This window comes from Sorex araneus, chromosome 6 (assembly GCF_027595985.1).
Source record: "Sorex araneus isolate mSorAra2 chromosome 6, mSorAra2.pri, whole genome shotgun sequence".
NCBI lineage: Eukaryota > Metazoa > Chordata > Mammalia > Eulipotyphla > Soricidae > Sorex > Sorex araneus.
In genome coordinates this window covers 79723110-79842005 of record NC_073307.1, presented here as the reverse complement: position 1 = coordinate 79842005, position 118896 = coordinate 79723110, and the positions used below count along the sequence as shown (strand labels likewise).

The following is a 118896-nucleotide window of genomic DNA, read 5'->3' as shown; positions in this document are numbered from 1 at the left end:
TCCCTCCCTTTCTCGGCTCCTCATGCCCACCTTCCTCTGCTCTGCCCCTTCCAAATTCTTCCGTGGCTGGGGAGAGGCTTCCTGCCAAGTAGCAAGGTGGGGCCTGGGCAACTACTGTGCTCTTGGCTTCGGAGGGCCGTGAGGAGGTGGAGTTGCTTCAGGCTAGGCAGTCTCCTGGGGCAGAGGCTGGGAGCAGGAAGCACGGGGTGGGGGGCACACTGGGTGGGAAGGGAAAATGCATGCAGAGCTCAGGGGCTGGAGTCCGAATCCCTAGGCCTTGGGCCAGAGCAATGGTACAGTGTGCTGGGGGCTTGCCCTGCATGTCGTCAACCCAGCTTTGATCCCGGCACCCGGTAGGGGCCCCAGAGTACTGCCAGGAGTAATCCTTGAGTGCAGGGCCAGGAGTAAATCCTGAGCACAGATAGGTATGGCCCGAAAGCTAAAACATTAAGACAAAGAATGTCACCCAGAGCACCCCCAGATCTGTGGGCCGGGGCTTTTGAGTCTGCTGGCACACTGGGAACAGACTGGCGTTGGACCCGGGAGAAAGGGATAGAGAGAAACCATACTTCAGCTAGATTTCTTCCTTGGTGAGACTCTGTGTGTGGGGAGGAGGGGTTGTGGTTGGGTAGGGGTCATGTTTTTCTCTGCTGCCCCCTGCTGTCCACTGGGAGTAGCGCCGCCTCCCGTGGCCCTGCTCAGCCCCTTCTGGATACACTTTCTTCGGCTGCAAAATAAACACCCTCACTGGCTAGATAACCCCTTTCTCTAGCCCCCGCCCCCACCCTTGGAAAGGACTTACCATCTGAGAGCCCAGTACTGCCTGTATCCTCCGCTGCATGACCCGGAGGGAGTCGGTTAGCGTCAGGGCAGATCTGGGCTTTGCGGCCACTGCCAGCACCCTTGGCCTCTGCCTTTTGGCAACTCTGGGCTGAGCTCCCTCTGCTTCTGACCGTGAACGGAAATCTCCCCGTCTCTGCAGACCGAACCTGCTCCCTCCCCCACCTCCCACCGGGGCGCATTCTCACTGCTGCCCCCTTCCCGGGCCTGCGCTTGAGGCTCTCGAGGGTGTCCCGTCCAGCCCAGTTCACTGCTCTGCTGCCTCTTCCCTGCAGGCCTCTGGGTGTGGGGCCTGACAATATCGGATGCAACACTGCAGTGTTTCTTGCACGCGGCCTATGTGGGCTCAATCCCTGGCCCCCCAGAAGCCCCCCTGAGTTCCTGCCAGCCCACACGGCCGCCCAGAGCAGTGATGTGGCTGCACCGGGCTGGGGCCGGCAGGGACAGGAAGAGGGAGGGCAGGCCGACTCACGGGCCCTCTCAGTAGGTCCACAGTGCAGACAAGCTGCCCCTACTGTGGTTCTCAGGCAGAGTCGTGCGCACGCACGTGGGACGTGTCTGTGAGGGGAGGCCCACTGGGGTTCAAGAGCAGGTGTGTTTGTCAGCATATCGCCGAGGCTGTGAGAGTGTCCGGCTGGCGGCCAAAGGCCTACTCAGCAGCTCTGGTTGGTCTGGCCCATAGGGGTTTTGAGTTTTTCCCTAAAAGCAAAATACTTTTAGGCTCTCTCCAGCCTCTTGCCACAGGCCCCCTATGATGAGTCCTGGTTAAGGACTGGTGAACCCATAGCCCGTGCCCTCCAGTGAAGAACTGAGAGCCCTGAGCCCGAGAGGAACCGGGGTCCCAGCTAAGCACAGTGGGAAAACCCAAAGGCCAGTGGCTCGGGGAGACCTCTGGAAGTGGAGGTCAAAGGTCAGAGGTCAAACGTCTTCTTATGGGGTCTTCCCATTTTCCCATTGCAGGGCCATTGACAGTTCATTCGGGCCCCCTTGTCTACTCCAACGCGCGCACGCGCACACACACACACACACACACACACACACACACACACACACGCACACACAGAGGTATGCGTGTCCCTTCCCTAAGAAAGGCTCTGGCTATGCTCAACTTTAGAGGAAGATGTAGTGCCAGGACACAGCTGCCCCCCATGGCAAGAGTGGACACCAGAGCACCAAGGAACGAGGTTAGCTGGTCTGATTTAGGGGCCACTGCTGACCCTACTTGGCCACTGTACTTGGTCATCATCCCACCCCACTTCACTTCCCCTTTATTTTAGGGAAAGGCCTTTCTATTGTTTATGTTTTTGCTTTTTTGTGGGGCAGGAGGGGAGGCTGGCCACACTCTGTGGCTACCCCTGATTCTGTGCTCAGGGGTCACTCCTGGAGGTGTCCAGGCGACCATGCAGTGACAGGGATCAAACCCGGGGCTGCTAAGTGCAAGGCAAGTAAGTGCCTTATCGCTGTCTTCCCTATTGGCCCCCCAAAGGCCTTTTTATATGACTGTCATCCCTCTACCCTCTGAGGTTCAGATGGTCCCCAATTCCTCTCCCCCCGGTCCTCCTGGGGAGCTGCTCCCCAACCCCAGCTGGGGATGACTCTCCAAGGCTGCTGATACCTTGGAATTTGCCCTCCTTCCCAGCATCGGCCTTCCTTTCCCCGAGACACCCTCTTGCCTCCAGGCTCACCTCACAGGGGGCCTGAGCGTGGGCTCCCCACCACTCCTGAGCCCCCTCCCCTGTCCCCAGTGTGGAGCTGGCCCTGGAGTGAGGAGTGGATTAAGGGATGCTCAGCCACTGCTCCTCACTGTGAGAGGGCTCTGGCTGCTGAGGGGCCCGGGAATGGGGTCACAGGCCGGGAGGAGAGACCTGGAGTGGTCTGTGCGTGTTAGGCTGTGAGGTCACGGGACTGGGGTACGCTGCTTGCTGGCGATCCTGGCCCCCCGCTTTCAGAGCTCGGCCCTGCTCCCGCAGTGGCCCTGGCTTCGGCTTGGGGTCTCCAGGTGCTGCCAGGGCTCCAGCCCCAGCTCCTCCCCTGCACCTCCTCCTCCAGGGCCAGGCCTTCAACTTCCGGTCAGAGTCTCTGTTCTCTGCTGCCCTCTAGGCCTGTCCAGAGCTAAGGTTGGAAGGACCAGCTTCCAACCGGGAAGGTGACGCCTGTCCTAAGCTATAGAACAAGAGTTCCCAGACCTTTCATTCAGCCTCTTCCCAACTTCTCCCCTACAAGGCGTGAGGTGCCAAGACGGCCCCAGGACCCACCTTGCACTCGTGCCTTGACTTCACAGGGACACAAAACGATGTGGAGGGACCTCTGCATCAGGTCCCAGAGGGCTGCTCCTGCCCTCTCAGACCCCTCACTCTGGGGGGAGCTCATGAACAGGCCTTGTGGGTACTCTAGCAGCCCCCGAGAGAGGCCCGCAGGCAAGGAACTTGGACCTCTGGCCCAGACCTCTCCCGGGGTGTGGAGGACCCGGCCCTGTGACCCCCAAAGCAGGGGCCAAGACTTGCGATGACCCCGACCTGGCACACCTCTGGGCCTCCCCCATGTGGGAGAGTACGCCAACTGGTGCCAAGTTGCTAAGTTTGGGAGAAACTTGGAGAACGGTGGATGTTACCATCGGCCCCAGATCACACAAACCGCCTCTGATGGGTGGGGTGACCCCTCGTCATAGGTGTTCCCGCATTCCAGGAAGGGGAGACCTCTCTGGCATTCTCCTGGTCTGGACCCTCTGCCCTTCATGCCCATTCTCATGTCGCTGGAGCCTGTAGGTCCTCCCTCGGCCCTGGGCCCCCCACCGCTGCTCTGAGGCAGGTGGGGAAGGCCTGACTCGCTCCTGCCACCAGGGTCCTCACCTCCTGCTCCCTCGAGACCCAGCGAGGGGGCTTAGCTGCTGGCGGAAGTAAACAGCTGACTGGAGCGGACACGGGTGGGAAGCTCATTCCTGAGCGGCACAGAGAGGCCGGGGGAGAATGTAGAGGGTGGGGAAAGCCCAGGCAGGGAAATCTCAGCTCACAGGGACTGAGTTCAAAGTTCTGCCATCACTGCTTCATCCGAGACCAGCACCGCCAGGGACTGGTGTATCTGCGGAGGTGTGCCGCCTTGCGAGAACTGAACACAGCGTTTCTGGGGTTGCATGTCTCAGACCAAGAGAGGGAGGCCTCGCTGGCCTGGGGCCTCCTGCCAACCCCTCTGCTCCATTAGAGTCCAGGCCAGGATCCAGTGGCCAGCAGCTGCCTTCCCCTCGCTGCTACCCCGTAGACCAGGCTTCGGAGCCAGAGCTCCCAGAGTCGGGTTGGTAGCACCATCGCCAGCCACATCAAGTGTCTGCAGGGAGTCCTGTGGGTCTCATCTGCGCTCTGGCCCCCCAGCCCTCGGAGAATGGGAAGGCCGCCCCACTCCCAGCCCAGGCCTCGGCCAGGACAGCTGAGTCAGGATCTGTGATTGAGAGGAGGGTCGGGAGGAGGGAGGGGACAGAGTGGCCAGCAGGGCAGGGGACAGCCTTGCTGCCAGTTGGAAGCTTTCCTCCTGTCAGTTGGAAAGGATCGAAGCCCTTCCCCCTCAGTTCGAGGTTCCTAACGCATCAATCCTGTCAGAGGCTTTCGGGCCTTTCAACTGAGACTGTCTGGAACCATCCATTTGGTTTCTCCAGTGTCCCCTCACCCGGCGCCTGCTTGCCTCCACTTGCCCTGTTGTGAAAGGAATGTTATCTCTTCTCTAGTCTATGTCGATTTTTTGATCGCTCCCATTTATCAGGCGAAGGCTTTCTCTTCTGCTCCTGGGTTGTTGCGGGGGCTGGAGGTGTGGGGGGGTGAAGCCAGGCCTGACACAGGCCTTACACAGATTCTCCGTAAGCCAGCCCCCGTGTTTTATGTTTATTTTTAAAGCAAGAGTAAGCATTTCGTTTTACTGATGCCTTTTCTACATCTAGAAACAGTTGCATTGCATCCATATTGTGGTGACTACTATGAACGAATCAAACATCTCGCCATCTTTTCAGTAGCCAGAGAGGACTTTAGACACAGTGGGTCATTTTTTTTGTTTGTTTTTCAGTGTTATATTATTGCTTTAGTTTTGTCTAGAATTTTCTATTTTACAAGCTTATGGTAATTTTTCTTTCCCATATCATTATTTTATTTTATTTTGTGGGGAGGGTCCTGCATAGTACCCCGGGGATAACTGGGGTCACATTCGGTGGGGCTCAGAGGCCCCTTCGATATCAGGGATAAAACTCAGGGTCTCTCTGATGTTGGATTTGCACTCCAGCACTTTGAGCTATCTCCTCAATCCAGGTTTGTCAACTTTACTAGTCATTTTTTGGAGCTACTTCTGCTTTCTTTTTCACACATAGATGCCATCTGCTTCATCGTTTATTGCTTTTGTCTTTACTCTTTCCTCCTACTTATTTTGGGATTGCTCTGAACAACAGAGTCCAATGCCCTGAACAACAGGGAAGTCCCAAAATAAGTAGAAAGAAGCAGCAAAGATAAAGGCAGTAAGTAAAAGTAGTAAGACAGACATAACACAAGACATATCACACGAATCTTTCAGTGGCACGAAACACAGTCGAATGCCACTAAGTTCCCATGTCAAAATCTGTCTCCAGGACCTCCCCCCCCCACACACACAATTGAATAACCACAAGACATACAATTACAAAATTGTTCATGACTGAGTTTCAGTCAGACAATTTTCCAACACCCCTCCCTCCACCAATGTACATTCCTCACCACCAATGTCCCCAGTTTCCCTTCCCCCACAATCCCTCATCTACAATCTGCCTCTATGACAGACACTTTCCTTCTGTCTGTCTGTCTGTCAGTCTGTCTCTGTCTGTCTGTCTGTCTGTCTCTGTCTCTGTCTCTGTCTCTGTCTCTCTCTCTCTCTCACACACACACACACACACACACACACACACTCCTTTTGGGCATTGCGGTTTGCAACATAGGTACTGAGAGGTCATCATGCATGTCCCTCTACCTCCTTAGAGCACTCGGTTCTTGTCCGGAGTCATAATTTCTAGCTGTCACTGTCATAGTGACCTATTTATTTCATAACAAGAAGCTTGTCCCCTTTTAATCCTCTTCATTTGTTTTGTTTGTTTCTTTTTCCTCCTTTCCAACCCTCTTCAACATTGCCACACACACCCCTTTTCTGTTAATTTCTGTAACTTTTTTGGGGAGGAGCCTTTTACAGGTAAGTCCCCCTCCCCCTTATCCAGAAAAGCAGCCCATGGACTAACTAAGCTGTTTCCAGAAGGGACTCTTTGAGACTCAGGGACCCCCTCTGACAGGGACAAGGAGACTCACTCTCAGTCCAGCTGTCCTGAAGCAAAGGGGCCTGGGACTCAGGAAGGGGTGGGTGGGATGGGGTGCAGGGCCCTTGGGAATGTGGGAACAAGAGCCGGCACTCCTGGCTGGTCTCCTTCCTTCCCATGCTGGTTCCCACAATTTTTCCAGAGCCTGCTTCAAGGTTCTTTAGGGTCATGGGAGCAGGAAGCACTGACTTGCTAGGGGCTGGCTAGGGGGTTCCCCAGGGAGAGAAGCTGCCCAGACCTGCAGGGAGAGAGTTCCCATCTCATCTCCACATCTGCGAGCCCAATGCCCTCAGCCGCCAGTCTCATCCAGAGTGGAATTTTCCCAGTGGGGCAGCTCTGAGCCCGAGAAGGGTGTGGGGCCTTTCTCAGGGAAGAGGAAGGGGGTAGACAAGGACTCAGCCTGAGGCCTCAGGAGCTGGGTTCTGGCTGAGCCGTGCGCTCTCCTGGAGGAACCCCGGGAATTCCTCACCTGCCTGACCAAGGTCATCTCCTGAGGCTCACCCTCTCATCAGGCTGGGCTCTGGGCTGGGAAGATGTGTGTGTGTGTGTGTGTGTGTGTGTGTGTGTGTGTGTGTGTGTTGGGACCACAACCAGCTATGCTCAGGGCTTTTCCCTGGCTCGGCACTCAGGAATCACTCCTGGCGGTACGGGGGGGACCGTATGGTATGCTGGGGATCAACCCCAGGTGACTGTGTGCAAGACAAGCTTCCTACCCGCTGTCCTATCCCTTTGACCGCATAGGCTAGATAACTTTTCTGCGCGCCTGTCTTTCAGGGACTGCTAACATAAGACCACCGTGGCTCTCTCTGTAGGTCAGAGTAGAGGGAGTTGAAGGGGGAGAGGGAGCAAGGCAATAAGGGTGACAGGTCTCTGGAGTTTCCCAGAGGAGTACCCAAGACCGCAGGATGTGGATGAGGTGACAACCAAAGTGAGAACCCCAGAGCCCCTTTCAAGGCATGACCAACAGCATGGGCGAAGGCTGCTTGTTCCCTCTGGGAACCTTCTGCCTGGGTCTCTGATGCCCCTGATTCCAGCCTGTGACCTCCTCCAAATCCCCTGCGGCGCAATATTCATCTGAAATGCCGTCCTTCACGTTGGTATCACACCATGCCAAGAGACTGGGATGGCAGGTTCATTTCACCCTGAGTCAACACATCGATGGATGGTGACTCCCTAAACATGATCATCAATTAATCATGTCACTCAGGGTCAGGTGTGGGGGGCAGCACCCCAAGGCCCATGGCAGCTTTCTGTTAACCCTGCAGCAGCAGAAATCAATCTTACCCGTGTATGTAGTGCATGCAGAGGTGGGAAGTGTTATCTACCTGGGACCACATGGGTAATGGGGCCGTGGAATCCCACTAAACCACAAATCTGGGCTGGGGGTTGGCTTAAGAGGCCGGAGCAGATGTTTGCGTGCTAGAGGCCTAGGTTTGATCCCTGGCACCGGGGGATGTCCCCAAGCAGCCATCAGGGGAGACCCTTAAGCACCATGCTCAGAGAAGCCCCTGAGCACTGCTGAATGTGTCTACCCCGCCAAAGAGAAAGGGAAAAAAAGGATCCACTTGGGTCCTGGATCCAAGTTTGGGATGATGGGGAGGAGAGCTGAGACATACCATCAGGCTGAGCAGGCCGGGGGCGGAGCGGCGGGGGTGGGGGCTATCCTCTCCTCAGGAACCGGACAGAGGAGAGCTGTCTGGAATTGGTGGTGCGAGTGTGGGGCCTCATCTCCGTATTGGTGCTGTTTGTCTTCTGAGGTCTTCTCTGCCATGGCCTCCAGATGAGCCCCCTGCCCACACTCTCAACCTTTCTCACAGACATGATGGCATTTCCTCAGAGAAGCCAAAATGATTTCCTCAACAAACAATTATTAATTGATGAATACATTGTCAGAAATGAACTGTAATTGTGATACAGGCTTCTGTGGTTTTAGGCTTGTTGTTAGTGATGATTGCTTTGGGGACACAGCCTGGAGTGCTCAGGGCCACTCAGGGGCCCGTGTGGTGTTGGGGATCAAACCCATGCTCCTGCATGCCCAGCAGCCCTTTGAGCTCTCTCCTATCTTGCCTGTCTGCCCAGCCCAGTTCGAGGAACTCTTAAGGAAGTGATTTTGTATACCAGGAAACAGTCTGCTGGCCGCTGACCCAGTTTCTGCCTCCCGACGCTGCGACCAACCCCACCCCCTCCCAAACCGTCCACCCCACGCCGCAGTGTGTGAGTCTATGCACCTGCCCGCAGGCCTGCCCAGACCGCTTCAAATTTACTTTTCTAGGATGTTTGCTCTAAAAGTCCCTTTTCTTATTCATCTCTATATGGCTAGGTGTCACCCCTGCCTCCCCACCACACATACGGAGCCCGGCAAGCTACTGAGAGTATCGTGCTCGCACGGCAGAGCCTGGCAAGCTACCCATGGTGTATTCCATATGCCAAAAACAGTAACAAGTCTCACAATGGAGATGTGACTGGTGCCCATTCAAGCAAATCGATGAGCAACAGGATGACAGTGACAGTGACATTTGTCAACTCATTACCTAGTGCTCCTATGCAGTTATATGCCAACTACATCTACATCAGTTGTGTGGTTGGGGGTGGGCAAGAGGAAATAGTGATACATTTCAAAAACTAAATACTATACAAAGTCCTTGCTATCATCTCTACTCTGTCACCATCCAAAATGCAGGGAAAAAGCCCCAAGAGGTGGAGAGAGATAGAATAGTAGGTAAAGCACTAGTCTTGCATGCAGCCGACCCCCACGCCCCACATGGTCCCTGAACCCCAGCAGGGGTGATCCCTGAGGGCAGTGCCAGGAGTAAGCCCTGAGAACCGCCAGAGAAAAGGAGCCCCTGCTTCGATGTTGGAGGCACCCAGTGTGAACCCCTCGGGGTCCCGCCAATTCACCCCGGGCCCCGCGAGGGCTGGTGTGTGTCCTGGCTCCCAAGCTGCAGGCCCGGCTTCAGCATCACACCAGGCCCGTGTTTTTCATTTGAAAGCTGCAAGCTGTGGACAATGCTTCCTCCTAGGGGCCCTCCAGGGAGAGGACACGGAGAGAGGGGCACCCCCCACATCCCTGCCGACAGCTTCGGCCCCCCTTGGCTCCGGGCCCTCTCCCAGGCCTGGGCTGAGCTGAGCCCCTCCAGGGGTGCTCTCCAGGGGCCTGTCTCTGGCTTCCGGAGTCAGAGAATTCCCAGGATGGATCAGGTCAGGGCTGGCCCCCAGCTGCTCCTGGAATTTCCCGCTGCCTGAAGGAGAGGGTGGTCCTGCTCCTTTCTGCTTGGTGAAGCACGAGGGAGGTGGGGGGCAGAAGGGACTGGGCGCCAGCCCCGGCAACTGTCTGGGTTTCTGGGTGTTCAGACTTGGTCTCTAGGGAAGCTAAATGTCTGCTTGGCAGGTGTCCCCAGGCCCGCTCTCCTGGACCGTCTCTCTGGTGCGGGAGACGCCAGGCTGAGCTGGCATGCAAGGAGCCCATCTGAGCTTGTCTCTGTGAGTGCTCCCCTGAGCACCAGTGCCGACTTCCTCTTCCATTCCCTGGCTCCTTCCTCCTCCAGCTCCCAGCTGGGGGTCAGCCAATGACCTCCAAGCACCTCTGCGGGCCCCTGGCCCCCTCCATTTCAGGAAGATTACGACCCAGACGGGCCAACCCGTGCCCTGTGATGACAAGGTCAGGCCCAGGAGTGCAGTGCGGGAAGGTCACGTGGCTGATGACTGCACGTGCTTGGGGACTTGAGCCCTCCATACAGTTTCCCTTTGCATTTCAGAGAGGCCAGTGGGGACACAGGGTCCGAGGCGCCCTCCAGTATCGCTAGCAGCGATGTGCATTCTCCCCCACAAGCTAACCCGAGTCCCATTTGAACCCTGTTCTCTCAGCTGGATAACAAATATGTACTTGGGGACCAGAGAGATAGTACATTGGGTGGGACAGTTGGCTAGCACATGGCAGACCTGGGTTTGAATTTTGGCCCTCCGTATGGTCCCCAGGGCTCGCCAGGAGAGAGCCCTGAGCGCTGCTGGGTATATTGATGTGTTGGCATTCTCAGTTATCCCAATGTCCATGCTACCAGATCCCCCCAAATCCAGATCTATATTCTGGACAGAGATTCCTAATCCTGTCTCATCCCATCGCGGTGCAGAAGCCTGTGACACTGGAGTTCTGGGTGTCAATCTGGCGGAGCAGTGCAGCAGGGGCCCCTAGCTGTCCCTTGGGACCACAAGGACCCAGGCACCAGATGGTCCATTTCAATGTCCCCTGGCCACCCCCTTCACCGAGTGAAAGAAAGGGAACAGGCACAATTTGTTCAAGTGACATATTTCAATATAATCTCTAAAATTCTATGAATTGAACAGATAAAATACCTCTGGGCTATTTTGTTACAAAATATTTGCCATTTGGGTTCGTTGCTGGGTGCAGCCGCCCTACCTTTCCCCAGAGAGGTTCTCTCTGATGGTGTGAAGGGCAGGGGGCACATAGGGGATGCCCCCTTCGTAGGGGAGGGGGAAGCAAGAAGGTATGTACAGCAGAACACAGGGCTGGGGGCCAGATGGTTAATGGGGAAGCCTAATTGGGGACCAAGAGGTGTTCTGGCAGGAAACTGGAAAACAGGTGGGGGCAAGGGTCTTGGGGGTAAAGGACTCAGGGCTGAGGGGTGTGTGCGCCTCTGGAGACCGCCAGGCAGCCTCCCCCCAAGGCAGGGCACGGCGCCCCCCAGAATGGTGGGAAAAGCCCCTTTTACCTCCCACTTACATTATTCTGGAACTGGGACCAAGTGAACACAATTGAGGGGGCAAAGAGGGGGGGTGTCTTGGGGCACTTGGGCTGCACCCCGGAAGCCGTGACTGGGGTCCCTAGCACTCGGTGGCCCCTCCCGTTCCGAGGGCAGCTCCGTCTCCAGCTTTGCCCTCCGAGGGAAATAGAAGGCCCGGGCACCCTGGGGAGGGTATGAGGCTTGCTCTAGCCCCGGGGCCTGGGCTCTGGGCAGGGGGCACAGGGCTCCCAGGCCCGGCCCGGAATGGGTGCATGTGGCGGGGTACGAGGCAAGAAGGCCCGGTTTTCACCCCGCTCTGGACCCTGGCTCAGGCTGGGCTTCTGAGCCCCCGGCTTAGGGCAGAGCTGCCAGTCCCAGAGCGGGCAGCGGCCTGGGTGAGCCCCCCGTGAGGAGGGCCACCGAGGCCTGACACAGGCTCTGCTGTCCCAGTGGGCTTCAGCAGAGTTCGGAAGCAGGGGCTCGGGTGTGTGCAGCCAGCCAGAGACCCGACGTGAAGGGGGCCTAGGGGCCTTCCCGTCTGTGTGTGGACCCCCACCTGTGGGCAGCGTCCTCTCTGCTCCTCCATCACTCCCAACCTGTCCTCAGCCCCTCACTCAGGAGTCCTCCCTCCCCAACCCAGCCACCCACCCTTCAGTGCATGTGCTGCCCCTGCCTGGCCAAGGCTTCCGGGTGTCAGGAGCCCCCACCCCACCCTGCCAGCCACTCCAGTCTGGTGACAGAAAAGAGGCAGGAGGGGGGCAGCGAGGCAGAGAGGGGGAGCAGGCCGGGGGTGCCCCGTGGGAAGGGAGACCCGGTGCTCAATTCCGGCAGCTGGGCTGACAGAGACCAGAAATCAACCCTCGGTAACATCTGGTGGCCCCCTCCCCCACACCAGACATGGGAAACCAGGACCTCTGTCGCGTCTGAGAGCTCCTCAGAGGCTGGGGCGCGGCTGGGGCGGGAGTTGGGGGAGCAGACTCTCGGGAGACGGGGCCAGTTTCTTCTGTCTCAGGGGAGGCTTAAAGATGGGGCCCGAGGGGGGAGTGACGCTTAACAGAGGACAGCAGGGAGCCCGTGTGGCTGGGGGAGTCGGGGTGAGGGTGCTGTCCTGAGGCCGGGCGGGGCTGCTGGACTCAGGGGGCAGCGAGGGGACACTTGGGTTCCACCTGGCCCCAGGGAGTCAGCGAGCCCCATTTGTCTCTCCTTTGCAAGTTGGAGGGTTCCGGACTCTCTCGGCAGCCCTGGCTATAGGGCCTCCGGAGTCTGGGGAGCAGGGGGGGATCCTAGTGTGTCGGGGGGCTAAGGGCAGAGAGGCCACCTTGGAATGCAGCGGGGAAAGGCAGATACCTTTGGGGTACCCCCTTCTTGCACCCACAAGGAGGCTGGCTGCTGGCTTCAAGCAAGAATGTGCCTCCAGGGGCTGGAGCGATAGCACAGCGGGGAGGGTGTTTGCCTGGCACGGGTCCGGCCCGGGTTCGATTCCCAACATCCCATAGGGTCCCCCAAGCACCGCCGGGAGTAACCCCTGAGCATCGCTGGCTGTGACCCAAAAAAGAAAAATAAATATGTGCCTCCCTTGTCCCCCACCCGCTGGCCACGTCTCCCCCGCCCCTGCCGCTGCTGCGTCCCGCGGGAGATGATGTGGCTCTCCCTTTGTGCTGGCTGGGGGTCTTTGCTTGGTCAAGGTTTGGGTCTGGGGGCTGTGTTCGTGCTGCTGGGACATGCGGTGCTGGAGACTGAGCCTGGCGGAGCAGGTGCTGCCGCCTTTGAGTCCTCTCCGGGGCCCCTGGTCGCGGTGATGTTTGAGGAGTGAGGGACGAGGCTCTTGAGAACGGTGCCTCTGCGACCGCGGGATCTCACGGCCCCGTTGAACTGTTCCCCCCTCGCCGCCTCGAGAACTGGCCTAGGAAGGGCCTCCTCCTTCTCAACACCTCCCTGGGGTCTGGGCAGCCCCGGGCCGGCAAGAGACCCCAGGGAGGAGGGGGAGGGCCGCCAGGCCTCCGTTGATACCGCCAGGTTTGGGGAGAAAGCAGGGGCGGCAGAGATAACCACCCTCCTCCTGCACCCCTCCGCCCTCCCACCGGAGTGAGGGCCCTGGGACCCCCGCCCCCCACCCCAGCGTGGCGCCGGTACAGGGCACTGAGCCGGGCTGCCTTCGGTTCAGACCCCAAGTGACCCTAGGAAGTAGAGACCTGGCTGTGTCTGGATGCCGAGGCCCCCAAGAGTGAGTGAGATCCTGCTTCTGGATTTGGGGGGATGGTGCTCGGCTCGGCCAGGGGAGCTGGGCGGAGGGGAGAGCTGGACCCAGGTTCCGGGGAGGGGGGCTCTCTTTCGGAAACAGGAGCGGCCTGGGCGCAGCGGCGAGGCCCAGGGCCCCGGCGTCTACACCAGGCTCCGGGAGCCGCTGGAGTAGCGGCGGCGGTGCAGCAGGGAGCCGGGGGGGCAGAACTGGTGCGGGTGGTTGTAGGGCGGGGGCGGTGGGGGCAGCGGAGGCTGGTGGCCAGCCTTGACCGGGGAGCCCGGGCCCCCCAGGGAGGCGGAGCCGCAGGAGTCGGAGGACGAGGAGGCATAGCAGGACAGCGCGCGGCTCAGCAGGGGCTCCATGCGGGCCAGGCAGGGCTTGTCCAGCACGATGACCTTGACGATCTGCTGGCACTGCACCAGAGTCCCCGGGGGCGTGGGCGGCGGCAGCCGAGGTGGCGGGGGCTGCTCTCTCAAGGGGCTAGGCTGCAGGTCTGGCAGCGGCTTCGGGGCACCCGGGCCGGGCCCCAGCCCGGGGCTGTGCTGGGCCGTTTGAAGCCTGTTGTGAATTGACACCTAGTTTAGAAACAGCCAGAGAAGCATGAAATGTTACAAGACTAATTCCCAGCGGCTGGGAGGGCTACCCTGAGCCCCTCTCCCCCTCCCACCCCTCCACCCCCAGCTCCTGCCTCCTGTGTCCTGAGGGCGCTCTGGGCCTCGCCTGCACCCTCTCCCTGGCTCTCCCCCCAGAGGACAGCTGGCAGCCAAGCAGCGGGGTCGCACCTTGGGGTGGAGCCAGGAGCCAAGGCCGGGGCGGCCTCTGCCCGCCGCAGGCCCCTGACGGCTCTGCAGGAGGAATCCTGGGCCTACAGGGGGTGGTGGGGCGGGTGCTGGGTCAGGGGTCAGCGCCCCGCCTCCACCTTGAAAGGAAGCAGGAACTGGCCTGGCCTCTCCAGGGATGCTGGGCCTCAAGGCGGGTCCCTCGGGCTTCCCCACTGAATGCCCAAAGCCCCAGAAGGCCTGGGGACCCCGAAGTGACCTTTACCCTCACCCACCCAGGCTAAAATCCAGCTGCCTCGTAGGAGGCACACCCCCAAAGGAGTGTGGCATGAGGGGGGCCCTCCTTTGCCCGTGGGGGCACGGGTCAGGGTCAGCTAGCCTGGCTCCTTGTGCCAGCAGCAGACGGGGAAGACAAGGGGACTAGTCAGCATCCCCCAACCCTTTCCCCAACGCGGGCTGCCTCCAACCCTGTTACCCTGGTTGCCCCCACCCCTGTCCCACCCCACCTCGTGTGCTCTCGTTAATGTGATTTTCCCACTTGGAGCCTTGAAATATCCCGGGGTTTTGCCGGGGACCCTATGGCAATTAGGTTGAGAAATGCTGGACTAGAAGATTCTAGAAGGAAAGAGGTTTTATTCTGACCCCACCTTCCAGCTCCTGGCCAGGAGATCTGACATACCACAATCCTCTTCAAATACCTGGGCCCTCTGGTGGGGGCTGGGGGGGCTAGTGTTGGGGGGCTGCAAAACCCCTCCTTCCTAAGGATGAGGTCTACCGCCCTGGACATGAGTCCCCAGGATGGGCTGCTCAGAGCAGAGGGGGAAATCGAGGCTGTAGGGGAGGGGACCTAATTCCCAGACCTCCATCAGCAGGGCCCAGCCCCGAAGATCTCAGAGCCTTAACTAGGAGATCCCAGCCCTACTGGCTGGCAAAGGGGCAATCTTGGGGCCCCTGCCTGGACCCTTGAAATCCCAGGGGGCTGCTGCCTTGGCCCTGGAATCCCTCAGCCCCGGGTCTGGATTCTTAATCTTCTATGGCCAGTGAATGAAAAGCAGGAAGTGACAGCGCCGTGCCCAGCACCTCCAGTCTCCAAAGCATTTGCTACGTTTGAGACCTCAAGGCAATGAAGACCTTGGGCAGAGAGCAAGCAGAGTGCCTAGCTAGGTGCCCACCTTCCTCTTAGGAGGCCTGGGTACCTCGAGGAGGCCTCTGTGTCCCACTGCAAGACAGGGACAGGGGGGCTGGGCCCTTCCCCAGCCTGCCTGCAGTCGGAGTTATCCGGGGGAGAAATATACCGCGGCAGCAGGGCCAGACTCCTCTGTTGCTCCTCCCCAGGCAAATGCTGGCCGCCCCACACACCCACTTCTTACTCCTCCCCAGCTGCGCCCCCACCGCCCCAGTCTGGCTTATAGCTCTTGGACTCACCTTGCACCCTCTCCCCACCCCTCTATTTTCTGATTTCCCTCTCTGTGCCTCCCTTTCCCGCTCTGTGCCTCTCTTTCCCCCTCCTTACTGGCCTGATCTTTAATGGCCAGTAAGGGAAGAGCAGGGAGCGAGAGCAAAATATCCTTTCCTTTGGACCCCCTTCTCCTTCCCTACTGATGAAAGGAGAGAGAGCAAGTGAGAAAGAGAGCGGGAGAGAGGGAGAGAGAGAAAGGAAGAGGGAGAGAGAGGGTGGAAGATGAGTAGCCAATCACAACAGCTCAGAGAAGATGGAGAAGCACCTGCCAGAGGCTCTTGCCAGGCCACGATGGAGAGAGCTGGGGGCTGGCTGGGAGGGAGAGTGGCTGGTGAGGCTACCCTGTGCAGGGTGGAGACTGGCAGGACCCTGGGGCTAGCCGAGGGTGGCAGCCTTGCAGATAGCCACACGGTGGACAGACTGGCTCCGGGGGTCCTCCCTGGGCAGGGCAGGGCAAACATGGCGTGTTTATCTGCAAGGCTGGAGGATGGGCGGCTGCAGGAAGATGTGGGGGGGTGGGGCAGGGGATGGAATACCCACCCTGGGAGCTGCTCAGCTGCCGGGGCAGGAAGCTCCTCCGTGTAAAGGTGCCACCTCCGGACACAGGTGTGTGTTGGGGGGGGGGCAGGGGAAGAGAAAAAGAAATGGGCTCCTGGGGAATGTTCCAGGCTTCCCAGAGCTTAGGCTGATGGGAAAGGGTGGTCCCTCGGACCTCTTAGTGTGTGCTTGCCAGCTCAGTAGAGGGTGGGAAAGGAGGTGTCTGGGAGCCCCCAGCCCCCTGGAGGCCTGACAGAGAAGGAATGCGGGGCGGTCTGTGGGAGGGGGCATCAAGGAAACCGGGGGGGGGGGGGGGGGGAGGGGATCTGGGGCCTAGCAGAATCTTTCAGAGGCAACTGAATGCCCTCGAGGTGCCACTGTGGGGTGTGGTGAGGCCCAGTGCTGGCTCCGACGGTCCAGTGCCCATGCGCCCATGTGGCTGGGGGATGGGCATCGCCCTTCCCCGCAACGGGGGCCACCTGCAGAGAGACCAGCTCTCCTGAAGGCCATCCTGAGACTAGCGCACTGTGCCCCCTTGGCCCCGTGCACGTGCCTCCCTTTCCAGAGTCCCCGCTACTCCGGGGAGAGGCTTCACCCTGCCGGCTGCCAACCTCCTCCAAGTCTCCAACTTCCCCCAGGGGCATCCAGTGAGAACAGGGCCCGCCCTGGAAGTCATCCTCAGGCGGCAGGGAACAGGGGCCGGACTGACGCCCGCTCTGGCCAATAGGAGGCAGCGGGCGGGGCCTGCGGGGGGGGGGTCTCTGTTTGCTAGGGGGGCGGGGCTGGAATGGCACTGGAGGGGACACCTGGGTTCATCCCTGCCCTGTGGATTTGGGAGCAGGGCCTTGGAGGGCAAATGCACTGGGGCAGGGGGCAGGGGAGGGGTGGGAAGCGCTGGAAGAGCGGCATTACCCATGCTAGCAGTAACTTTTAATTGTATCTCTTGAAATTGGTAAAATGGTGAGTCGGGCTGGGGAGGCATTGATTAATACCTGAGAAGAGAAACAACAGAGACGGTGAGAAGGGGGGCCAGAATGGGGCATGGAATCACTCACCTGGGCGACCAGGCCTCCACTTACCTCCACCGTGCTCTCGGCGGCCTTCTCCCCCAGCGCAGTCTCCCTTTTGGCTTTGAAAGCAAAGAGCACAGGGCTCATTCTCCGTGCTCGCCCCAGCCATCCCTGCCCCCCCCGGCCCGGTTATCTCCGACGGGTGCAGGCAGTGTGTTTCTGGGTACCGTGCCACCCCTGCCTGAGCAGCTGCGGGGGACAGTGGATGAAAGAGCCCAGCCCTGCAACTTAGCTGGGGGGCCCTGGGCAAGATGCTACACCTCTCTGGGCTGCTTTCTGACCTGGGCACTATGCAGTCTGCCCTACCACAGTCGAACTCTCCCTGCGAGGGTCTGTGAAAGCTGGTCATGAGGGAGAACTAGTTCCTGGCTCCCTGCTTGTGGGTACCACCCCACACGCCTCCTCTGGTTGCAGGCTCTTGGAGAAAAGTGCCTTGGCTCTCGCTGGCTCCCGCCCTCAACTGGCTGGTGAGGACTCACAGAGCTGAGCTCTCTGCAGTGCCTTCCTCGGAGCTGACCATGGCTCTGAGATTGCCACAGGGCTTCTCTCTGGCCTGTCACACCCCTCAGGCTGCTGCAGAACTCCGGGAGAGATGGATGACTCCCCCACCCCTACCTGCACCCCAGCAGGCAACCGCAGCCTCTTGGCTGGACCTGCTCTGATTTGGCCCCCATCCCCGAGAGCACCCCAGACAGGCTCCTCCCTCTGCTCTGTGCCGTAGGAAGTGGGAGCTGGGCGCTGCCTGCCGGGGAGGCGCCTGATGGACAAGGCCAGGCGTGCTCTGGAGGCAGGCTGGGAAGCCTCGAGTGGGCGGGTGTTGGGGAGTGAGTCACAGCTGAGATTTGGCTCCCAGCGTCTCAACAGCTGTGCAAACAAAGCATGAGCAGGTCCAGTGACCCTGGAGGGATGAAGGGGCCGCTGGAAAGCAGCAGGGGCAAGAATCGTGAGTGGCAGGGTGACAGGTCTCAGGCCATGCCGAAGGCGCCAGCCCAGGGAACATCTCCAGGGAGTGCAGCCCACAGGGGCCCAAGCCTGCCTTGAGAAAGGACTCGCATCGCTGAGTGGGCATGGGTGCTTCTGGGGTGCAGACTGCCCCAGGTCCGGCTTCTTTGGCCAACAGCATGCGACCCTCCGGGATTTCCCAGTTCATGCCAATGTCTTGCTAGACCCTCCTTTCTAGGGGGGCACACCTCCCCAGCAATCCTGGCCAGGCAAACAGTACCGTTAAAGAAAGAAGATGCAATTGAATGGATGAGGGGGCAGTTCTACAAGGCCTGTTGGGCTTTGTTGGGATGGGATTTGATTCCTTTGCTACCGTTCCATATATATATATATATATATATATACATATATATATATATATATATATAGTTATTTGGTGGGGGGGAGGTCTCAAGGAATATTCAAGGGACCTGGGGTGATACTCAACTCCTGACAATACTCAGCCAATTGGGTTGGATGGTTCAACACTTGGCTTTGGTAAAAGGACACTGCCTGGGCCCAGCAAAGGGCCATGTGGTGCTGGGGACTCAAACATGTATTTGAGCCCTCTGAACTCTAGCCTAATTTTCTATGGGAGACAGGGGAAAGTGAAGGCCACTCTTCCAGGGTCCCAGAAGTTAGAGGACAAGAAGCAGAGAGGTAGGAGGATATCTGTGGGAGGAAGCTTTTGTGTGGCCAAAGTACCAAAGAGTCAGGAGCTGATTTGCTCAGAGTGGAGTGATGAGCTCAGTTGGACAGAACCATTCGACAAGTTGGGTTGGGACCAGAGCCATAGTCCACTGGAGAGGGCACTTGCTTTGCACATGGCCAAACTGGGTTCGATTCCCAACCTCCCATATGGTCCCCCAAGCATCTCCTGGAGTGATTCCTGAGTGCAGAGCCAGGAATAAGCCCCTGAGACCTGCCTTGAGTATAAACCAGCACCCACACACACACTCTCCCACCCCCACACACAAAAAAGAAAAAGAATGGGCCTTTATCTGGACCGTGGGGCTGGGCTTAAGAGTGCTGGGACTCATTAGGAAAAGGATTGATGGGGCCAGTTAAGACTTGTCACCTTCCTGGCTGCCCTTCCTTCTTCCCAGTGCCTATAGCCTTAGTTCCCACATACTTTGTCTCTACCCCACCTCTAAGCAGACCCTGGGAACCAAGACTGAGGACTGGATCCTGGGCTTGGCACCACCTGTGAATGGGCCTGCTTCTTGCTCCCCTTCCTCCTGGCTCCTGCTGCTCAGGCCAGGAGGAGGGAAGTGCAAGGAATGGGCGCAGAAAGAGGGTCACTACTTGTCCCCCCAAATACCCCAGGAACCTTCACTTGGGCCAGCCCTGGTGGGAGGATGGGGCCCAGCTCACCTGTAGGCGATCCCTGCTTGGACTGTGGGTCCCCTTGGGGTCCCCCAGACTTGAAGGAGAGTGTCTTTGCTCCCTGTTGCTTCTCCAGCTCCCCTGGGGAGTAAGCAGAGAGACACCCTATCCTCAGCTACACAGCACGGAGAGAAGTAAGGAGAGAGAAAGTGGGTGATATAGGCACATCCTAACAAGTGCTCCGGAACATGGGCTTGGGAATTTGACTGCCCCTTTCAAAGGCCATCTCAACACTCACTAGGGCCTCAGTTTGCCACTTCCCAGCTGTGTGGCTTTAGGCAAGTTTCTTAACCTTTTCTGTGCCTTAAGGAGACAGCAGGGCTTACTTCAAAGAGTCATTAAGAGGATTACACAACACTAAGCTACATACAAAGACAAAAAACCATGGTACAACTACACAGTGGAATACTACTCAGCCACCAGGAAAAATGAAGTCATGAAATTTGCTTATACATGGATGGACATGGAGAGTATCATGCTGAGTGAAATGAATCAGAAGGAGAGGGACAGATACAGAATGATTGCACCCATTTCTATGAGACTAAAAACACCAAATATGAGACCAAGACCCAAGGACAGTAGAAACACAGGCCAGGAGGACTGATTGATGGTTGGAAGACTGTCACAAACGGGGGTGGGGGGTGGGGGGTGAGGAGGTAGTTAAGCAAAGGGATATGATAACCTTTAACTGTATTGCAAACCCATAATGCGCCCAGAAGTGGGGGGGAGAAGAAAGGGAGGTGGAGAGAGGGGGGAGGAGGGAGGGGGTGAGAGGAGGGAGGGAAGGGGAGAGAGAATAATATAATGAAATAAAACCCTCTAGAGGCAAGCTGGGTAGGGGTGGGGAGTTGGCTGGAGGGAGACTGGTGACATTGGAAGTGGGAAATGTGCACTGGTGAAAGGATGGGTGTTGGAATATTGGATGACTGAAACCAATCATGAACAACTTTGTAACTGTGTATCTCATGGTGATTTAATTAAAAAAAAAGAGGGGTGAGAAATGAGGGTGGGAGCCTGGGGACACTGCTGCTGGGAAATGCACAGTGGTAGAGGCATGGTGTTGGAATACTGTCTGACTGAAACCTGATCCTGAACAGCTCTGTTTAGTGGTCTATCTCACCGCCATTCAACAAAAAAGTTTTTTTTTTAAAAAACAAGAGGATTACATGAGAGAAGAGCCAGAAGTTAGCCCTGAGGACATGGGTGTCACCCACCTGGCAAATCAAAAAAAGGACAGGGGCTGGAGAGATGGTACAGCAGGCGAGATGCTTTCTTTGCACAGAGCCAATATGGGTTGGATCCCCAACACATATGGTCTTTGAGCTGCAGGGCATGATCCCCTGAACACAGAGCCCAGGAGGAAGCCCTGAGCACAGCCAAATGTGCCACCCCACCACCGCCCCCATCAAAAAAAAAAAAAAGCTTTTTCTTTTGTTATTAAAAGAGGATCCAGGGGCTGGAGCGATAGCACTGCAGGTAGGGCTTTTGCCTTGCAAGCAGCCAGCCTGGGTTCGATTCTGGGCATCCCATGTGGACCCCCGAGCACCACCAGGAGTGATTTCTGAGTGCAGAGCCAGGAGTAACCCCTGAGCATTGCTGGGTGTGACCCAAGAAAGAAAAAAAAATTAGAAATAAAGTAAAATAAAAGAGGATCCATGAGCCTGGCCTGGCCCGTCTCTGCTCACTCTGAACTCCTCTCCCCACCTCACGCCTTTCCCTCGGCCTCTGCCCAGGAGCAGCAGATTCGATCATCACCAGCCACCACTCCTTCAGCACCTCTTCTAAGCGACCCCCTCCGCTCCCGCCATCGCCCCAGATAGTTTTTTTCCTCTCTGGTTGTCAAGATTCCGGGAACTCCAGACTGCAAACCCCCAACCAGAACAATTTGTTCTGCTGGCCCGAACCAGGCCATCAATCAGTCCGGATTACTCAGTTGGGACATACTCTCCTCCCCTCCCCACCCCACCCCACCCCACCCCCCCAAACCCCCCCAGGGTTTTTCTGAGCTTAGGAGAAATTAGCCCAGTAATTACAAACCAGGAGTCCAAGGCACCAGGGTGCAAATCTAGTTTTGTCACTGCCTGCGGGAACTTGGACGATTTCCTTCAGCGCCACAGATCTCAATTTCCTTCTTTGTGAAATAAGGCTACTACGGACTCACCTCCTGCAAAGCTGCTGCCAGAAATCAATCCTACAGTCAGCCCAGCGTTCCGCCCAGAGCTGGGTGTGGAATAAGTGTTTGATAAATGGCATTTGTTTTTCCATTTTCTTTTTTGGCAGCCTGCAGTTCCTCTCTGCACCTTTCATTCCTCTCCCTCCCTTTTCTCGCCACCAGAAAATGAAGAGCCCAAAGCGAGCCTTCCGCCCTGCAGCCCTGTCTTCAGGCCTGGGAGAGGTCAGACACCTCTTGACATCACGGTCAGGTGCTATCCACTCCCTGAGCATCTGACACGCTCCCCCAGGGCCGGTGAGGGGAAGAGGCGCCTCTTCTGAGAGCACTGCTCCCCAGTGACTAGCAGAGCCCGCCGTGACACTGTGAGAAGGAGAGGAGTGACATTTCAGGCTGTGTCCTTGAGAGCGCTCAGCATCAGCAGCCAGGAGGCATCTCTGAGCAGCCCTGGCAGCCTTTGCAAAGAGCGTTTGTCGCACCTCTGAACCCAAGTGCCTGCCCCCTCCACCGAGTTGGCGCCCAAAGCTACACAGCCGGATCTGTGTTGCCTCGGGGATCTGTTTGAACGTGTGCGAGTTGTTTTTGTAAGGAATGATCCACTGAATCTCTTCTCATTCTGAGCCTGCAAAGGGGAAGATCCTGAGTTAAACTGCGGTGCAGAGCCTGCTTCTGGGGGCCTCGGCTGCCCACCCCGGAGGGAGGTCAGCGGGGAGATGTTACATCATCACTCCCAAAGCACCACTCTGGGGCTGGGGACAGTCCCGTGGTGGGACACACGCCGAGTCTGATCCCTGGCACAGGTGGGTGACCTGGTCCCAGAGCACTCTTAGGCCCGAGTACTAAACCGTTAGGCTCTCTCCTCTGGGTGGAACATGCTGGGAGCAGCCCTGGGTCCCCTGCAGCACTATGGCGGTGGGGGGCAGAGCTCCCTAATTTTATTTTTCAAGAGCACCTCCCTATTCTACTGGGCCTGCTTAAAGCCCACTGGCCTTTGCCGTCGCCTACTGAAGTTTGATTCATGTACTTTCCGGCTCAGTGACTGAGTGAGGCAGGACTGACTAATGGTGCTGGTCTCGAGCTTTGGTTTTAGCTTCAGAACCCATTCTTCTCTTTCCGTCCCGAAAGGCTACGCGCAAGCGCTGCAGCGCTTACTCGGGCTGTATCCTTGAGAACGTTCAGGATCAACATCCCACCAGCTAAAACTGGCCACAGAATCTCTGTTGCAGCCCCCACCCCCTGCCCCCGCCTCCTCCCTGACTGCTCTAGTCTTTGGGCCTGTGAGTGGAGTAACTCCCAGCTGTGCTGGAGGCTACTCCTGGCTCTGTGCTCAGGAGGGACTCCTGGAGGAGCTTGAGGGACCCATGCCACGGTCCAGCTGGCAGTTGGCAGCCTGCAAGGCCACCACTTTCGTCCTCATATACCTCTTCCGTCCCCCACTCTCTGCTCTCTTCTTGGTGTGTGTGGGGGGGGGGCAGGGAAGTGGGAGGGGAAGGTTTGGTCACACTTGGTGATGCGCAGGGGTTACTTCTGACTGCGCACTCATGAATTATTCCTGGCAGTGCTCAGGGGACCACAGGGAGGTAGGGGGATGAATACAGGTGGGCCATGTGCAAGGCCAGCACCCTGTCCTCTGTCCCATCTCTCCAGCCCTTCACTGCTCTTGTATTAAACCAAAGGCATGTGAAGAGACCCCCGTGTTTCCTGAAAGATCCGAGTTGGAGGCAGGCCTTCCTGAGAGGGGCAGGAGAGCACAGACCTGGTCAGAACACCAGGCCAGACTCTTCAAAAGGGCTCGTGGTATGTTAAAGGAGTTGGGTGGAGAGGTCAGCGTGACCGTTTTAGATCAAAGAGCTTAAAGAAAGGAAACATTGAGTTGAAGAGGTGAGTTGGGTCCATGGGAAAAGGCTGCACCTAGCAGTTGGCGGGGTGTGTAAAGTTCCAGACCTCTTCGATTGCCAGTCTATCTAGGAGTGTTCGATTGATCGTCCTGGTTGAACACCGCAGAGTTCTCTGTTCTGGAGACCCACACACAGCCCGTGCGGTTGGCTGGCCAGGTGTCCCCATGCATCTGCATGCTCTACTGAACCCCGCTCTAACTGTGAAGAGACATTCTTTGCAGAGCACCTCCTGGGCTGAGAGGGTGCAGCGAGCTGTGCCTGGGAGGGCGTTAGATGTCCTTCTCTTTGGCCACACCTAGTGGTGCTCAGGATCACTCCTGAAGGGGTTGGAGAAGCATATGGGGTGCCAGAGATTGAACACAGGTTGGCCACATGCAAGGCAGGTGCCCTGCCTCTGTATCCCTCAGCCCCAGGGCAGGATGCTCTTGGCTCACCCCATACTCCCCCCTGGAGGGACAGAGACTCAGGGCCTGTGTCCCAGGAGCCCACCCCGCTGAGGGCCCGTGTCCTTACACTCTATCCGGATCTGCTCCAGTTCGGTCACCTCTGCAATGGACTCTTTCAGGTCCTCCACAAACTTCTGCATCTCGTCCGAGCCCAGGGCACAGAAATGCAACACCTGCTTCTTCTCAGAGCCGGACAGTGGGGTCACCAGGGTGATTCCATGAGAATAATCTGGAAGCCAGACCCCAGGTCCCCATGGGCTGTGAGCAAAGGAGGCTGCCACCAGCCTGGTGGGAAGAACTTGGGTGGGTGGGATCGACGCTCCCCACTCCCTCCCACTGTCACCCCACCACCGCCCTCTGCCAGATCTCCGGGCAGCTGAGACGTACATTCATTCTCGAAAAGGTGGAACTGCATGCCCAGCAGGCCGACTGACTTGCAGAAGGTGTACGTGGAGGAACTCTTCTTCTTGGGGCAGAGTTTGAGAATCTGAACAAGAGGTCGGGAGACAGGCACAGACAGTATCAAGAGTGTGTGTGCACTTGGAACAGCTGGGACGCATGGGAGCACACAATGCTCACGGGTGTATGCTCTCACACATGCCCCCCCCCCCACACGCACGCGGGCGCGCGCGCGCACACACACACACACACACACACACACACGTCCATGTCAAGAGAAAGGTATCTTGGTATGTTGGTATCTTTCCAGGCCCTTCTTCTCCCTGCCCTTGGAAGCCTAGCCACTCTCCTGCCCTGGCGTCAAAGCCTCTCTCAAGCGAGTCCACTCCCCACTCAGGTTTATTTCAGGTTGTACTGCCCACTCTCCACCTCTCTGTAGCAGGAACCGGAAGGTCAGTTCCGTCACAGACCCCACCGCAGAAGCTTTTTTTTTTTCTCTTTTCTGTTTGGGTCACACCCAGCGATGCACAGGGTTACTCCTGGCTCATGCACTCCTGGCAGTGATCGGCGGACCCTATGGGATGCTGGGTATTGAACCCAGGTTGGCCGCGTGCAAGGCAAACACCCTCCCCACTGTGCTGTCGCTCCAGCCCCAGGCTCTGCACATGCTTGTCTCTTCTCCAACTCTTCCTGCCACCTCCCCTGGTAGATGTGAGGACTCCTTAGAGTCCTTCCCTGATCATCCTAGCTAAGAAACAAACAGAAACGAAGCAAAAGAATACAAATCAACCAAATTCTTCGCCTTAACACTCCACCCCGCTGCACTTTCCTTCTTCCTTTTGAGGGTGGACATGGGGCCACACTTGGCTCTGCACTCGGAGTGGTGCCAGGGATTGAGCCCAGATCAGCTGCTTATAAAGGCAAGTGCCTTAACCCCATGAATTACTTCTCCGGTCCCAGATGACTGTTTTTATTGTTTTCACTGCTCCCTTTCCGGTTTGATCATATTTTATGGATGTACTTTCTTATCATTTTCTTAATCATTTTCAATCACTCTCCCATATTAAAATGAAATCTCAGCCCACAAATATTTCTTCATTACTTTCTATGAGGCTGGACTCTGGGGAGACAGAATGCAAACCTTAATCCAGAGGGCACTCTCCCCGCAGCATTGCTTATGCCATGGGCTGGGGTGGGATGCAGGGGGACACCATCATTGTGCAAATCAACTCAACAATCAGGTGCAACAAGCAAAACTGGGTCCTGAAGGAGGTGAGCAAGAGGCAGGCCCAGACAGAGCAGCAAGGAACTGCAGAGAACTGGGATCAGTGTGTCATGTACCAAAGTTATTTTCATTGTTATGCTAAATGTCATTCCTATAATTCTTCAAAACCTCACTTAATTAAGGACAGCAACATCCTCGTGGTTCAAGATTTATTGAACTATGTGTTGGGTTCTGAGGAATTAGGAGCCATCTCTGTGCTGATAAGTATTGAGGGAAAGTGTGCCCTGACCCTTAGCAGCCTTCTGTGCTTGCTGTGGGATTTACAGAGAACATCTGTGCAGCTAAAGGTTGGGATAAAGTGCACTCTGACCACGAGCAGCATACAGGATCATTTGCTCTGGTGTGAACTGTGTCTTGCTTTCCCTTTTGATATATGGATGTAACTGTATCTTGTTTTCCTTGCCACTCTAAGATGTGAGAAAATTGCTCCATTTTCCATAAAAAACTAAGTAAAAATGGTAGCTAATCTTGCAAGACTTTAATTGACACTTTGGAATGTACTTTTGGAATATAAGTGTAACCTCATGTTTTGAATTATTTGTCCAATGGCTTTGAGTCCCATGACCCACCTCAACCCCTGGGACCATGTGATGAAATGAATGAACTTCTCTTACACTCGCCGTCAGTGTCTCAGCAGTCCTGGGGGTGTAATCGGGGGAGTCTGGACCTGCTCGGGCAGACACAGGGAGCCATGAACTGCAGCAAAGCAGACATGAAGTCTGATCTGCACTCTGGGGGAGCTGTGCCTCCCAGTGGGCATCACTCAATATAAAAATGTTTTAGTGCTTCATGCCAGTGTGATTCAGTGACAGAGAGGAGGTACCAGAGAGGCAGCACAGGGATGAAGGTGCTTGCCTTACATGTAGCTGACCCCCGTCCAATCCTGTGCACCACATAGTGTCATCTGTACACGACCAGGAGCAACCCTGAGCACAGAGCCAGGAGTAAGCCCTGAGCACCCTAGGTGGGCACAAAAACCAAACTCTCCAAAATACAACAACCAATAATGAGTGTGGAGGTGGTATAAGGGAACAGAAAGATGCTAGACTGTTTGGCACAGAGTGGGCACTCCACTGATATGAACACACACACACACACACACACACACACACACACACACACACACACACCTCCCCAAGGCCAAGAAACAGCAAAGAACCCACTCAGCTCTACTGAGTTAATTCTTTTTTTTTTTTCTTTTTGGGTCACACCCAGCGATGCTCAGGGGTTACTCCTGGCTTTGCACTCAGGAATTAATCCTGGTGGTGCTGGGGGACCATATGGGATGCCGGGGATCGAACCCAGGTCGGCCTCGTGCAAGGCAAACGCCCTACCCGCTGTGCTATCGCTCCGGCCCCGTACTGAGTTAATTCTTGTCCCCTCCATGCCCCAGGTTTCTGGCAACACAAGAAAGAGGCATGTGAGTTGGGATTAGTGTCAGTTCCACCAGGACTGTGGAACCTCAGTCACCCAGCTGGGGAAGCTGGAGTGAGAACACCTGTCACAGCCTCTGTTGGGGGGGCTGTGGAGAGGCAAGTCTACCACTAAGGAGAGAACCCAGTGGGACTGAATCCTGGAGGCCCGGGCACTCACCACCAGCAGGTCATTGAAGAGGAACACCTCTCTCTGATGGGCAGCCTGCTTCTGCAGCTTGTTCACATCTGTCACCTCGAAGAGTCGGCTGCAGCAGACCAGGCGGCGGTGGGGCGCCGACAACACCTGACCAGAGGCACCTGCTCAGCCAGAGAGCCCCTGGAGTCCCAGGTCTTTCCTCACAGCACCCTGATCTGATGCGGCTCCAGCTCCATTGCAGCCTCAACTTGTCCCCAAACCTCCCCCCGCCCCACGCCCCTGTTCCCAGGAGCCCTTTCTCTTTCACGAGAGTGAGGTTGAGAGAAAAGGGGGTTCAGTCGACTGGAATGAATGAGGAGGTACAGGGTGGGGACAGGAATGTCCAGAAGTGCTTTCAGGTTATTCAAGCCTAGTTGCTTACATGTCTCTTTCTCGGGTTAGACAAACCTTCATAAGGTCACCCCAGTGTCCTAGGCTTTGCCCTGCAGGAGGGCACCTCTGGCAAGTGGGAGGGCATTGCAGGGACACCTCAAATCTGCCCAGCATGCCAAACCATCTGTTGCGGAAGCATCTGCCAACCAGACTGAGGCAATAAGGGATGTAGAAGAGGACCATCCCTTCATGGACAGGCAGACAGGCATTGGATAGAGCCTTGGACAAGGTCCTCAAACAAACTGCTTCCCAAGGCAGCAGTTTAGGAGAAGGAGCTGGGAATGATACCAGAATGCACTACAGCCTTCCCAGTTGTATCACAGATTCTGCAACACACAAGTAAAGCATCAAGCTCTGGAGAAGGCCACCTTAAAAACCACTGCAACTTGACATGAATATCTGTGGCACAGGTTGCAATAAAGAGGCACCCCCCATACTTTGAGTTGTTACAGCTTTAGCCTACTTTAATTATTTCCTGTTTTTGTCTAGTAGGGTCACCCCAGAACCAGCAGGATCAATCCTATCTGAGGAAAAAGACAAAAGAATCCTAAACCTCACTCTGGCCATCTGGTTGACCCCAGATCACTGCGCTTTCCCTCCTGCCATCTCATTCCAGTCTCTCCTGATACAATGATTGGAGGCAAGTGACATTGAGGAATCAGGTAAGGGGGAAAGAAGGTGCACTGCATGGAGTACAGGAGGCTCAATAACTCAATAACAGGAGGGTGATTTTGAAAGGTAAGGAGAAATGCCAGAAAGGTAAGAATGAAGGAAATCGGGAGTGCCAGGCACCTGTCAACCATGAGAGAAGAAGTGACCCATGCCTATGTGGTGAGTGAGGCTTTTCAGGGACACTTACTGTCTTCATGCCCACTATGGACTTCTCCACCTTGGTGACATAGGTGACATGGTCTTCATTGGACTTGAGTTCTTTCTGCTGTATCCTTTCATAGATGCCCACCACCAACTCCCTGGGGATGTCGGCACCATCATCCACACCTAAATGTGGGTGGAACGGGAGGGTGTCAGGTGTCAGGCCTGGGGACACAGAGGGGATGCTCTCCCTGTCAGACAGGTGGTCCTACAGAGTGACCTCTATTCCGCCCTGTTCCTTCAGTGGCTGGCTGGCCACACCCTTTCGATTAAATACACACTCTCAGCCAGGCACCCAACACAGCACTCTCCTCCTTTTCTGCCATCCTGTCACCAACACCTAAGCTCTCTTCTTCCAGGATGCCTTTTTCCCCTTCAAATATAGTTTGTCTTCCTGCTCAGGCCTTTATTCCCACATTCCTCTGCTCTGCGCTTTGGCTGACTGTTCCTGCCCCCAAAGCACATATTCTGTGGAAGGCAAGGGATGTTGTAGGGGGCTGTCCAGGGACCTTTGGCACATGGTTAAGTCCCAGATGCCTGATACACAAGTGACTAGAAAACGTGTCCAGTGTCCTTAGCTATCTGGTGTGATCTACAGGGTCAAGGAAGGAACGTGGGCTGGAAGGGGTGTGAGGCGGGCCCGCCCCTCCTCTCCCCCAGCCTGCCTACCTCTCAGGTTCCGGATAAAGTCTTCCAGCATCATCTTCCGGTCAGGCTTAATGTTGGGGCTGTACATGTCGGTGTTGAGGAGGATGATGGCGAAGGCGAGGATGAAGATGGTGTCAGGGTTGTGGAACTGTTGCACCACCTCAGGGTTGCACATGCAGTAGCGCTGACTGTGGGGAGGGACACAGAGCAGGAAGCTGGGGTCCCTCCTCACCCCTTCCCAGCAGTGAGGACAGCACAGGGGGCAACCCAGTTCTCCGAGGTTCCCGGCTGAGCCTGTTGATCACTGTCTGCCCATACCCTGATGCTACACCCCACAGAGGACCAGGATGCCCAGGGACGCCCCGTGGTCCTGCGCAGATGCTGCTCCAGCTGACAGAGGTCCAGAGCTTCTGCCTTTCTGGGCCGTACCCATAGTACAGTGGGGAGGGCGCTTGCATGCATGCCAGCTGGCCTGGGTTTGATCCCCACTATCCCATATAGTCTCCTGAGCACCACTGGGAGTCATTTCTGAGTGCAGAGCCAGGGGTAACCCCCGAGTACCGCTGGGTGTGTGTCCCCCCAAAAGAAACCCCAAACAAACAGAGCTTCTGTTCTTCTCTCCACTAGGCAGGCCACCCCTTCTCTCCAGGCTGACTGACGGGCTCTCCAGCATCTCCTGTTCCCGGGGGCAGCTCTGCTTTAGTGTCCCAGCTCTGTAACCCCTACCCCGCACACCCCTGGTGGGTATTTGGGGGGACTGGGAGAGGAGCAGGGCTGGGGAAGGGGCGCACCTGAAGGCCTCAATGAGCCGCTCCACCTTCTGGGCCTCCCCCTGCACTCGGATATGAGCCTGGAACTTTCGCAGGGCCTCATCCAGCTCCATGCTGGAGAAGTCCATCTCGTCCACCACGCAGCTGGGGGTGAGGAAAGATGGGGTGTGAGGCACTTCCCAGCACCCCAGGAACAAGCACACCACTGCAGGCAGGAGCCTTCCACCCAGAGGATGACAGAGGGATATTGTTCATGGGAGCACCCAGGAGGAGATGGTGTAGGTGTCCCAGGCCTCACTAATGTCCAGGGGTCCCCCTCTAATTGCGTAGGTCAGAGCCCACTGCTGAGAGAGTGATGGGGTGCTTGCAGCCAGAGGTGACCCAAAGGGGAGAGTGGAGTCTCCCAGGTCTGGGCGTGTGCGACGAAACTGGGCGCTGGAGACCTCTTAGATTTTGTCCCGGCTCTGGGCATCTGTCCAGCTGGAACATGACCTGAGGTAACTTTGTGGGGCCCCCAGAATGTGTGCCTGGGCCAGCCTGGCACGGGATCAACTGGAGTATGAGCCGCTCCGCACTGCCAAAGCCGGTGGGTCAGTGGGTCACAGAGCAAGGGACCAGTGTGAGAGCTGGGGACAGACAAGGAAATGGAGAGAGAGCTAGAGGTCAGGGAGGATGAGGGACAGGGGAAGAAAGCAACACACTGACCCGCTCAAATCAGAACAGCCAGCCAGGAAGGGGGAAACACACAGTGTCAAACGAGAGACAGACGCAGGGGGGCCGGAGGGATGGGACATGTGGGGAGGGCTCTTGCCTTGCAGGTAGCCCAGCCCAGGCTCAATCCCTGGCATCACTATGGTCCCCTGGGCCTGCCAGGAGTGATCCCTGAGCACAGAGCACAGAGCACACATGGCTGGGTGTGACCCTCAAGCCAAAAAATTATAAATAAGAATAAAAGTGAAGAGATGAAACGCCACAAACAGATGGGCATCCAAGACAGATAACTCACGCCCCTCACCCCAGAGGACCCTCTCACTTTTTTTTTTTTTTGGCATGGTCTAAGGAGAGGGCAGTGAGTCCTGGTACCAACCGTAAAGAGAGGTCTGGACAGAGGACCCCGGATGCCTCGGGGTGCCCTGGCCTGAGGCGCAGCTGCTACCTAGCACTTGCCCCTCTTATACCCTGGCCTTCCCATTCAGGCCCCTGATTCCTGCATCCCTCATGGGTGACCCCCAGAGGCATGATAACAGTGTGGGTGTCTGTAGGCTGAATGGAGCTGGGGGTGCACCGGAGGACCGGCAGCCAGGCCGAGGGCTCTGCTCAGCCGAGCATGATGGCCTAGTTTCCAGCCCTTCACCGTGGAACACGCAGCCAGCTCAGTCGCTTGAGACAGTGGCTGAAAGCTCCAGCCCGGAGCAGAAGCCCAGGACCTGGGCCCCCTGGAATGGAGCACAGCCATGTGGAAAACCTGGTCCTAGATGAGGAGCCCAGCTTCAATCATGGGGCCACAGAGGGGGCGGCTGGGGATGGGGTGGGAAGGACTTCAGGGGAGTTTCTCTGGGCTGTGGGGGAGGCACGGGATGTGTTCTGCTGATGCCATGAGCTGGCTCCAAAGGCCCAGAACCAGGCAGGAGGTCCTGGTTCAAGGCCTGGCACAACATGGTCCCCCAAGTACTGTGCGGAGTGACATTTAAGAACTGAGCCAGGCGTTGGCCCAGAAAGCACTGCCAGTTACAGCCAGAAACCAAAACCAAAGAGATCCCTGAACTCCACCCCTGAGCTGCAGAGCACAATATTTAGAGGAGACCTGGGAATCTGCATTTCACAAACCCTCCAGGTGATTCTTTTCTTCTCCTTCTCCTTCTCCTTCTCCTTCTCCTTCTCCTTCTCCTTCTCCTTCTCCTTCTTCTTCTCCTTCTACTTCTTCTTTTCTTTTTTTTTTTTTTGGCTTTTTGGGTCATACCCAGCAATGCTCAGAGGTTACTCCTGGCTCTGCACTCAGGAATTACTCCTTGCGGTGCTTGGGGAACCATATGGGATGCCCTGGTTGGCTGTGTGCAAGGCCCTACCCGCCATACTATCACTCCGGGTCCCCCCTCCAAACACCAAAAAACAGGGTAGAGAGGTAGCTCATTGGCTGGAGCATAGGGTCCCCTGGGATCACTGTGCTTAGAGTTGCTTCTGAGCACTGTCGGGTGCAACTCCCTAAAGAAAACTGAAAGCCAGGGGCTAGGGAAATAACTCAGGGGTCAGGGGCACATGCCTTTCCTGTGAAAGACCTTGAGTTCTAACCCCATGCCACATGAGCTACAGAGCAACATTGCCTAGTGGTCCCCAAGTACCACCAGAGTGACTCAAGTGGTCCCCCAGCATTGCTGGGACCAAGCAGCACCACAACACTGGACCCAGACATTGAACGCTCCGACCCTTCTGGCCCAGTATCTCTGGGAGTACCCTCGGGCCCCGACCCAAACACAAACCATTGAAAACCACTGGCTCAGCTGAGTGCAAGGAGAGGAGAGGACCCAGCCCAGGTGGGTGCTTTTAAAATGTGAGCCCAACCTCCCCGCATCTCCCTGTTCGTGCAGAAGGCTGACTGTTACACCCATGAACTGCCTCTGGCATCAAATAAGCGCATTAACCAAATACACTCATTAACTGCCCATGATTCAGAGTCTCATCAATAAATCTGGAGAGAGATCAGCAAGTTGCAGAGATGCTTCCAGACCCCACACTAGGCTCTGTCAACTGGGGCACCCAAAGTCACCATTCAAACTCTGTACCCTGATAAGCCAGGAGTAGCATGCCACATTGGATGGGATGCAAAGCAGAAGGCAACCACTCTCAATTAAGAAAATATAAACACACAAGGTTTAACTTGTTATAACATGTTAGTCATCTACAAGGGCTTAATCGCTCCGTGGTGAGGTACAATAATATTCACACACTTTCTTCTAAAGAAATATTTTTTGATAATTTTAAATTAATCATAACAAGCAATATAAAATAAATTATTCAGGGCCTGCTATAAGGACAGGCTTGAGGGGTGGTTGGGAAAATTGGAAATAATGGTGGTGGGAAGGTGCAATGGTGGTGGGACTGGTGTTCGAATATTGAATGTAATAAATCATGAACAACTTTATAAAATTAATTTTAAAAATTAAAAATAATAAAATGTGACTCCAGGGGCTGGAGTGATAGTACAGCAGGTAAGGCACTTTTGCCTTGCATGCAGTCATATGGGTTCGATCCCAAGCACCCCATGTGATTCCCCAGACTTCCTCAGAAGTGATTCCTGAGTGCAGAGCCAGGAGTAAGCCCTGAGCATCACTAAGTCTGGTCCAAAAACAAACAAAAACAAGCGAGCCTAGGGGTTAGAGGGATAGAACAGCAGGGAGGTCACTTGCCTTGCACGGGGCAGACATAGATACTCCATATGGTTCCTTGTATCTGTAGGACTGGACCCTGATTACGGAGCCAAGCATAAGCCCTGAACACCACCAGGTGTGTCCCCAAACCAATAAGTAAATAAAGAAATAACATGTGAGCCCAGCAATGCACAGGCCAGTGCACAGGGGGACACATGTCTGCTCTCAGCAGTGGCTGTTTTGGTGAGGTGGGGTTGGTGAAAACATCTCTTTAGACCTGGTCTTTCATGGTTTGACTTGTTCTGAGTCAATATTTGGCACTACCAGTTTTAGGCAGATTTCCGATAAAATGATCCCAAACCTAGTATCTTCCTTCTTTGCCTCCCCAGTTAAAAACAGAAGCACAGACAAAAAAACAAAACAAAACAAAACAAAAACAGAAGCACACAGTCTGGAGAGACAATACAGTAGGTAAGCATTTGCCTTGCATGTAACCAACCTAGGCTCAATCCCTGCTATACTTTATGGTCCCCTAAGCCTCATCAGGAGTGAGTACAGAACCAGGAGTAAGCCCTGAGTACCACCAGGAGTTACCCAAAAAGCAAGCAAACATAAAAAACAAAAAAAGGATGCACATTTGTTGGGTAGAACTCGCAGGTTATCCCGGGAACTGAAAGCATATTCTAATTTATTTATTATTTATTTATTTAAATGCTCAGGGATCTTTTAAAAATGCTCTGGTTCTGTGCTCAGGGATCACTTCTGGCAGGCTCAGGGGACCACAGGGGATGCCAGGGACCAAATGTGGGTTGGCTGTGTGCAAGGTAAAAGTCCTGCCTGCTACACTGTTGATCTGGCCCAGGGAAACACATTCTTTTCCACGTGCCGAGGGGGGTTGAATTTTCATCCTGTCTGTCCACCATGACATCTGTCCCCTTCATTCTCCCTGCCCACCCGCCCCTCCAAGGCCCTGCTGTCCTTTCTAGCTTCTGGGCACCTCCCCATATTCCTGTGGCTACAGCTGAGGGGGAAGGTCTCAGTTCTTGCTGTGACTGCGTTAGCCAGGATGCCCCTCCTACCTCTCTCCCTCTCTGCCTCCAGAACAATCTTTCTGGGAGACTCATTGGGTCCTGTTGCTCGCTGCTCTGCTTGAATTTTGTTCTGAATCTTGCCATCTCAGGTTATCCCAATTATCCAGCTGAACCTCTTCTGTCCATCCACTCCTTCCAGATCCTTCCTGCAGCTTGTTCCCAGCGCCCCCATTTTGTACATGTTCTCCTTTTTTCCTCCCCTTCCTCCCCAGCCTTGTAGGTCTCTGGTGAGTGCTCCATGTCTCGGCTGTCTTCCTTTCCCTCGACCCGGGTCCTGCCTTCCATCTGATATGACACCATGGCCCTAGCTTATAAACACTTTTTTTAATTGTCGCAGCATCCCTGCTGACTTTTAGAGGTCAAGAACCGTTGGGTCAAGGAGTAAAGGGGTGAGTGAGAGAGAGGCCAGTCAAGTGAATGAATAAGAATTTGAGCCTGTTGTAGGCTGAAGAAGGAGCCCAGCCATTGGCAGCTCTGTGCAGTGGCCCAGGCTGCCTGCCCTCCTCTGCCAAGACCCTCTGGAGCTGACCCCAACCCCTCCACTGCTACCAGGGAAATGGCCCTGCAGGCACCAGCAGGTGTGACAGTATGTGGCTCACGTGCCTCCCTCTGCCTTCAGCCTCATCCGCCAGTGAGTGAGAGGTGAAAAACAGCAAACTGGTACTGATCAGGCTGTCTGCAGTCGAGTGTGTCTGAACCGGCCTCTGGAGGTGCCAGCGGACATTCAGCTTGCGGGACAGAAGTGGGGGCTGCTTTGGCTCAGGGCGCGGTTCTTTGCGTGTCTCTGCAGGGGTTGCATGCTGCAAATCCCTCAACCAGGGCCGGAGATGCAGCCTCACAGATGTGCTACAGATGCAACCTCACAGATGTATAAACAGGTACAGTCTTGCATAAAATTGCTTGTTGACACTACTCTGCAAGGAAGCCACTTATGTCATGGGGAAATGAAGCCTGGTGCACGGCTGGGATAAAAATGAATATTGTCATCACAGCTTGCTTCCCCCCCCTTTATTTTAAATGAGAGCAAGACAGCGTGTGGCAGACAAAGGAAGTGGGTGGGAGCTGAAAACACATAATGAGAGCAGCAGGGAGTTTTAATTGGCCACAGAAGAAGCGGAAAGCCGGCAGAGGCCGGGCTGACGTGGCCTTATGCTCCGGTCACAGCACCAGGAGGGACTCTGAAAACTGCCAACTGCCAGGGATGCGGAAACCCTAGTTTTATTTCCGTCATTCTTGGCTCACACAATTCAATTAAAAATATCCTCAACCGTCAGAGCTATTTTTGTTAGTTGGAATGCAGAACAGGTCCCACAAAGGTCAATGCTTTCTGGAAAGGTGCAATATGGCTGAGGAAAGCGGGAAGGACGGGTCAGTGGCCCCCAGGACAGAAAAGAGACATGTTCTGAGATGAGAATGAGAACCTAGTCTGAGGGGCCCTACGAAGAGATGACCCCAGCCACACCTCAAAGTCAAGAGAACTAAACTAAGTTGTTATGAATGAATGACAATTCATAACAATGTCTGCCATTCATACAACTAGGTTGCAAATGAGAAACCCGAGGTGGTGCTCCCTTTTGCCGAGCTGACCAGGTACCCACAGGCTCGTGGTCCTGACCATTGGATCTCTGGCAGGCTGGCAACATACCTACTATGGTTCCCTCCCCTAATCCCGAATCTCTGATCAATGGATCTGGGGTGGATCTGAGAACTGACATGGCTAATCAGTTTGCTGGGGCAGCTGCTGTGACTGTTTGTGGGGGCACTGGTCCCAAAGCACTACTCATTCCTTGCAAATAAATGCCAGGAGGTGCCAGGGGAGTAGTCAGACCCTCAGTCTTGAAATCAATCCTAGTTTCTGCCATTTACCTGTTCCAGTCAAGTCACTTAGCTTTCTTCCTCACTGTTCCCATGGATGCAATAAACTAAAACCTATAATAGTGATTGAACAGGGCAATCATGAGTTTTTAAAAAAGACAAAAGTTGGAGGTCAGAGAGATAGTGCAATAGATAGGGCATATGCATGCAGATGACCCGGGTTCAGTCCCCAGGATCCCATATGGTTCTCCAAGCCTGCCAGGAGTAATTTTTGAGTGCAGAGCTAGGAATAAGCCCTGAACATTTCTGGGTGTGACCCCAACAACAATAACAATAAAATAGAGAGATCAAAGCTCCTGGCACAGAGAGAGTTTAGTAAATGACAGCCTTGTTTGATTTGGGTTTGGGGGTCACACCTGGCAGTATGTGGGGCTACTCCTGGCTTTGTGTTCTGGAATCACTCTCATGGTGCTCAGGGACTCTCAGTGCTGGGGTCAAACTCCAGCTTCCTGCACACAAAGTATGTGCTTGGCCCATTGGGCTATCTCCGAAGCACAACACTTACCATCCTGTACCTAGGGACCAAATCAGAACTGACAGCCAGGTAAGCCCATCCATCCTAACTTCCCTCAAAAAAGGGGGTTAAGAAAACCCTCTCCCTCCTGCCAGTTAACTGTGCCTGAAATCACATAATCTAACATCCACCCACGGTCACTTTGAAAGCAAATAAATGGAGCCAAGCTGAGACCTTTTGAGACTTCTGGGTCAGTTTCTTATCTCTTTCTCTTCTGATGAGGAGAAGCAGAGCAGGGTGAAGGGAGGGAGATAACCGTCCTCTGCCATCGACTGGCCTGCAGTCATTTCTTCTCTCTGGACCTCTGTTTCTTTCTCTGGGGATGTCTGAGGGCTGCTCTTGGAAATAGTCAAGTTAGCAGTAGTTCAAGGAAAGGGCCTTGATGCAGATGACCCGGGTTCAGTGGGTGCAGGACTGCTCAGATTCTGAGGAGCTGGGGACCACCAGGGCCAACCCAGCATACTTGGGAGCCTCCAGATTCGTATCTGGCAGCACTCAGGAGGCCATGTGGTGTCAGAGGCCAAATCTGGATTGAGGATACACAAAGCATGTACCTGAACCTTTGAACTATCTCCTTGGTCTTGAGCCTCGGTTTCTACCTGGACTGAATGAGTTCCCCTCCATGGGGCCTCGGTGCTGCCATTCATAGCTAGTCAAGGCCCACACTTGTGCTGAATGACACAGAGGGGCAGGTGGGTAGGTAAAGGGCTCAGGTTAGGGACAATCTTGCGTGGCCTCGGACCACAGCCACTGTTGAGCTTAGCACCTCACCTCACAGACTAACAACCTTTCCTTGCACAGTGGCTGCCAAGCTGTGGTGAGACTGTGCATATGTGGGTTTTGGAGCAGGGCATGCAGGCACCCCCATAGAGCTTGACAGGTGTGACCTGTCATCACTACATCTCAAAGCCTGTGCTTGCACGATCAGCCTTGCTCCAAAGCTCCAGGAGGTTGGAATTTCCAGCACATCCCTCCTGCAAGTCCCACCTCAAAAGGTGGCCCTACTATGTAGTCACATGCAAGTCACAGTGGGGATGAGCAAGACCCCAGTCCTCTGCAGAACCAGGGCCTGAGGAAAGGGAGGAGAGATAGTCTGTTCAACTTCTTGGAAAAGTCTAAGCTACGAGCACATGAATCTTTTGAGATTCCAAAGAGAATCTCAACTCTGGACTTATCTGCCCCATTTCTAAGGTCCCAAATCTCCACATATAGAAGCAAGTGACTCTTAATTATCCAGGAGAGTTTAATCTACCGGTGTAAAGTGATACTGGAAAACTAAAAGCATTGTCCTATAACCAAAGACACCACTTTGAGACAGGCTCCCAACCAGAGAGATAGTACAGAGAGTACAGTACATTTCTGAATGTCCCCTAAGAAGAACAAATCTGTTAGACTCAGGCACTTGCCTTGCTTGCAATTACTTGGTTCAGCCAGGCTTGATCCCTGGTGTCATATATGGTACCCTGAGCACCACCAACAGTGATTCCTGAGTTCAGATCCAGGAGTAACCCCTGAGCAAGTGTGGCTCCAAGACCAAAATATTTTTTAAAAATGAAAAGCGAAAATAAATAAATAAATAAATAAATAAAAATCCAAAAGCCAAGAATGGAATCTCACCTGGCATCTTCTGCAGAATGGAATCTAAAGTTCTCAAAAGAGTGGCAACAACCCTGAAGTAATCAGTGCCTGCCTCTATTTCTTCCCCTTCTCTAGCCCACGGGGCAGCCTGGGCCCCAGTTCTGGGGCAGCACCATGGGCAGGATGCTCTCGAATAATTTCTTCCTTGCCATGAAAGGCAAGAGTCTTCCAGCCTGTTGAGTTTGACAGGCAATCTGTTTTCATTTCTAAATGTCCCCTAAGAAGAACAAATCTGTTACACTCCGGCCAACACATTTCCATGAAAATGAAATTATGAAACCTGACAAAAACATCAAACTCTAATATGTCTTAGAATCTCACGGAGAGTGGAGTGGACACGGTGAGAGAAGGAACAGCCAGGAGACTTCTGGCCGCTCCTTCCCTGGCTGTGTAGGTCCCCTGGGCAAGGTCTGCTGGCCAGGATACCAGCCTGCGGCCAGTGCACACGGAACATTCCTCCGTTCGCTGGCCTTCAAACCTGCTGAAGTGAACATTTCAGGAAGGAAATAGAGCATAGCCAAATTTCCTAGCCATGTGAAAATGGGGCTGAAGAAGCTTCCAGCCCCCAAAGGCTTCTCAGCCTGGCTGCTGTCTCCTGCGGCCCTTCTCTCCTCTGCTGGTAGGAAAGTCCCCTACCCCCACCTCAGCCCTCAACCCCCACAAAGGAGCTCCCTCTCCACACCAGCGAGGCCACTTGTAGCAAACATAATCTCAAACCAGACCTGAGGTTGTCCGAGGTTGCTCTGTGTTTGGGGGCGTCTGGAGACGGTTATCTAATATCTTGTGCTTACAAGTGGGAAAGGCCTTAGAAATAGCTGACATTTTGAAAGAACTTACTAAGCATTGGGCACTGAGTTAAGCACTTTACATGCATCATAAAAACTGAATTCCTAGGAGGTAGCTACTATTATTACCAGGGAACAAATGAAGAAGCTGTGATTGGCTTCTTCCTAAAAAAAAATACCAAAAACAAAACTAAAAAATTTCTCCCAGCAAAACCCAAGTGAAACAACCTTTCCCAAGGAAACACATTAGACACTGGATCTCAAAACTGTTATGGGTAAAGGCTTGCAAAGTACCATTTCCTCTTGGAATGAGCCTTCTATGGAAGTAGGACACAAAGGGGAAGTCCAGATCAGCTTCCAAGAGGCTGAGGGGCTGTTCTGGAGGCTTCTGTGCTGCTCAGACACACTTCAACAGCTGAGGCAGATTCTGCTGAGCCTCTTCTCTTTTCCTCTCTGCATCTCAGTCCAAGAACAGAACCCTAAACCCTCCCCTGCCTCCCCATCCTTCCCACCTCTAGCTGAGAAGCTTCCAGCCTCTTCCTCTTCCCCTCCAGCCGCGGCTTGGAGAGTGTTATGGTTCGGGCTGTCTAGTCTCCAAGGGGATGGGTGATTTATGTCCTTTTCTTCGGCAAACAGCTTTGTAGAGAATAGATGTGATGTGCTGAATGTCATCAGGCGGGGGCAGGGAAGCCTCTCAGAATCCCAATGAAGCCATCCTAGTCCAGGCCAAATGGCACCTGGGGACTGTCATTGTGTGTTTCCTCTGGTGGGAGGAAGGAAAAGGTGCAGATCCTGAGCAGTTCCCCTGATTTCTGGCTTGCCTGATGGAATGTGCCCCAAACTGGGGCCCTCTGCTTGAGCTTACCTCTTCTGCATCTCTGTCTTTTCCAGGCAGGCTCAAGGGTTGCCTGTGCAGAGGCTGAAGTGGCCTCAGAACCCTGACCCTTCTGGCTCAGGCACAAGGGACAGAGGCATTCGCTGGGACAGAATCAAGATTCAGCAGACACTCCCCTAACCCACAGTGTTCAATGAAGCCTCCTTGGCCCCTTGTTCTCTCTCTGTCCAGACTTCTCTCTCCTGTCCTAGTGGACACTCAGTTCTCCCTAAGTTCTTTGATGTCATTAACTGTGTCTCTACCTTCCCCCAACTGTCTACCAGCTCAGCAACATCCCCAGTATGCCAAGAACTCTGGTTTGGTGAAAGAGAGATGGCCCTCTTGTTCTCCCATAAACTCGAGCACCCAAGCTCTGAGGAGCTTTGGACAGATGACAGTGTGACTTTCATGCTTGGGGCAACCAAACACTCCTCGTGGCAGTGTATGGTGATAGTACTAAGGAACTGGACCCCTAACCGACTCCCAAGGCATGGCAGAACTCATGAGCTCACACAGCCTCTCATTTTGGGGATGTGGAAACTGAGGCATAAGGAACTGGTACACAGAAGCAGAAGCAGGATGTAGAGCTGGGCCCTCTTGCCTAGGTCCAGACATTTCTCTTCCTCTCTCACCCTGCTCCTCATCCCTCACCCCTTCATCGGAGATCAGCCTCAGCGACCAGTCCATTCTCCAGCCCAGCTCTCCTCCCCATCACAGGCTGCAGCCCACACACTCTGTCTCTGGGGAAGGATGGTAATTAGTCTTCATTGTGCTGTGCAGGCAGCTCCTGGACTGGAGGGAAAAAGGAGACAAAACCTGTGTGTTCCCAGCTCTCCAGGATGGGTCTGGCAAGTTAGAAAGCCACAATCAGGCTTGTTTTTCAAGTCCGTGTTCTCCCTTGAACACACATCTCTATGTCTTGGCTTCCTTGCTCTTTCAAGCTTGTGTTGTCTCTTTTTTTTTTTTCCTTTTTTTTTTTTTTTTTGGTTTTTGGGTCACACCCGGCGATGCACAGGGGTTACTCCTGGCTCTGCACTCAGGAATCACCCCTGGCGGTGCTCAGGGGACCATATGGGATGCTGGGATTAGAACCCGGGTCGGCCGCGTGCAAGGCAAACGCCCTACCCGCTGTGCTATCGCTCCAGCCCCTTGTGTTGTCTCTTGAATAAGTATTCCTTTCCTTCTCCCCACTGACATCTATGTTTTGTTAAGAAACCCATATTGCTTCATGAGAGAGAGAGAGAGAGAGAGAGAGAGAGAGAGAGAGAGAGAGAGAGAGAGAGAGAGAGAGAGAAGAATATTAGGTTCAGCCACGTGGAGACGGGGCAAGGCAGAAGTTAAGGGTCACCAGGGTTTCAGGGAAGCAGTTGCCCTTTTCCCAGAGAGCAGAGAGACAAAGGAGTGTTGCCCTAGGGTGGGGGGAATGCAAGGCAAATAGGTTGCACTGGTTCTTGGTTCTTGTACAGAATGGAAGGGGAACAAGAACTAACAAAAAAGGTCACACACATGAACCAGGTGGAGAGAAAAAATAGGTAAAGGAAGGAGATGGTAGAAAATGAATTTTTCTCTGTTAATTTCCCTGGGCACCCCCACAGAACATTCTACACAGTTGGAGATGGTGATAAGAAGAAAGGGGGACTAGAGGAGAGAAAAGGAAGGTGACAGGTAGGGCTTCTGGAATCACTTTGCTTTCCTTGGCAAGGCACTCAGAGCTCTGGTCCAGAAAAGCTGGCTAGTTTGCCAAAGGTACCACAACAGGGGCAATAACTAGGTTCTGCCAATTAAGGGTCATCTGGGACTTTCAAACTCCCTCCCCTGGGTCAACTAAATCCCTGATCTCTGAACAACCATCTCATTAGTGAACTAAGAAATATGACAGATTTTAGAGGGCAACTAGTCTACCTGCGGTGATTTACCATGCCTTGCCCAATCTACAAGCACAGAGCCATGACTTGTCCAAACACATCACATCAAGACTGTGGCATAGATAGAGGCCAGATCTCAGAGTGTCCACTGCAGGGCCGCTGGCATCCTTGGGGTGGTATTATCAACCCCAGAACATAGACAACTCCCACACTTCCAAACCCTTTAGTAGGAGCCCCTTGCTTTCTTGCAGGAGACTCACTCCTCTGGGGACAAGTATGAAAGGAGCAAGACCCCCGGAGAAATACTTCACAGATGGAATGAAGGAGAAAGAGGACAGAGAAGTGCGGGGGAAGGAGGGAAGGCAGTGGTGCAGTGCTCTACAGTGCAGTGACTTTTAAGAAGGAAGAGTGCTGAGGGGCAAAGAAAAGAGAGATGGGCAAAAGGAACAGTGGGAGGGGGAACAGACTGTACCCCCCAAGCCCTCTTTGTGAGGAACAGAGGAGTAGCTTTATTGCGCAGCTATTATCTGCCTTTCAGATTCTGAGGGGAGATGAGTGTGTGAGGTGGAGGGTGGGCAGGGGCACGGGAGGGGATGTTCCCCAGGTTCGGGCACTCACTCCAGCACATCGCGGTTGAACTGCTTCTTGCTGTTGCCCAGGAACTCTCCAATCATCTGCCGGCTGAGGCCCTTCCGCTGGAGCAGGAAGTGTGCCACTCCGATGGGGGTGTCAGGGATAAAACCACGCGAGATCAGGAATTGGATGCCCTTGTCCGGGTTTCTGGGGAACAGGAGCAGCGAGAAGGAGCAGAGTGAGCTAAGGTTCTCCATAACTCCTGTCTTTCCTTTGTTCTGGTTGGGGGAGCCCATAAAAGTGCCCGCAGGTCCTGGAAATAATTTCTAGGTAATATAAGATTCCTTCTCCTGCAGAGGGGTTCCTGAGGGAAGCAGTTCTCACCACAGGCTCACTCTCCTAGCCCATGGTGAACACAGTGGGGCTGTCAGAAGCAGAGGGGAAGGTTAATCTGGCTCAGGAAAATGAATTCTGGATAGGTGGGAGCACTCCTTCTCTCTTCCTTCCTCCCTCCTGCTGGATCTTACTCGAGACTCCCAAGGAAGGCCCCTTTTCCTTACCTGTTGCCTCTTGCCTGTACCCAATAGCCACCCTGGAATCTGGGAGAGAGGGTGAGTTTGGGAAGTAGGATGAGAGTCCCCCCACTGCTGCCCTCTCCCCTGCTGATAATGGCCTCCAGAAAGGAGAGCAGGTTCTCCTCCTGCTCTCAAGGCTGTTCCTTCTCGGGCTGAGTCCAAGCGGGGGTGTGCGTGCTGTGACTGAAGGTGGACGGGCTTGCGAAGGGACTACAAATCCACTCTGAGCTGGGATCAGTTCCAGGGAAGGTAAGTACAGAAATAGAGGGTAAGCATTTAGCACTTCTTACAGCACTATGACATTTGGGGGACAACCAAGCATGTAATTGTTTTTCAAGCAATTCATTTTTACTGTTTTTTACAAAAATCTCAGCCCACAGTGTATTGGGTTAAACACACACAAACACACACACACACACACACACACACACACAGAGTCCTGCACTACAGATAGTTCAAGAACCCCTGTCCCGAGGGATCTGAATATGTGCGTGAGCATTCGCCCTCCTGCAGAAGTGATGCTGTGGATGAGTGAGCTCCGAAGCCTGACGCAGGAGGAAGCACGGGGACAGGCAGTCTGACAGGGCTGGCCTACATCTGGGGCTCCCTAGTCAGTTAGCAGCCTGCAGCTCACCTTCCTGGTGTGAGTTCTTTCTCGTGGAATGGCACAATAATGTTATCTGCTGACCCTGCTGGCTAGTTGCAGGTGCCTTCTGTAAGGTCATCTTCCTAGAACATGAGTCTCTTCAGAGCAGGGGATTATCTTTGTGCTCCTGGCACTGAAAAATCAATCTGTGACAATCAGGTGATGAAAAGCACCGGCACATGGGCGACCTGGCTTGGTCGGGGCTGACAGCCAAGGGAATGGAGGGTGCAGCTCAGGGGCTTGGGACCTTGGAATTCCCATGGGCCTGGTCTGTTGGCTTGCCATGCTGGTCACCGGCTCTGTGTTAAGGTTCTCGTGGGGTGGGGGGTGGGGTGGGGGGCTCTGAGCCACTGAAGCCCTCCATTGCTGCTTCCTTTCCCTTAGGTTCTTTCTACTCTGCTTGCTTCACCCCTTTTCCTTGTCTGTCTCTCCTTTTAGTTCATCCCTCTCTGCTTTCTTACCATTTTCCTCCAACAAGTCTGACTTCCACTCAGTCTTTCTCCTACCTCTTCTATTGTTTTCTTTTCAGGGTTCTCATTTCTGGGTCCGTAGCCGTTTCTACCTTAAGGTGAAAGCATAGGGGTGGGGTGTGTTGTTTTGTAACTATTCCTTCTCTAGAGAAATTCCGAACAATCCCAAAATGTGTGTGTGCATGCGTGTGTATGCATGTGTGTGCATGTGTGTGTGTGTGCGTGTGCATGTGTGTGTGTGTGTGCCCCAGCTTGGCTCCAGGAACATGGGCTTTCACCTGGGGGGTAGTAGACATTGTAGCACATCAAACTGACATCCAGCTCCCGGGCCCCTGCAGCCACCCAGCCCAGGAAGGCAGAGCTCGAACCCCCGCCCCCCCTCCTCACTGCTGCGGTCACTTACATGTTGAAGAGGTTGAGGCCAATGCGGTAGAGCCGTTTCCGCAGCGTGTCTGTGGACAGCGTGGGAGACTTGCAGCTGGCAGGGTTCTCGCAGTGGTAGCGCGGCAGGCTGAGGATCATGGCCTGCAGGGCCTCCTTGGACGCCGCGGCTGCTACTTCGGAACCCGACTTGGCCGATTTGGTGGATGTGCTGCTGCTGCTGAGCTGTTCCAAGTGCTCCCCGGCCTCGGCCCCTTTCCCCACTTCCCCTACTGCTGCCGCCGCCGCCACTGCCACCATCTCCTCTTCCTCCTCCTCCACCAGCTCGGCCTCCAGGGGCTCAGCTTCCTCCAGCATCGCCTCGGCGGCCCCGGCCTGGTCAGCGCCCAGGGCCTCGCCAGCGCTGGCCTCCCGGCACGTGTCCGTGGGGGGCACGTTCCCCAGTGCAGCCGCGGCCGCCGCCACAGCCTGGACCTCCTGCCCGGAGGCCTCGCCCTGCTGGCCTTGGCTTCCTGTGATGGCTGATTCGGCGGGGACCGGCGCCGCCTGCTGCGCGCCCAGGCAGTTGGCCACGGACAGCGCAGTGGACGAAGAGACGGAGATGTTCTGGCTGGCGATCTGCACCGTGACGTCCCGGAAGGCCATCATGAGGGTGCCGCTGTGGCCCTGCGGCAGGCAGGTGGCCTCGGCCGCCCCGTCGGGCCCGGGCCCCGCTCGGACCCCCTCGGGCTCGCGCAGCTCGGCGTCCAGGCCCGGGGGCCCCGCGCCCGCGTGCAGGGCCTGGTGGAGCTGGTACGCGCTGCCCTCCTGCAGCGAGCACATGGTCTTGAGGCTCCAGGTGCTGAGCGCGTCGTCGATGGACTTGGCCAGGGACTGCACCTGCTCGGTGAAGGAGTCCTCGAGCTCGGTGAGCGTGCCCGCGAAGGGCGGGGGCAGCGAGGGCGCGCGCACCAGCGGCAGCCCCAGGAGCCCGTAGCCCTCCATCAGCGCCTTCTCGGCCGCCAGGCTCTCGGCCGTGGGCGCGCGCACCTTGCGCAGGGAGATGCGCCGCGGCAGGCGGCTCTCCAGCAGCGAGTTGCGGATCTTTTCGAAGTTCTTGCTAAGCTGGTACTGGCGGAAAGCGGTTTGGATGGTACAAGCGGCGCGCCGGGACACCAGGTGGCCCCCGTACTTGTGTTCTAGCATTTCAATCTGCAGCGAGGACACAAGAAGGAAGAGTTGCGTTAGGGCACGGGGCTGTTGCCAGGGCTTCTGGAAGCCCCAGTGCACGGGAGCTGGTGGAGGAGCAGCGATGCCCCGAGGGATGCAGGGCTGAGAGGTCTTGGCAGGACTCCTAGAGGGGTAGGAGACAGGACCGAGGAGAAAGATGCGATGGCAGTCAGGCACTACTGTGGTCATTCTTATTGCTGTTGTTATTGTTGTTGTTGATTTCGGACCACATCCAGCAGCCCTCAGGATTTACTCTTGGCTCTGTGCTCAGAGAATCACTCCTGGCAGGGCTCCATGGCCATATGGGGTGCTGGGGATCTAACCCCGGTGGGTGACGTGCAAGGAAAACGCCATGCCCACTATGCTATCTGTCTTGTCCCTGAAAGTGTTTTTTTTTTTAATGTTCCTATCAGTGATACATAAGAAATACTCATGGAATGTACGACAACTTCCATTGGTATTAAAACATCTTATCAAAAAGATGAATGGTTAAGGGGCTAGAGAGGTAGTACAGGAGATAAGATGCAGACCAGGCATGCAGCTGGCTTCAACCCCAGTACCACATATGGTCCCAGGAGTACACTTGAGGTCACTCCACTCCTGAGCACAAAGACAGGAATAGGCCCCCAGTACAACCTCCACCCCACCCCACCCTGTGGCTCAAGCCCTCCAGTGAAAGGTTAATATTAATTCAATATTATTAAAAGTTGTTGAAACTGGGTGAGGAATATATTGTACTATTCTCGCTACTTTCGTGTACATTAAAAAATAATGAAAATTTAAAGTCAAAAGAAATACTTAAAACATATTGCTGCCAACAGAATATTACTCCTCTATACAAAACTATAATTAAATTGCAGAGCCAGAGAGCTAATCTGGTGGGCATGGCACTTACTTGCCTTGTACATGGCCACCCCGGCTTCATCCCCAGAACTCCATATGGTCCTCTGAGCCCCACCAGGAGTGATTCCTGAGTTCAGAGCACAGCTGGGTGTGACAGAAAGAAGGACAGAAAGGAGGAAGGAGGGAGGGAAGGAAGGAAGGAGGGAATGGAGGAAGGAGTGAAGAACGGAGGAGGAAGAGAAGGAAAGAAGGAAGGAAGAAGGAAGGAAGGAAGGAAGGAAGGAAGGAAGGAAGGAAGGATGGAAGGAAGGAAGGGAGGAAGGGAGGGAGGAAGGGAGGGAGGGAGGGAAGGAGGAAGGGAGGGAGGAGGGAGGGAGAAAAGGGAGGAGGGAGGGAAGGAGGGAGGGAGGAAAAAAGGAAGAAAGGAAGGAAGGGAGGAGGGAGGGAGGGAAGAAAGAAGGAAGAAAGGAAGGAAGGGAGGAGGGAGGGAGGAAAGGAGGGAAGGAGGGAGGAAAGGAGGGAGGGAGAGAGGGAGGGATAAAGGAAGGAAGAAAGGAAGGAAAGAAGGAAGGAAGGAAAGAAGGAAGCAAGTAAGGAAGGGAGGAAAGGAGGAGAAAGAGGTTTGCTACAGCATACATGGAACTAAAGGGTGCCATATTGAACAAAGTGAGTCAAAGGGAAAAGGACAAACACCAAACCATCTCTGTCCTATGTAGGGTACAAAGAAACATGGAGGACCAGAGTGATAGCACAGTGGGTAGGTCGTTTGTTTGCCTTGCACGTGGCTGACCTGGGTTCAATTTGGGGCACCCCAAATGATTCCTCAAGCCCCACCAGAAATTACCCCACAGAGCCAGGACTAAGTCCTGAGTACCACTGGGTGTGACTCTCAAACCCAAACCAAGCAAACAGAAACCATGAGAAGAGGAGAAACGATGGCCAGTGATGAGAGACTGAGCTTCTGCCTTCCGAACTGAATTTACTAAGTGGGGGAGAAAGGGATGAGAGGAGAACTAGAGACGGGTGGAGGGAGGGAAATGCTCGGTGGAAGGTGTGGTAGAACAACACTGTACTCCCGAGACATCAATAGCAACACTATTATAAATCACAGAATAATGATAATGTGACAAATGAATAGTATCATTGCTACTCCCCTTCATGGGCTTCCGTCTTTGCATTCAGTTCACTGCACCGGAGAGTTCCCCAGTCCCAACAGCTTTGTAGGTTTGATTGATTCTCTTTGTGCTCCCAGTAACTCCCAAGGACTTCATATTAAATGCATGTGGTAGGTACTTGATAAATGTGAATTTAACACAAAGATGGGTATTTCAGAAGTGGGGTTCCTTCCAGGCTGCTATGCTCCACAATTTGAGTAACCCGTATATTATACAGTAAGAGCTGAAAAAACAGGACAGGACTTGGTAAGGCTGCTGGAAGGAAGTGGGGTACTACCTCCTCTGGGCAGATACGAACCCAGAAAAACTCCTAATATGGGACCAGTTTGCCCTCCATGTCCTCACTCACCACCTCTCAACTTTGGTCTTTTCTCCCCATTATCTCTCAAAAGAAATATAGTCTCCTTGAGCTGTGAATGATCAAGATCAGTTAGCCACGCCCCTTCCTGGAGATTAGCATGGAATAGACAAGGATGGGCAAGATGGCAGTTCTGTGAGCTCCATCTACTCTCTTAGGAGGTTTGAAGAGAGAGAGAGAGAGAGAGAGAGAGAGAGAGAGAGAGAGAGAGAGAGAGAGAATGTGTTACTGGGCCCTGAGATTATGTCCTCCTCATAGTCATACACTCCACAAACATACTCTGATTCCTAAACTAAGAGAAGGGAGACAGAGGTAAACACTTCACGGTAAGAACTTCATCCCTCCCACATCCCCAGGATTCCCAGTGGGGAGGGGTACAGATGGACAGGCCAATCCATCCCTCAGTACAACAAATGCTTCCACCTGCTTCATGCCCTATTCCACCCACTAGGATCTTTAGGTGGAGAAACTGTCTCTGAAGGACTGTCTCTGCCATGGAGCATTATGGGGTTTTGGGTTTTTTTTCCGTTGGCTTTTTGGGTCACACCTGGCGATGAACAGGGGTTACTCCTGGGTCATGCACTCAGGAATTACTCCTGGTGGTGCTCGGAGGACCATATGGGATGCTGGGAATTGAACCCCGGTCGGCCTCATGCAAGGCAAACGCCCTACCCGCACTGCTATCGCTCCAGAAATCATGTCAGGAGGGAGAGAGTGTTGCAGCTTGTGCTTTCTGCTGGCTGAATGCTGCCATGTTTCCAAGGCCTGCACTGAAGACTTTCTGAGAGGCATGCAAGTTCTGCAAGAAGTGCAAAAGGAATCAGGGACACATGACTGCCTCCTTCTCTCCCAATTTCTGAGGAGTCTCCTCACACCTCTCCTGCAATGCTGACACCAGACAGGAAGTCACATCTCATCCCTACCTGGCCTTTAGTCAAGGAACACCCCAAGACCATTCTTAGCAGCTGGGTTAGGAGATGCTATTGGCATCAGCGGGCAGTTTGGAGTCCCATTGCTGATAGCATTTTCCAAAGGGTGAAGGGGGTCCATCCTCAGGGTCTGGTGTCATTGTCTGTGGAGGCTACAAGGACCCTTAGGAGACTTTTTAGCAGGTGATGCCATCACCCAAACTGAGAAGAAGGCTCAGGTTTATACTCTGAATCTCCTCCAAGTCCTGCGGCAACTGTCCGTGCGAGGAGAGCGGCTCCGCGTGCCCTGCTGACTGCCTTCCTCCCAGTGCTGGGAGAATGCTCTGCATGCAGTGGCTCCAATGAATGCTTATTGAATAAATGATCAGCTTCAACATGATCTCGTGACTCTCAGACTCCTCTCATCTCACCCATAATGCTCATCCCCGATTCCCTCATAATCCCAGAACCCCTGAGCTCTCCCCACCCCACCTCCCCACAACTCTGGTCTCTTTTGTAAAATTCCTTTCTCTACAAAGAGACTTATCCTTGAGTCTCCTCCACCTGCATCTCCAACCTCCACCTGCCTCCAGACCTTCCCAGCTCTTCCCAAGCTAAAACATCTCTCTGCTAGAGTCACTTGCCCTGGGGTGCTAGCCCAGGTCTCTCTCTTTTCCACTGAGCCTCTCAAAGGACCAGTCTGCCTCCCTCTAGTTCATCCCCTATGTCAATTCTCCAGGATTGACCTGAGCCTGAGTGCCCTGATCCCTCCCTGTCGGCCTCCTGCTGCCACCATTCTTCTAAAAGGACTCAGGAAGGTCACTGATGATCTCTAATCACTAAATCCAATGGCCCACTCTCCACCTCTTTCCTCCCTATTTTTCGTCAGCGCTTGATATTTTTATCCCCTTGAAATCTGTTCTCAGTTCTCATGGCCCAGTCTATCTCAGGCTTTCTGTCTCCATCAAGCTCACTTTAATCCTTTGTCACGTGACACACACTCTCTGAGCACACTAGGTATAAGTCACGGGCCTCCATCTTCCCTTCTCCACACTCATCTTCATCATTTGCTATGTCCTTCCAAACACCTCCTGTGATTTCTATATGGAGGTCATTAGAAAGCCTCAGGTCACTGGTAAATAAGACCTAATTTGAAAGGACTGTCTCAGGCAGAGGTTTGTGGCAACTCTCAAGATGTTCTATAGGCTGGTATCTCCTCCCTGTTGTCTATGCTATGAAAGCATCATCCACTGTCTCAGTCACTCTGAGGGGCTGATTAACAAGCCATGGAGAAATGATCAGTCCCATAGCTGACCTTTAGCTGCTGTTTGACTTTAGACAAATATCTTACTATCCTTGGCTCTTTTCTATTCCTTTTGTTGTCATTATTGTTATTTGGGGGGGGGGACACACACCTGGCCATACTCAGGTTTTATTCCTGGCTGTGTGCTCAGGGATCACCCCTGGGAGTGCTCAGCAGACCATATGGGGTGCTGGAAATTAAACTTGAGTTGGCTATGTGCAAGGCAAGTGCCTTACTCGTGCTATCTCTCTGGCCAGACTCTATTTCTTGTCTGTCAAGTGATACTAATCCGAAGGGGCTTGCTGGGAGAATTCAATTATTCCATAAGAGTACCGGTTCAGAATAGGAACTCAGTAAGGGTTAACTGTTTGATGATGATACTAATCAGATAAATGACTCTCAAATCTCTATTTGCAGTCTTGATCCTAGAGCTGAATTTTCAATAGCTGATGAATCTTTCTACCCACCTCTCAAGGTCATCACTTTCTCCCTCTCACCCAGACCTCTTTCACTGTCCCCCTGTCTGCTGCACAAATGACCTGTTAAGCCATCCAGTCTGGGAAAGCTGTATTGTCCTTGGGTCCTTTATCCCATCCTCTGCATTTGTCAGCCTCCTTCAGAACAGCCCCTCAGAACCTTCTGCAATGACCTTGACCGTTCCACAGCCTGTATCATGCATGACTCTTTGACTCACCATTGGGCCATTCTGGAAGCCTCCAAACTGATTCCTTCTTCCCCTCACCTTATACCATCTATTATTATCCTGATCGAGCTCAGAAAGCATAGTTCTCTCTTCCATTGTTGGAGACCATTGCTCCAAGTAATCATTAAATGCTTCACTTTGGCGTTCAAGTGCTGGAGTATCGCTACCGCAAAGTCTGAAGGCACCCTTGCTCCACTGCCATCCTTCCCCTCTACCCGCCACCACCTCACGAGGCTTCCCTGCCCACAGCACTGGCTCAGTTACTCCCCTCAGCCCGCAGTACCGCCCACTCATTCTTCCTTCCTTCCCTCCAGGTCAAACTTAGGCCCTCTCTTCAAGACCTCTCACAAGAGACACTTCCCTGAAGCCTTCTCCATCTCCCAATAAGACGGTGTTGTCTTCTGGGGGGGGGGGGGGTGGCACACATGCTCAGGGGTTACTCCTGACTCTGCACTCAGAAGTTCCTCCTGGTGGTGCTCAGGGGTCTATATGGGATGCTGGAGGTCGAATCCAGGTAAGCCACATGCAAGGCAATGCCCTCTCTGCTATACTATCATTCTGGCCCAAGATGGTATCTTCTTGCCTTGGGTCCCCAGGGGGGATGTTATTTCTTAAATCTCTTTGACCCCCCATTTCTCCACTCATGCTTATCTATCTGACCTCATCTCTGCTCCTCACTCACCTCCCCAGACTCTAGCAGAGTGTGGGGTGCTGGAGGCCCCAAGCACAGCCCCTGCCATCCTCTAACCTTGGGGAGCCCCAGCATACAGTTCAGTGTGTGCTGGTCCCTCACTGGGTTTCCCTATACGATTGGCACAACCACCTTTCTCTTCTCCTCCCCTGTGTCTACCGCGCTACCCCCTCCTCCCTCAGTGGCCCCCCACTTCTTTCCCATCCTTGGCAGGCAGCCCCCCCCACCCCGTGCTCTCTCCGTGCACAAAGACCACCGCTCAGGCAGCTGGCCTCCCCTGCCCGCATCCCTGCTACCCAGCCTCACGCCAGAGTCCTGGATGAGGCTGAATAAATGCAGGCATGAACGAAACTCAATTCCCTCCTCTGCCCCGTGGGAAATAAAAACCCAGGCTCTCCTCTGCATCTGGGCTTGGCGTCAAACGCTGCCTACTCCCTCAGCCCCATGCCGTTTTCCAAGCCCACCCCTGCATCGTAGCGCTTAGAAACTCAGCAGGCGGTGCCCCAGGTCAGTCCCGTGCACCCGAGACTGCTCTTACCCGGGGCCAGGTCAGGGAACACAGAGAGAGAGGGATGGGCTGGGAGGAGTCCCTGTCCCACAGGCCTAGGAGCAGAGCAGCTGCCTTCTCTCTAGCCTCTGTGAGTCATGGGGAATTGTGGCCTCCCTGCCTCCCAAGAGAGCGTCTCTCAGCTTCTGCAGCAGAGAGGCTGCAGCCGAGAGGGGCTGGGGGTGCTCTCTCTCTCTCTAATGAGCCTCTTAGTGTTAATTAGAACATGCTCCCTCTTTTCAGGTTTTCTGCAGCGGCTCAGCCTGATACAGGCTGCTGAAAGGTGATCAACAAGTTGAGGAGGGAGGGAGGGAAGTGGGGGCAGATGAGGATGATCCGAGGCCCCCCAGCATGAGGGACACGAGGGAGCTGGGCTGGAGGCCAGGGGAGGAAGGCGCGCAGCACTCAAATGTGAGTCAGGCTTTCCTCTGATCCAGGATTTGACTGCCGAGAACACGACAACACGACAAGGTCAGAGTCTGCAGAGAGAAGCTGGCAGGGCAAACTCCGGGCGGGAGCAGACACGGGATGGAGGCTGCAGGCGCTGAGAGCCCGCAGCAAGCCCTGCTGCACAGCCGGTAGGGACCCTCCCTGGGCAGCCTTTCCAGGTTGGTTTTTTCGGCCATGCCTGGCCATGCTTGGGGGCTACTCCCACCCCCCTCAGTGCTTAAGGGTCACTCCCAGTGGTGCTCAGGGGCCTACACAGTGCCAGGGATCAAACTCGGACCCCCATAGGCAAAGCACGCACCCAGCCCTTTGAGCTGCCTCTCCAGCCTGCCGCCTAGCCACCCCCACCCCTGTGCTTTCTCTGTGTCTGAAATTCACTGTTTGAAATAAAAAGTGCACAGTGGGGCTGGCGGCGAGGGGCTGCCCTGGGGGGTGCAGGGGGCTACCCTCAGACACTTCAAGGACCCCGCACTCTCTCAGGCTCTTTGCTCTGTACGCCTTCCGGGTAATGAGCAAGAGGTGGAAGATGCTGGGTTGACATCACCGAGACAAAGTTCTAGTCCTCGAGCGCAGGAGGGTGCACCTCTAAAACACATCCTTGGGCAAGCTACTCCTGAGCAATAGCACCCCTGCCCCAAGGGGTGATGGGAGAGGGCTAGACCATGCCCCCACACTGATCACAGCAGAGGCAGTGGCAGCTGCTCAGCGTCCCAGGCCCGGGACTCTCAGCATCCAGTTCTGGGACCTGGAAGGCCCCCAGGACTGTGTCACCTCCTACAGAGCAGCTGAGTGGAAGGGGGTTCCATCCCTGTGGTCCTGGTGCCCTCTCACTCTCTGGGGGCAGCCCCTCACCCCCCATAGGACCCTACCTGCTATTTTCCTGGGGTGGGGGGGTTAGCCCCAAGGAGGTGGTGAGAGAGCTGAGAGCAGAGGAAGCAGAGCAGGGGCTGTCCTCGCCGTCCAACTGTGGGGAGGGGTGGGGATCGGAAGCCCAACTGGGTCTCCACCCATTCATCCGGTCCTTCACATGTCCCTGCATACCAGGCTGTGCCCAGGCACCAGGGACAGGGAAACAGCTGGTGGGAGGGCGGAGGCGTGGTGGGGGGTGGGGCAAGAGCCAGGTGGCATCACATGTGTACCTCTAGGGGGCGCTCGCTCCGAAGATAAAGGTGAAAAAAGTGCACTGGGTGGTGCCATCTGCTCAATTGGGGGACAGTGAAGAATGAGTGGGACCATGAGCAGACAGCACAGAGCCCCTCGTGGGGCACTCAGGAAAAGCACAGGTGCAGGATGAGACCTGCAAGAAGATGGGGGGGGGTGGCATGCATGGAAATTGGGGGTTGTTGAAAGTCTGTGACTGGAAGTGGCCATGCATCAGTCACAGGGCGGGGGGGTGGGGGGAGCTGAGGCTTTGACCTTTGCACACTGAGCAGCCACGCTGGGGCCCGCTCCGTCAGATGTGCTCTTTCAAAGGAGGACTCAGCTGCTCTGTTTGTTGTTCAGTTTTGTTTGGGGGCCACAGCAGGCAGTGCTCAGGGTTGACTCCTGGTTCTGCTCAGGGATCACTCCTGAAGGGACTCGAGAGACCATCGATGGTACCAGGGATCCAACCATCCAACCAGGCAAGAGCGTTACCTGCTGACCATCTCTCTGCCTCCTTTAGCTTCTCTTTAGGAGATTGGAAGCTCAGGGTAGGGCTACGTGGAGGGAGTTTTCCTAACAGCACAGACAGAAGATGTCTAATCTCGAGACAGTGAGGATAGTGCTACAGAGGGTAGCACTGTAGCAATTGTCATCCTGTTGTTCATTGATTTGCTCCATCGGGCACCAGTAATGTCTCCATTGTGAGACTTGTTGTTACTGTTTTTGGCATATCAAACACATCACGGGCAGCTTTCCAGGCTCTGCCGTGCAGGCGGGATACTCTCAGTAGCCTGCCGGGATCTCCGAAAGGGACGGAAGAATCAAACTGGGTCGGGCGCGTGCAAGGCAAACGCACTAGGATGGGACTTGAAAATTAGTTCCTCCCAGGTGGTATCAGAGGCTCAGAGGTTTGGTTTTGAGAAAGGGCAGAGAAAAGAGGGGTTACGTGGATTCTGAAATGTTCCATTAGAACAGACTTGGCAGACCAGTGGACTAGAAAAAAGAATGATTGCTCCAGAATCACTCTACTCCAAAGAATTAAAAATTGGTGCATTTAGTGGGGGAAACCCAGGATTGGGATGCTAGATTTTAGATCTCAAAAATCCTAATCAGATCCTGGCCCCAGTCTTCATGTATTGTGTTCTCTATAGCCCCATCAAGTTCCTCAATTATTTCCCCTCTTTGGGGCCTTCTTCACGCAGGCACTGGGGACAGGGTGATGTTTGAGTCCTGTGTCCAGACTTCAAGGAAATGATGGGGGTGGGCAGGTAATGAGGTGCATGGCTGAGCAGGGGCAGCCCTGCTCCTTGGGGTGGACATATAGAGGAAGAAGCACCATAAGGAAATCTTAAAGCAAGAGAAAGAGGGTGGCGGCCAAGAGCAGCAGTATTTGTTATGATCAGGGGCAAAGGGAACAGCAGATACAAAGCTCCAAAGCGAGGGGAGGCAGAGAGGCCAGAGAAGTTAAGCAACTTGGCCCCAGATCACACAGTTTGTTGGCAGAGAGAGAGAGAGAGAGAGAGAGAGAGAGAGAGAGAGAGAGAGAGAGAGAGAGAGAGAGAGAGAGAACAAAGCTCTGTCTCCTCTAAGACTTGTATGTGTGCTATGATTTTCATCACTTCACTCTACTCTTAGTCTCTGACTTTCTTCATCCCGCCCCAGCCCAGGTCTGCTCTACAGAGAAGCCAGGAACAGGTGTGACTCCCCAAAGCTGTGGCTACCTCCCTTTAGACCAGCCTCCACCTCTCCTGCCCCACTTCTGCTGGCCTGATGTGTGGCCCCTCTATAGGAACTATGCCCCCAACCATAAAAGACACACCCCTCTGGAATCAATCAGGATCTGCACAGCTCTCCATATCCTCCCTATGCCTCCAGAAATAAACAAAATCTTCTGCCCACGCCAAATCCCCAGTTTCTGGGTATTAACTGGATTCTCCTTAAATGGAATAGGTTCTCTTTGGGGCCATGATTTTCCAGTAGGAACCATGCTTCCCCTTCCTCTCTGGTGCCTCAATCCTTGGCTGCTTTGCACTCGTAGTTCAATTTTTTAAGTACCAGCACATACAGGGGTTAAAGTGCTTGCCTTGCTCTTGGCAGATTCCAGTTCCATCCCCGGCAAAACATATGATCTCCTGAGCACTGCCAAGAATAAACCCCTGAGAAGAGCTAGGAGTAAGCCCTGAGTACAGCCGGATATGACCCCAAAACCAATAAATAAATACAATAAAATTTCACTGGATGAGCTCTTACTAATCCTGAGATTCTCTGCTAGATGCTGGAGGTAGATACAAAGATGATTAAGAGACAGTCTTTGTTCTGGAGCACACCATATATTGGGAGGACTGGGTGGGCCAATTGACCCCCTGGTTACACTGTCATGTTCCAGGGAGACTGCCTTCCAGACCTGGTGTGAGCATTATGGACACCCCAGAACTCACTTGTTCATAGCAGAACATTCTGTTTCTAACAGCTCTGATTGCTACTGAACTAAAAATCTTCTGTTCTTATCACCTTAATCATCAGTAACATGATTTTTGTCTGGAATGGTAGAAAAGAGCAAGCTATTGGTCCAGAGAGATAGTACAGTGGGTAGGGCACTAGCCTTGACCAACCCAGGTTCAATCCCTGGTACCACATCAGGTGTCCTGAGCCTCACCAGGAGTGATTCCTGAGTGCAGAGCCAGGGACCTCAGGGGTAAGTCCTGAACCTCACCAGGCTTTTCCCGAATACCCCCCTTCCTGACCCTCAAAGAGCAAACCATGCGCCGGATTTTCCATATTTACAAGTTATTTTCAGGGCCAAAAAGAAACTCAACTATCTGAGCATGTGCTTTGGATGCAAGTGGCCCAGGTTTTATCCCTGGCAGCACAAGGTCCTATGAGTACCTGCATGGTGTTCCTGAGCACTGAGTCAGGAGTAGCACCTGAGCATCACTAGGTGTGCACCACCAAAATAACAATTTAATTTTAAAAAGTTATTTTCGTGTCTATAGTTTTCCTTATGATCCCAGCCACTCCTATTTCTATTCTCTTCTCAGAAGAGCCCCGAGACACTCAGCGATCTGATTTGTTTTTAAATGAGATCCCCTATAACCAGTTACTGGTGTGGGGCTCTGCCAGCTGCTTCCTTCTTCATCCTCCCGTGAAAGCCACCCTTGCTTGGCAGCTGCCTTACTGACTTCCTCATCCTGAGCTCTCAGTCAACAGAAGTCTCAAAGCCTCGTTCTTAGGAACACATCTGCCCATCTTTGTCTAGAACTTTAGTTTTTTCTGCATATCACTTGATCTTCCCCAGAACCCATATTTCCAGTCCTGATCAGGGTATTGATCAGGGTATTTCCAGTTTCTGTCAGGTAAGTAGTCCTTGTCCACAGTGATTGAACAGCACAGGACCATGGACAGTCCTCTACTCACTTTCTGGAGAAATTGATATTCCTAGAAAATTCCTTTTAATTTTATTTTGTTTTGTTTGGGAGCCACACTCAGCAGTGCTCAAGGCATTGCTGGTCCATACTCCTGGCTCTGCACTCAGGAAATCACTTCTGGTGGTCTCAGGGGACCATATGGGATGCCACGGATTGAACCCAGGTTGGTTGCATATAAGGCAAGCACCCCTGCCCACTGTACTACCCCTCTGGCCCCAGAAAATTATTTAAAATATTTTTTTTCTAAGGGTCACATTCAGTGGTGGTGAGGGGAAGGCAGGAGGCAGGCCAGAGCTACTTTAAATGGTCATTACTACCAGACTGGGGCGTCCAGGGCCACACCTGGTGGTGCTTGGGGAGTCAGGTGATGTTTGGGGATAAAACTCAGAGTTTTACACATGCTGGAAATGAACTTGACCACTTGAATTTTACCTCTGATCTGAGAAACCACGTGTTTTGAGAATTTTGCTTGAGAACGACCCATTTGACGATACTGTCATCAAATCTACAAGGTAAATCCTATCTTGTCCACATAGCATCATGGGGGATTTTGTCAATCAGGACTGGAAATATGGGTTATGGGAAAGATCAAGTGATATGCAGAAAAAAATTAAGGTTCTAGACAAAGATGGGCAGATGTGGTCCTAAGAACGAGGCTTTGAGACTTCTGTTGACTGCGAGCTCAGGATAAGGAAGTCAGTAAGGCAGCTGCCAAGCAAGGGTGGCTTTCACGGGAGGATGAAGAAGGAAGCAGCTGGCAGAGCCCCACACCAGTTACTGAAATTTTGTTACTGAACCAGTTACTTAACTGAAATCCAGATGCCCTATCTACAGCTACTCTCTAATGCAGAATAATAACTCAGAATTAGTATCAAAACTAAGAAATAACTAATTTGGTTTGCTTCAGCCTAAGTGACCTTTCTGATAGCTTCCTTTCCCAAGAACTTCTCTTGTGCATTGGGTTAAAGATTGGTTCTTTAGCAACAGAAACTGAGAACTAATCTTAGTAGGAAGCATATTACTGTCATGGGGTAAAGTAGATAAGACGGTGGGATACTCTGAAACAACAGTTTAGGGAAGCTGACACTCTTGTAGAGGCTGTGGTGTTGGAATATTTTATTCATGAGACCCTGCCTTTATTAATATTGTAAATCATGGTGCTTAAAATAACATTTAAAAATGGTTCTTTAGAATCCACCCATTTAGAATTAGAAGGGCACTTCTAGGAATTAGAGAGCTAGTACAGGGGTTAAGGCGCTTGCCTGCATACCCCAGACTCTGGTTCAATCCCCAGCATGGCTTATGGTTCCCACCCAAAGTCAGAAGCAACCATGGAACACTCATTGTGTCCCCCCCTCACACACACACAAAAGAAATTCCAGCTCTAAATGTGAGTTTAAAAATGACTCAAGGTCTAATTTCTAATTTTGCTAATAAGGAAACCAATGTCTACAGTGATTGTCTTGTCTTTCCAAACTAAAAGAGTTCCTTTGAGTAAGAACAAGAATTGTACACCCCACATTTATTTCTCCAAGTTCAATGCTCTTTCTTGGGGGGTGGTATTAGAGAGTTCTGCTAAGCAGCACACAAGTGGCTAGGGGGCCATTCCTTAGCAAAGCTTGACCTGTTGGTGAAACATTAATTCTTGGGCAGCCCAGCCATGTAGGGCTACTCTAGTTTGGTGGTGCTGAGGGCCATCAGGACCATACATGGTGGTACTCAGGGGCCACTAAGATACACTCGGAATTTCTGGAAGGGACATGTGATATAGGGATCAAATCTGGGGCTGGTGAGTATAAGGTTCCAATCCTCTAAGCTACTTTCTTGACGTTCCGTGCTCTAAATACTGAGTTGTGATGTCTATCCACTCATATATACACACTTCCAGATATTTCTCCAAGCCTCTTAACTGTCTGAGACAAACTATGGTAATCATGCATGCTTTTGTAGGGTCACTGGGGATTGCACAAAAAGTTCCTCTTCCTTCTTCATAGATCTGATGTCTCTCTGTGGGATTTGTTTCCCAACAGGGGAGCTTTGAACTCCCCCCGTCTGGGTGGATGAAGGGCACCCTCAGCCAACCCTGCATGAGATCACTGTCTTCACACCTTTGAGTCTGGGGGTGCCCTGTGGGCTGGCCACGTGCTGTGCTGTCTCTTCCAGCAATGAGACAATGCAGAGACACTCCAGAGAACAACAGACCGCATGCCTGCAGGCTTACGGGGCAGGCAGAGCCCTACGTGTGGAGCGAGGCAGGAGCCCTGAGCTCACTGTTTTCAGCCTGGCACTGCCAGGGCACTGCCCTGCTGAGAACCGACTGGTTGCCCAAGGAACTAGGGCTACAGGAAAGGTGGGTGGCCTGGCACTTTACCTAGACGGTAAAGAAGGGGTGCCTGCAGCACAGGGGAGCCCAGCTGGAAGATCCTGGTACCTCGACAGCCCCCAGCAGCCACCCTTCCCGCCCCCCTCGGGAGGCCCTGAGTACCTGTTTATTCTTTAGGTCAAGGGAGAGCTCGTAATCGGAGGCGGCGGGGGCGTGGGAGCAGAGCGCTGTCGCCAGGCCAGGCTGCTGGTGGCTGGGGGAGGCCGCGCGGTGGGGGCCGGCCCGCGGGGACGCACCCCCCGCCCCTGGCCGCTCCTCCTCCTCCTGCAGCTCCTGGGCTTGAGCCTTCGGGGCATGGGCACTGGGTCTGCCGGCCGCCACCACCGCCGCTGCCACCACGGAGTCCTCCATGCCCCCACTGGCCTGGGCGCAGGAGCCATCACTGTGAACAGAAGGGCAACGGTCTCGGTTGGGGGAGCGCGGAGGGGTTGCATGGAGGTGTGGGGGGCGGGGGGACACAGGGACACTGGCCTGGCCTTTCAGCATAAGCTTTTCTGGGGGAGGGATGCTGGGCTTGTATGGAGGGGGTGTTTCCTGCTGGTCTCTGGAGGGAGAAGCTACCTCGGCAGGGGAAGGGCTCAAGCAAGGAAGAGAACCTGAACTTGGGGACTGTGTCCCCAGTGGAACGAAGCAGCAGCTCAGGACAGTACTCACGAGCCTCTACTTGGAAGCACCCTAGCAGAGTGGGATAAGCAGAGGGTCCTTGAGCAAGTGACATGACCTCCGTAGACTCCTAGTTCCCCATCTCTGATGTGGGCATAATAATAGTACCTACTCCCCAGGAAGTGAGCAGGATAGAGTTATTTACAGCTCTTAAAACAGCTCCTGGTGGGTAGGCACTGCTGCATGTAAGTGGTAAAGCCCAGAACGACCAGCACAACAGCTCCTGGACCCTGAAGAGGATGCAGGTCCAAACCAAGCCTGCTCTGTCTGCACATCACTCAGGTGAGGCTCAGAGAAGGGGTGCTGGCCCCACCTGGGGTCAGTGTGCACCCTCTTTGCTTTGCTTTGTTTGGACTGACTTGTAAACTGGAGGGCTCTGGTTCTGCTGTTGGAAGGGAGCATCATTCTCCCCAGCCACCTCCTCCCCTCTTCCCCTGGAGCCCCCAGCAGGCTGAGACCTCACTGCTGGTCATCTGACTAAGAAGTGTCTGCTGGGCGAAGTAGCCTGCCCTTAGCCTGTCCATGAAAGTTACTGCACTCCCACCCATGCCTCTAATATTGCCTTCCCTTAACCCGCTTCCTCCATGAAGCCTCCCCTGATGATCCAGCTTTCTCTGTTCTATTCCCTAGAACTCAGGAGCTGTGTAGAGAATCAACATCTTTTTCACACAGGAGGCAAAGCATGACAGTCCACAGCCTGGGTTCAAGTCCAAGCTCTGCCACATTGTGGGCTATCGTTGCTTTATTTCTGAGCCCTGGTTTCCTGTCCATGTGATGGAAGAATGTGTACCTATCTCATGGGGTGAGGGGGGAGGGAAGGGAACCAATCTCTGTGAGGTCACAGTGCACAGTGCCAGGCACAGTCCATGCTCAAGAAATGTCAAATGGCGCTTCGCCACCTGCCCCCTTCTGGAGGCCACTAAATCCTGAGCAGACGAGGAGAGCTCAGCAAGCAGTTGTTGATGGTTCAGGGTTGGATTGAGTGTGTCCATTGGCCATGAGGCTGGCCTCTCCAGCGGACAGTGAAAGAAGGATAGGCTGGAAGGAAAGCTGAGGTCTGCTAGTCCAACCCTTCAATCCCCCTTTAGACAGATGGAAAGCAGTGGTCCAAGGAGGTGGGGTGTCCTTGGTTGAGGACTAGGAAACCTTAGGACTTCTTTCTTCCAAGGATTTGCCCTCCTCCTCCCCAATAAAATGTGTCTAAATTCAATCCAGAAAGAACACCTCTTTCTGCTGCTTTCACCTACCTTTGAGGGCGCGGGAAAGTGTTCCTTCTAGAGCTGGAGTCTACAGCTGCCACCTTCCCTCATATCTCCCCTCCTGCAGGCCCCCTCCTCTAAGGGAGAGCCCATTGACCAGCCCGAGCCACCGGCACTCAGACTCCCTAAGAGCCCCTCCCTGCTCACTCATATTTCTTTGCTCCACCATTTCTTTGATGAGTGCTAAGCAGGCTACATGGTTAAATGAGTGCCTTGTGACATGAGTTTCCACCAGTATTATCAGGAAGTTATTTTTAAGGTCTTTCTTTTGTCTCCTCTTATGATAGGACATGCCCATTCTTACTGCACGGCACAAGGAAACAGCCTTCTTCTCTCCCAACCTGCTTCCAGGTCCTGAAGCAACTTGGGCTTTTCTTGGAACTGTTTTTAGTTCTGATCCCCACAAAGGTTTTTAAGACCTCAGAGAACCAGTGACTACTCAGGACCACAAATACCTTTATAAAAAAAAAGCCCCTTTCATTTTTTAGATTGCTATTATATGCTTGTAAGAGGCACTGAATTCTTTCTCTCCTTTGATAGTTCCACTTAACTAAGATAATGGGGGTGGGGGGCTATAAAACCCCACATTCTCATTTCATACACAGAACAAGTCAGGTGCAAAAGTACTCACTCAAATTGAACCCCAGTTGCCCAAAGCAGTGGCCTGACCGTCTGTGAACTATTTGGGCTTCTTCTGAGTCCCAACTTTCTTCCCCCAATCAACACTTCTTAGAGTTCTTTGTCCCAAATAAAATGCTTTCATTAACATAAAGTATCTTCAAAATGATTTGTGAGTCACCGCCTGGATAGAGATAGACAAAAGCTCCAAGGCCTTCTCAACTGACCTCATTTATAGGGGCTGGGAAGCCCACCACTGCAGTCTCCAGGATGAGCAATTGTGCATGTACATGCACTGTGGCTACGGGTAGTTTGTGTCCTCTTCCTCATCTGTCACGTGAGGAAAGTTTACAATGTGGATTCTAATGCTGAGGTTTAGAATATTCTAGCCTGAAGGTTTCAGGCTCTCTCACACATAGAACCAGCTCTTCTTTGCTCATCAAGCTGTAAAAGGACCTGAAAGCCAGTCATGCTCACAGGCAGAGATTAAAAGAGTCAGAAAGAAGACATGAACTTGTGTGGTAGGAGGTCTGAAAATCCAGGTTCACCATCATCAACAAAAGCAAAAAATGTGGGCTAGGGGCTGGAGCAATAGGACAGCGGGTAGGGCATTTGCCTTGCACGTGGCCGCCCTGGGTTCAATTCCCAGCATCTCATATTGTCCCCTGAGCACCGCCAGGAGTGATTCCTTAGTATAAAGTCAGGAGTAACCCTTGAGCATTGTCGGGTGTGACCCCCCCCCCAAAAAAAGAAAAATTTAAATGGGCTTTGGGAGACTGGAATGATAATAAAGAGGTAAGATACTTCCTTGCATGTGGCCAACCCAGGTTTAATCCCTGGCATCAAATATGGTTCCCTCAGCACTGCCAGGAGTGATGCCTTAGTGTAGAGCCAGGAATAACCCCTGAGCATCATGAGGTGTAGTCCCCTAACAGAACGAAACAAATGTGAGCTTTGGTACTTGTCAGAAAAACCTGAACTTGAGTCTACAAATCTTCTATTTACTATGTGGCCTTGGGAAAGTTTCCAAACTTCCTTTAGCTTTATTTCTTCATCTGCAAAGTGAGCATCACACAAACTCCTCTGTACGATTGTGAAGAGTAAATGGAACTCACAAAGCACTTATTACAGTGTCTGGTACACAGTAGTGATAAATAGTGAGGTGGTGCTGGTTGCTTTCTGTCCTGCAACTTCACAGCATGGAAGTCCAGAAGAGTTCCTCACTTATGAATGAGAAATTCCTATGTGGATGGGGCAATAATAGTACTTAAATTTCTATATTCCAGGCTCTTCCTGGCTCCCAGGACTAAACTCCACAGTCTTTGGAGAGAGGAGTGATGATAAGCTTGCTTTCTCCCGATCTTATTTTTCCACTTACTAGAGTAATAACAGTAAAAGGCCTTGACCACCGGAGTCATGAAATCATGGAGGCCATTGCCTCTGAGGAATCTGCAGATTCCCCAACTACCAACAGACCTCCTAGCTGTGCACCTAGCCATACCCTCCATAATCTCTGGCATTTCCTACATGGGAATTTGGTCAATGTATGTCCATGCATTTGTGCTTTGGGCACTTTTTCAGGGATCAATGGAATCTTGGTTTCAGAACCTCTATCCAGCATAGAGTATCAGCACTATGGACCCTGCTTTTTCCTTCTCTGCACCACGTCTACACAGGTGGTCCAAGGGAAGACCTTGGCTATCATAGGCTTCATCCTAGGCTATCATAGTTAGAAAGCCCATCTTCTTCCACAAGTCATTCCATCCACATTCTCTTAGAGAACTGGAAACTCAGTGTTTCAGCATCCACTATATCACTCCTTCCCGGACACAGACTGCATCTTTTTTACTAGGGTCTGCTGAGCTAAGTCATATCATCAAGCCGCCAACCCTGGTAGGTTGGGTGTCAGAAAGTCAGCCAGACGCTTAGACAAGAATCATGTGGGAGGAATAGATTTGCCTCCAGGAAATCAAGAAGAACTTTTGAGGGAAATCCTGGTGAACTCAGGCTGGCTCATAAGGCATCTTCCTCTCCCTCAGGCCCCATATTCGGCTGCAAAAACAGATTTCATGAAATAGCCCACTGACCAGCAATGACCATCATTGCTGACGTAGGTGCCAGACATAGCATGGGGCACTTACATGAGGAGGTAAAGAGTAGAATTTGGGTGACACCAAAATGAGAGGCAGTGTGCTCCTCTGAAAGTCTGATGATATGAATACTGGTGCCTGGGGGGAAAAATCTATGGCGAATAGGTCATGCATGAGAACCATAGGGTTTGAGTATAGGAAATAAAAGCCTTAGAAACTGAAAATATGCCATTTCTCAGAGGATTGCTGTGTGTGCTCAGGACCAAGTTAAAATAGCACCTAAAAGGGGAGTCTCTAGTGTGGGAAACTGGCTGGTGCTTCCAGGGATGCTGGTGCCGACTCGGCCTGTCGCTGGCACCGATGAAGTCTCTGGAGTTCCAGTGATCATCCTAGTCTGTCTCTCAACTCGCCCATCAGAGTTCGTGTCCTAAAATGAAGGAGCTTAAATGCCAAGCCACCATGTGGTTATCCTGGGTTCCATCCTCCTGCACTGCATATGGGTCCTCCAGGCACTAGAGCTCACTCCTGAGCACAGAGCCAGGAGTAGCCCCTGAGCACAGCTGGGTGTAGTTCCCCAAACTCAAAAACGAACAAGCAAGCAAGTAACTGCCAATCCAACTATTCAAATGCATCGGTGACTTTTCTGCTTTTTGGGTCACACCCAGTGTTGCACAGGAGTTACTCCTGGCTCTGCACTCAGGAATTACTCCTGGCGGTGCTTGGGGGACCATATGGGATGCTGGTAATCGAACCTGGGTCAGCTGAATGCAAGGCAAACACCCTACCCTTTGTGCTATTTCTCCAACCCCACATCAGTGATTTTTCTAAGGCTGCTTCTATAGAGCCCACCAGGACAGACTCAAGAAAAATCTTGGCTCTCACCTCAGCCTCCATTCCCAGTCTCCTACCCACCAGTCACCTTACCACTCTGTCCACACTAAAAATCTCTCCAAATCTGCCCCACCATCTCAAACCATAGTGATTTCCACATGATTTCCTTCTGCCTGAAATTCTTGTCATCCTCATGTCCCTCCCCTCCCACCCGCACCTGTCTCTGCCACTCACTCCTGTCAACCTCTAGGACTCACTTGTTGCCCAAGGAGGAGTAATCCCCACCCTCAAATGTGCTCTAATAATCCTGCTCCAGTAATCTTGTTCTTGCCTCTGGATAAGCAATGACTACTTTGTGCTCTAATTAATTACTGATGTGTAAGTAATGTCCCCTCCACCACACTGTGATGACTTTGTATCAGAGGTATTTATCAAAGTGGGCTGGCTCATAAGGTATCTTAAATAAATGTTTGATGAATGGGTGGATATATGGATTAGTAAATGGATGGATAGATGAAAAAGTGGTTTGGTGGATGGATGGATGGATGGATGGATGGATGGATGGATGGATGGATGGATTATAGATCAGTGAGTTGGTGGAAGGATGGGTGGATGATTGTATGGATTAATGCTTGAATGGATGCACAGATACATGGATGAATATCATTTAATCTCTATTACTCCTATGGTAAAAGGCAATAAAGAAAGGTTTGGGGATGTGCTTCTATTGACACCTACTACTTGCATTGAGAACTACTACTTTCTCAGCTCAGAAAGTGCTTTTGGAAACTGGTTTTGAGTGTTACTCCCATTGGCCCAACCAGGGATTGTCTCAACTACACAGAGCTACTCGAACCAAAGTAATGTCCTTCCAAGGACTGTCCTCAGCCAGGTCAGTTAAAGCAGGGATTTAGAGGTTCACTCATTTGACCCAAAATGGGGCAGATTTGATAGTCATTCCCTGCAGGAAGCTTGCTGTGAGATCCTGCTGTTAGCCCTCCATTGCACTAGACGCCTCCTTTTGCCCTCCCCCTGCCCCCACTCTGCTGCATTCTGCTCCTACTCTTTCTAAGAGTGTTTGTCCCAAGTGCATCCTTACTAAGTATTCAGCACCCTCAACTCAGATTCTGTCTCCCAAAGAAACCAATCAGAGATGAATACTTAGCTTTTCTTTTTCCTTCTTATTTTCTTGACAGCCAGGATTACTTTGGTCTCCCATGCCCAGACCCGTTCAACCTCTCTTGGCTCCAAAAGCCTTTGATAAGGACTCTGGGCTCCCTTCCCAGAAAAATACACATGATGGTACACATGCCAAGTTTTATCTCCACACTCAGAGGCTTTAGAGACTCTGAACCCAAGCTGAAAACACTAATCTGGAGCTGGAGAGGTGGTTCGTGCAATATCTCCCATATGTTGGGGACAATGCCAAGGGCTGGGGACAGCTCTGATCACATAGGGAATATGGCTGGTGCTTTCAGACACTGATCAGGGTTACCCTCCACATAGATGGAACCCTCTTTTTCTCTCTCTCTTTTTTTTTTTTTTGCTTTTTGGGTCATACCTGGCAATGCACACTCCTGGCTTGTGCACTCAGGAATTTGTCCTGGTGGTGCTCGGGGGACCATGGGGATGCTGGGAATCGAACTCAGGTTGGCTGTGTGCAAGGCAAACACCCTACCAGTTGTACTATCCCTCCAGCCCCGGAACTCTCATTTAAAGGCAAGAAAACCTGAAAGTTCCAACTTTCTGCAGCAGCTTACTAGTTTTGGTTGATCTTGAGTTCTTTTGGTATTGCTTTGCCCACTGGGAGTATCTTCTTTCTAAAAGAGCTTTAAAGATGAATTGACCCAGCAACAGTTGGTTACCATGGAAAAGGCTTTTGTGAAAGCAGTGACCCAAGCTCACACACCTCCTGCTAGGAGCAGACTTGGTGTGGGGAGTGTCCTGCACTCCCAGGCAGATCCTATGGGAGCATATTGCCTTCTGCCAGGAACCAGAGAAGCCACTGAAGAGCATTGTGGGGACCAGAAAAGAAAGCAAATGGTCATCTTAGAGGGGGGGAAATTCAGAAGAGTGGTTCATCTAGGCCTATTCCAAGAGTCAGCCTTGTTTATTTGTATTGTTTTGGGGGTCACACCGGAAGATGCCGAGGGGTTACTCCTGGCTCTGAACTCAGGAATCATTCCTGGTGGTGCTCGGGAGAACATATAGGTTGCTGGGGACTGAACTGGGGTGACCAAGTCCAAGGCAAGGGCCATCTCCACTGTACTATCTCTCCAATTGAGTCAGGCTTGAGTGGTGATGGCCTTTGACACCAGCATGGGGAAGGGAATGAGGAGCCCGAGGCTCGCTGGGGTTCTCGGAGGGAAATGCAGAAGGGCTGAGGTGAACAAAGAGCCCATGTGAGAGACCAGTTCCTTCTGTGCTGACTCACAGAACAGACTGAAAGATATTGCCGGCAGGGGTGGACTGCATAACTAGGAGGCAGCGTCCCCTCTGCCCTTGGCATCCATGGAAATCTCCATCACTTTGCTGCTCTCTGGCCCAGTTTCTACATGACATGGAGCAGGGAACTTTGTCTCCAGTGTCCTCTGCCTCCTTTCCTTGGACCCTGGAGCTGCATTAACATCAGGCCTCCAGCCCCACTGTTCTCACCCCAAACGACACAGCCTAAACCTATCTTACATGGGGCAAAGCATTTTCTTTGCACGTAGCCAACCCAGGTTCGATCCCCAGCACCCCAGGTTGTCCCAGAGCCCACCAGGAGTAATTCCTGAGCACAGAGCCAGGAATAATACCAGGAATGATTCCTGAGTTCAGGGCCAGGAGTAACCCCTGAGAATCTTTGGGTATGGCTCCAAAAAACAAATGAACAAATAAACAAGCCTGATTCTGGGAGTAGGCCTAGGTTTGGTGTGGCCCCCAAGCAAACATAAAACAAACCTCTCTTGTACCATTTCCTCCATGCCTGTATCTTTCCCCATCCCCAAGCGGCTCTTTGACCTTCATTACTCAAGTTGGACATTGGGTCTCAGAAGGAAAAATGTCTGGAGTTGGGATCCGTCCATTTGTAAAGGCTCTTTCTGACTTCATTGCCTGTGACAGATCTGCTAAGGCCTTTGAGTGCGCTCCCTCCCTCCCTCTCTCTTTCTCCCTCCCTCTCCCCTCCCTCTTCTTCTCCCCCTCTCTTTTCCTCTCCCTCTCCCTCTCCCTCTCTCTTTTCCTCTCCCTCTCCCTCTCCCTCTCTCTTTTTCTCTCCCCCACCCCCCTCCCCCCCTCTCTCTCTCAACATGGGGACTGTAGCCTTTGGTCTCACAGCTTTTCTAGGTGTGAGTTCTGGGCACAGTTGGGTTTGTCTGTAGGGGTTTCATGTTAGAAGGATCCCACGCCTTCCCTGGGCCTTTCCAGCCTCTCCTTCCCCGGGCCCTCACTCCATGTGGCCACAGGAGCAGCTTGGGCGGACTGTCCCCAGACACGCGCATGCAGTGGAAGCATCCTGCTTCCCTCACCCCCGGTGGCAACATCAGCACCTGGCATGCTCCAGGATGCCTTGCTAGAAACTTCCTCAGAAGACCTCTCTACTGTCTCCCAAAATGCCCCCCTGGAGTCCCCGTATTCTCGAATGTTTACCTTTCTCGCACATTGGCATGGACCTGGCAGCAGAGCCAAGCACTGGGAACACCCTGTCCAGGCCTCCCGCCTGCCTGGCACGCACACACCCTTTCCCAAATGCACGCCTCGCCCTGCCCCGGAATGAGCTGAGCACCTGAATGGAGCCTCAGTTTCCTCACCTCTGACTGCTGTGTTGAGCGCCTGAGGGAAGACATTCCTAGTTCTTTCTCACTCAGCCCAACCTCCAGCTGAGGCTCCAGGAAGCTCACCTTTGTTTGTTTTCTTTGCGGGCAACACCTGGCAGTGCTCAGGGCTTACTCCTGGCTCTGTGCTGTGGGCATCACTCCTGGCAGTATCCCCAGGGGTTGCACAGGGTTGGCAGTAGGCAAAGCAAGAGCCCTACCCACTGCACTATCTCTCTGGCCCCAGAAAGGCCACCTTGAAAACTGAACAGATAGACCAGAAGTGAAGGCCCTCGCAGCTGACCTCAGTATGACCACGTGGCTCCCCAAGCTCCACTGAGAATGACAATACAGAATGAATAGCACCGTGTTCCACTGTTCATCGATTTGCTCAGGCGGGCACCAGTAACGTCTCCATTGTAAGACTTGTGACTGTTTTTGGCATATCAAATACACCACGGGGAGCTTGCCAGGCTCTGCTGTGTAGGCGGGATACTCTCAGTACCTTGCTGGGCTCTCTGAGAGGGATGAAGAAATCGAACCCACATCGGCCGAATGCAAGGCAAACATCCTACCCGCTGTGCTATCGCTCCAGTCCACAAAATGAATAAATTACATAAAATAAAACTGAACACACAGTAGAAAGCCTCCCGGCTGACTCACAGGGCGCTTAATATTTATATCCTAGTAAACTCCAGTTTTTATTTCAGCCTTTCCCCCTTTTGTTGTGAACTGCTTTATATATATGAATAATATATATGTGAGGTTTAAGAAAAGAAAAATATTCTCTTATTCCCAGCTCACAAAACATCCCTTGAGAGGCCTGGGCTGCGTGTAGATCTTCTCTCTGAGGAAACCCTGTCCTGAATTCGCGTCTAGCATTGCCTGGCTTTGCCCGAGGGCCTCATTCGCTCCTTGTTTTTACGTAAGCCTTAGCAGCAGGTCCTAAGTTTGCAGCGCCTGCGTGGGGGAGGCGCTGGTCCTGTAACGTCTTTGGTGACCCCCAGAAGACAGGAAGTCCCTCTCCGGGAATATGTCCTCACAATGCTGAGATGGCAGGACTGGAAAGCTCATGGCATCTGACCACTACCCCTTATTACAGAAAATATATCATGGTTCAGAAAAATAATGGGGACCAGAGAGACAGTACAGGGGTTAAGACATTTGCCTTGCCTTGGGCTAAACATAGTTTGATCGGCAGTGCCGTAAATATTAGCTCTACCATCACCAGGGGTGGCGCACCAGGTATGGCCCAATGCAACCTTTCCACCAAAAGAAAAAGGCAATGGAATTATTGTTATTTATTTTAGTTAGTTGTGGGCCACATCCAAACTAAACTTCCTGACTCTGTGCTTGGGGACAATTCCTGGTGACGCTCAGGGGCCATATGTGGTGGTGGGAATTGACCTGGGTCAACCACTTGTAAGGCAAGTTATACTAGTTCCCCAGTGTACTAACTCTAGCCCCTGGACTTGTTCTTGAGGGGGTCCCCTCTCTCCCTTTCCCTCCCTCCCTCCCTCTCTCCCTCTCTCCCTCCCTCTATCTCTGTGTCATTCCCTCCCTCCCTCCCTCCCCTCCCCCCTCTGGGGACCCCTGTGGTATGGGGTGCATAGGGGTGGTCATCTTTACATGGAGCAGGGTGGTTGTCAGGAGCGGCTAGATATAGCTCATGAAAATGAAGGTGACACTAGAAGCCATGAGTCTAAAGGAAGTGCCAGGTGTGACGTGAGGGCAGGAGTGCCCTCAGGTCCCCGAGAGGAGGGACATGTGTGCTGACAGGCAGTGTTGGCCAACTCATAATCTGAGGCAGCCCGGTGGGCATTCCAAAGGGATAGCCGGCATCGGGCTGCCCGGGAGAAGGTGGGCACTGCCCTGACCCTGTGTGTCCTGGGCCACATCACTTCCTCTCCCTGTTCTCACTTGTCTCCCGAGGAAAGAAGACATGGGGTAAGAGAGGAGAAACGCTCAGTAAGGCTCGAGTAAGGAGCACTTATCTTTTATTCCTTTTTAGGATTTCCAATACGCTCTTTTGTTAAAAAAAGAAAGAGAGAAAGAAAAACCAACATATTCTAAAAGAGAAGGAGCAGCGCAAACAATGTGACTTCACAATAAAGGCTCGAATATGAGCCGTCTTGGGTTTTGCCCTCTGCTGTCTTAGGCTAGAGTGCTTTGAATGGAAATGTGTGGACTTTTCTGTCTAGTTTGTTTTGTTTGCATTTTGGCCACACCTGGCAGTGCTCAGGGCTTACTCCTGGCTCCAGGTTTTAGGTTCACTCCTGGTAGTGCTTGGGGGACCATATGGGGTGGCAGAGATTGAGTCCAATTCAGCCGGTGCAAGGCAAGCGCCCTACTCGCTGTAGGGTTCCTCTGGCCCCTGTCTGGTATAAGCTTTGAAGCTCCGAGTTAGAATGATGCCAAGGGAAGCATAACCAGAAGGTAATAAGGACCGGGAGGCCGAGTGTCACGGTTTGAGATTGCTAGGCAGACAGACCGGCCATGGTTGAAACCCAAGCACTCGCTGCCCTGAGGGCTCTGGGCTAGCTCCTTACGGTTCCTTATAACTTCCTGGAGCCGCTCTCCACATGTGTAAAGTTGATTTCGCTGTGAGAGGTGCCACCACTGGCACCCACTGATACTTGCCATCCTGAATCCAGAACTTTTGTGCTCCCCAGAGTTCTGATTCCTGAGCAGTTGCTCCCTGGGTTGCAAAGACCTCATCAAGTCCTTCTTAGGGGGCTGCTCCCCGCCCAGTCCTGTGAGGGTGACTGCCACAGACCCTGAGACCATGCTGCGGGGCAGGAGTAAGGGGCAGGGAGACTGGTTTCTCCTGGCAAAAGCTTTCATTGCCTTCCTCTCCCCCTGCCCCACCCACCCCCAAACACCAGCTTTCCTTCACCCCAGTCAAACAGGCACTTCTTTGGTGAAAGTCATTTCCAGGCTCAGGGTCATCATCTGCCAGCGGGAGGGGCACTAAGGGTCTGCAGAATCTGAGTTGCATGTGTGTGTGTGTTTGTGTGTGTGGTGTGTGTGTGTGTGTGTCTGTCTGTCTGTCTGTCTGTGTGTCTGTGTATTGAGCAGGAGTCTTGATACAAGAGATGGCAGAATCCCCAGCAGCCAATGGGAGTGCTCAGGACCCCTCGGCACCATCTGGAGGGAGAGTCCCTCTGAGTTTCCTTCCTGTCCCTCTCCTGATCGTCAGCTTCTTTAAAAAAAAAAATTGGAAGTGGAGAGGAGCTCCTGAGCCACGCTCTGGGGTGCAGGGAGCCATCCCAGCAATTCTTGGCAACTGGACCATCAGTTCAACGCGAGGACCCGAGGATGCAGTGCTACTCGGTTCCGGCTGTGCCAAGCTTTACACAGTCTGCCCTGATGGCACTCGGGGGTTTCTAAGGCTGCACTGAGATGCCTGGGCATCCCTGGTGTCAAAAGTCAAACTGTGAAGGGAAGCCCGCTTCCTTTCCCACTTCTGTTCACCATGGTATCCCGGCCCGTACCTGTGTACTAGAGCACCCCGACCTGCAGGAGTTATACACCACCCTGTCCTGTCACCCACGTCATACCTCAGCTACTGGGCCCCACATGCAGACTGTCCCCTGTTTGCTTAAATGTAACCTGAATCATGGGCAAGGGCTCAGCTTTTGGAGGAGACTGGGTTGGCGACAGTACTTTAAAATTCAGATTCCCAGGCCCCTCTCCCCCGTTTCTCTCAGTGAATATTTTAGTCTCTTCCCTTTGCAGGGCAATTCCACAGCAAAACCAAAGTAAGCTGCGTGCTTGGCATGTGTCCAACGTCGTCCTACCTCTCCAGGCCCCTGACATTACCTTTTTTTTTTCCTTTTTGAGTCATACCCGGCGATGCACAGGGGTTACTCCTGGCTCTGCACTCAGGAATGACTCCTGGTGGTGCTCGGGGGAACATATGGAATGCTGGGGATCAAACCGGGGTAGGCCACACGCAAGGCAAATGCCCTACCCGCTGTATTATCGCTCTAGCTCCCCCCTTTTTTTTTCTTTTTGGGTCATACCTAACCATGCTCAGGGATTACTCCTGGCTCTGCACTCAGGAATTACTTTTGGCAGTGCTCAGGGGGGAGGCCATAGTGATGCCAGGGATCAAACCCAAAGCAAATGCTCAACCCACTGTACTATTAACTTTCTTGCAGGAAGTCCTTCCTGATGTCCAGCCTCAGTCTGTCGCATGGCAGCAGAAGCCACTTGTCAACTGAACAGAATCGCCTTGTCATTTCTCACCTTTGAGTTTCACAGCTCATCAAAAGGAAGAAAGGGACAGGAGAGGACATCCTGGCTTTGGAAAGCAGCCATGCCTGAGTGGGGAGTCCCCCCACAGCTAGCCAGGAGAGCAGTTACTGCTGGGCCCAAACCTGGCTGTACCAGCAGAGTTCGACTATCTCCTCCTCTGAGGAGAACTGGCGAACTGTCAGCTGACATTCTTCTTATAAAAGACCTCTGTTCTCAAGCTCACTGGGCAGTGCAGTGCTGGGGAAACCATTTCCCCTCCCACCTTGATGTTTAGAAAGTCTCCTTGCAGGCTTTCTAAACATCAAGGCCTGTTGGCATTGCTTGATTGCTATGCATCTGGAGTTTTAGCTTCTTTGATCTCCTTTACTAGTTGGTCCTCTCTCTCTGTCTCTCTCTCTATCTCTCTGTCTCTCTGTCTGTCTCTCTCTCTCTCTCATTTTGCAGTCAGCACTTGGTATGGCTTAGGCAAGGTTTGGCTTGACAGTGGAAAGATCAGAGAGACTGCCTCTCCATGCCCATCACCTACTACCTCAAGGAAGGGCAGGCACCCCTCATAGTGCCATGATCCTAAACATGAAGCAGCTCATTTTATCCTCCTAACCAGTGTGAGAGACAGGTTACTCTTCCTGGGAGTGAACAAGAAAGAAAAGGACACAGAGAAACTAACCTGAACAAACCACCCATCCTCAAACATGAGTTCACATACTAGCCATGGGACAGTCTCCTAAGGAGAAAATTAGAAATCATAACACGACAAAGATTTTCTCATAAGCTCTAGAACTGGTGTGTATGTGTTTGTGTGTGACAGGGTGTGTGATGTGGGGAGGGTATATGATGTTGCACATGTACTGAATGTGGCATGTGAGTGTATGTGATGTGGTGCGTAGGTGATGAGGTATATTTGATGTGTCTATATCTGGTATGGTGTATGTAGTATGTCTATGTGATGTGGGATGTATGCAAAATGTGACGTGTAAGTGTGTATGATGTGGTGTGTATGATATGAGGTGTTAGTATGGCGCATGGGTGCATGTGATGTGGTATGTGTATGTGGGGGGGATGTGTGATATGTCTGTGTGGTGTGTGTGATGTAAGCTATGAGCCTGTGGTGTGTGTGTGTGTGTGATATGGGTTGTGTCTGTGTGGTCTGTGAGTGCATGTGATGTGATGTGTGAGTGCATGTGGTGTATGAGTGTGTGTGATATGGTGTGTGTGTATGTGTGTGAGATATGGGATGTGAATCTGTGGTGTGAGTATGTGTGATGTGTGAGTTTGTGTGTTAAGTCTGTGTGCTGTGCATTTGTGTGTGTGATAAGGTGTGTGACACAGGGAGAATATGTGATGTGGTATATATACAGAATGTGGCATGTGAGTGTGTATGATGTGGTACGTAGGTAATGCAGTATATTTGATGTGTGTGTATCTGATGTGGTGTGTGTTAGTGTGTCTATGTGATGTGGGATGTGTGTGAGATGTGTTGTGTGAGTGCATGTGATGTGCTGTATGTATGTGGGGGTGTGTCTGTGTGGTGTGTGTGATGTGGGCTGTGAGTCTGTGAGGTGTGTGTGTGTCAGAGAGAGAGATGTGGGGCATGAGTCTGTGTGGTGTGTGAGTGCATGTGGTGTGATGTATGAGTGCATGTGGTGTGTGAGTGCGTGTGATATGGTGTGTGTGAGAGAGAGAGATGTGGGGTGTGAATCTGTGTGCGTGTGTGGGTGAGAGAGAGAGAGAGAGAGAGAGAGAGAGAGAGAGAGAGAGAGAGAGAGAGAGAGAGAGAGAGAGAGAGAGAGAGGTGGGGAGTGTGTTTCTCCCGGAACTGAACAGAAAGTCGAGAAATCATAGCAATACAAAGCTTTTCTCATGCGGTCTGGCACCAAGAGCCAGGGGACCCGCACAGGACAGGCAGTACTTTGGCAGCTGGTCCTCCTTTCATGCTTCCTGAGTGTCACGGCGGAGACACAGACGGGCAAAAGGCACAGAGAGGAAAAGTGACAGACCACAGAACTCCGGGGACGGGTTTCTCTAGCTCCGGGGTCCAGTTCTCCACTCCTTCCAGGTGACCCACCTAAGCATGGCGCCCCTCCCCCACTGCATTCAGTGGGACCCCCATGGAGCGCCCCAAGAGAGGGGTGGGGCAGCCTGCAGCTCCCCCCCCCCCCCCCCCCCCCGCACTACAGAGCCCCCTGGGCCAAGTCCCCCAATCCTCAGGAATCTCTCCAGACTGCAGCACAGGAGTGGGAGCGGGGTGCGCCCCACTCCAGCCTCGGGGGGTTCCCAGCCCTTCAGGACCAGCTGATCTCAACCCCGCAAAGCCCCAGGGAGCCCACAGTGGGCTGCAGGCCTACTGCCTGTGGTTGGGACCAAGCAGACCCCAGGGCACCCCAGTCCTGACAAGTACCAAGCAGCACAGCTGCCTTCCGGGGAGGCAGGCGGGCCCCAAGGGTGGAGTGTGACTGCGAGGGGCTCAGAGCCCTGCCCCCCTGAGCCTCCTGCAGGGGCTGGGCCTGGAAGTGAGTTTCTAGAGAGCCCATGTGACGCCCTTGCGCCAGGGCCCAGCTGTTGGAAGACTAAACGGTATCGATTGAGAGTGTAATTGCTTGGTAATCGCTGAGTAAACACTGACTGGTCCACTGATCAAGCTGGGGAGAGACCCGGAGGAGGGCAGGATGCGCTGGCCAGATGTGCGGCTGTGGTTGGCTCTGTGTAATGTCATCCGGGAGAAACGGGGTATAAGACAGCTCTAATACTGGGCTCGTCGAAACCCCAGCACCTAGAGGAAACCGTGCAAGGCAACACCCTAAGGTAGTAACAGCAGATCATGCCATATGACTGGATTTAGTTTTATTTTCTTCTTGATAGTTCTGGTATGTTCCATGTCTCCAGAAACTTGCACATGTAACTTACAATCAGGGCAAAAAGATGTTATTTGAGATGGAAAGAAGTGATGGTGAAATCTGTGCTCTTTGGAAAACATATATAGAGAGATATACATATACATCTATATCTATATCTATCTATCTATCTGTCTATCTATCTATCTATCTATATATATCATAATACAACTGAAGCTGAGTGACCACCCCTCTTGGCCACTGAGTAGAGGAGGTTGCATCTGGGCAGGGAGGAACAGTGGTGCAGTCCCTCAAGGAGCACGGCTGCTCCCTACCCCAGCTCTTCATCTGGAAGTAGGAAGAGCCTCTCTCAAAGAATTGAGATAAAAATACGGAATGGGCTTAGTCCAACCTCCCTGGCATGTTCGATGCATATAAATATTAGTGTGTCTTGCGCTGGGTGGGTGCTCGGGTGGGCGGTGAGGAGGGTGGGGTCAGGGCCAAGGGCTATTTCAGTCGGGGGCACTGCCCTGCCAGCTCTCTCCTCTGGCTCCCTGAGACTGCACTTGCTCTGTGCTTCCCCCTTTTGGGACCCCCACCCTCCTCTCATTACCCTAATAGCCCCCCAACCGTCTTCCTCATCCTGGTCCTACGCCACCCCCGGAGACACATGGGATGCCATTCAACTCCGTGCTAGGAGGTGGCTGGCCCGCTCCAGGGTCATTGTTCCGAATGTCATGGAGAGTCTAGGCTCAAAACTAGGGCTGCAATTACCAGCCTATTCAGTTCCCCAGAATAACGGCCTGCCATTAGCTGGCTGTGCAGAGGAAGTGGGGAAGGGGGACAAAGCCTTGGCCAGCTGCTCCCACACCCACCCCAGCCTCACCTGAGAATAGGTTGTCTGCTCGGGGACCCTCTCGGCACAGAATAGAATGATGTGACCTGGGTCAGCCGCATCCAGGCCTTAGCCCTCTCGTCCTTCTCTCTCTAAGACACCCCAATCTCTGATGCCTACCTCATGGGCTTCTTCTAAAAGACCCCAGCTTTCAGACTCACCTTGCTTTAGCCCTTCCCACTTGTGGGGGCATTACTCCTGACCTCAGCCCCTCAGCTGCTTTACAGAGGAGTGGAGAAGACTGTTCTTAGCTCCCCAGGCTGAGGCTTGGCTGCTTCTTTGGGAGAGAGTGGGGATCGCTCATGGACCCCAGAATCTCCCCACGGGGAGGGTCTGTAGCTAGATCTTCCCTCATGAGGGGATATGCCACTTCTGGGGTGCACCGGATGATCCCAGAAGGTGGTAGTAAAACTCAGGTGCCATGGGGAGTACATTCCTTTCTGCTTGCATACTGAAAGAAGGTAGATTTGAGGGCGGGCTACTGAGTCTTTCTCTCTCTCTGTCTCTCTCTCTGGCTGAGACTGACCATTGCAGGCTCCAGGTAAGCCCAGACTCGAGGATTCAGGCTGAGCCCCACTGCTTGGAGTAGGGGCAAGGAAACAAGCCAGCCAGCCAGATGGTCCCCAACCAAAGGCTGGCCTTGGTCACCACTGAGGAAAAGCTCGGATCTGAGTCTACACACCCAAGGGCCCGGGTGCCCTGAGTCCTGCTGGCTTAGCATCAAACCTTCACTGGACTTTCCTGCAGAGACCCTGCACCCCCTTAGAGGTTGATTAGAGCCTATGAGACTTCTGGGAATCCAAACTGACCGGGGTGGGGGGGCTGTCCAGTCCCAGGGTCCTACAGCCCAGTCCAGGATCTCCTTAGGGAGAGCCAGTGGAGTATGGGCTCTTCACACATGGTGGGACCCCAGGCCTGGCGTGACCGTGCTGCATTCTTGCGGTTGGAGAGGTTTGGGGTCCTTCCCCGAGGCAGGACTCTGGGTAATGGGAAGGGAGAGGGAGCTCAGTGATGGGTTTGAGAGCAGGAATATTGGGAGGCTGAAGGGAGGAAACTTCTTAGGCTGAGTCCCCCCCACCCCCGGGAGCCAACCACAGACAGACTGACAGACACAGACACTGTTAGAAATCAGCAAGCAGCCAGAAGCCTTCTTCTCAGAGAAGCTGACACACTGCCATCAGGTGGACAGACAGACAGATGGAAACATGCTCTAGGAAACAAGCCAGACAGACAGACAACACGGCCTTGAATAGCGGGGAACTGAGGCAGAGAGCTGTCGGGTGTCTGGACCAATGTGGGGACAGGTACCTCCAGGTCCTGCTGTCCGCCCCCAAGGGGGAAGAGTGCAGGAAGCAGAGCTGAGGGGTGTTCCCTGAGCCAACCCAGGAGTGTCCCTCACCACTCACCCCTCCTCAGAACCCTCTGCCTCCTCTGAGGGGACATGAGATCACAAATTGTCTCCCACCCTGTGTCATGTGTGGGAAAAAACCAATTTCCTCAGTCGTCTGATTCTCATGAGGGAGCAGCGCCTCTGCCAGATAACATGCCCTGAGCCCCCCGCCCCGTTCCCTTTCCCACCAGGGCACAGAGGCAGGCAGGGCCCTTCCCCTCCTCCCCCGCTTCCCTTTCCCACCAGGGTACAGGGCCAAGCAGGAAGGGCCCAGAAGGAAAACTCCAGTGAGAAGTTCTGTGGCCAGTCTCTTTCCAGGGCTGGGTTTCTTGGGGGCACTGGCTTCCCCTGGGCACTCGGAGGGTGCAGAGGCCCCTCCCCTCTCTCGTTTGCCCAGATGGCTTGTTCTAGCAGACATGGGGACACTTGAGATGTGTCTGAACACTCACGGGAGGCAGTGGGGCTCCAGCTCTTTCGTCCAGGTCCTCCTCGTGTCCTCAGTCCTGTCCACATTCCCTTTCCTTCTCCCTTCTCTCCTCCTTCCCATTGCAGTCTCCCTGGGCCCCCCCAGAGTCGAGTTCCTCATGTGTGCAGCAGCCTTATTTGTCTTTACAGCCCTGAGCTTGGCACAGAGACATCCCAGGGGGATGGGGCGGGGGTCTGGCCCAACACTTGGGCTTCCCCTGGGGCCTTCCATCCTCCAACATGGTGGCTTCAAGGGAACACCCCTGCCTCCCTCAGACACGAGGGTCAGGATGCTGAGGTGCCAACTGGGGCAAGGGAATCTTTCACCACTAGTTTCTCCCTCAGAGTCCTCCCTAGCTCAGCCCCTCCTGACCAGCTTCCTTTTAAGAGAAAAGAGCAACTTTCAGAGGATGGATCTCCATCCCCAGTCTCTGTTTCTAATTATTCTCTGGTATTTCCCAAGGACTAAAGTGATCATAAAATCACTGAACCTTCAGAAAGAGCAAGCGTGAGGAGGCAGTGTCCCCAGTGCAATTCTGGGCCTTGGTGCATCCTGGCTGTGTGACTGTGGGCATGTGGGCTGAGCTCTCTGGCCCCTGGTCTCCTCTTCCCTGAGACAGGGATAAGGAAAATCCTTGACCTCATCAAGTGGCTGGGGGTTCGGTGAGATTCCACATAAATGTGGCGTTTTGCAGAGACCAGCCCCTTCATCACACAAAAGAGGAAACAAGGACACCTTCAGCCTCACAATCTGAGCCTGCAGAGGGGCGCGTTTCAAGCCAGAACTAGAACAGATCATGACTGCATGATGGAGAGGACAGAGAATATGTAGAACTGAGGCAGGTTGGTAGGGACAGAGATCAGAGTGGACTGAGGGGTCAGAGCTGGTAACACAGAGAACAGGGTAAGAGCAAGGCAGGGGGTGCACAAGGAAGAGGAAAAATGGGGGCATGTGGGTCAGAAAGACAGAGGCACGAGGTAGGGGAAGGAGAACTACAGGGAAAGGAGAGGGGAGGATAGCAAGATGAAGACAGCCCAGGACAGGGAAGAGAATCCCTCTTTCCCAGGCCACGAGGAAAGTCAGATAATGCTTAGAATTAAAGCCAGTCATTTGGGTTCTGTTATGACAAGAGAAAACTTGGCATGAAAATTGTAAGTCTTGGATATTTGAGGAATGGGTAGGTGCCTTGTGAGTGTCAGACAACCTATTAGACAAGATACAACATTTAAGAAGTTGTGTTTTCAGGGACTGGAAAGATTGTACAGAGTGTAAGGCGCTTGCTTTGCTTACAGTTGAACCTGGTTTGATCTCCAACATCACACATCACCCAGCATCACTGGGAGTAATCCTTGAGCACAGAGCCAGGAGTAAGCCCTGAGCATCACCGGTGTGCCCTCCCTCAAAAAAAAAAAAAGAATTTTTTTTCCCAATAGGCCAATAACAGGGACAATGACCTCAGACCTTGGGAATGGCTCATCTGGGGACCAGGGGAAGGAACAAAAAATAGAAGTCGGAGGAAGGAGGTTAAAAGCAAAACAAAACAGAAAAACAACCAAAACACAAAGACACACACACACACAAGACTCAAGAGGAAGCATCGAATGGTGCCATGATGGAGGCTTGGGGTCGGGGGAGACAGGAACTGGAGAACACCCAGCAAATCGCACCTTTGGGAGGCCAAGTCCGAGCAGTCGGCAGCTGGGCAGCAGAACTGGTGCAGCACCGTCTCATTCCTGAGGGAAGAGGAGAGGGAGAAAGTCAGCTGTGGCCAGATGTGCAGGCATTTTTGCTCCAAGCCAGGCCCCAGGTGTGTGTGTGGGGGGGTGTCACTAAACACTGTCCCAAGAAAAGGGAGTGCAGAGCACAGATCTGTCCTCAGAGCTTCCTCACTCACTCACTAAGCCCCGCGCAGCCACTGCCTCTGTTTAATCTCCTAGCCAGAGCCTTTCCCGTTGGAGGACCCATTTGTTCTGCTCCACTATTTGCTTCGTTATAGTTTCTTCATAACTGTTTCTCTCTCAGGCCCAGCAGAGCTAAGTCGTAGACTCTCTGCTCGTGTGCAGACTTGCATGCCTTAAACATTTTTAAGCTGATTACTTGCAAAGATACAAACACGTCCTCAGTAGCTGTTAGTGTTGCTACAAGTCCAAGGCGGGTGTTTGATGTGGGATTTGTTTGATGCAGATGAAAAAGCCAGCCCAGCAGGCAGAGAGCTGGGTTCCAGAGGCAGCTTGCATCTCGCCAACTGTGTGGCACCCAGCTCACCTTTTCAGGGTCTCAATTTATTTACTCTTGCAATAAGAGGGCAGAGCTGGAGAAGTGGCTCTCAGCTCTTTAGAACCACCGGGAGCGAGGTTTGAGATACTGTTGCCTGGGCTGGAGAGGTCCAACAGGGATTAAGGCATTTACTTTGCTTATGATTGGCCCTAGTTTGGTCCCCTGAGTGTCCCCTGGAGCAAACACCAGCACAGAGGTGAAAGTTGCCTCTGAGCAGCCCCAGATGTGCCCCCAAAACGATAACGATAAATTTTTGGTGCCTGATCCCCACTGCCCTGGCCTGATTCACTCGGTCAGGCTTGGGTCAGGGCCCCTGGATTTTTTCAAAGCTCCTAGGAAATTCTAAAGACAGAACCCGAGGCTGGAGAGATAGCACAGCAGCTAGGGACTTTGCCTTCACATGCCTGACCTGTGTTCGATTCCCAGCATCCCATATGGTCCCCAAGCACTGCCAGGAGTAACTCCTGAGTGTATGAGCCAGGAATAACCCCTGTGCATTGCCGGGTGTGACCCCAAAACAATAATATAATATTGATTATATTATTGATTATAAATAAATAAAGGCAGAAGCAACAATTATGAGATTAGATGGTTTCCAGGGTTTCTTTCATCTTAAAAATGCCGTGATTCTGGGAGTGGAGCGAGAGTACAGTGGGTATGGTGTTTGCCTTGCACGCGCCCAACCCGAGTTCTCTCCCCGGCATCCCATATGGTCCCCCGAGCACCACCAGAAGTAATTACTGAGTTCGGAGCCAGGAGTAACCCCTGAGCAGCATCTCTGGGTGTGACTCAAAAAGCAGGGAGAAAAAAAAGAGCAGTGATTCTAATATCCACTCTGAGCCAACTTTGAATTTCATACTGGAATTGCCTTTAGGAAAGGCTATGCTAGCCTGCAACCTTCACCCCCTTAGCAAACAGCGGTTCCCGTGGACCCTGGAGAGGCAGAGAATGTCAGCTCTGGAAAGATCTAGCCCCGGACCCACCCAAAGATCAGTTTATAGAGATTTTTAATTTCCTTTAGCTTCTGGGTCCATTGTACAAGTTCAACCTTTGTGGGCTATATGCAGCACATGCTTCGTAGTAACTACATGATTCCCTGAGCACTGCCAGGAGTGACTCCTGCACACAGAGCCAGGAGGAGCCTCTGAGTACCATGAGGCATGACCCCAACACCAGTCTTCACACCCCACGAAGAAAAGTCAAATTCAATCTTTATTGGAAGCCCATTTTAGAAAACAACAAAATCTGAATAGCTTTACAGTGCAAGGCAAGCACCTTAATTCCTATCCTATTTCATTGACTCTCAGTGTCATTTTTATGACAGGTTTAAAGTTATAAAGAACAAACGTCTTCTGACCTGGCAATCCCACATCTGGAATATGATACACTCAAAATGCAAGGCCTCGCTCATAAAGGTATCTGGACAAATTGTTGTTGCTTTTAAAAACAGTAACAATAGGTCTCATTCCCCTGACCCTGAATGAGCCTCCATTGTTGGGAAAGATGAGTAAGGAGAGGCTGCTAAAAACTCAGGGCTGAGTGTAATAGAGACATTACTGGTGCCCACTTCAGTAAGTCCACAAACAATGGGATGACAGTGAAAGTGATACAGTGATACAGTAATACAGTTGTTGCTTTTAGGGGAGGGAGCTAAGCAAGGGGAAATAAGCAGAATCTTCATCAATAAAGGAACCGTTGCTCAAATTACAATCATTTCATCTGCACCTGGTAATTATGTGTTGTATATCCATGCAAAACAAGCTTCATTTCTCTATGTGCTCAGAAATGCTCAGAAAAGCACATCCAACAAAACCTCCCCATTGCTCTGGACATGAAGAGAGGCTTGGTGAGTTTGCGATCCACTGATGAATATTCCCCCACCAGCATTCATTTACTTCTTTTGTTTGTTTGTTTGTTTGTTTGCTTGGGGGTGCACATCCAGCAGTGGTCGGGGGTTACTCCTGGCTCTGCATTCAGGGATCACTCCTGGTAGTGTTCAGGGACTATACATGGTGCCGGGGATCAAACCCGGATCAGCCACATATAAGACAAGTGCCAACCTTCTCTATTAGCCCTCTCACCCCTGCATTCACTCCTTCTGACAGCTTTTTCTTTTATTTGGGGGTTACATCTAGTTTTACTCAGGGCTTACTCCTGGCTCCGTGCTCAGGGATCACTCCTGCTGGCAGTGCTTGCGGGACCATATGTGGTGCCAGGGGTCAAACCCAGTTGAGCTGTGTGCAAGACAAGCGCCTCACCCGCTGTACTATCTCTCTGGCCCCATGACAATTCTTTATGGCACAAATTATCATCTTATTTTTCATAAAGAAGAAACCAAAGGCCCAGAGGAAAGAAACGGCTTGCCATACCCCCACCCCTACCCCAGCCACCCAAAATCAAAGCTCGTGAGCAGAGAGATTAAACCACCTCGGGTCGCCTGCAGTCATAGAGGGGAGGCTCTGTTCTCAGAGGCTGCTCCCAGCAGCCACACACACACACACACACACACACACACACACACACACACACACACACACACACACACATTTAGTGATGTGAAGAGAGCATGAGTTTCTCCAGTGGAGAAAAACCAGACAATACAAATTTCAGGTCGAGCTACAGGCAAATCTCCAAGATGGAGACTGCCCCCAATTGATAAGTATTGATGAGGTTGCTGGTCATGAATGGATGGAATTGTCAGGGGTTGGGGCAGGGCAGAGGGGACTGCAGCTAGCTCAGGGGATTTCTGGGCATCATGCAAGCAAAAGAGGGGTAAAAACAGTAGACTAAAAGGACCAGAGTCTTGAGGGCTCAACCAGAGAATTTTGTTTCTTAATAGAACTGGGGAGTTGAGGAGGAGGGTGGGGTCAAGAAAAGAGAAGAGTGGGGCAGCCACTGGCTGGAAGGAGGAGGCAGCAAGTGGCACCAGGAGCTAATTAAAGCTTCCAGCACGTCAGGCTCTCAGAATGCAAGGAGGCTCTGCACCTATCATTCCCCACATCTATATTTAGTTGGAAACTCAGGATTCCACTGCAGGACCATAAAAATTGTTGAGTAGCTTAAGAAACTGATGTATACAGTTCTGCAGTGGGGGAGGTTGGCAGAGGGATGGAGAAGGGATTTCCTGCAGGAAATAGGAGGCGAAAGAACCAGTACCCGGGGTGGTGTGTGTGTGTGTGTGTGTGTGTCTGTGTGTGTACACTGTTAATGTCCAGATACCTCCCCAGCTCCACATTATCAAACCCAATCCAAGACAGCAGATTCAACCCCTAGCCCTTGCGAGGGAAAAATCAGGGAACTCCTCTTAGGCACCGTCTTAAGGAACTTCAAAATCATCGAATCATTCTCAGTCACTTCTCCCCACAATCCCAATTCCAAGGTCACTAGTGCTGGTGGAACCTATCTTCTAGCTGCTTTTGTTCCACATTCTCTCCTCCTCCAGGAGAATTTCTCTATTGAAATATAATGAGGAAGAGAAGTTGCCCTTCTTTTCTCAAAAGTCATACCTGTTCTTGGCAGGGGGAAAAGCCAAAGAGCTGACAGAAGTCTGAAAATCAAAAATGAGCTGTAGGATTTACATGGTGCATTTTCAAAGCAGAACATCACATGGCCCAAATGAAGAGTTTGGTGCAGGTGTAAGAACAGACCTTCAGATCAACTGGACCAAACAGTAAGGTTAAAAAAAGAGAATAAGAAGTAGGGGCTGAAGTGATAGTTTAGAGGTAGGGTGCTTGCCTTGCATGCAGCTGACCAGGGTTTAATCCCCAGCACCTCAGATGGTCCCCCAAGCCTGCTAGGAGTGATCCCGTGAATGCAGAACCAGCAGTAAACCCTGAGCACTACTGGGTGTTGCCCCCCAAAAGAGAGAGAGAGAGAGAGAAAGAGAGAGAGAGAAAATCAAATATATATTGATTCTTGGTAAACGTACCAAGGTCATTCAAGGGAGGGTGATGATATTTTTAATGGATATGCTAAAATGATTGGTTATCTGTATTTTAAAAACTTCGATTTCTACTGTGCATTATTTATAAAAATTAGTCTTAAATGATCTTAGACCTAAAATAACCATATTTTATAAATTCCCCAGATAGAAAATAGGAAATTTGAGATTATGGGTATGTAGAGAATTCCTAAATAAAACATAAAAAGCACAAACCAAAAGAGAAAAAAACTTGTTAGATTATACTTATAAAAATACGAAAGTTTTTTCTGTAAAAGACACTGGGACAGAGAGACAATACAAGGCATAAGGCACTTGCCTTCCTTGCAGCCAAGCTGAGTTTGATTCCCAGTATCACATATGATCCTCTGAGCACTGGCCAGAAGTAGTCCCCATCCCCTCACCAAGGAAAATACTGTTTATTAAAACTAATAATCCATACAACTAAATAATAAAAAGACAAATTGGAGGCTAGGGAAAAACTGTACAAAGGTTGGAGCTGAGTAATAGTCCTGGTAGGGTACTTGCCTTGCATGTGGTTGACATGGGGTTTAATATCCAGCACCCCATATGATCCCCCGAATCCTACTAGGAACGATTCCTGAGTGGGAGCTGGGAGTAAATTCTGAGCACCAGCAGGTGTGGCACCCCCCACCAAAGAACAAAAAGGATAAGGCTTTTGCCTAGAATGCAACTGTGGCTTTAAATCTGGTTTGATTCCAGCCCCACATATGGTCCCAAAAGAACCATTAGGCATGACACCTGAACAAAGAACCAGCTGAAGGTCCTGAGAACCACTGAGTGTGGCCCCCAAACAAGGCCAAATTAATCAACTAAGGATAATTTCTAACAGTGGTCACTCTTGGTGGTGCTTGGTAGAGGGAGAGTGGATCATGTGGTGGTAAAGATAGAATTTAGGGCCTCACACACGCTAAACATATGCTCTACCACTTCAGCCACATCCCTAGCCCCTAAAAAGACAAATGTTCACCATTGTCCATTGAAAAGATGCTCAAAATTGTCTATCATTAGGGAAATGCAAATCTTTTTTTTTTTTCGTTATATCCAGCGATGCTCAGGGGTTACTCCTGGCTCTGCACTCAGGAATCATTCCTGGCAGGCTCGGGGACCATCTGGAATTCCAGGGAATCGAACTCGGATTGGCCTCATGCAAGAGAAACATTCTACCTGCTGTGCTTTCACTCCAACCTGGGAAATGCAAATCAAAACTTCAATAAAATAATACCTCACACATGATCAAATGGCTATTATAAAACAGAAACAAAAGCAAAGTGTTGACAAGAAGTGGAGAAACTGAAACTCTTCTGAACTGCTGCTAGAAATGCAACATGTGGATACCAGTATGACTATTCCTTAAAAAAATTAGAAATAGAATTACCTATGATCCAGCAGCTCCATTTGGGGGCATTTCCACAAAGAATTGAAATCATGATCTCAAGGCTGTATTAGTACCCTGATAGTCATGGCAGCACTACTTATAACAGCCAAGGTCCACAATGTAAAATAAGTTTTGATGAATGATTGGATAGAAAAAGGGGAACACACATCTAGTGGAATATTACTCAGCCTTGGAAAAGCAGGACCTTACAGACTGATCTTATAGATGAACCCTGAAGGATTATACTAAGTTGAACAAGCTATTTGCGAAGGATAAATACTGTCTAGGTTTTGCATATCTGAGTACTTAAACTAGTCAACTCATAGACTCAGAAAGTGCCTACCAGGGACTGGAAGAGATGGGAGAATGGAAAATTGGTAATCAACAGGCATAAAGTTTCAATTAGACAAGATGAATCAGTTCTAGACATCTGGTGTAGAACATTGTGCCTATAGTTTAACAATACTCTTATACAATTAAAGCATTTGTTAAAAGGGGTAAATCTCATGATAAGTGCTCTTACCACAATAAAATAAAATGAAAAAGTTAAACATTTGTGTACGTGTTTTGTTTTGCATATTCACTTCTGGAGTTGGATGACTACAAAGAATGTCTCTCATTGAGAACATCTGCATCCTGGCCAGAGGAGTAGTTGTGGGATGGAGCTGGCCTAGAGTTGATGTTCAAAGTGCACAGATACAGGGGCCAGAGTCTTAGCACAGTGGGTAGGGCATTTACCTTGCACGGGGCCGACCTGGGTTGGATCCCCAGCATCCCATATGGTCCCCCGAGCATCTCCAGGTATGACCCAAAAAGGAAAAAAAAGAAGTGCACAGATACATACTCATGCAAAGTCAGTAAATCATATATCTTGCACACGTCTGGACCATGTGTTCTGGATGTATGTAGAGGCTGTTGTTATCAAAGAGGAGCTATTTGCATGTCAAAGTAAATCACAAGGAGAAATAAATACCAGATGATCTCACTCATCTATGGAATATAGTGAGACAAAAGAAGGGAAAAGACAATACCAAACAATCAAACCCTTGACCTTCTTTGACAACATTGCTTATCAAATCCTAGGATGGTGGTGAGCGGGCAGAATGATTGGACTCGATAGTGATGTAGGCTTGTGGGTACATTGGTGGCAGTGGTCTGGAGTAATTTTGTACATCAATACTATGTGCTCTGGCATTATGCAACCATCCCACTCAAACTGCAACAAACTTTAAAATATATATATTTGCATGGAAAAGTACACAGTGATAACTTGAACATCCACTCACTGGGAAGTGGACACAAGAATTATAATATACATATGTTATGGAATACTGGTCAACAATGAAAAAGAATGAGATTTCACTTAAATACACCAATGTGAATGGATTTCAAAAGCTTTATACAATGTGAAGGAAGGCAATCACAAAGCCTACACACTGTGTGATTCCCAATATCTGGCACAACAAAGAAGACAAAATTCCAGTGACAAGAAGCAGACTAGCTTCAAGGATATGGAAGGGTAGAGATTAAATTGCTAAAGGGAGCAAGGAATTATTTGGGGTTAAGGAAATGCTCCATAGCTTGACTGAGATCATGGTTACCCAATAGAAAATATTTGTCAAAACTCTTCAAACTGTACATGTACAATGGGTGAATCTAATTGAACGTAATTGTACCTCAGTACAACTTCTTTTTTATTGAAGATGAAAATCTTTCTCCCCCTTATCACTTCTTGATACATCATCAGGAAGCTTTAGAATAATTTCCTATCTTCCCTCCATGCATTGCCCCAGATCACCTCATAATTAACCCCCCTCTGATAAAGAGGGGAAAAACACTGCATTTTTTCTTTCCTGTCAACTGCTGGGTTGGATTTTCAGAAACCAGATGGCTCATCCCTGAGCCAAAAGCATCTAGGGGGCCAGAAACTAGGACAATCAGAAAACCAGGGTGGGAGAACTGGATGAGAGAAACGGTGGTCTTGGGTTTAAAAGCTGAGAGATCCTCAGAAGTGCCCTGGATCCCAGGAATTGTGCTGAGGTGGAAACCACCTCCCTCTTACTACTGCTGCCCATTGAAGGTAAAATCAAGGAAAGCAGAGCTGTGTTCTTGCCCCTCTTGTCTCACTGATAATTGGGGATTCAGTAAGACTTTGAATATGAAACTGCCTTGGAAGAAGCATAATAAACCCTACACAGATGCAAAAATCTCCTAATGACTTTTATTTTCCTAGTCTTTGCCACTGAGAACTTGGCAACTGTAATTCTCTTGCAAGCAGATATTACCCAGGACGCCATCGTGATTGCCTTTCTCTCATCCCCCGCTCTCTCCTCCAGGTCTGTGGAGGAAGGGGGACATTTCCTTTGCTCTTTGCTGCAATCAACCACTGCACTGTCCTCCACAGAAAGCTTGGAAATACCTTAAGAAAGCAGAGGATTACAAGGTCATTTAGGCCAAAGATTGCAGGGAATGTCACCCTGGTGGTCTCCAGGTCTTGGAGGGTCACTGAGGTTGATCTTACACAGCCTGAAAAAGGATGGAATTTCCACAAAAACTCCCTTCTCACCAGGATTTGTTTCCTACTCATTGTCTGCTCATTTTCCCTTGCGAGGGCTAAATGGCATCAAATGCACTGTGCCATGGCCGTACACCAGAAGGTTACAGAGAAAGCCCTCTCCCTGTCCAGTCCAGAGAGACTTTCCTTGAAAAGCATACTGCAGGATTCTCAGACATTCCTCTGAAGACAATGAGCTTGATCTTCCTGTAATAATATTTCCCTCCCCCCTGCCCTACCCCCCCATATTCCAGGGAGCCACAACACCCAGGGGTGCCCCTGGGGCTGCCCTTATCTCAAGAGCAAAAGACAGCAGCTAGGAACTTGATCATCAACAAATACAGCCTGAATTTGGTCTGTTTCATGTATTAGAGATGCCTGTTGAGTCTCATTTAGAGGGAGGAGAAGTTTCCTGGTATTAACCCAGAGTCCTTGCACTGTAACTGCTGAAGCTACCTCCTGGTTCCTGCAGAAGACCCTCAGAGGAGCTGCTGGCCGTCCTCCCTGCCAGAGTCCTCTCGGGCTCCCCCTCCCAACCACCAGCTGGGAGACCTCTTGAGTCATTCTACCTAGTTCCTGCAAAACTTAGCCTTGGCTTCCTCATCTATAAAAAACAATCAGAATGGAACTTATGTAAAGGTTTGTAGAGAGGATGAAACATTAAAATACTTACAATATGGGCCCTGAGGTAGAACAGCAGGTAAGACCCTTGCTTTGCATGTGACTGACCCTAGTTTAATTCCCAGCACCACATTTGGTCTCCTAACTTCCATCAAGAGTGATTTTCTGAACACATAGCCAGGAGTAAATCCTGAGCACAGCAGGGTGTGATCACCCACACAAACAGACAAAAACAATTAAAAAAAAGAAAACTATTATATGGTTGAAGAGATTGTACTGGAAGTAAGAGGGTTGCCTTGCATGCTGCTTCTATTCCTCTCATGAGCAATAGAATCTGGTTCAAATCCTCAGTACCATGTGTGCTGCCCTGAGCGTTATCAGTAGTCACTCCTGAGCACAACACCAAGATTAGTCCCTGAGTACCACTAGATGTTGTCCCCAAACAAACCACTGAAAGTAGAACTTGGTATACAGAAATGCTTGATCAGCTGCTGTTAATACTGCCTACTTTATTCTTTTGTTTCTTTGGGCTATAGTGCTTGGAGCATACTTCTAGCTCTGTGCTTAGGGATCACTCCTGGCAGTGTTCAGGGAACCATATGTAGTGCCAGAGATAGAACTGGGGTAGGGTGTGTGTAAGGCAAGCGCCTTGTACTTTCTCTCCAGCCCCTGAAGGATTTTTTTCCTGGTGCCAGGCACTGAACCCAGAGCCTCACACATGCAAGACAAATGCTCTATCACTGAGCCACCTTCCTGACCTGCCTGCCCACTCCTATCAACCTTGCCTCATTCCCTGTGATTTCAAAAAGGAGGGGTCCCCTTCTCTCTGAGATCTATTTGGTCTCTATACTATTTGATTGATCTCCTTTCTTGACCTGCTGGTCTTCAATATCATAATTTTCATACTTGTTTTTCCTTCTTTTCAGAATATAAACATGCTGAACTCACCTTAAACACATTATTTCCCCCTATAACTCTGCTCTCCTTCCAGAAAGCTGGTTGTAAATGATTTAATTATTGGTTTGGGGGTCACACCCGGTGGTGCTCAGGGCTTACTTCTCACTCTGCACTCAGGGATTATTCGTGACGGTGTTCAGGGGACCATATGCGGGGCTTGGGATTAAGCCTGGGTCATCCACGAGCCAGACACACCCCCTAAACACCGTATTATCGCAGTCTCCTCCACAGCTTTAATTGGCCAGACCTTCCTTCTTGATACACCTTCTTCCTTTGAGTTCCTTTTTTGTTGTTATTGTTGTTTTATCACTCACTCACTCACTCACTCACTCACTCACTCACTCACTCACTCACTCACTCACTCACTCGCTGTCCTCTCGTTGATCATCGATTTGTTCGAGCAGGCACCAGTAACATCTCTCATTGTGAGACTTATTGTTACTGTTTTTGGCATATCCAATACGCCACGGGTAGCTTGCCAGGCTCTGCCGTGCAGGCACGATACTCTCAGTAGCTTGCTGGGGTCTCCAAGAGGGGCGGAGGAATCGAACATGGGTCGGCCGCGTGAAAGGCAAACGGCCTACTGCTGAGCTATCACTCCAGCCCCCTTTGAGTTCCTTTGTGTTCCAGGTAACCACCTTTATTTCAAGCTCATAGGCAGAAACCAGGAGCAAAGCAGGAGGAGCCCCACTAACCATGGAGAGGCTCAGGTGCAAAGGAACCAACAACCAACACCAGCTGACATAGTTCACCATTGCAGGACACAAATTTTAGGACACTATTTCCTGAAAACAAAACTTTCAGTCTTAGTGAGGCCGTGCCAACTGATGCCATTTGGCACCACTGTATCACTGTGACCAATACGGCAGGGTTAAGAAAGATGGGCAAGGAGAGGCTGAAAAAATCTTGGGGACGAACCAGACTGCCAAAACAAAGAAAGACTAAAATGATTATCTGTACTTTCAACGCACGTACGCTGGCATCAGAAGCATCCATCGAGGACCTGAGGGTGCAAGCGCAGAAGATCAAGTACGACATCATTGGTCTGACCGAAACGAGAAGACATCAATCACATCACACCATTGTCGACACTGGAGAAGAATTGTTTCTCGGAAAATGCGACAACAGAGGCGTTGGTGGCATTGGTGTCCTTGTCAACACAAACTTGGCCATGAGCATTGATTCATTCAAATGCCTAACAACCCGAATCGAATGATTATGCTTGAATAGATGTGCAGTTTCTATCTTCGTCATCTACGCACCAACTTCCAACTACGATGAAGAAGAAATTGAGAGGTTCTACATGGAACTGGAGAAGTTCTATAAAGAAGACCACACCTTCTATAAGATCATTGTTGGTGATTTTAATGCCAAGATAGGCCCAAGAAGGTCGCTCGAAGAGCTCCACATTTGGACCCATGACCTAGAATGGAACCATCAGGGTGAGAGACTGTCTGAATTCATCATGTCAACCAAAACCATCCCTGGTAACTCACAGTTCCAGAAGGCCAAATCTAAACGCTTGACATGGGAGTCTCCCGGTGGACAGTTCCACAATGAAATTGACCACATCATATTCAATTGAAGGTTTTGCTTGACCGATGTCGCTGTTGTCCCAAAATTCCAAATGGGATCGGATCACCGTCTCCTTAGTGCAAAATTCTACTTCACAGAGCAGGGAGAAAGGTCTGCAAAATTTAAGTCTAAGAAGGCAACTACCAGAATGACCACTACCCGAGAGCTCTTTGGCACTATTGCAGCAACGTGGGAAGATGCTGTCCTTGACAACATTGAGGAGGAATACGATCAACTGGTTCAGCACCTCCATGACTGTGCAAAGAATGCCGAGAGTGAGAAAGCCACAAACATGCCTGTCTTCCGAAACTCTCGAGCTCATTCGTCAACGTGGTTTGGCATGAGCCTCAGGCAACCACAAGCTAACTTCTAAGCTCACAAAGCTGTGCAGAGATATGATAAAGGAAGACCTCAAAGAGAGAAGAGCAGCAGTGTTGACCGATGCGGCAGAAGCCGGGAAAAGTATTCGCAACACTCGTCTGTCCTTCGCCAACTACAATACCAAGATGACTGCCCTCTGATGTCCCGATCACATCTTCCAGAAAGGCAATGGAGAGGATTATTCACGACTTCTACTTGGATCTCTCTGACAGTCATGTTCACCTGCCCACATACCAAATCCCGAAGGATGGATATGTAATTCCCAACGTCTTCCCTTCCGAAATCCGACACACCATTTCGTTGGTAAAGACACTACAGCAGCCCCGAACACCTGAAGAATCTGCCACCAGTACTCATCAATATACTGGCTCTTTACACGCTACCTGTCTGAATGCAAGGTTCTGTCTCAGTGGAAAACCAGTAGGACCATTCTGTTGTACAAGAAGGGAGACATCAACGACACTGGCAACTAAAAGGAGGGTCATGGCCCTGTAAGACACACACACCCTGTGGTACCCAGGGGTTACTCCTGGTTCTATGCTTAAGGATTACTCCTCGCAGGCTTGGGGGACATTATGGGATTCTGGGGATCAAACCTAGGTGGACCACATGCAAGGCAACGGTCCTACTCGCTGTTCTTCCACTCTGGCCCCAGTTCAGTAGTTCTGAGCCAATCACTGAGCTCTCTGAGCCTTTTTTCTTCTCAGTGAAATCCATGGCCTCACTGGGTGGCTGAGTATCCTGAGAGGCAACTGGCACAAACGCTCTTTGTACCCGATGCTGAAAACCAGGATCACCTCCTATTCGCAACTTCCCAGTCCAGACTCCTACCTCCCTGTCCATCTTACAGATCACCATGCCCTTCTGAAAACAGAGTTTAATTTCATGGAAGCAGCAGGCACCAGAGAAAGAACTCTGCCTAGAACTAAGCTGATTCAGAGCCCAGAGCAATAGTTCAGCAGATAGGGCATTGCCTTGCATGTGGCCCACCTGGGTTTGATTCCTGGCATCCCATAGGGTCCCCAGGATTAACTCCTGAGTGCATAGCCAGAAGAACCCTGAGCACTGCTTAAAATCAAAACTTTTATAAAGAAAAAGACAGATGAAAAATAGAACTGGGGTGATGCGAGTACCCAGAGCAGCCTTTCCTGGCTGTCTGGAAAACCACTCTCAGCATCTCTCTGAATCTCTCAAGCGGCTGTTGTAATAGTAGCAACTCACTAGACAGATGGAGAGGATTCACTGAGAATGTGGACTCTAGGAGTTCAGTGCTCAGCCCACATCAGAATACCGTAAGTAGGTATCACTCCATGCCCGAACTGGGTGCTGTACTTCCCAAAGCAATACTAAGTTACACCCCATCAGCCCCCATGTGTCACTGTGTGTCAACACCTTGATTCTCTGTACCCTGTCCATGCACAGGGAGTACCACTAATTATCAGCTCAGTGTTTGCTGGACAGAGGACAGACAGCCTAGGCCGATTTTTCAATTATGCATTTATATATATATGTATAATTAGTAAAGCATAATAGCTTTTATTGAATCAAACTTATTTAGAAAGATGTGAAGGGTGAGAAAGAAGAAATGCATGTTTAGAGAGAACACAAACTTGAAAATGCAAGCAAGCAAAGAGACATAGAGTCACAGAGACACAGAGACACAGAGACACAGAAACAAGATACAAGCAAACAAGTTGGGTGTTCAAGGGAGAACACAGGCTTGAAGAGCAAACCTGCTTTCCAAGTCTACAGCACCATTATCTTGATAGTCACTATGTCTGACAGAGATTCTCAGACCTTGTTCATTCTGTACCTGAAAGTTTGTGCCCTTTCACCAATCTCCAGCCCTAGACACTCTTCTGACCCTGGCAGTCAATTTTATGTTTCTGAATTGAGCTTTTCATTTTTAAGATTTCTCCTATAAGTGACCTCATACAGGATTTATTCTACTCTCTCTGGTCTAGTTCACTTAGTATAATGTCCTCAAGTTTTATCCTTGTGACACATTTTCCCTTCTTTCTCATGAATGAATAATATTCCATAGATGTGGTATGTTTTTGACACATTTTGTTTTTCTTTTTTGTTTTTGCTCTTGATTTATTTTTGCTCTTGTAGTCACACCCGGTGATGCTCAAGGGTTACTCCTGGCTCTGCACTCAGGAATTACTCCTGGCGGTGCTTGGAGGACCATATGAGATGCTGAGGGTTGAACCCGGGTCTGTTGCATGCAAGGAAAATGCTCTACCCACTGTATTTATGGCTCCAGCCCCATCTGCCACAGTTTCTTTATCCATTCAGTTAATTTTGGACACTTAGGTTGTTTACCATTATCTTGACTATTGTAAATAGTATGACAAAATAATGAGGGTAACAAAATAGCATGTCACCTTTTATGAATAGTGTGACCAAACACTGATGGAGGGTGAGAAGGAATATTTCTGAAAGGTTATTGTATTTTACAGTACTGTAAAAACAATGGTAGATCAAAAGGATTGATTTTTTAAAACTAACTATAAAGCTCTGTTTTGAGATTATATGCCCATTTCCTTTGGGTAGACACCCAGAAATGTCATTTATGAGTGATTTGATAGTTGTTGACTTCTTTTTTGAGGCCCTGCCAAAGTCTGTTCCATAATGGATAGAGACTGGGCCAGTTTACATCCCTCCCAACAGGGCACAGGATTCCCTTCCCCACATTCTTACCAACACACGGGACTTCTTGTCTTTTTTATTTTGAATTATGAGAATAAGTGTATTTTTATTGAAATTTGCAAGCACAAATGTACAAACATTTCTTAGGCCCTTGTCTCCGATTAAAAACACTCAGTATTTGTAAAATAGCTTTCTGGTGCCCAGATGTTTGGGCTTTTCACTGATTTCGCAAGATATCATAGGCTTAAAATGATCCATGTGTTAAAAATCCATACCTCAATTAATTTTTATACTTTCAATAGTTATGCCTCTTTTTTATTGAATGCTAATAATTATGCAATCTAAGTATGTCATGTAGATATTTTTACATAATTATTCTTACCAAAAATTTTTGGTGTTTTTTCAATTAACACTTTTTTAATAAAGCATGTGATTTTGAAAGTTATTCATAGTTGAGTTTTAAACGTATAATACTGCAGCACCAATCCTACCACCAGTGTCAACTTCCCTCCACCAATGTTCCCAGGTTCTCTCCCATACCTAACCCTCTCCAATCTGCCCTCTTGACATATACCTTTTAAAGCTCAGTCGTTAAAGTTTGGGTGGATTTCTTGCCGTTGAAAATATCCTAAATGGCAGGGGCTAGAGTACAGTGGGTGGGGTGCTTGCCTTGCATGTGGTAGACCCAGATTTGATTTGATTTGATTTACTCCATCTGATGTCTTGAGCACCTCCAGTGTAGGATAACATGGGGTTTGTCCTTTCAGTCTTGCCACGGGGAACTTAGTTTACCTTAAAACAATGTCCTTTCTGTATGTACACAGGAAGACAGTTAATATTATGCTTTGTAACTTGGGAGCTGATTGACTCCAATAATATTTACTCCTGGGTGTCTGTTTTCTCAATTCAGTTGTCCTTAGTTCCTAGTACCCCAAAAGCAGAGTCCCGACAGGGACAGAATGGACCCAGGACAAGCTGTGAGCTACCCTGGCATCAAAATAGGCCAGGCCAAAGCGCCACAATACTCAACTATAAGTTGAGAGCATGGTCATAGAAAAATTGCTGTCATGATCCAAAAGTAACGTCGAGACTAGGACCCTGCTGGGGAGTCAGGAAGACTAACCTGACCCGAAGACTGTGGTCTGGAATATATAGTGAATGTCCTCAGGAAGAATCAAACTTTAAGTCTGATATATCTCTTACTGTGCTCATACAGAATGACATTGCTAGAAATATTTGAAGTAGATTTTCTACAACTATTTAAGTGGATTACTAGCTGAGGAAAAAAGAAAGCAACACAGCCTTGTTTGGATCCCACCCTTGAGCGGATCTCCTAGTAATCTGGAGTAATCTCCTTAGATGAGATTTTGTTAATCTCCTGGAGGAGTCCTCTCACCCATCTTTGTTGATTTGTTAATGTTCAACCCAGCTTTGTTGCACCACCCTGTGATTGCTATATAAACTGAGACTGTAGGAGAAAGAGGGAAGAAGACACAGAAGCAGGAGAGAAGATACAGAAGTGGAGAGAGAAGACACAGTAGCAAGAGAGAAGACACAGAAGCGAGAGAGAAGACACAGAAGCAGAGACAGAGAGAGGTCAGAAGAGACCAGAGGAAAGACTACAGAGACAGAGACAGAGACAGAGATAGAGATAGAGATAGAGAGACAGAAGATAGCACAGCAGCACACACAGAAGCAGAGCACAAGGAGGAGCCATCCTGATCCGGTCCATACACAGCAGCTCGAGAGCACCAAACATGAAAGGGGAGAAAGAGAAAGAGAGACAGAGACAGAGAGAGACAGAGAGAGAGAGAGAGACAGAGCGCTGCCCTGAGAGCCCTCCAACAACACAACACACATCATCACCCCCCTCGAGCACGCACGCCCACGCTTGTAATTTTTTACACTCCAGGAGTGATCCCTGAGTACAGAACCATGATTAAAACAAAACAAAACAACAACAACAACAACAACAAAAACCCTTTCACCTTCTAGGCTTCTTGGAAATGTGCCGCAGGCTGAGACTGCTTAGCAGAAGCAAACGCATGTCTGGGTTGAAGCCACGCCTTCATACGGGCATGGGAAGCCCAGAGGAAGCCCAGGGTTACTGATGAACAGCGGACCTGCCTGAGCGGTTTCCTCACCCGTAAGACGGGACCCTGGTAGCTCCAGCTCAAAGGGCGGTGATGGGGCTAATCAGCTGAGTGTGCAGGACAGCGCACAGTTAGGACGGCCTATTGCTCTCCCTCCGTCCTGGACTTGCTTCCAGAAGGGACTTGTAATATACTGTAGGGGCTGCAGAGAACACAGCACCCACCCCAACCCCCCACTGGCAAAGCTGAACTGACAATGAGAAAACAGACTAAAGGTAATTAAGTCTCAGCCAGAAATCCCAGGGTCCTCCAATCTGTTTCCAAAAATACTTCCCCTTGGACTGGAAAGAAAGCTCAATGCTTTGTTTGCAGAAGGTCTGGTTCGAGCCCTGCCATCACCTGGGCCCCCAAGAATGATCTCTAAGCAGAGTCAGGAGTAGGCCCTGAGCACCACCAGAAGCAGCATCAAAGACACTTCCCCACTGAAGCCCTCCAGGCCTGCCCCTACCCTGTTTGCCTCTACCCCTGCACAGACTGTCCACACTCATGCCAGGCCCATAGCACATGTCTGTGACCCCAGCAGATGGCAAGAGCCGTTTCTTTCATGCTATATCACCAAGGCAGGGCCAAGGTGTTCCTGTTACCTATTCATCTCCACGGGACATAGCCTGCCTGACACATGGCAGATGCCAGGGGTCAAGTCAGGGTAGGACTAGGCCTCCCATGGATACTGGGAGACACGGGCGGATACTGGAGAGAAATGAGCACTGAAAAGTGTACATGCCCGTAGAAAAGGGACCCCGAGTACGCAGCACAGAAGCATCTCTTCTGCTCTACTCTCCTCCTACAAGGCACCTTCCTAGCTCTCACGCACTGTACTGCTTGTTTCAAAAAAAATGAGACTCTTGTTTGGCCCCCACCCGGCAGACTGCAGACAGCTTCACCCTGACAGGGGACACAGTCGGCGATTTGTGTTCCCCTTCCCCGGGCCCTGCCAGCCCCAGCTCCACACTGCCCACTCTCCTTCCTCTCTGCAGGCTGGGGCTACCAGCCAGTCCAGCGTCATTCCGTTGCCCAACTTGCAGCCTACGTGTTTCAAGTCCAGCTGCCTTCAGAGGGAGCCAGGAAGGTTCTCAGCGCCAGGCCGGGGTGGCTAAGCATGAATTACGGAGCCTGGCTCTTGGCTGCCTTCTGCCAGCTTCCCACACCCGAGATCTCTTTATTACCTGGCAGACGGGTGCCTGGCTGCTGGGCCAGGCTGGCATGAGAGGACGGATCAAGGCCACGCAGCCCGGCCAGCCTCAGGGGCCATGTCCTACCTTGGCCAGCAGCTTGCCCACATTGTGTGACTCATCCAACCTTAGACAAACGGGGCAGGCAATGTTACTCCAGGAAGGCCAGACCTGATCAATAATTGTGCCTGTGTATTGCACAGGGTTTCTGATTTCCAGAAAGTGTGTGAGTGCCCAGTGGGTCGTAGGAGGAGTAACAATAACAAAATTATAATTATGAGAGTAATTCATGTTAATGTGAATGTCATTTGCCTCATGAGGAAAGTAAGGCAAGGAGGACTGAAAACCTGCTGAGAATACAGAGCTGAGCCTCGAACCCCATGCCCTTTCCTACTCGTGCTGCTTCTGGCCCCCACCCTCACCATCCCGCCAGACCCCACACAACATCTGCAGAGAAGGGCACTTCTGGGCCATGAGTGAAAGAGCCTGGGTCACGTTCCACAGTAGTCAGACTCTTGGAATGAGCCTCAAGCCTCACCCAATCAATTCCCAATCCTACTGCCTCAGCTGGTTCCCTAACCCTCCTTCACTCCTGTGTGCCCCCGCAACCCGTACACCCCCGAGATACCCACTGCTGCTGGTGACCCACTTTAGTCAGTGTGTTCACATTTGATGCCTCATGCACATCTACACCCTTGGTGCATACACACACACACACACACACACACACACACACACACACATACTTAGCTCACCTCTTGTGCACATTCAGAGCACTCATTAGAATGCACAGATAGAGGTCAGGGAGATAGTATGGGCAAAGGATGCCTATCTGGCATGTGCCTGGCAGGGGTTTGATCCTCTGGGGGGTGGTCCTGGAGGCCCCTGAGCATCACTGCAGCGGTCCTGATGTTCCTCTGCACCACAGAGCCCAGGCATCATCACATGCTTGAACTGCCACCTCTGTTGGCCAAGCAGCATCAGGGGTGCCCCTATGCCAGAAGAGCACCAGTGAGGACAAGATATACAGACATCCAGAATTGTCTATACAATATTAACTCCCCATACCTATGCACACACCATCTGCACGTAGGCGTACCTGCCTGACACACACTCACCCTTGGATATGCAGATATGCATAACTTTCACATACAACCAATATGGACCTGTAGACACACAGGGGATTGTGGCTATGGATCCCTCACCTGATTCCAGGAACCCCCCTGGTTATGTGGGCCAGACAAGTCATCCATCCAGCACCCGGTTCTGTGAGGCATGATGGAGGTGAGCAGGCCAAGGGCCAAGTTCAAAGCTACTGCATCAAGAACAACTGTCAGGGCTGGAAGATAACACAGCAAGGAGAACCTTTGTTTTGCATATGACCAAACCGAGTTCGATCCCTGACATCCCATGTGGTCCCCCCTGAGCACTGCCAGAAGTGACCTCTGAGCATCAACCAGTTGTGCCCAAAAAAGTTAAAAAGAAAAACAACCAAAAACCCCAAGAAAGCTGTCACATGGGCATGCGCCTGCTACCTTGGTGTCCCTGAACATGAAACCATGGTCTGGATCAGACCCTGCTGAGCGGAGGCCCTCCCCATACCCGTAGGGACCCCACATCACATGGGAAAGTTGTTCTTCCATTGGCATGTGAATCTTGAAGAGGCAGCTTTCTCTGCGCGACCTTGCACAGGTGGCCTTAACCTCTCAGAGATTCTGTAAGCTTCCTCTCAGGCAGGTTGGGTGAAAGATCTGACGGACTCCGACTCACCCAGAACAATGTGAAAGTGAGCACACGGTTATTGGAGAAAGAAAGGTTGAAGAGCTGGCACTGTAGTATACAATGATGGTGAGCTGGACCCCAGGGCTCTCTGCTGTATGCTTCTGCCATCCCCTCTTCTGAAACCCTTTGCGGTAGCAGGTCTCATCTGTCTTCACTCCTCAGGACCTCCCAGTCACTCTCAACCCCATGCACGATGTCACCCCCAATTTATGGTCACCTTTCAAATCTATTTTGGGCATATATCCTCCACCCCAGACCCAGGACCTTTACACAGACTGTGGGTTTTTTTTTAATTTTATTTTTATAAAGTTGTTCACAATGTTTGATTACATTTAATATTTGAACACCAATCCCACTACCATTAGACCTTCCCATCACCATATTTCGGATGCCTCCATTCTGAACCTCAAACCCTGCCCCCAAAGCAGAACCGAAATTATTTTGTATTGCTTGCTATGAATAATCCGCTAAAAATGAAACAGAAAAGGTTTCTTAAAGGAAAGTGTGTGAAGATAGTTGTATTTCACCCAGGAGCCATTAAACCCTTCTATAGGAGATTAGTAACATGTTGTTTAAGGTTGAGCTTTATGTGCATATGTATATACATATATTTTTGTATAAATATATTGGGAGAGCCTGGCAAACTCCCTGTGGTGTATTCATCTGCCAAAACCAGTAACAATGATGGGTCTCATTCCCCTGACCCTGAAAGAGCCTTCAATGCAGCACCGTTGGGAAGGATGAGTAAAGAGAGGCTGCTTAAATTCAGGGCTAGGACGAATGGAGATGTTACTGAGACCACTTGAGAAAATCGACGATCAACGAGATGATGATGATGATGATGATGATGATGTTTAAATATATTAAGATTGGTTGCCCCTAAGATTGGTGTGTTGCTGTTGGTATATCAGTGGTATAAAGTATGAGATAGAACAGATTGACTCATGGGGGAGGCTCGTCCAAACATGTGGAGAACAGCCATGAGCATGGTGACGGTTGAGTTCTGGAGGTTTTCAGCTGCCAGTGCTGACTCCACTGGGGCAGGGAGGGGAACTCACCCGTCCCCCTTTGGGTTGCCCCAAATGAAATGAAATTTAAAAAATGTGTTTTAATGCTTTCCCCCTCATGTCTTCTCCAGTTTTTTTTTTAACATCTCTGCTCAAATTCCACATCTGGAGTGAAGTCATCTTCCTCAAAACTAGCCACTACCCAGGTATTTCCTTATTTCTTTGAGTGCTTATGTTTTTTTCATATGTGTGTGCTCATTTTCTTTGACATTTTGGGGGACTGTGGTTCTTGGGATTTAATCTAGTGGTCCCACATGCAAAGATCCAACCCTTAGTGGGGCTAATGTGAACTATATACCCAGCCCTCATTTTTTTTTGAGGGGCTTGAGGGGGACACACTCTGTACTCTGCAGTGCTCAGGGCTTATTACTGCCTCTGTGCTCAGGAATCACTCCTGGCAGTGCATAGGGAACCATAAATAGTGCCAGGTATAGAACAGGGATTGACCAAGTGGAAGGCCAGCCAATACTGGACACTCTCTCCAGCCCCACATTATTACTGATACCTGTCTCCTCCTTCTAAATCTAACTTAGTCTTCCCCTTCACTTTGTTATTGCCACTGCAATAAGTGGGGCGGGGTGGGGTGATACTCATTTGGTTGTGGTGCTCACCAATAATCACACACTTCAGTGGGAGGCTTAGCACATATCTGCTTATGGTACTCTGGAGATCCCATACTTTGGGGTGCACTGTCAGGATTATGCTCAGCATGCGGGATGATGCCAGAGACTGAGCTCATGGCTGTTTTGCTGTTGAGTTATCCCTGGCCCTCCCATCACCCTGCCTTGAACGTGAGCTTCCTTTGCTCTCTGTGAACCACCGGGACCTAGAAGAGCCTGGCTCAGAGTCAGAGCTCAAGAAGCACTCATCCGTTGCTGCTACATGGATGGATCATATAGAATGAAGTTAGTCAGAGGGAGCAGGACACAGAATGTTCTCTCTCACATGAAGTATATAAAGAAATTCTGTAAGGGGATAACAAAGACCAAAAGGCAATAGAAATGAAGAGCTTGAGAACTGGTCTTCAGTAGGAAGCTCGCCCCTGGGGTGAGGTTAAAGGGATAAGTCAGGGAAGGGAACACTAGGACAATGGTGGAGGGAAAGTGCTTTTGAGGCAGGTTAAGGGGCAGAAGGAAAACACACACTCATGAAGGGTGTTGGAACATTGTATGCCTGAAACTTAATCATGAATAACTCTGTAACTCCATAATTCACCATGATTAAAAATGTTCTGAAACGCAATCATGAACAGTCTTGTAACTGTGTATCTCGTGGTGACTCAATTAAAAAAATTAAATTAAAAATAAATATATTTTTTAAAATATATCCAAAATAAATTCTTATAAAATGAACAGACAGCCATGACTCCAATCTCTGAGGGCAAGAAATAAAAGTGTCCCAGCTTCCATAGCAAGAAGATGGCCAGCCCCCTTCTACATTGCAGCCTCCCGTCCAGCACAGTATATTCTATTTCCATTTTCCCACCAGCCTCCAGCTAGCCTAATTATTTCCAGTGTTCATGTGAATATTTGTATGTGCATGTCGATGAACAGGTGCATGTAGGCAGATTTATTCTGAAGGGATTTTTGTCATGATGATGCCTGGGTGTTGCCTACCCTTGGCTGCTGTGTTCACACACCAGGGCACCAGAGATTGCCCACTTTGTTCTTTTTGTTGCAGAAATCACAGACAGCAATGCCACCAGCACCACCATCAGAGATATGCCAGGAATCAGACTCCCAGTTTTGTGCTTGCTGGCAGAGCAGGTGCCACCCACCACAGTGTCACCCTAGCCACCAAACTGTTCTTAAGAGTAGGGGGCATGGGGCTGGAGTGATAGCACAGCGGGTAGGGCATTTGCCTTGCATGCGGCCAACCCGGGTTCCGTTCCCAGAATCCCATATGGTCCCCCAAGCACTGCTAGTAGTAATTCCTGAGTGCAGAGCCAGGAGTAACCCCTGTGCATCTCCGGGTGTGACCCAAAGAGCAAAAAATATATAGAGAGTAGGGAGCTACATCAGAATCCCCAGAACTCCCAGCTGCCTGCCTTCCTGTTAACCCCCCTGCCAGCAAGGGTTTCTTGTGGAAAAGTTTCTCTTGGACATTTAGTGCCTGTTACAGCGAATATCTTTGGGGAGGTAAGAGGAGGTGGTGGTGGCAAGTCAAAGCTAAGAGGAGTGTGGTCTGCCAGAATCACACTGCCTCCATTGGGACAAGACCTCATGTGAAGTGCCTGGATGGGGCAACCTCACTGTACATCGACATAGTCTGTCCTGCACTCTCCTCCCAGGACATGTGACTCGCTCGGGCCACTCTTCCTGCACCCGCTCTGCTTCAGATTTTCTGAACAACCCAGCAGGCTTGGGCTGGGTCTTGGCAGGGTTGTGACCTGGTCTGGGAAGATCAGTCCCTCACCTCCCCTACTTCCCAGCACTCCATTCCCTACCTCCACTGTGAGATTTTCCTGTGCACCCTCTGAAACCTGCAAACCCCTTTATCACCAGGCGCCCTGCTTTATCTTATTTTCCTCCCCAGAGTAGTTGTTCCACCAGATCTACTTTGTCTTCATTATAACTTCTGTTATTTGATGTCTTTGGGCCACACCCAGCTATGGTCAAGGCTTATTCTCAACTCTGTGTTCAGGGACCACTCCTGGCAGTGCTCAGGAGAACAGATAGGGTGCCAGAGATCAAATCCAGGTCGGGTGCATGCAAGGCAAGTACCTTTCCCATTGTACTATCTCTCCAGACCTTTCATTATAGATCTTACCTCTTTTCTTTTGTCATGAAGGGATGGGAGCGGGGCAGGGGGGTGTGTCAGGGGGGAGGGGCTGTTCATTGGTGTGCCCTTATACCTAGAACAAAAATGGGCTCACAACAGTTGTTAGAATAGATAATGCAGATGCAAGGAACATATTCTGTGAAGCAGAGAACAAGAACTTGTGGGCCATAGAAATAAAAATTGGTTCATTCTTAGCAAGGACTAGGGTCTACTGAGCCTGGGATGAGAAGTAGGGGAAGGAGTTTGGAGAATCTCAGTTTATTCCTCAGATTATTGAAGGAGGTGAGGCATTAGACCTTGCCATTAGCCCATTTTTGACTAAAGATCCTATTTATTACCCTGTCAGTTCACAGGGGGCCTCAAAAAACAAAAGTGAGCCAAATCAGAAGAATGGGGAAGAATTTTGAGCTTGACAAGTACATTCTGGGAATCTTAGTTTGATTGCAATGTACCAATATTAGCAGAAATAGCTGTGGAAACCTACAGCAGATAGAGGACAAAGTTGAATGGAGCCCCTCCATAATAGCTACCTCCCTCAGAAGACCCACCCCATATGATGACACAGACACTGAACACCCAGAGTTAACCTTCCAGCTGTTCAGCAGACAAAAACGACCTGCGATCCCAGTGATAGAAGTGAACACTTTGCAGCGATTAAAAAGAATGAGACTGCATGTTTTCTCTTGACTATGGAAGAGTTACCGAAATAGACAGCGAGGGAGAAAAGGGGGGGTGCAGAAGAGCACGGAGTATCCTACAATCACATGTACATGTAAGTACGAGAGCATCCCGGAAAGGGTACCCCAGGCATTGCCAAGAGCAGCAGCTGTGGGCGGGGGTAGCAGTCAGGGTAAGTGGGTGGGAAATGCGCTGGGAGGCACTTGGCACTGTAAAGTCTGACATCTTTGCTATTGTATTCCCTTTCAGTCTATTCCCTACCTTGCGAAGAGGATGTGAAATTAAAAGAACACAACCGACTGATAAAAAACAAGCCAGCAGCTGGGGAACAATAGTAATAGTACAGTGGGTAGGGATTTGCCTTGCACACAGCAGACCTGGGTTCAATCCCAGGAGTCTGCCAGGAATGATCCCGGAACGCAGAGCCCAGAGAGTCCAGATTTTGGATGGATCCCAACTTTGTCCAGAACTGAAATAGCCAGAGGCTCCTAGGGGTGATTCAGAAGGTGTGGGGTTGGGAGGGTTACAGTAAAGGAGGGATTCCAACAGCCCAACTCACCTGGTTCGGCTGCACCCTGAGGCAGGAGGGAACCAGAGGGAAACCGACCCAGAGAAGTGTGTGGAAGAGCACAGGGTACCCTACAAGCACTCATGCATGAGACTAGAGATAACCCAGCGGGTAGCTTGGCGTGCAGCCTACCCTGGGTCCATCCCTGGCATCCCAGAGAGCCCCCTGCAACCCACCAGGAGTGGTCCCGAGTGAGAGCCAGGAGCGAGCCCTGAGCATTGCTGGGTGTGAGGGTGCGGCTCAAGGACCCTATTCCGAAAGAGGGAAAGACAAGCGTCTGGGAGTTGAGAAAGATTACTCCTTCAGGACACTTGTTCTGCCCCAGTCCTTACCAGACGGATCTCTAGTCCTCACCTCCCGCCCCCTCCCTCCCGGTAACAGCAGCTGCCCTGTCTTTTGGGTCCCGGCTGCCGGGCCAGGCCCTGGGCTCGCTGGCGCTGTTTGCTTTGGAAAGCCTATGAGACCAGCACTCCTTGCACCGCCATTTCACAGATGAGAACATCAAGGCGGTCGCCGGCCCCCAGCGCACCCCAAGTCGGCAGCCAGCTGGGCACTGGCTGGCTGGATTGCGTCATCCTGGCTTGGGCGAAGAAGACTCAGATCGACGGGATTCTGAAAAGGAACAGAAATGCACGGGAAGGCTAAGCCGGGCCTGGCCCTGGGGGCGGGGGGGGGGCTGGGAGCCCCACACAAGGAGAGGGAGATGCGGTGGGTGCGGGTAGAAGCGGGGCCTCCTTTAATCCCCCCGACAGGCCTAAGGAGGGCGTGGGGGGGCACCCAGCCGGCGGGCCTTCCCGGGGGTGGCGCGCGGGCGGCGCGGGGGGGGGGGGCGGCAGAGGTGAGGCGGGGCGGGGCGCTCCCCAGACGCGGTGGGGCGAAACCCGAGACCCAGGAGCCGGGCTGGGGGAGGCGCGGCGACGGCGGCCGTGACTCAGCACCCGGGGCCCGCGGGGGCGCGTGCGCGAGGCTTGTCCGCGCGCGGGCTGGGGGGCGTCCCCGCGGGCTGGGGGGGGGGGGACGCGGAGCTCGGCGCCCAGAGGCTGCGGGGGCCGGGAGACTCCTGCCAGCCCGTCAGCGGCTCCCTGGCCGCCCACGCGGCCGCCAGCCCGGCTCGGCATCCCGCCCCCCACCCCCCGCGCGGAGAAGCCCCCGGGAACGCGGCGGCGGGGCTTCCCCCGGGCGGGGCAGCCACTCGGGAGCCCAGGGAGGAGGCGGAGGGAGGAGAAGCCGCTCCCGAGCCGGCCCCTCCAGCTGCTCCCGGGTTTTTTGCACGAAGGGGTGCTTCGCTAGGTCCCGCGGAACCTGGCGCAGACCTGGAACCCACCCGCTTCGGCAGCCTTTTTTTTTCTTTTCTTGAAAGGGAACGTGAATGGGGTCCCCCTCGACCTCCTTCCCTTCCTCAACCTCTTCACATCTCAACTGCGTTATTCCTGCTGCCGCAACCTCTTAGCTGTGGTGGGAAGGGGCTGGGTGGGACGGAGGGGGAGAGGACCAGGCAGCCCCCAGAGAGCAGAGGGGAAATCCTGACATAGAGAAGGGGTGAGGCTTGCTTCCAGCTGACCTGGGGTCTGAGAGGGTGGGCGGGGCTGTGTCTTTGAGTCCCCCCACTCACTGCATGCTGTGCCATGACCCCCCTGGGCTCTGACCTTCCCCTGTGGGCTCTCAGGAATTTTGCACCAAAGATGCCCAAGGAGCCTGGTTGGAAGCGTCCAGGGCCTCTCTCTCTTCTCCCCTCCCCCTTTCTGAAGCCCAGACTGTGCATGGGCAATCCTGCAATTAGCCTCAAGCAGGAGATTCCCAATTGCTTTTCGAGATTCTTTGATGCTGTTGCTGTTTTAAAGGCATCGTTTTCTTGAATTGATGTGGAGAGTGAAGCTCTTGGTAGACGGGAATCATTTATCAAGGAAGAACTTGAGGAATTTGCTCAACTCTCTGCCAGGGAGTGCGTTTCTAAGTGGAGGTAGAACAGCTGGCTTCTCCTGCCTGAGCCTCCCCCCCTCCCAAGCCTTCGAGGTCATGTGGCAACCCCCCCACACACACACACTGCCACAGCTTAGCCCAGACGGGTGCTCTGCAGTGTGCCAGGCATCAGGCAGGTACCCATTGCTGAGCTGCCAGCATCTCCACAGAGAGTCGCTGATGCCCCCCCATACCCACACTCGCCACTTTGAAGGAGCCCCACCCCCCCTAGCCTAATCTCCTAGAATGAGGGCCCCAGGGCAGAGGTGGGGTCTCCAGTTCTAGAGTGGGGAGGCCCCGGAGACTAGTGAGAGGAAGGAAACGGGTCCTGCAGGAAAAGGAGCCCCCAGCCCTGGCAGTGTGACCACATCAGGGCATGAGGGTAAAGAAGGACCCAGGTCTCAGGCCTCAACTGAGTTTTCTCTATCGCCTCCGGCCCCAGGCCGTGTCAGGAGCAAACTCCTTTGTGGAGTTGCCACCTCTGCCACAGCCTCCCCGCCCCCGCCCCACTTTTCCCATTTTCCTCAGATCACAATGCCCATTTTGGAAAATGAGAGTATAAGGCTTAGAGTCTGGAAACTGGTCCCCAGAATCCAATCCAGCTCCATCTTTTTCCACCCAGAGATGTGATCCCAGTTCAGCCCTTTCTCACCATCCTCAAAGATCCATTGCCCATATCTACTGTGACCTGTTTCCAAGGCTGAGTGTGCTCTGTGTGTGTGTGTGTGTGTGTGTGTGTTCACTGAGATGAAACAATCACTCAAAGACTTCCTCATGGTTTCTTCTTAATGTAGCTCCCAGGCTGAAGAATGGGCAGGTGAGCAGCTGAGGGGTGGGGTACACAGCGGAAGGGAGGTCTCTCCATGTCCCTCAAACTCCCAACCAACTCTAGTTGCTGAGCCTCTGATCCAGCTCATAGTTGGTAGGGAACTTGCCTTTGCATGCAGTCGACCCCGGTTCAAGCCCCAGCACCCCATTTGGTCATCTGAGCCTACTAGGAATGATCCCTGTGTGCAGAGCCAGGAGTAAGCCAGGAGTAAGCACTGCAGGGTGTGGCTCAAAGCAGAAACCAACAATAACAAAAAAATACTGTTGAACCTTAGCCCATCCCTCTAAGACTGGGGCCTTCCTCCAACTGAAATCTTTGTCTCCTGCTCCCCCCTCACTGCCCATAACCCTCCTACCACCAACACACACACACACACACACACACACACACACACACACACAGAATCCCCTCCCATCAACAAGCAAGCCATGAGCATGCTTAGGCCCTACCTCTGAAAAGGTTTTTATTTGGCCAGTGCTTATCGAATACCTATTGTGTGTTGAGTTCATCTCTCCTTTGCAGTGTCATAGGATACTAACCTCTACTGCCTGTTGCTTCCTCCTGCCCTTCTCTCCTCTGCCCTGTAGCAGACCCTGGCAGAATTGTGTACATTTTGGTCATTCCAACACATAATATTTTAGGAATCTAGAAAGGCTCAATAGATTTTACCCAGAATAAGGATGCTCTTTAAGTTCCTGCCAGACAATATTTACACTTAAGACACATGGGGAAAGGGGCCTTCTCTACAACACAGATAGTTACTTGTCCAAGGTAGCCTGGTACGAGAGTGCTTTGGTCCCTCCCCTTTGCTTATGCAGCCCAGACAAGACAATGCTAACCCCCTGCAAAACCCAGAGGAGATGAAGATCACTCAGGCTTCCAATGCGCTCCCTCATGAACCCTTCAAATGCTCATGAGCCTTCTACCCTAGCTCTTAGTCATGGAACCCTCCCTCAGAACCTGTTCTCGAAAGCTGCACAAATGAACTTTCATGTGAAATATAAAGGACTGATGTACATAAATGTGTTGTTTTCCTTTGGCCTTGGAAGTATTTGCATTTTAATAAGGAGAATAACCTTGAAGTGCTCAATCGAATATCTAATATGAATGGCTGGTTTAGGTAAGAGGATGGACAGAGGCTCCCTGGGTCCCCTGGCCCCTGCATCTGGCCGTTGGTGTGGCTCTGTACTCCCTGACCAGTCTTTGGCTCCACTGCTGTCTGTTGGCAAGAGCACTGGTCTGAGCTCTGGCTCTGCCTCTCACAAGCCTGGAGGCTCCAGTCCTTTCTCCCTCAGGCCAGTTTTCTCCTCATTTGCCAAATCAGAAGTTTAGACCACAGGACTTTCTACAACATCTCCAGTGCTGACATTGACCTGACTCCCTGTGGGCTGTGGGTGCCTGGCCACGCTCTCCAGCCCCTGTAGCTTTGGCCTGGAATAAGTGGCCTGGAACCAGTCCAGAGCGCGGGCAGCGAGTTGGACAGTTCTGCAGTGCCCTCTGTCCACTGCCTCCTGCCTGCCCACTGGGAGGAAAGGTACCACTCAGCACATGGCCCATGCACAGGTCTCGCTGAGTTACATAAGCTCCCCGATGGGCAATTCCAAACAAAGAACAACAGCAAAATGGCCTGTCCCCTGCTTGCTCGCTCCAGATCTCTCTTTCCCCTCCTCTCCTCTTTCCCCCTCCACGTCCCTTCCCCTTCCCCTGCCAGCAGCATAATGCTCTATTAGGGCCAGGCAAGACAGCAGCCTTCTCCAGTCACATCCCCCCAAACAGTCTCCCTTATACGCAAGCACATCGTACATCTCTCCTCCTCTCCTTCCCCCTCTGCTACGGTTTCCAGTTCCCAGACCTCAGAGTCCGGCAGAGCAGATCTGCCTTTCTGTTTTCTATCTAGGTGGTGGGTTATGGGAGGGGGGGCATTTAATCCTCCTGGCAGGAAAACGGAAGAGGTTCTCCTGGTTTTGATGCCACTGTTCCCCTCTCCCTCCCTTTTTTGTTCTTGGTTACTCTTTATATACGTGGGACTTTGCCCCCATCCTGCCACTTGTACCCCTTTAGAAAATGGGGTTCATTTATAATCTCCCTCTTTATAATGGAGATCGTTCTTGTCATCATGGGTATTGGATCCCTTGCAATGCCTCAGATCCCTTGCAATGTCCTAAGTGCAAAAATAATCTTAAAATGCAACCCAAAGGATTTAAGTTCAGCTTAAGGAAGCAATTTCCAGTGATGAAGTTGTGAAACCTTCTTACAGCTCTCAAAGGGATATGGATTTGTCATCCTGCCTGGCCGCATTTCAAGGTAAGTGCCACATGCATATGGCCAGAATAGCTTGGCGCCACATTGTTCAGAGGTAGTGGGGTAGCCCAGGATCAGCAGAGTTGAACCGGACTCTGGTCTTATTGCTGTTTGTTTGTGCTGTGACTTTTGGTTTCTTTATCTGAAACCCGAAGGGATTTCAGTGCTTATGCTGTGCCCAGAACAGTGCTGAGCAAATGATACCATATAATTTGTGCACTTTACAATAGCCCTTTTAAGACGATATCCATCCTTATTTTATAAGCTAAAGGAGGTGGTAAAAATCACATAACAAATTTTGTAAGTATGTAGAACTAGTAGGTAGTAGAAAAGGAATTAGGGGCCAAAGAGATAGGATAGTGGGTAGAGGGCTTGCTTTGCATACGGCTGACCCAGGTTAGATTCCTGGCATCCCATTAGTTCCCTGAGCCCAGAAGGAGTGATTTCTGAGTGCAGAGCCAAAAATAAATCCTGAGCACCAGCAGGTGGGACCCAAACACTCCCCCTCAAAAAGAGAGAGAGAGAGATTCCTGCCCAGGAATGAATCCCTAACTCAAAAATCCATCTCAATTTTGAAAATGCCACAAGGTTATAGTTTGGTTAAGTTCCTTTCAGACTGCAAAAATATCATTTGTCTCTTGCTCTTAAACCTTTCCCATGGTAACCTGTGGCCCCCCACCCCACATCTCCTCTAGGCTGTCTGAGATGGAGAACGAGACCCCTCTCCTCTGTCACGAGAGAGTCCTGGTGGCAGACTGTGTGGGGACGCATGCAACATGCTCAGAGCTCCTGCCAGCAGGACTCACCCAGGGGAACCCACCAGACACAGTGGAAGGGCCGCCGAAACATCATACTAAGAAATCACCATATCAGTTTGCTGTTGCCCTGGGTTCAAAGCCATGGAACATATATGTGGGCCCCAGTGAAACAATGTCAGGGCTTTTCAGCAAGGTCAGTTAGTTTGAAAATCTTGATAGGAATTCAGGATCCGAATATTTCCCTAGACGACGGTGGCTGCAACTATTCATGCTACCTGCCCTTCTCCCTCTCCCCCATTTTTACATGTCACTGTGCCATTAATTCCTCCTCCACAGGGACCTGAACTGCTGCTTTTTTTCCCCCTAAGTAGCCTCTGAAACTCAGGAGGCACAGATATTTGCTGAGTCAGCAGTACCAACTACTGCTTCTCTGACTTGGTTTCAGGCCAGCAGGAAACCGCACCGGCTGCCTCTGTGAGGCCCAGGCAGGGTCTGTGAACAGCTTGGGAATAAGCAGCAAGAGAAAGAGGCAGAGCAAAGTTGAGGAAGCAAGGTGAGGAGGAGGGAGCTGTGGGGGAGTTCCCAGAGGCCAGAGATGACTTGTCTTCCTTGAATTGTGCTCTTTAGGGATGAAAGAAGGGGGGAAACAGCAGTCTGGGCCCTTGGAAAGGTGGGATGTGGCAAATCTTTCTAAGTTCCCACTCTGTGCTAGCTTCCAGGAAAGTGAGAAGGTACATACTCCCTCCCTTCCAGCCTCTTGGGAGCTCCTGTTCCCAATTGACCAGCCGGAGTCTCCTCAGTTCTGGGGATAAGAGGAGGAAAGAGAGAGGCAGGTTAGTGAGCACTAGCCACCATGGTGATTCCCACAGAAGCAGGCTTTCTAGCTACGAGGCAGGAAAGAATTCTGAGTATAGACCCTCGCTGTACCTCATCAGAAGGGTAAAGCCTGCCGTGTTCTGTGGGATGCAGGAGGACAAGACTGGACTGTAGGTGGGACACGCACACAGACATGCGATGCAGACATCTCCGTGGACTGATTTTCCCAGTTCTCTCCTCTTTCTATCCTTGGCTCTAACTCTTCCTGACATATGCCCTTGACTCCAACCAAGAAAATCTTCCCTCTGGGAGAATATGATCTGTCTGCCAACCCTTTTTATCGTGCTGTTCTGATAGAGGTTAGGTCTAGGCAAGGGGAATCTGCTTACACATGCTTCATTGTTTCTAGAGTGCCTCAAGTGTTGAACAAGGACTGTTTATTTCTTTCCATAGCACCCTGTGCTATGGTTTTGAATGGGCCGCACACTTGATTCATTGAGCTGACTGGCAGGTCTTCAGACTCTCTGTAGCTTCCAGAATGGATCACTCATGAGCTGCGACCTCCAAGCAGATAACCCTGTCTCATAGGAGAAAAGACATTTGCTTCAATCAGCATCTTACACTACTCAGACTAAACCTCCAGGGATCCCCTAGCCAGCCCTCAGCTCAAATCAATATGAAACCAAGGATTTCAACAGTAGATTCAAGATTCATGTGCGTGTAAAGGATAAGAGAAGATACGGATACTTCCCTAGTAACTTTTGTGGAAGTGAAAGATAGAAGGTAAAAAGAGAGGGGCCAGAGAGATAATACAGTGGGTACGTTGCTTGCCTTGTGCATGACAGACCTAGGTTCATTCCCTAGCATTCAGTATGGTCTCCCTGAGCCCGGCAAGTATAAACCCTGAGCAACACCAAACAAAGATAGAAAGTGAGAAAGAGAAAGTGCTTGAGGGAGAGAAAAGAAGGAAGGTTACAGAAAGGAAAATGAGAAGGGATAGGAGTGTGAGGAGGAAGAAAGGAAAACAAAAAGGGAAGATAGAGAAGAGAAGACCAAAATGCTGAGCCATTCAGAGGCCATGGCCACTTTTGGATAGGAAGTTTAAGTCTGGTGTGGGAGCCCACCTTAAATATTTTGCAAGAATCTTACTCAACCTCCACTAATCCTCTCCCCGGGGGCTTTCAGACATGGTGGAGCTCTGGGATCCACAGGCTTTAAGTGCATGGCTGGTTGGATAGACAAGTATTGTTCAAATAGAGATGTCATGGTCACACTAAAGCCAGCAGATTTCGTGGGGTCATGTGCTTACCTCAAAGCGGGGACCTCGCTAGGTCAGTCTGAGGCTCTAGTTTGAGCCAGGAAAGGAATAATCAATTCTGTAGATGATGTGAGCCTTGATTGAAAAAATAAAGAAGAGGAAGCTCCAATTGCAGCTTTCATTAACAGGCAAAGCAGTGGGGGCTGGAGCTTAGCAGAGCCAGGAAGCCTGCAGAGAAGGAATTTTAACCCCTCCAGTGTCTTTTTTCCATGGCATCACTTTACTCACTTATTACTTCTGTCATCTGACCTTTGTATTTCCCTCAGGGTAAAGAGGAAGAAAAACCAGAGTGTATATTAATATAAATCAGATGATAATACAGACTGGATCATAATTCAAGAACCCATTATTTCCCAAGCAAGGATTGCCCAGGACCTCAGCCTCTTCTAGATTTGGGTAGGAAGAGGGAGTCTGGGGATAAGACAAATTGGAAAGAGATAATGCTTCTAATACAATGCCTAGCCCTGGTCACCCTCCCCACCATTGACAATCTCCCCAGGACAAAAATATCACCCTAATGAAGCCAGAGAAAGGCAAGTAAGAAACAAGACTAGATCTAAGTCAAAATTATGAAGAACCCAAGGAATATCTCAAACAGCTGAGCTCACTGACAGAACCTGATGCCTACGTTCAGTCCTAGGCATCAGCTAGTCCCCAACTCACCATTGGAGCAACCCACACGCAGAGCTAGGAATAACTACTGTACACTTCCAAGTATGCCCTTCAAACAAAACTATGATTCAAGGGTCCCAAAAGATTTTTTTCCTACTTCAGGCATAGCCAGATGTGATTAAACAAGGAGCTCCCCAAGAGAAAAGACTTAGAAGCTCTTCCAAGGTAGCAGGCTACAGGCTCTGCTCTTCTCCTTGTCTAGCCATGCATGGAGATCTCTCTCTCTTTCCCTCTGGAAGCATCTAACTCTGCATTGTTGAGAGGCATGAGCAGAGGAGGACAAACACACAAAATGGTAGTCATCAGTAGGGAGCAGAGTGAGGTCAAACATGTAGTAGTAGGTAAAAGTGATTACTTTAGACTGAACAACGTAGGTTGAAATTAGTGAAGCAGTAGGAAGAATTAGGTGTTACAGAAGACACACAAAAGGCTTTCAACCATTCAAGATTATCATGATTTCACATATGGACAGAGGAGGTGAGGCTTGTCTATCTGCACTCCTTAAGTCTCTAGGAACAAAGGGGGGAAATCTGGAGGATCTGAAGAAAGGAAAAAGCTACTGGTAGTATTAATCTCTTAGCATCTGGCTCTATTTCCAGCAGGAAGGAGTTCCACCAACCTCCACTCTCCATCATTCTGATGGGTTTTTGATTTTTGTTCTGCTTCATTGGGAAGCAAAAGCAGGACAAGGGAGAAGGAAAGATACATACAGAAACAACAGATGAATCCAGGTGATTCTTAAATCCCTGGGTTCCTAGTAAGAGCACCCAACAGAAGATCTGTAGCTATTTGGGCTATTTGGGGGGGGTCACAGCAAAATCCTTAGTCAAGAAAAATTATATTTCCTCAACTCACACAGTTCCATGAAAGGAAGTAAAAAAGTGAGGGTGCAGTAGAAAAACGGGGGAAAATGAATTGTGAAGAAGCACAATTGTCAGAAGACAATGGCTGCTTATTAGAGAACAGAATGGAAGCCTTATTTTCCTCTAGTTTGAGGGAAACCCGCACAGTATCCTGGAAGAATATTACCCTTGACTGAGTCATGGGCACTGAGAGAAATGGACTTTCTGCTTTTTATGCTAAACAAGGAGAGAAACTGAAATGGAAGGAGGGTCAAATGGGCCAGTGAGGAAATGAGGGAAGAAAACTGCATTTTTAGTCTGGGAGGTGACTGGAGCCGGTTTGATCCCCAGCACCACATGGCTTCCTGAGCACTGCCAAGTGTAATCCTACTGCTAACTCTAGGCCTGGCTACAGTGCCCCCCCACCCCCGCAAAAAACAAAACAAAAGAAATTTTCCTTTTCTTAGGATTCGAATCAAAGGCTTTAGGTATGCCAAGTCAGATCATTCCAGTGCTACAATCTCATGGCTTGGTCTAACCTATCCTGTGAGCTAATGTGTCCTCACCCAACTTCTCTTACTCTACTGCAAATTTGAAGAGAAAATAAGCTCTTAAAGGAATGAATCCAATCTCTCCAAGAATCCCCAGGCCTAAAGCACAGAGATAAGATGCGATTCTCCCACCCCGCCCCCAACTTCTTTAGCATTCCAATTGTCAGGTTTAGGTGCTGAGTGGGTGACGATTTCCACTGAGCTATTCTTCCCTGTGGATCTCATCACCTGTGCCATCTGAGGAAGGACATGACCACAGCCTTCCAAACACAGGGGCTAGACTATCCTCTTCGCATGCCTGTCAGCTCTCTCCCATATTTCACGCTCACGAATCTTGAGCGTGAAGGTCCCCAGAAACCCTCTCTGAGGGCTAATGAGCTTATTTCTCCCAGGGCCCAATATGAGATTCCAGCTGATATGCAAGGATTTCCATCACCAGCCATAACAGAGAGATTTCAGTAGGAATTACATCCAAATACCAACTCCGTTTGCCAACTGTCTCTCTCATCATTGTTCGCTTTCCACATTTGCCAGCTACTCTGCACAGAAATCCTCCTTGAGTCAGAGGGAAATGCTGGAATCTGATTGAGTCCTCATGCTGTAACCGAGCCCTCTGTTGACTTGAGGGTCTTGTAGCCTTGCATCCCCTTTTAGTTCTGTGGGGATTCAGAGAAAGGTGCCCACCCATGTCAGAGCAGCATAAGCTCCCCACAGCAGAGCCACTCCTACCTTTGACTCCCACTGCATCAGTTAAAGAGGCACCTCCTTCCTCTGGGAAATGCTTTGTCCCACCATCCTCCTCCTCCACCTCCAGGCTCCCAGCCTTCTTAGACCATTTCTACTTATTTCCCCTATCCCCAGCCTCTTGGATTTCCTGAGACCCCAATTTATCGCTCCTGGACCCTTACCCTTTTAAAGCGTTTAACACAACACTGACAAGCCTGTCTTTTTAAAATATGTTTTCCGTTCAAATCCTTTTTACTACCCAAACTCCCTCCCAAATTTTTTTCTAACTTAAAAAAAATGCAACTGTTCTCTTTTCTTCAGTTTGGTCTTTACCCCAACTTCTCCCCATCTTGTCCCCTTTAAAGCCTGACAATTCCCCAAATCCCCAGTCATTTAAAACCTACTTCTTTCTTCCTTTACCCCCCAAGTCTAGCTACTCCTTTTGCTCCAACATCCCCCCAGTCTCCTCAAACCCTTCTATCACTCCCCCCAAGTCTCCTTGACACACTTCTACCTCCAAGCACCTTCTCACCCTTCACTTCAGGTAACCCCAATCTCGATATCCCCTTGTCTTCTCCGAGTACTCCCTGTGCTCCCTCTTCTACAGAGACAGATCCCATCCCTGCTCCCCCACTCACTCAGGTCTCCTGCTCAGGACGCCCTTGCCGAGGGCGGTGGGGGATTTGTGCTGAAGGAGGGTTCCAGCAGCAGCAGCGGCGCAACAACTCTGGGTACGCTCCTTCTCCTTCTCAGCGACGGGCCCGGGCGCCACCGGGTGCTGGTGGGGAGACTGGGGTGCTTGAGCCCTGCCGCTGGGGCCCGGCTGGGGCTGCGCCGCGAGCTGTCCGTGGTGCTGAACCGCCGGCTGCTCGGGCGCAGGCTGGGGCGCGGCGGCCGGGAGCTGTCCGTGGTTCTGGAGAGACTCCGGGGTCGCCGGCCGCGGGGCTGGCGCGGGGGGCACGAGCCCGGGCGGAGGCTGGGCTTGCAGCAGATGCTGGTGCTCCCACAGGCTGCGGTTCTCGGCGCTGAGCTCGTCCAGCCGCCGCTCCAGCTCGTCGATGCGCTGGCGCTGGGTGTGTATGAGGCTCTGCTGGTTCTGCACGATGGCCGTGAGCTCCTTGAGGTAGAGCACGGCGCGCACCGGGTTCTCCAGCAGGCTCTCCATGCCGCCCGCCGCCGCCTGCGCCCTGCCTGCGCCTGGGCGGGCGGCGGGGAGCGGGAGGGCGCGCAGAAGCCCAGCAGCCCCGGCGGAGCGCGGTGCCTCGCTCCCGGCCGCCCGGCACCGCGTCACGGCCACACGGACCCCCCCCCACCCGGCCATCCCCCCCCTCCCCACACACGCACCGGCGGGGCGGGGCCCCAGCGCCAGGCCCCACCCACCACCCTCCCACCTTGGGGCTGCTGCGTCGGCCTCCCGCAGGGCCCAGGGTTCGGGGGAGCCGGAGAGACCCAGCGCACCCGGGAGGGGCGAGACGGGCGCCGCGGTCCTGGGAAGTGCGGCGGGACGGGTGGAAGCAAAGAACAAAAGGGAAGAGAAGAGCGAGAGAGCGGGAGGACGAGGAGGCAGGGGGAAAGGGCACAAAGACAGAGAGGAGTGTTTTAGAGATCACGGGGACCCCAAAGGCTCACGAGTTCTTTTTCCCTAAATCCAGCCATCCCAGAGGCCGGGGTCGCATCTTTAAGACATTCTGTAGCAGGGCTCCGTTCCAGCTTCTTTTCTACTCAGCAACATTGTGCGGGGGAGTTCCCTGGCTCACCAGGGGGACCTCTGGGCTAGCGACCCCCCACCGCCCCCGCCCCAGAACACTTACGGCTCACTCCTTCCTACTCCTTCCTTCGGCCAGAAGAAATTCTCCGTGGGCCGACTGTTTGCAGTGGGGTTTCTCTGGGAATGAGACCAAGGCATGCTTTGGGGCCACTAAGCTACAAATCCAGACTAAGTAAACCAGGCCCTCAGGCCCTCCGGGGCATGGACAAATGCTTCCAGGAACTTTGTGGGGTGGGGGGACAGCCACACCTGGCGATATTCGGGACATACTTCTAGCTCTGTACTTATTCATTATTTCTGTCGGTGCTTGGGAGGCCATAATGGTGCCCGAACCGGGATCGAACCGTTCAGGTCAGCCACATGCAAGGCGAGCACTTTACCTTCTGTACTATCACTTCAGCACTTCCAGAAACATCTGAGAAGATCATTCTCTTCATAACATCTTGAGAATATGATAAAACACTTACAAAATGCACACCATGACCCAACACGGGGCTAGGTAGAAATATAAAACCTAACTACTATAAATTTGGCTTCTTGAAGCTCATGATTTTGTAAATGAAACTTGTGATGAGTACTTAATTTTAATATATGATGGTGGTTGTCAGTGATATGAGACAGAGATGTGCCGGAGTGTTATAAGAGCCAAACAGCTTAGGGATCTGTGAGAAAGTGACTCTCAGGATGGGAAGGCATTCACAGGGAGGATGCAAAGCACAGAGGTAAGGTAGAGAGAAGTATCAGCATGGGTGGGACCATTAATCACAGCTGTAAATGGATGTAAAACACAAACTAGGTGGTAGGTAGTGGGCTGGGAACCATACACATACACCTAGCATAGACAACGCGAGAGTTTCTATAATCAAATGTTACTATTTCTATAAGGAAAAGGATTACCATCTTTTTATTATAAATGTAAATGTGGATTGCAAACAAATGACTGAAATATAAATCAAAATTTCTGTAAGAGCTCCTGAAGCCAGGTGCCACAGGAATTCAGGGAAGAAGGAGGTGATGTGTTGATGTATTGACTGAGGTGACCTAGGATCAGATGAAACTGTAATTCAAAACTGGCCAT

The 118896-nt window shown here is 51.6% G+C and overlaps 1 protein-coding gene across 4 annotated transcripts; it reads right to left on the bottom strand.

Moving 5' to 3' along the window:
• Positions 1-10444: 10444 nt before the first annotated feature.
• Positions 10445-117354, bottom strand: IQSEC3 (IQ motif and Sec7 domain ArfGEF 3). Of its 4 annotated transcripts, none has more exons than XM_055141232.1 (15): positions 116689-117354; positions 80389-80454; positions 59727-60006; positions 44512-45680; positions 42463-42624; positions 29859-29981; positions 29089-29255; positions 28406-28545; positions 27136-27261; positions 24246-24345; positions 23926-24087; positions 19333-19425; positions 16987-17036; positions 16820-16899; positions 13551-13690 (listed from the first exon to the last, which is right to left on the bottom strand). In XM_055141232.1, the coding sequence occupies exons 1-14, from the start codon at positions 117213-117215 to the stop codon at positions 16825-16827; spliced, it is 3240 nt and encodes a 1079-aa protein (XP_054997207.1). In that variant the 5' UTR covers positions 117216-117354; the 3' UTR covers positions 13551-13690; positions 16820-16824. The 4 variants fall into 4 exon arrangements, with proteins under 4 accessions (XP_004603942.2, XP_054997205.1, XP_054997207.1 ...); XM_055141231.1 differs by having other exon boundaries at positions 13568-13707; XM_004603885.2 differs by lacking the exon at positions 16820-16899 and having other exon boundaries at positions 10445-13707.
• Positions 117355-118896: the final 1542 nt, after the last annotated feature.

Excerpts from the sequence above, each read along its gene's own strand:
- IQSEC3 (XM_004603885.2), bottom strand. The coding sequence starts at position 117,215 with ATGGAGAGCCTGCTGGAGAACCCGGTGCGCGCCGTGCTCTACCTCAAG. Across the intron at positions 17,037-19,332 it reads CAAGCAGGGATCGCCTACAG|CCAAAAGGGAGACTGCGCTG; the intron begins GTGAGCTGGGCC and ends TTGCTTTCAAAG. Across the intron at positions 13,708-16,986 it reads CCGCCGAGAGCACGGTGGAG|GTGTCAATTCACAACAGGCT; the intron begins GTAAGTGGAGGC and ends TTTCTAAACTAG.